Source organism: Toxoplasma gondii, chromosome X, assembly GCF_000006565.2.
Source record: "Toxoplasma gondii ME49 chromosome X, whole genome shotgun sequence".
Classification (NCBI taxonomy): domain Eukaryota; phylum Apicomplexa; class Conoidasida; order Eucoccidiorida; family Sarcocystidae; genus Toxoplasma; species Toxoplasma gondii.
Window position 1 is genome coordinate 379,999 of NC_031478.1, and position 121,896 is coordinate 501,894.

Sequence of the window (121,896 nt, forward strand, 5' to 3'; positions counted from 1 at the left end):
TACATCTCTTCTCGATAGTTCACCGAATAGCCCTGCCGGTGAAAGCTGCACATGGAAAGCACAGAGTAACAAGCTTCCCCAAAGAGTATCTCACCGGCGAACCTCCATATCCTGCTGGTAAAGCCTGGGGTCGTTCCGTCGGTCCTGAAGATCGTCGGGCACAGAGCTCTGCCGAGTAAAAAGCGATTTCGCGGTGCAGCCACGCTTCTGGTTCAAGTAATCTATAATACCTTCTACGTAAAATCGTCAGGGGAGAATCCACGTCCTCGGTACCGACTACCATTCGTCTTCTGTACAGACTAACATTAGAGAAGGCTACCAAAGTGAATATGACTTTGTACATCACAGCCCAGGAGAGGTTGGTGCAAAACATCACCCTTTTCCTCCGGACAATGCCGACATAATGTGGTGAAATTTAACAACACAGAAGGAAAAACTCGGCCTTTGTGCCAGGGAATGAGAGGAGTGGCAGACAATCAGGGCGACGCAGACAGTCTTAGGCACCGGGAGTCGCAGAGGCGGAGGTTGAGGAACTACACTATAGACGCTTTCGTTCCTGCAACTCCGGCAAACCAATAGCGTCGACAGGGAGATGTGTGTCAGGCGTCAGGCTTGTGAATGTGCATACAAGAGGTGGGAACGCATATATTCATGGAATACCCGAAGGGGACCTTTGTTTTCCTGTGTGTTTTGCTAGGACCTTCCAGTGACAGAAGACTTGCCAAGATTGGGGAAAAGAAGGAAGTTCGGCAAGTGAAAAAGGCAAATACTCTCTATAGGAAAAGCAGAAGAGGGGAAAAGCTGACCAAAAGGTGGAGAGCAGGAACAGCCGCGGGACGATAGAGGCGAATGCCACGACGAGACACACAAAGCCAAACTCTCGTCTCACGGCGAGACGGCGCTGAATGAAGGCAAGTGTGTGTCGGGATTGGCGTCAGTTGTCACTTTTTCTCACATTCCGGACTCTAAACTTCAAGTGTCTTCCCGACTAAAATTTGTGGCGAGACGGTAAAGTGAATCGTTGAGCCGGACAGCTACCGGATAGCAGCCGTCTGCAAGCCACGATCACGCGCAGAAGAGGCGATTCCCTTTGGAAAGGAAGACGAATGAACTGTCATTCTTTTCTTTCGTCGCATCCTTTCCCTTCGAACAGGATTCACGCAAAAGTGTAGGATGCCTGTAGTTTACGTACTTCGCGTTCCTCTGGTGATGGGTTTCTGTACCGTGTGTGTCTCCCGTCTCCTGCATGCACATCTCCGAGACACTGTCGATTCTCATCGACAGTGACCTTTCTCCTCTCCGAGGCACAGAACGCTCCCATTGCCTTTTCCCTTTCGCAGACGGGTTTTTCCAAGGATAAAAGGGTGGCAGAAAATACGGTTTCCTGCCTCAAGCGTCGGTGCGTTCCTTATTACAGATGCAGACCGAAGGTCTGTTAGAAGCTCCTTGTTAGTCTCTCTTTTCGTCTCTCTTCTTTGGCAGAAGTCTCTTTCCCGCGGACGCTTCCTCATCACTCACACACATCTCGACGCAGACTCCTTTCTCCTTCTTCTCAGTTGCTTCTGCCAGCTTTTTCCCTCGGTCGTTACGTCCTCTGCAGGACTTCTTTTTTCCTACCCCCCGTTTTTCGTCGCTTCTTTCTTCCAGATGCTCGCATCCGTGCATCTTCTCCGGACTTTTTCCCCCGTCCTCACCGGCTGCCCACAGTCTTGTGAAAAGGTTTTCTCTTGCGCGTGGTCTCCATGGGGAGACCTTGGTTTCTGTCGCCGCTCTGCTTCTCTTCTCTCCCCTGCAGAAACGGTTTCATTCTTGTTTCGCTTCTGTTTGTGTTTCTGCCGCCTCCTGCTCTCTTCCTCTCTCTTCTCCTCTGCATTCTCCGCCTGTCTCGCTCGAGCAAAACGCGGTCTCTGTTCTTCTCGACAGCCTCTCTTCACCGTCTCGCCTTCGTCTTGCGCGTTCCACTTCGCCTGTGCTTCCTGCCCTGTTCTCCAGAAAACCTTTCCTCCTTCTTCTCCCCCTGCTGTTCCAGCCTCCCCTTTCCACGACCTCTGCACTGTGCAGCTCAAAAATCCTCTCCCCCTTCTTCTCTTCAGCGTGCATCTGCCCACCACACATCACATGGCCGAGAAGATGCGAGGCAACTGCGCCCTCTCTGTCCGTCGGGGATGTCTCCCCCTGTTCTCTCCTTTCGCTCGATTCTCCTGTTTCTCTCTCGTTTCCTCGTCTCCACTTTCCTGCGCATGCACCTCCCCCAGTTAGTGATCAAATGCGTCCTTTCGGCTGTGAGAAGGCGACGGAGGGAACCAAGACAGCGGATCCATTCGCTCCTTCCTCTCCTTTCCTCCCTTCTTTTGCTGTCCAAAACTGGAGAGCCTCCCGCCACCGCTTGGAGCCTTGAGATCGCCGCCGTCCGTCCCTCCGCTTGTTCGTCGACGCTTCGCTTCTCTTCTCCCTCTCGTTTCTATCCCCATTCTGTCTCGTTTTCCTCGTTTCTGCCTTCCTGCGAGTTCCAGTCTCCCTCTGTCTCTTCGTTTGCGCCTCGCGCCAACTGTCACGGTTCTTTTGGACCGCCGTCTTCTTCTCGCTTACTTCCAGGAGCTCGACAAGAAAGGTCTCTTTTCGCGTCTGCCTTCTCGCCTTCCTATTCCTCGACTCCAGAAAAAGCTACACGTCTTTTCTCCGGACTTCCTCTCTTCCATGCTGCTTTCTCTTCCTTCTTTCGGGAGCCTCTTCTGTCTTCACTTCACCGCGCCCATGCCGCGTCTTGTCCTCTCACCTTCTCGCTGCTGCCTCTCAGTCGCCTCTCTTATGTTGGGTCGTCCTTCTCGCCTTCGTTCGTGTCTCCTCCTCGCTTGTCGCTTTCCCCCCTGCCTCGTCCATCTCTGCCTCCTTCTTTGCTTCCTTCTTCCTTGTCGCGTTCGTTTCTGCCCCTCTCCTTCTCTGCTTCTCCACATTCGTTATCGTTGTCTCCACTTTCCAGCGGCTGTTTGTCCGCTCTGGCGCCTCCTTCTGGCGTTGGTCCTTCCTCTCTCCTCTCTGCTGCTTCGCCCACACCTTCAGCTCTTTTCTCGGAACTCCTCGGCTCGGCTTCGTCGCTTGGCTCTCAGCCACCCGAGGACGCAGAGAGGCGCGACCAGTTGGAGACGAGGAGGCTGCCTCTGCATCAGATGAAGGGGACTGGACGCGAACACAGTCCACAACCAAGGAGGCCAAGATACACCGGCGGTCCACACCACGCCGAACGCGTCCCCGAAACATTTCCTTCACACAGATTTCCTCCACAGTTGTATCCTCCGCCGTCTCCTCCACCGTCTCCTCCACCGTCTCCATCACCATTGCCTCCACGGTCTCCTCCACTGTCTCCATCACCATTGCCTCCACGGTCTCCTCCACTGTCTCCATCACCATTGCCTCCACGGTCTCCTCCACTGTCTCCAGGCTCGACGACGCCCCGTGCACACAGTCGTTTTTGCGGGCGCGCTCCAGCGTTTCGAAATGGACAAACTCGTCGAGAGATTCCCTCAGGCGCGTCTGCGCTCGAGCCAAATGCTGTCGCCCCTTTCTGCCACCACCGGGCGGAGACAGAGGCGAGAGACCCTCTCAGCGCGCGGAGTCTCGAGGACTCGCCTCGGCACCCGCGTCTCTGTCGCCTTCAGCATCTTTCACGCGCTCTCCGTTGCCCGGAAAGGCCTGGGGAGTCCCCGGCAGAGACCTCTGCTCCCCGGCAGGGATCCCCGCTGTCTGCGTTTCACTTGCGCCCAACGCATGGACAGCAGGCCGCCTCGAGGCGGCAGCTGCCTGCTGGGCCTTCGTCTGGCTCACTGCTGGCCGGCCGTGAACAGCGCGGCGCAGCGAGAAGACGGCCGGAGCCTGGCGACGGAGGCGCGAGCTTCAGACCGGAGACCGAGGGTGTCCCGTGGTCCCCGAGGAAACCCAGAGGGGCTCTGAGAGATCGACCTGCAGACGCGGCGCTGGGGATTCTTGAAAAAGAAAAAAGAGCCAATGAAAAACGAACAAACCAAGCAGTGTCGCCTGACACGAGGTTGGAGATTGGTGCCGTAAGTCGGGAACCCCCGCTCCTCTCGTCCTTTTCTCCCTTTCGGTTAACGACGCTTTGATCGCCTGAGAGTTGTTCACAGTCTCAGTTCTCTTTGCGGCCTTTACTCCTTCTCTTGCCTATCGTTTTCTTTCTCTTTACCCGTCGACGTGTACCTCTCCTCGCTCCTTTCTCCGTGCATCTCTCACCACATCACTAGCTCACTGGTGCTTCGCTTGCCTTTCCTTTCTTCTCTCGGCGACCCGGGAGAGTTTTCGGAGCTTACGACATATGCGGCGTGTGTCTCGGGAGGTGCACAGAAGGCCGCCATGAATCGCTGGACGGTACGCTGTACTATGTAGCCGTCGTTGACTCGATCTTCGAAAACGCCGCCCACACCTACTCACCGGTCCTTCCACCTCGACGGCGTCCGCTCCTGAGAGAGCAAGTCCAGAGGCGTTCGTGCTTATCTTTCTATCTCCTCTTTCGTTTCAGGTGTATGAGGCGGTCGTTACCAACGTCGCTTCTGGTCAGAGGGCGTTTCTCCGGCTCGTGAGGCGCGTCTCGCCGGTCTCCGAGGAGACTGGGGCAACGGCGAAGGACGACGGGGGGGCAGAAGGCGTTGGGACTGCACCCGCTCGCAGTCTCAACGTCGCAGTGACTGTACACATTTCCAGGGTACGCGCAGGCCTTTGCATTTGTCTGTGTGCAGTTTTGTGGCTGCTCGGGCGCGGTGCGAGCGCGCGCGTCAGTGATCTCGCGTTTGTCTTTCTTGGTTCCGTGTGCCCTGTCTTGGGATTCATCAATAAATCGCCTTTGCTTGTTCAGCATTCCGCGGTGGTCCTCACGTCGTTCCGGCGGTCGTCGCCTTGGTCTCTCGTTCGTGCTGCGCGTACCCACTGAGACCCCGGGCTTTCTCATTTTCTTCATCTACTCTTGTTGCTGTCGCCGTGACCTCGTGGACGCCCAGGCCAGCAAAGTCTCTCCCGTGGTTTCCCTCCACCCAGCCGTCGTCTCGTGTCTCTGCCGACCTCGTCGTTCTGTCATCCCCTCTGTGGAGTCTGCCCTTCTTCGTTCCGCTCGCATCTTCTCTTCTTCTTCTTCATCTACTCTTCAGACCCTCCTCTTGATCTCCTCGTTTATGTCTCCCCTTTATCACTCTTCATCTTGACGTCACCTTCGTGTGTGCGCCTTTTCTTATCCTCTCGTTTGTCGCAGATTTCGCGGAGCATGCGCGTCGGCGGGGAGACTCGGACGCGTTCGCCGGCAATTGGGGAGATCCTGTCGCTCGGTGCTTCCGTCCTCGTCACGCCCCTCCCCGTTGGTTCCGAGTCGCCGTTTGCAGCCACCCATGTGAGCAAAGGAGGCCTGACGCTTCCGGCAAGTTTTCGAGGGCAGAGGAACCTGAAAGAACCAGGAACAGATCTGCTTGACACAACTCTGTGGCGTGCATGCAGAACGCGAAAACGGATTTCGTAGCTCACGCCTGTGGCTCTCTCGTCGCGCCTGCCTGTCGTCCCCGTAAATGCTTCGCTGTATCGCTCCTCGTGTTGATCTTTCGTCTTTTTCTCTCACCTCGACTCTCTTTTTTCTCTCGTGCCGCTTGCACTGTCTCTCTCTCTCTTGAGCCCTCTTATAAATCACGGGGACGCCTCTCTTGCTCCCCACATTCTACGAATCGGTGCGGGAAGAACGGGAGGCGAAAATCCCAGAAATCGGTCTCTGTCTGGTTGTCGAAGTCGAGCTGGCGGGAGGGCACCTGGCATGCCTCTTGTGCTGTGCTGTCTCACTCTTTTAGACGCGGACAGGTGGAGGAAAGGCACTCCCTGACACTCTGCGTTTACACATAACAGAAAGAAAGAAAAATCGGAGGTCCTTCCTACGGTGGCGTCGTGTATTTCTCTGTCCGGTCACCTGTGACAAACTGAGGCTCTCGCCCGACAGCGTGAGGCAAAGGACTTTGCTGGGAACCAAGACGAAAGGCCTACGGCCTTGAGCTCTCGCCTGTATAACTCTCGTCTCTCGTCCGTGTGTCGCGTTTGCCTTCTCCATGACTCCACGACGCGCATCGAGTTCCGTTGCTCGCCTCGTGCGTGCATGCATTTCAGGTGACTGGAAATCTTCTGCGCGAGGTCGCCGTCCTTGCCGACCCTGGGGAGGCTGCGGCTGCTGTCGCCGACGCTGAACGCTTAGATCGCAGATTCAAGAGTCCCCTATCTTCCTCTCCTCACCATCCTTCGCTTTGCTCATCTGCTTCCCCTCAGTCGTCTGCTTCTCCGCAGTCTTCGTCTTCGCGTAGAGAAGACGATGTGGGCGATTTGGAAGCGAGCCGTGCATTTGGGTTCGAGGAGAAGTACTGGCCTCGCGAGCCTTCCTTCGGATCTGAGAGCGGGGCCGCAGACGGCGGTCGAGGCGGAGAGGCGAGGAAGGAGAGACGAGCCTCACGGCGAGAGGGAGAGAAGAGAGAGGAGAGCAAGCTCGCAGCAGAGACCGCTCTGCCGCCAGCCGCTGTCGGACTGGAGGTCGACGCGAGAGTCATTCGCGTCGAAGAGGGGTACGCCATTCTGAAACTCGCCTGTGCGGCGCCGCAGGCGCTCTTGTCGCCCTCGTCTTTGGCCGCTTCGGGAGACAGGGAAGGCCAAGGCGCGCCACACGGTGCTTCCGATTCTCTGTGGGGATTTCTGCACTGGTCCTCTGTTCGCTTTCGCGTTCCTGGAGCTGCGGGCAGACGCGAAGCGGCGCGCGAGTTCGGTGAAGAAGCCGCCTCAAGAGGGACTTCAAACCTATCCCCAAAACGCATTGATCTGCGTCAGGTACACCCCACCACGGCCCCATACAGAGACGCACCTCCGACTCGTCCACACCCGCAGAGAACGAAACAAACGCGTGTGTATATGGAGATGTCTGCATACGCAGAGATGACCGTTCATATACGTAGACGTAGAGGGACATGCGTAGAGATAGATATACTTCCAGGTAGATGGAGAGAGATATACAGCAGAGACATTGGTGTAGAGTGTTGGTACGATCGTCTGTGTCTGCTTTTTTCTCCCTTTCTCTTTATCACGCCTGGTTTCGCCCTTGCTCTCTATATACATATATGTATACATATACAAATATATATATATATATACATATATATATATATATATATATCTTTTTTTCGTCCTCTGGCTCTCCCTTTACGCATTCGCCCCTCGACCTTGTTCCGTCCCGAGCACTTCTTACCTCACCTCCTGTTCCTGACGTCGACGTACTCTCCGTCTCTCTGCGTTCGTCCGCTGCATCGCTTGGGGGTCTTCTCTTCTCCTTTCTCTCATTCCCTTTTTCGTTTTTTCCTCTTCTCTGCCGTCGCTGCCCACAGCTGATGACGCTTGGCGAGGTTGTGCGGGTGCGGCTGAAGGCGCCACCGAGTGATACATCTCCTCGGTGGCAAGTTCTCTTTTCCTGTTCCACGTCTCCTTCGTCTTCTTCTTCCCCTTCGTCTTCTTTTTCTTCTTCTTCTTCGTCTTCTTCTTCCCCTTCGTCTTCTTCTTCGTCTCCTTCTTCATCTTCTTCTTCTTCGTCTTCTTCGTCTTCTTCATCTTCTTCGTTTCCTTCCACTTCTCCTTGTTCTGCTTCCGTCCGTGGTTCTAGCTCGAAAGAGGCAGGCACTGTGGGGGTAAGCCGCCAAGACGAAGGCGACGAGCATGCATTCGTAGACGAGATGGGAGAGACTGAAGAACATCAAACCACGAGCGCCGAGTTCTTTCTCGACGACGAAGGAGGGCCAGTGGAAGGTAGGCTCCGCGTCGACCTTTGTGCCAGTTTTTCGTCGAAAACAATTCTTTCTTGTTGACGGCTCTGTCGCTTCTTCCTGTTCCGGTTGTTTTTCTCGTATTCGAGGTCTCTCTGATTCGTCAGATTCGAATTCAGTCTCTCCTGTCGCGTTCATGCCCGCACTCGCTGACATCGACGTTCTCGGCATTTCCTACCTCATCTGGAGTCGTCTTTTCTTTGTTTCGTTCATCTTCGCATCCTCCCATGTCCTCTGCTGTGTAGCGCAACCGCCGTCGTGGTCCGATTTGCCCGTGCTTGTCTACTCCAGGCTTCGTTCCGTTGTCAACCGACTTGTCTTCTGTCCTCTCGTTTTTTTCTCCTCTTTCCGCTCCTCCTTTTTTCTCGGCTCATTCGCGCTCGTCTCGCCTTTCCCCTTTCCCGGCGCCCCGTCTCTTCGTCTCCGTCGTCCTTTTTCGTTTTGTTTTCTCCTCTGCTCCTTCGCCTCTTTCAATTCTTCCTGGCGCTCCGTTTACGCGTGGAACTCTCGTTCGCATTGGCCTGCCGCTGAAACCAGCGCGGTGGTTAGGCAGGGATTGGCTCTCGGCTCCCGTGTCTCTGTCGCCTTCAGCATCTCTCGCGCACTCCGCGCGGGGCCGGAGACGCGGGGGGCACTCGCGCCAACCTGCGAAGCCGCGCGAAGACGAAGAAGACTCTTTTTCGCGCAAAGAGAAACATCGGCCGCGGCGAGCGGCTGCAAACCGAGAGGGCGAGCTCCGTCCCCCCGGTCTCTCAGACTTGCGCTCGAAGATGCAGATGCAGCTGCACCCTGCGACGTTGTCGTCTTCGTCGCCGGTGGAGGCTGCGAGCGCAGCTGCGGAGGACGTCGAGGAGGGAGAGGTTGACGATGAAGAACTGTGGCTGTTGCGAGAGGAGGCGAAGCTTCTCGCGCGTCTCAGAGAAGCAGGCGTCGAGACTGGCCCGCTGCGCGCCGGGGCGACAGAGATGAAGAAAGAAGAAGAGTCTTCGAGACCTGCCGTCGTCTGCATCTTAGGACATATCGACCACGGAAAGACGACGCTGCTTCGCGCGCTCAAACTCAAAGGTCTTTTGCGACTGCAAGCACCTGTCGAGAGAAGACGCGCGGCGCAGATCGAGCGCGACCAGAAGAAGGAAAAGAGTGGAAAGGCGAGGAGAGGACCAGGGGACGAGCGAATGTCGGTGGTGGAGGACGAACGCCTGCAGGCGAGGAAGAGGGAGATCCTCGCCGCGGCTGTCGAGGCTGGAGGCATCACGCAGCGTCTCTCAGCCTTCCAGGTGAGTGCGATAGAAGGTCGCAGGACGCAGATGACAGCTGCTTCCAAACACACTCACTCCCTTGAGGGAGAGTGAGACGTGGACCGGCAAAAACGCTTTTTTGCCTGGCGTCAGTCACCTGCTCTGCTCGCTCAAGCGAACTTGGAGTTGCGAATCAGCGATCTCCGAAAGCTGAACTGTCAGTCCTGCGGTTTCAAAGCATTTACACCAATCTTGTTCAACAGCACTCACGCGCTGTGCGCTCACACTCAGGAGTGAAGGGAGGATTCGCCGCTCCGCGCAAACAGTTTTCCGCGCCTGCAGATCCGAGCCGTTTCGCCTCTATCCGTCGAAACACGAGGCGACTGACGTTCTTATAAACGTCCGAGTTCGTCTCCTGGGCAGCGGTCGCAGACGGGGATCCCATGGCGGGGGGTCGACTGGTGAAATCAGCTTGAGAGGGAAGCGTTGAAGGAGGGAAGGAGACAAAGAAGCGTTGGAGAAAAAACGGCACCTCCGAGAGAACGAGAAACAACTCTCAGTGTAGAGAGGGAGAAACGCGTTTTTCGCCTCCACGAAAAGTCGGAAATGTCCGAGACAAGACGATTGATCCTGAGAAAAAAACAAGGCTGAGGCCTCTCCAACATGAGCTCCCAGCTCCGGGTCGCAACGCACTGCTGGCCTAGTGGAAATGACGATTTCACAGCATCCGTCAGAAAACCGTTTCCTTCCTTTTGTCTTGTGGTCTCTCGCCTATCTCTGCTTCGCGCCTTATGCCCACTGGCCCGGCTTTCCTCCCGATGCCTCTTGGATCTTTTCTTCTCATCTCTCTGTGTTTCCCTGTGGGGTCCCTGCCCTTCTTTCCAGCTGTCGTGCGCAGATTCTCCTTCTTCTCCTCCTCCTCCTTCTCCTCCTCCTCCTTCTCCGTCTTCGTCTTCTCCGTCTTCTTCTTCTTCGTCTTCTTCGTCTTCGTCTTTTTCTTCTTCTGCTTCGCCTTTGGCTTCCTCGGTGACATTTCTGGACACACCGGGACATGCCGCATTTGAGCAGATGCGCGAGCGGGCGACTTCAGGCGCCGACTTGGCTGTGCTGGTCGTAGCTGTCGACGAAGGCGTTCAACCGCAAACTGCGAGAAGCATCCAAGTAGGCAAATGTCGATGAGCTCCTCAACCTCGCTGGTTTTTCATGGTGATTTGCTAAGTTTACGTTCACTCTGAGCTCGCGCAGACTGGAGGGTCGCCTGCCTCGCCTTGAGAGAAATGTGGAGCAGGTGCAACAGAGTGCGCCGAGGGTCCTGAAAAAGGAGAGGACCTCGGAAGAAAGCTTCAGAAATCAAATTCACCCGTCTTTTGAAATAGGAAATCAAATCACCGAATCCGAATATGCGGTAAAATATGGAAAATCCCTGAAAAACCATTTGCGAGTCGAAGTCAGATGTGTGTGCCCAACGTCGCCTGCCCTAGAACCGTGTGTACGTTCAGACGGATCTTCCTGTGAACACTGATACGTCGGCGAGAAGGGAAAAAAACAAGGAATCCACGAAACAGCCTCTTGCGGGTGCCACACAAAATCGCGTAAAGGCACACAATTTTATTTAAATATATATGTAAGGTGGCGAGGAACACATGCAAATATACATACATACATACATACATACACACATATATATATATATATATGTATATCTACATGTATACATTTACATATATATATATATATATATATATATATATATATAGGTGTTCGTGTTTAAAGCTATCCACGTGAATGTGTGTACGTGGAGCGCCGGGTATGTTTAGAAAAGGCGATTTGTCAATTCCTTTGTGTTTTTTGTGAGACTTTGGCCGCCACTCGGTGCGCGTCGGTGTGCGATTTCTGCGTTTGCCGCAGATGTGCCGTGCCGCGAATGTTCCCGTTGTGGTCGCTCTGACGAAAAGGACTCGCCTGTCTCTCTCGTCCTCCCGCGCCTTGCCGTCGCCCCTCGCTGCTTCTTCGGAGTCTCTTCTTTCTTCGCCTCCAGTGGTGAGAGTTCTCTCGCAGTTGGCTGAGCATGGCGTGGTGACAGAGCCTCTCGGCGGCGATGTGCAGGTCTCCCTTGTCGACGCCAAATCTTTTCTGGACAGCTTCTCCGAGAAGAGAGCACGGAAGAGACAGCATCTCGCGCCAGTCCCTAGGCAAACGCGGCTAGACGCAAAGGCGCAGCCAGCGACAACGCAGGAAGGGAGCTCCGAGCCCAAGAGCAACCGCCCACAGAGCCGAAACGACGAGGGCGAAGACGAAAGAGACGAGAACGAGGAAGACAGAGAAGAAGCGGAAGGAGAGGTAGAAGAGACAGAAGGAGAGGAAGAAAGGCCCGACGATTTGGATGACCTGATCGAAAAGATTTTCTTTCAAGCAGAACTTCTGGAACTGAAAACGAGTTTGACATGTCCAGGCGAAGGACTGGTGATGGAGGCCTTTGTAGCAAAAGGCGTCGGAGGCTGCGCATCGATTCTGCTGAAGCGCGGCTCTGTCAGGTGCGTCTTGTCCTGGCTTGGTGCCAACTCTGCGTTCCTCCCGACTGTTGTTGATTCTCCCGTGAGTTTTTGAGAGGAGAAGCGCCCTGATCAGCGTTCCTCGTGCCGATCGTTTGCGCTGTCTCTCGTTCGAGCCGCTGCCAGCCAGCACTCAGAAGAACGCATTTCTTCGTGAGTGAGAGAATAGCGGTCCTCAGTCAAGCCGTGTCTCCTTCGTCTCTGTCCGGCGGTGGTCTAGTCGTCTTTGAAACGCGAACTCTGTCACTGCCTGAACTCTTGGCTGTACGCCACCAACGCCTGTCGCCCTCTGTCTCCCTACTTATTCCGCTTCACTCCCTCTATGTTTGTCTGCCTTCCGGCCTCTCCATCGAGTCATCGCTCTCTTTGTCGATCCACATATTTGTTCGCTCTGCTTTTACACACGTATCTGTATAGACATATATCTATATCTATATTTTATTATATATATATATGTTTATACATTTATATATATATATATACGTTTATATATATACTTATATATATATATATATATATATATATATTTGTCGATATGTGCATGCGGGCTGATTCTCTTTCCTTACGTCCCGCTCCAACCACCATGTCTCGAGACGACCTGGCGCGCATGTGGGCGTCTCTCTCCCTTTGCTCTATCATCTGAGTTTTTCTGACTTTTTGCAGGAAGGGAGCGACGGTCTTGGCTGGACCTTCTGTGTGTCGAGTGCGACGTTTGCGTCTCCGCGGCTGTGGGGATGGAGACACCGAGACAGGCAGGGCGGCGCTTCTTCGCGCAGCTGCGCCTGCGAGTGGGCCAAGGCGGAAGAAGGGTGAAAGATCCCTTGACTTGAAGAACGGAGAGACAGAGAAAGAGTCGCAGGAGAGATCTCTTCCTGAATGCAGTGAGGGCAAATCGGGAACGGAAGAGATCGAGGTCGATGCCGCCTTCGCGGGGGAGATTGTCGACGTCTGCGGCTTTCCCTCCAACAATCTGCCTCTTCCTGGAGAAACATTTGTTGTCATCAACAGCGATGCCGATGGCCGCCAACTGGCCGAGGTAAACAGCTTTCCAAACGAGGATTCAGTTCCGAGGATACACGCAAGTCCCCCCTGGGTCGGCCAGTCAGATCTGTCGGGATGTTGCGCGTCGACGGATATGGGGAAATGTCCCCTAGAGACGTAGACGCGAATCGACCGTTGCTACACACACAAAAGTATGCATATGGAGATACAGCGATACGCGCATGCGTCTTGACTGCATGCATCTACACATATACATATATATACATAAATATATATATATATATATATATATATATATTTATGGTCTTGCGTGTGTGTGCGGAACTAAGTTTGATATCGGAGCGAGACAGGAATGAAAGACTGTTTTTCTCGAGCAGCGAGCATTTGAGAGAACGATATTGTTGAGGTCACATAGCAAGCGCCTGAGAGCGTTCGAGGCATCTGGGCAGCCTGCCTAGGCGGGTGAAGCAGCGGCGTCTCTCAGATTAGATCTTTCGCCGCACCGGTTTACAGTGAAGCTCTTCCAGAGCAACGATGGGGACGGGCAACGCGAGGAGTGTGACGTGAAGTGGAATGCGCAGACGAAGAAGAGTCCGACTCGACAGAGACAGGACTGAAGCGTACAGACCTCTCCGGTAGCGAGGGCGGGACCCGCAGAGACAAAGGCATTAGACGGAGACGCAGAGGTCTTCAGCGAGAAAGAACCGAATCGAGGCGACGCGGAAAACGAAGAGGAGACAGCACCTCAGGAGGCTGATGAGGCGACCCATCAGAATAGAACTTCTTTCGTTCATGTCTTTCTTCTTCGGACTTCGCTGATGCGCCTCTGTGCAGCTGAACAAACGGAAGCGACAACGCGCTGAAGAACTGCGACGCACAAGGGAGGCAAAGATGCGCGTCCTCGACCGCCTCCTTCACGGAGAGGACGAGGTGAGACGAAGAAACGGAACGATTTGAAGATCGTGAGGAAGAAAGAGAAGAAGGGGGGGTCTGGCTATTGGTGCTCGTGTACTTCGACGAGCTTTGTCAGCAGGTTCCAAGCTATCCGCGAATGCAGAGACATGCTTCTAGCTTTCGCGAACGAAGCGCCGATAAGTTGGTATTCTTTTCTGAATATCTTGAACACCCTCCTGACTTTACGCGGTGTCTTTCTCTCGCTTGACGAGATTTGTCGCTTCAGCTTTTGTGCAAAGAAACAATGAAGTTTCGACCGTCACCGTTCTCTTCTCAGGCTCTGACTCTCCCCGTTGTGATCAAGGCGGACCAGCAGGGAACCGCCGAGGCCGTCGCGTCGGCGCTCGCTGGACTTTGGGCTCCAACGCCCACAGCTCCCGCTCCGGCTGCGGTCGCGCCTTCTGTCTCCGCTGCTTCACTCGTTGGGCACAGTCCAGACGTTGGCGACTCGGCGGCAACACCGGCGGCCGCGCCCGCAGGCGAAGGCAAGCAGGTTCCGGGGGACGAAACCTGTGTTTCCGAGACCCCACAAAAGGAGACTGTCTCCTCAGAAGCAGAGCCTGACGCGGTTGCACAGGCGATCCGAGATACGTGGACGCGGCGGATCGAGTACGATGAAGGTCTGCGCCACAGAAGAATGGGGATCGGCGAGGCGAAAGAAGACACAGCGCATACGGAAACCGGGAGCTCTTTGCAAGAGGCGAGCGCGCGCGAAGAGCAACCGTTGCGTATGGTGTCTCCGTCGGCCTTCGCGCTCCGCAGTGGACCAAACTTACGGTCTGGCGTGAGTGGTTCAGAAGGAGACACGACAAGCGGTGGAGACCGAGCGGCTTCTTCAAGTTCGCCTGCTGATACCGTACCACCTGCGTCGAGCGAGGGCGTTCTGGCGAAAAAAGAAGAGACGGGAGGGATGCCTTTGGAGACAAGAGAGTCGGGGCGGCGGTCGGTTCAGGTGCTTCGTGCAAAGGCAGGACTTTTGTCGATCGAAGACGTTCAGGCTGTGGCAGTCTCCAGGGAGCGAAGCAGAAGCGGAGCGGAGACACCAGAGCCGAAGAGGTCCCAGCCGGAAGCAGGAGTCGTTATCGCGTTTGCGACGCCGGTCTCCCGACAAGTCAAGGTAGGAGAAGCGTGGAGGCGAGTGAAGGAGTGCGAAGGCAAACGCGACAAGGTGAAGAGCTGAGACTCGAGAAGCCAGGCAAATGCGAGGGCGCTCGCAGCTGTGCAAATACCTCAGAGAACTCCACAGACCGCGGGCAACAAGATAATCCGAGAGGAGCACAAAGGATGTCTCTTCCGTTTCCTCAGCAGCTCCTCCCGACTGGTCTGCCGGGGGCAGCGGCAAGAGACGGAACTCGACGTCCTACGAGATTAAGACTTTATGCCGCTTCGAGGGTGTTCGAGACGCCATGTATGGACGAGGACTATCGCTCGGATTGACAGGGAGAGAAAACAACTGTCTGCGCCGTTTCCTGCGTTGCGTTGCTTCTTTCTCCAGGATGAAGTTGCTCGCCAGGGCGCGACGCTGGTCACTGCCGATGTGATCTACGACGTCGTCTCACAGGTCGAGCGGATTTTGATGCGAAAGAACTTGTTCTCCCCCGATGACGAGGAGACAGGCGAGCAGGCTGGGAACACCCGAGTCCTGTCTGCCGGAGCGGGCAGGCGTAAGAAGGCCCGCGAACAGCGCGAAGACGCCGCTGGAAAAACAGACGAGCTGAATCCCTACACTGGAAAGGCGAGAGTCAAGGCACTCTTCCACCTCAAGGTAGATCTTCATGGTTCTCTCAACGCGCCTGGCGCGCATGCGTCTTCACGAGTCCTTTTCCAAGAAGGTGAAGAGTCGTGTGCATGACGCGTCAAACGCGCGACTCGTCTCTTGCAAAAACGTCTGTTTGCCGAGTGTCGGTCGCCGTCTGGGATCCCCAAAACAACTGGAGTCTACCATGTCCATGCGCTGGTGTGACGCATTTTTCTGTCTTCTTTTTCAGACTGGCCTCGTTGCAGGATGCAGCGTTGACGAGGGCGAAGTTACGCTCGGGGCGCTTGTGCAGGTCACCCGCGACGGACGTCTGCTCTTCGAGGTGAGAAACGTTTCCCTCTGAGACTCAGGTCCAGGTCTGTGCTTCCTCGACCTTCTGGGTTTCTCTCTGCCATGCCTGAGTTCTGTCCCCGTAGCCGGCAAGTCTCGTTCAGTTTCTTTCGACGAGAGACTCTCCTTTTTGAGCGACTCTCGCATCCCCCTGCGACTCCCTCGGTGGATTCCAGGAGAGCTCGCGCTGTGCGCAGCAGCCACCAGAGTCTTGAACGCGTTGCCTGTAGACAAGACCGTTTCTCTTTGTCTGTTTGAACTTCAGATGGTGTCGACAGTGTCCCAGTGCCTCTGAGATTGCCTCTGCACCTCAGAAATATGCGGCGCTCTCCGAGTCGAGTCCTCCGGCGCTGGCGGCTTGCTGGGCGTTCGGGGGAACTAAGAATCACTCGGCGTCAGACACACAGCCTGCGCCGTTTTCTACGTTTATGTCTACACATGTATGCGCCTCCGGAATTGCAAGTGTGTATGCGTTTCTCTTGCAAAGATTTTCGTTCATGGAGAAGGGGGTCGAGCGGAGAGAGAGGGGAGCTTCGAGCTCTTTCATCGTGTCGCTCCTATGCAACTGTTTCTGCTTGGTTGCATGCACTGTGCAGAGGTCGGTCATCTCCGTGCGAGTCGGTCCCGACGCCCAGACGACTGTTCGCGGCCCGGGGACTGAATGCGGAGTGATGCTCGACGGCGATGTCTCCGACTTGGCAGTTGGAGACGTTCTGCTCTGTAGCCGGCCATGCAGGGATGGAAAGAAGAAGTGAGCCGAGAGTGACTTCACGGTCGGCCTGCGAACTCTCACGTTTGTAGCTGAATGCGCGCAACCGGTGCGTTTCAGGTTTTTTGGGAGTTCTGGGCGGACAGAAAACATCCGGCCCACCACCTCCGAGGCTGCCGTTCAACAGCGAATTTCCTTTTTCGATGGCAATTCGGCAATCGTCGCAGAAGCGTGTGGGGAAGATGCCGCTGAGGGCGAACATTTTAAACGCGGAGGCTGGAACTTCGTTGAGTTCTTACCAGGGAACTTTTTTTTTTTTTAAAGACAAAGCCTTGCTCAGTTGTAAAGCCTGCGCACAGACCAGGGGATTAACGTATCCGGCTGGATCGCGCACGCCGAACCATTGCGGAGAGAAAAGAAAGGCAGAAGACGACGGCGAAAAAATATGACCAAAGACAGCCGAGACGGATGATGTCTTCCGCGACGACACACACTGGGAGAGATAGACAAACGCATGTACATTCATATACTTGTTTACAGGCATATAAAGTATGTAGAGATGCATGTTGCGGTATGTCAGAATGTATGTCCCGCCACACGCTAAACGCTAACGGATACACAGAAATGAATGTGGACGTCTAATATATATATATATATATATAGATAGATAGATAGATACATATTTATATATGTATATTGGCGTAATGCCTTTGTGCATGTATATAGGGTCGTAGTGAAGTGTATGTCAGGTCAGCTGCGTATATAGAGATATACAACTGTGCATATAGGGAGGCTGCTGCATGTGAGTTGATTCGACTGGAGAAGCGGCTTTCGTGTCTCTACACGACTGGATTGGGTTCTTTAACAAAAGTGAGAAACGTTGTTGACTGCGACCGAGCGGTTGATTCCGGTGCCTGGTCCGGACGAACCGCTGCTCCTCGCCTGTTTGTAGTTTGTGAAAAACGTCACTCAGCTTCATCTACTTCGGCTACAATCTCGGAGTAAATAAGAGGGAGTCTGCTGTCGTCACTCGCCTTTCCCCAGCGACGAGAGCCACTACGCAGATGTTCGTTGGATCAGTTTCCCCGTCCTGAGAGGACCGGGTGACAGGTTTTCTTTCCTCAGTAGTCTCCAGTCACTTTGGTTTCCTTTGGTTTTCGCTTCGTACTAGATCCCCCGCTCTTTTTTGGGAGCATCACTGCAAAGATGGCAGCGCCGTTTCGTTCCGTGCAGCCCCGTCGCCGCTTCGCATCCCACGAGCTCGAGTTCTGCTTTAAGTTCAGGAGATCTTTAACCGACTTTGCTTTGCCGCCGGGGGGACCATTGGACTGAGAACTAAGACTACCGTGTTGAAGCGCAGTGCCTACAGCGTTAGGCGCTCCGTCGAGAGATAGGAAAAACGCAACGATAGTAGCTGTTTTGCCTGAGCGGATGAGCCTTCATCTCTGTGTATTTAGACGGGAGGCACCGAAGAAGAGTACCAAAGCTGGTGTTCCGTTTTCCGCTTGGAAAGCAACGTGAAAGGTGCTCCAGAGAGGAATAAAAAATGAGTGTACCTCGGGGAGATGTGACCGTTGTCACGCTGAAGAAATTACACTTTTAGATCGGTCGGTACAGAATGTCAAACCTAGTACTCATTAACTGAGTTAAACGATACAGTGGTGAAAACTCGCCGCAGATCAACGAGCCCCGGCGGTCCTCTCTGGCACCCTCGAGCTTGCATGCATGCAGAGGTGGACACAGCTGTCTCCAGGTTTTCGCTTTTTTGCCGCCTTTTTGTGTCCATGTCGGCTTCCTTTGCACACTCTCCGCAAGCCCCAACGGAAGAAAAAGCCTCTTCTTACTCACGCTTTCTGCCTTCCTGGCCACAGTTTTCTCGTCTGTGGGCGGGTGTCGTCTCTCGAGCTCATCGGCGAGACATGGCCTCCCCCGAGGTCCAGCGTCTTTTTGCCAAGGATTGCCTGTTGCCTATTTCTCCCTGCAGCCCGCTGACCTGTTTTTCTGGACCCTGTTCTACTTTACTCCGTGCCGGAGCACCTCCTCTTTCGCATTTGCATCTCTTTTTCGTCGACGCGTTTGCCTCGTTTCTCCGTCTTTTTCCTCAAAAACGCTCTTTCACGAGTCTCCGAAAAAGTTGCAAGCGCCGCGTGTGCGTCCAAACCGAATGCGCGAGGAACGACATGTCAGCCACAGATGTGCATGGCTTTTTTCTCTCGCGCCGGGGCCTCCCTCTGCGAAAACTGCTGGCTTCTTACTTTCGACTTCCTCACAAATCAACGAAATGCCGATGACGACGAATCTTGTGCTTCACACAGCAGGTGCATGACGTGTAAACTCTCCAGCGCAGTTCAGCTCCTCCCTCGTCTTTCCTTTCTTCTCCGGCAGAAATCGACGGATCTCCACTTGGCGATTATTCGCAACTGGGTCAGAACGGTTGTGCGAAGCTACGGACTTCTCGAGAAACGCATAGCGACTTTTCTCTTAATCTGACGCTCGACGATCTGCTCGACGTCGACGTTCGCAGAGACAAAAAATGGAGAGGAGATGCGTGGAGGATACGCTGCATTTCCTTTTCGCTGCTTCCTGGAGCTTGACAGCAACAACAAGGCGCATGCGTCTTTCTCTCGACTCTTCCTCTCAGTAGCGCCGATGCGCTCATAGCGCCAGGTGTACAGTCGCCTGCGCTTCCAAGTCTTTGCTGCACTGTCCTCTGGGTCTCTCCCTCGAAACAGTTATGCCATCTTTCTTTCTGCGGCTTTTCGTCCTCTCGTCGCACATCTCAGCCAGCGTCTTTTTTCCTCTCCCGTCTCCCCCCACTCAGACCTTTCCCCCCAGCGAAGATGGAGGTTGACAGGTTCCACTGTTCGTCCAGTCCTCTCCAAGATGGAGCGCCTCTGTCCTCTCCTCCAGACGCTTCTTCCTCTTCTGCTTCGCCTACCTCCTCTTCCTGCGCGGACGACGCAGTGTCTCTTCGTCAGCTTCACAAACAGCTGGAAATTGTGCGAGCGTCGAAGCTGGCGGCGCAGCTGCGTGCAGGCCAGACTCTGCGTCGGGGAGCCGAGTGCATGCAGCAACTGCAGATTCTTTTCGATGGGGACAGAGAAGAACTCTCGCGTCTCCGGACTCTCTGCGCGTCTCTCGCTCGAGAGATCCTAGGCGAGGAGTCCGTTCCAGATGCAGACGCCCTCGAGGACGACCAGCGAGAAGAAACAGGCGAAGAAAAGACGCACGCGGCGAGACTTCGCGGAGACAGAGCCTCGAGACGGAGAGCGACCGCGGCTGGAGGTGGAGGCCGCTTGCCGTCGGGAGGAGAGGCGAAGGACGGCGGAACGCGGCCGCGGAGTTACAAGGAGCGAGTCGAGAGGCGGAGGGAGGCAGAGGCGACGTTGCAGGAGAGCGTTCGATCGCTGCAGGAGACGCGAAGGTGCATGCAGAGTCTCCTCAGACGCCAGCGACTTCTGGACGAATGCCAAGCGCTTCTTTGCGAAGCAAAAGATCAAGACAAGTTGCGTCTTTCGAGTTCCACAGATGAACAGCACCCCCTGGCCGTCCAGGCGCCTCTCCAGTGTCGAGACGCGGCAAGCGCAGGTGACGCCTGGAGACGGCGAAGCGCCGCTTCTTTGTTTCTCGCTGCTGCCGAGAAACTGCGCGACTTCGGGGATGTCTGGAGAGAGGAACAAGCGCGAGAAGGCGCGCGTCTCGCTGAGCTTCCTTCCCTGTTGCAGCCTACCAAGACGCATCCGCCGCAGGAGGCCGGAGAGCCTCACGAAGGTCCTCCAGTCGAGGAGCCAGCGTCTCTGTCTGCGGACGAAGCGCATGCAGTGCTACAGGAGGGGCAGCTGAAGGTTCTGGCGCGTCTCCGGGAGACTCTGATCTGTTCGCTCGACGCGCGCCTCGCCTTCCTAGTGCACATCGAGAGGCGGAATCTCCGTTTGCTTCAGGAAATCTCGACCGGCGCGACGCACGCAAAGTCGCCCCGCTTGCCCGCGAGCGCCAGCGCCCCACAGAGGACCGAAGGAAATTCAGAGGGGCAGAAGGAGGCTGCGGCCGTACAAGGGAGCGAGCAGCCTTCGAAAGCCGGAGAGGCGTTTGCGTCGAAGGCCGCCGGCGCCAGGACGGAGACTAAGAGAGAAGGAGACGAAGAAGTCACTGTTTGGCGGCGGAGACGTGGAGCAGAGCTCGCCGGGGGCGATGTGCACAAGGAGGTCGAAGACATCTGGAAAGCGTTTGAGGCCTTGGGGATTCTCGAACAGCGGCTAGGCTCGTTCAGTCGAAAAGTTCAACGGGAGCTGCTGGTGCCTCTCCTACAAGCGACAGCGAGACATGCGAGAGAAAACGAGGGTGACGCCGCGTACGGTGCCCCTGTCTTCACACTGTTGCTTGACGAAGAGCCAGATCAAACAAACCTAACTGTTCCTTCTCTCTCTTCTGCGTTTTCTTACGCTCCCGTCGGCGCATGCGACACGGACGCTGTGGACTGCAATCGCATGCAGACAAGCAAAACAGTCTCAGGCGAGACACAACCAGAGGCTTCCACAGACAGATCCACGAGCCGCGCGCTTTTTCTCACATGGTCCTGGAGCACCTCGTCCCCTTCTCCTTCTTCTTCTTCGTCTTCTTCTTCTTCGTCTTCTTCCTCTCCTCTATCTTCTTCTTTGTCTTCCTCTCCTCTATCTTCTTCTTTGTCTTCTTCCTCTCCTCTGTGTTCTTCTTGCGTATCGGGTCGCTGTTTGGGCGAGGGCATCTTAGGCAGGCTTCGATGTTTCTGCGAGGCTGTCGAGAGCCTCTTGGACCTGCTGGCTTCGCTGGTGTTGGTGCGGCGCGAATGGCGTTCACTTTTTCTTCGCGTCGCGTTCTCTCGCTCTTTCCTCGATGTCCTTCTTTCACAGAGCCTCCCCTCTTTCGGTGTCTCCTCCAAAGGATGCAGCTTCCTTCACTCGACTCGGCAGTCTCCGACGCATCCAGGGAGCCAAGTCGACCTCACACATCACCTTCCCTGGACGGCTCCTTCTTCGCTTGCTTCTTCCTCCCGTCATTTGTCTTCTTCTCCGTCTGCATCTGCCTCTGCTGCGTCTTCTTCTTTCGCGGCTTCTGTGACTCGTTCGTCGTCTGCGTCGCCTGCGGGTGGAGTCGACGGAACGGCAGCTGCGGCTGCAGGGAGAAGCGACCTTGGTCGAGAGAGTTCCAGCGACGCGCTCGTAGCTGCATGCGTGACGAAGGTGCTCGGCTGCCTCGAGGAGATGGACTCTCCAGCTGGACTTACCGCAGCAAAAGGAGACAATACGAACAGAAACAGAGCGACCAGACACAACGCGGAGTCGTCTCTCGACTCCATTTCGGTCGAAGAGGCTTGTCTGGCTGCATCCTTCCTCTTTCGTCTCGAATATCTCATCTCGCTTTTCCACAGGGACAGCCCTGCGTCGTTCGCCTCTGCCTCGTCTTCGCCACACTCGCGCTCGGATCCCGATTCTCTTTCTGCTTCACCATCTTCGTTGAGCAGGCCGGAGGCACAGAAGGAGAGAGGAGAAGGCCGAGCCGAATACGCCTCCGCAGATCCTCTGTCACCTCCGAAGCCTTCGTCTTCTTCTCCATCTGCTGCTGCATCTTCGGGGACTCTCTCTCTCGCCGCCTCTCTCCGGGAACCTTGGGCGGTAACACAATTTCGCTCGGCCATCGCGAGTCGCCTAGAGTGTCTCCTTCTGTCGTTGCGGAGCCGCGAACTGCTGCGTGCGAGAACTGCGTTGCTCCTCTTCTCTTCCGCAGATGCAAAGGCGGCGCAGCAACTTCTTCGAGATCTCCTCCCCGAAAACGAAGGAGGAGAGGAGGCCTCTCTCCCGACCTTTGTGCCTGTGTCGGATGCCTCCGAAGTCTGGGGCCTTCACTCCCTCATGCCTTGTCTTCAAAACCATTTCGCTCAAGCCGGTTCTCCGTCTGCTTCGCCGTCTCCTTCTTCGTCTACCTCTTCTCCTTTTTCGTCTTCGTCTTCAGCCGGTGGAGGGGAGTGTGATGTTGCGGCGCGCGAGCGCTTGTTACGCAAGTATGAGGACCAGATTTTCAGTCGCGCTCTGGCTGAGAACTTGTCGGCGGGTCTTCTGCGTCTCGCGCCGTTCCAAGTGACAGCTGGAACTCACTTCGTCATCTCTCGCGTCCTTCGGACGCTTGGCGCGGCGGCACAATCTCTCCAAACCGCAGGCGTTCTGAGTGCAGCTCTGCATGCAGCGAGCATGCGCGAGCGGCGCGCCTCGGAGAACTCGCAGGGCGCCTTGGGTGGCCTGCCGGGCGCCGGAAGGCCCACCCCACACGGAGACATCTCTGGCGGCTCTCTCTGGAATCCTGGATCAATACACGAAGGAGCGAAGGGAGAAGGAAGCGGCCGTTCCAGCGGGAACAGTGAAAAAAAAGAACTTGAGAAGGAAAGACCAGAGTGTTTAGAAGCTCGAGCATGGGAAGACATAGGACTGAGGGAAGCGACTCGACAGCGACTCGTGGAAATTCGCGATTTGTGTTCGCTGTTTCTTGCCGTTCGCTGTGGCGGCGCTGAGAGGGCGAAGGCCGTTTCGGATCCAGCTGAATGCGCCGCGCTGTATGTCGACTGCGAATATTTTCACCAACTCCTTCTGCGCCTTCCATTTGCATTTGCTGTCTTCGCGTCTTCGCCTTGGGCGCGTTGCTCGTTTTGCGAGGGTGTGAACCGGGATGAAGAGAAAAAGGAGAAGCCGCAGACTGGCCTCGAGAAGCAGACAGGACATACACGGGAGGAGGACGTCCTTTCTGACGCGCCTCTCACTTCGCTCAACGAGGTTTTCGCTCTCGACCTTTCTTCTTCCGTTTCGTCCTTCTCGCCCAACAGAGCCGCTCCAGGATGCACACTCGCCGTCCCTCCAACGAGCTCTGCCTCTTCTCTCTCTTCTTGTGTGGGGACAGAGGTTCCTCCGACTGGTCGACCTAGTAAAGAAGAAGACTCAGCACAGAACGCGAGACTGGCAGGCGACTTGCGCCGCAACGTATTCGCTGAACCTCGAAGTCTGTCCTGCGTTTTGATCGAAGCCATGGGAAGCATCAAACAGACTCAGGAGACAACATTCGTCGAAATGCTCAAGGCCGAACAGGCGGTGTACAGGCAGTGCGCCGCGCGGCTGCTTGCCCCGGCTGAAGGTCTGCTCGTCGAACAGGGAGAAGAAGAAAAGCGGGGAAGCAAGTGGGTGAGAGAGGAGGCGAAGAGAGGAGACCTCGACGCGATTGTCGCAGGCGGTGAGACAGAGGGGGGTGAGTCCGAAGAAGAGAACGACAACGACGTCAATTCGTGTGTGGGGTCGCGAAAAACATCCTTCGAAGAAGCCGAACAAAGGCGGTGGAGACGAGCGGGGGACAACGGCCGGAGGCAGATTGGAACTGCGACAAACGAGCATTTCCTCGAAACAAACGAACTGAATCTCACTCAAGCTGAAGCATTTGTCAGTGAGGCTACACAGCGCCTGAAGCAAACCGCGAAGCAATGGCTGCCGTTTCTGCCTCGACAAGTGAGTTGGAAAACGGTGATTTTTCTTGACTTCATCCCGGCTTCCCCTTGAGTTTACCCCGGTATTCTCTTGATCGTATTTCGATTTTTGCATGAATTTTTGTCTTTTTTCCCCTCGATTTTACTTCGATTTTTCCTTGAGTTTATCCCGATTTCCCCTCGAGTTTTTTTATTTCTCCTTCATTTAAGTTCGAGCACCCGCTGCGCTCACAGCGTTTCGCCTGTAGGGCGGACGTCAAAGAAACAGGGATGTGACAATGTCACTAGAACACTGAGACCTTGACTAGGCCTCCGTGTGATGGAGGCAATCTACCGAGAGAGTTGGTTGGCCGCGCACAACATAAATCGTTCTTCAAGAACTGACGAACTCTGCGATTTGCTTGAGGCAGTTGCATTCGACGCCACAGTTTATGCTGCAAAAACCGTACCGTTGCAGGACGCGTTGGTTGGGATATGCACATGCATGGGTGTACGTCTGCGTCCCTGTCACCAGTGTGAATAAGGCACTACTCGCAGTTAGTTTGCTCGTTTGTGTTCTTGTTCGTGACTGTGGCTGTGGCGCGAGGAAATAAAACACAGAAATGCGTTTATTTGCTTCTGGCGTTTGCTCCTGCATCTGCACCATTCCTTTTTCAGGTGTACGTCGAGTCGGTCGCGTTGCTTTCTGACGCCTGCTTGAAGGAATTTTCTCTCGCGCTTTGTGCACTGCTGCTCCCGGCCTCTTCTTCACTCGGGCAGGCTTCGACTACCCGCGTCGCGCCGCCGTCGGCGCCCCAGGAACGGACGCGCTTCGTTGTGGCTCTTATATCGTTCATCCTCGCCGAGGTGAAAACCGTCTTCCTTCTTCATCTCGACACTCCGCAAAGTACTGCACCGCTCGCGTCTTCTTCTTCTCTTCCTTGTCTCTCCTTTTCCTCTCCGTCCTCTCCCAGTTCGACGTCGTGTGCGTCCTTCGGTTCTGCGGCGGCTGCGCTGCAAGGCCTGGACGCCGCCACGGAGACTCCGCAGACGACGCGCATCGAGTCGCTGGTGGAGTTCGTGGAGACTTTGGAGGCGATGAAGGCGATCTTGACGCCTGAGGACGACGCCTTGCTCCAACATGTCTGGGCGCTGTACGGGGCCTCCTTGAGAAGGACGCTGCCTCTGGAGAAAGTGGAACGGATTCTCTTCTCCAGCCTCTGCCTGCTCGCGCTCAGCGACCCAGTCACCGCCAGCGAGGCCATGCGGCAACATGCGAGCGACTTCGGCCGAATGCTTCTGCAGAGCGTTTGAAGGAGGCGCGTCAAAGAAGAAACCGGTTCGCGACAGGAGATTCAAGCGAAACCTCGCGGCGAGCGGACGCAACAGAGACAAGGAGTACGCAGCAGCGCCTCTCGGCCGGAAGCGAGGAGAGCCAGGGAACGGAAAGGAGGAGGCAAAGCGAAAGACACAAAGAGTGAACGAGGTCAGTTAGGCAAATGGAGAAGCTGGCGAAAAACGGAGCGGCGAAAAGTAGCTGGACAAGATCGAGGTGAAACAGGAGTGGAAGAGGAACGGAGACAGGGCGAAGAGGAGAAACGCGGAGGAAGACGAAGAGCAAAAGGACGAGGTTGAAGACGAGAAAACCAGTGACAAGGCAAAGGAACAAGATAAAATTGGTGATGAAAGGAGAAAAAAGGGAGAAAAAGAGGAACACGAACAGGAAGGCGAAGAACCTGCCAGTGACGGAGACAACCAGCATGCGGAAGTTCACTGCGCGGCGACAGAGTGAACGCTGCTGTCACTGAAAGAGACGAAATCAACGCGTTTTTTCTTCCATGTTCCTCTGCCATTGAGTATTTATAGATTCACGTGCATCTTGATATTTGAGCTCATATATATATATATATATATATATATATATGCATGCATATGCAAGTGAGTGGCGAGACAACTGTGCGGCGAACAAAGTAGGGATTTTGCGATTAAGTGCTTTTGAACGCAGCATCTGTCGAACGTTCTCTGAGGAAATCCTTAAACCAACGCAGGCTGGACTGCGTCTTCACACAGGAAGACGCCTTTTCGACAGGCGCCACGAGTGACTTCTCTAGAAAACGGAAGCATATTTCTACGTTTACCGAGCGAGCAAAGACTTTCGTTTGCGCACAAGGAACTTCACGTTACAACATATATATATATATATATATATATATATATATATATATATGTAGGTATATGCATATGTGAATGTACTTTCGCGCGCACTCCGCCATACATAGGAATAGCCAGAGTGCTAGGCAGACAGTTGCATGCATAGCGAAACGACATGTATTCGCAAGTGACGCCAGCGCGTCTGCCTTCGAAAGCGAAGAAGCGAAGAGTCCCCGCCGCCAGCGACGGCTGTTCTTACACTGTTCCACGCAGGTCCAGGCATGCCGCGTTGGCCTCGAGCTCTCTGTCTTTACACACACATACACATAAATATATTCATATAAACATATCCCTATAAATATATACATATAAATACATCCACACAAATAAATGCATACAAACATATCCATATAAATATATGCATATAAGTATACACATATAAATATATGCATGCCTGTAGATAAAGGTGTATATTTATGTATTTATTTATGTATATTATATGTATATGTATGTCTGTGTGTCTGTCGCTTTGATGAGTTTTGTCTCGAGCGCTCAAGACATGTCTGCAGCTTCAGACGGCAAGCGAGAGGCTGTGCTTCCTAGAGAGTTGGAATCGCGTGAAGCCGCGTTTCGGTCGCAGTTGCACCTCTGGAGAAGCAACCGACGTCGACGCGTTTCTTTCGGCGAGAGAGCAAACGGCGCATGCGTCGTCGAGTCCCTAGGAGAGAAGCCAGAAAGTGACATAACTTCAGTGTTTCTGTCGTTTGACATTTCCACTGGTTCATCCCACGACGCGCGTCCCTCTCGGCGCGGACTGCCTGCCTGTGCAGCCGACGACATGACAACTTGAATGCAAGGAAAAACGAGCATATGTATTCATCGACGCAACCAGCGCGATGAGACTCAAAGGAACTCTATCCATCTTCAACATGCAGACAAGCCTCGGGCACCCTTTGTTTCTTCCGCGTTCCTTCGCTCGCTCTTGAGCTGGCTCATTCTCTCCTCCACTCTCGTCTCAGCTGGCTCCTTCGTTCTCTCACGCCTCTTTCCACTCCGCTGTCCCTATTGATTTCTCGTTGGGCTGTTCGCCGGCTGCATCTGCACCATTCTTCTTGTTTCTGTCTCTGCGTCTTTGTCTCTCTCTCTCTCCCCGTCTCTACAGATGCGCGGCTTCCGGTTCGTCGCTTCTTTCGACGAGGGTGGCTTGGGCGCTCCTACGCCTTTCGCTCTGCGACTTTCTTGGCAGCGTTCGCGCCGCCTCCTTCGTCTTGTCCGTGTCTGTCTCCCTCGGATTCTCTGAATTCCAACTGCGCATCTCCGTTCGACTCCGCTTTCTCGGCCTTCTCGCTTGCGCTCTCGTTCGCCTCCTCGAAGGCCTCCTCCCAAAAGGCATCCCAGCTTCGAGCTGTCTCCTCGCTCTCTTCCTCGTTCGCTTCTTCCGCCTTCTCCTCCTGCGCCTCCTGCAGGCTGTCGACCGCTTGTTCTTTGCCCTCGCGCAGCGTAGCGAGCTCGTGCAGTCTTGCGGCTGGCGCGGGCAAAGATTCAGCGGTTCGATGGTTGGCGGCTTCCCCAGGTCGCGCGTCCAGACGCGCCTCCTCTGTGGAGTCCGTCAGCTCCCGCAGCCGCGGTGCCTGACATTCCACCAGCCGCGTCTCGACCAGAGCCTCCACGGCCTCGTACGTCGCCTCTGCCAAGAGATTGAGGAAGCAAAAAGCCACTAGGGAAGAGGTCGCGAAAGCCGAGAAGAAGGGGAACAGAGACTCAGCACAGAGGGAAGGCCCGGAGAGGCAAGGCTTGGTGAAGGCGCAAAACAGTGAAAAGCGAGAGACACAAAGGCGACAAGAGACGGAGAAAAGGCACCGCAGAACCGGCCGAGCAGGCGCTGCGCAGGCGAGAGTGCGTAGGGAGAGAGGAGAGCGTGGAAAGGTCATGCGAACGAAGATAGAGCGAGGAACATGGAGAAACAATCGAAGAAAAAGTGAAGGACAGACAGCTGAGGCTATCCGAAACGCAAACTTACCCGTAGGCGGCTGACAGTCTGGCACCTCCCAAAAACTTCGGTAGCGGCCCTCGCAGCGTCGAAACTCGAAAGGCGCCTCGTCCGGTCGGCTGGAAAAGAAAACGGAATGGAAGAAGAGAACCACTCAGACTGGCGGAAAACCAGGAAGAGTCGAAAAGAGGACATGAACGAGAACAGGAAAAAATCTGGCAAACACAATAAGGAAAACAGCATGAAAAAACAAACTCCGAAAAAGGGAACAAAAAAGAATAAGAATAAGACAAACATGAAGAGCAAGAAGAATAAAACGGGAACGCGAAAAACGAAAAAACAGAGAGCAGAAAGGCGAACGTGTCGAGAGAATAAACGGTTCCTGCAAGGGAAATGCATTCCCCTGTCGGATTTGACAAAAAACCAGCTCTCCAAAAAGCATTTCTCGACACAAATACATACATACATATATATGTACGTATATATATGTACATATGTACACATATATAGAGATGTAAATACGTATGTATAAACATATATATGTAGGGATGCACACATATACATGTACAGATCCAGACAGTGAAATGTGAATCTGTCATTCTACATGCGCCTCATAGTTTCCCAGATGCCGAGATGTTTGTCTGTCTTTCTATCCGTCCTACCTGTACCAATGCAATATATATATATATATATATATATATATGTATACGTCTGTCTCTCTGTATATAAATGGAAGTCCTTCAATCTGTCTACGTCGGAGTGAGTTCCCGGCGCTCCATTCCGCCGCGTTGGTTGCAGCACCCGGGGGCGCTGTGAGGAAGCGGCTTCGAGCGGCTCAGGTCCATTTGCTTTTCTGCGTACGGTTTCAACGCGCATTGCTTTTCGCGTCAGAACGCTTACCTCCACGTGTATAAGGCCTTCTCCAACCACATGATGTGAGGCTGCGATCCGAGAGAGAAGAAAAAGAACGGACAGAGCGAAGATACACGAGGCGCGTGAAGCTGCACGGTTTCTGCGACAGGGCGAACGGACGACTGCAGACAGAGGAGGCGCTGCTTCGACACAAAGGCGCCCAAGAATCGAGCAGCGCGCAGAGGGCATGCGGCTCACGCGAGGGAGCAATGGCGCACACCGCAGACCGAGCTGGCAGAGCGGCGAAGAGTGAGACGCGACGGCAAGCGAGAAGCGAGCCAGGACCGGAAGCAGCAACGCAGAAAAGACGCAACGAACAGAGCAAGGAGAGAAGAAAGCGCAGAGCAACGAGCAGAAGAGGAGAGAACGAAGACAACAGAAAGTCTCACTCGGTGGATCTTTAGGCCTCCGGCTTGATTGTACTTGTCCGTCACTGCACGGAGGCAGAACAAAAAAAGGAGGAAACAAAACAGTAAGAAGTCACTCGCTCAAAACGAAAACCACCGTCAAACCCCAAACACATAAGAAAAATCGAGTGGATATCCACTGTTGTTTCCACACAAACCTTTCCCTGCTTTAACGGCGGCATTCGCTTTCTATACTAACTCTAAATGCGCATCGACCTTCATATATATATATATATATATATATCTGCAAGGGTAGAGTTATCTCCACCGAGGTGCATGTAAGAGCGCAGACGTCGACAACGGACGTCTTTTCGAAGCTGGGTCCCCGTGCAAGTACGTGGAGGCGAGACCAGACGAGCCTTTGTGTCGATCTGCGATTGAGGTTGTCTTTCCTCCCCGCGAAGGTGAAGGTCGCGTTGCCCTGTGTTTTCTTTGCTCGGCGTTGGCGACCAGCCTTTTCTGCCCTGCGACTTGCAGATCGCGGTTTGCCCTTGAGATGGCTTCTGCGTCGTACCCTTTGTGCAGAGAAGGTGAGTGACTGAAGAGTGGAAGAAGTCGACGACGTTCGCGCCCAACATGGCGGCGAGGCGCGCGAGGTCGGTCTGCGTGAAGCGCGCCAGCTGCTGACCCTGTACTCCGGAGGAACTGAGCGTTACGCCTTGAAGAGAGAAACGTACAAAAGGAGAAGGAAAAGCGCGAGACCTCGAGGAGCGAAGGCGGAAGCACAGCCCACAGGGCGGCGCGAGCGGCGCATCCAAAGACGAACGCTGGATGGCGAGAAGAAGAGACAATTCGAGACGGGGATAGACAATATTTGAGACGAGAAAACGGCCGCAGCAGAGAGCTGAACAGGGAAGAGCGCATCGGCGCGAACGCCGGAGAACGGAGAGAGACGAAAAGGCAGAAGCGAGAAGAAGAAGAACAAGACATACGAGAGTGGAAAGAAGAGAACCCCGCACGAGAGAGAGAACGAGAACAAGCGGAAGAGACGCCGAGATGTGAGGAGAGAGAACAGAGAGGAGAGTCACCTTTGAGTGTCTCGCCTCGAACGGCGTCAAGGATCCATGCGACGTTAGGCAGCAGGTGGAGAAACGACTTGGTCGCCTCGGGAGTCCAGAAAGTCTTCTCTGCGTAGGCTTCTTTCCTCTGCTCTCCGCGACCGTTCTTCACGTCGCCATCCGAGGCCTTCGCAGCACTCGCCCAACCAGACAAGCAAGTCGGAGCAGGGACAGCAGAGAAGGAAGAAGAAGCGACAGACGAAGCGCAAGAAGAGGGAGAGAGCGGAGAGAAGAGAGACGCAGCTTGCGCAACGCGGTCTGCTGCGCGGAAGAAGATGCGATGCACCACTCCCAACATGTGAGAGAGGTAGAGCAGCTGTCGATCTGAGTCTTCAACAACCGTCGGCTTGAAGAACGGCGCTGAATGCGGAGAACAGGAGACATGCGACGAAGCCGAAGAAGGAGCCGAGGACGAACTGGAAGAAGCGGAAGCGCGAGAAAGAGAGTCGGCAAGCGCTCTAGAGGAGGTGACTGAAGAGTGCGGCTTCTGCTTGCGGGTGCGAGACCGTCGCGACGCAGGAATTGGAAAGCCTCTGAAAGCGCGGAAACGCGAAGAGACGGTCGAGCGTTTTCACGAAGAGACCCAGCAAGAAACGGGCAGAAGGAAAGACGCAACGCAGCCGGTGAAACACCGCAAACGGTGGGAAGAAGCTGTCCAGCAAAACATGATTTCCTACCGCGCCCTGAACGGCTTTACGCGAGGTCACAACGGTGCATGCAGAGTGTGTGGCGCGTCGACGAGGACCCACAAAATTCAGAAAATGTCGGCAACAAGCGGAGCGATTTGACGACCCGTCAGGCGAAGAAGCAACAGGCAATGAGGCTCCAAACACAACGAGCGTTCACGGAGTCTCTTCTCTGCTGGTGCCTCAAACCGAAGCGCATCCAGACTCCGTTTTCCTTACGCTGGACAGCTACCTCTAGTGGCATAAGCGATGGAGACACACGCACAGCGCACTGGCATCTACAGATTTATAAATAAATACCTACATACACATATACACAAATATACAGATACACATACACATATATAAATATATGATTGTCGAGACTCTTTGAAGGAATCTTTGCATATACATGTCCATAAATTTGCGGATGTTTAGGTATTTCTTCCGGCGCTCACTCCTGGTCAACATGTCGGACATGCCCACTCGGCTCTGGCGCAGATTCTGCCTCAGATCCAGCCTCGACTTTCAGGCGCTTTGCCTCACTCGTCATGCACGGTGTTGAGAACTCTTTGTACGAAGCAGAAGACGCAGAAGCAGAAGAAGACAAAGGAAAGGAAGAAGAAGATGATGAAGAGGGCGAAGAGGTGGACGTCGACGTCGAGGAAAGAGAGAAAGGGCAGGAAGCGGACGCTGATATGCTCGATGACCCGCGAGAAGCCTCTGCTCCGCCTTCATCGGGAGTTGACGCCTCCAAGCATTCCATGCTCGCTGTGTTTTCCTCGCCATTTCTCTGCTCCTGAAGCTCGATCTTTTCCTCGCATTCGTTCTCTCTCCTCGCCTCCACTTCCTGCGCCGGCTCCTTACTCGACGTCCTGCCTGTCAGAGAGGCAGACGAAGAAGAGGAGGAAGAAGAGGAGGAAGAAGAGGAGGAAGAAGAGGAAGAAGCGGAAGAAGGGGAAGAAGAGGAGGAAGACGAAAGAGATGCTCGCGAAGGCTTCGGCGTGAGGAGCTTTTCAGACGCCCGCGACGCTTGCCCACTGCGCGCGCGTTCGCCACGGCGACTGTGTTGTTGTTGAACTTTGAAGGAACCACAAGGAAAAGTGGACAGCATGCGCGAGATCCAAAGAAAATCGACAAATGAGAAGAGCGAGACTGCAGGAACGCCCTGCGCGTCGCCGGCCTACAGCCAGGCTCACCTAATCTCTAACTGTGCAAGCAGTATCACGCATCTTTTGAAGGCAGGCATCGACGCACATGTCGACAGAGTTTTATACGTTCTTCAACATAAACGTACAAACACACCACCATATATATGTATATATATATATATATATACATGTATATCTATATATGTATATATATATATATATATGTATATCTATATATCTACATATATAGAGTAAGAGATGCCGCTAACGTAAGAGAGACCTCGAGCAGATCTGTGGTGTCTTTAGTTTTCCTTTTCGATTTGCATTTGACTCTTCCTACAATGTATCTCCAGGTCTGAATTATTGATATGCCTTTGAAGGCGTTGCCCGAGGCGCAGGGCCGATGTCGCCCAGGCGTCTGCGTCTCCGTCCAGCGGAGGCTCGGAACGCCTCACCCAAGCAGTCTAGAATCCTTTGAGAGAACATGGACGAGGCCTACCGGAAGGAAGGAAGTTGCAGAACGGCCGCGCCATGCTAAGCCACTGGGTGTAGCTGTGTGGAGAAATTCTTCGAGCATCTGCAGCCGAGACATCCGCAAAATAGTGGTATCCCTGGACCTGAAAAACCATGCCCCCACACACATGCAACAAAGACAGAAGCCAAAAAGCGCGTCTGAGCGCATGCATATCGGCACAGACAGAGTTACATAGTTATGCAGATCTACGCGTATACGCCACCATAAGCAAAGCATGCACAATCATACCGATGTACGTATATACATACATAAATATATAACCATATACATATATATATATATATGGGAATCTACATCTACAATTACGAACATGCACATATATAGATCTCTCTACCTAGGCATGCACATATACATATATATATGTATATATATATATATATATATATATATATATATGACACATAGATGTACGACCATCAAGGCTGATCTGCATATATACCTTTCTATCTCTCTCTCTATTTTTACATGACGATAAAGGTGGACGACAGTCTAGAGCAATTTCTATGCATGCATCTCGATATATATATCTGCAGAGAGAGATAGCTGGGAGAATTTGTAAGTGTGCATGTATGCGTTCGTTGTCACCTTTATGCAGCAGGGACTGTAGCGCCACATGCACTCGAGGTCATCGACGACGAGAACCATTTTTTGATCATGAGGGAAGATTCTCTCGATTGCCTTGAGGCCGTTCACAGCGTCTTGTCTGGAGAAGACGCGTCGGCCGAAGAAGCGGCGCTTGGGGTCGAGAATGCGCAAAGCCTGCGCGCCGCAGCGCATGCATACCAAGAAAGTGAAACCAGTGAAGGACCCGCACACCAGCATCGACAGAGAGAGACGGAGAGACAACGCGAGAGAGATAAAGGCATTCAGAGAAGCAGCGACGAAGACACACACGGAGTTACAGATTCTCCTCTCTTTGCCTCGCTCCGCTCTTTCTCTCCGTCTCCTGTTTCTGTCGCGTCTCCTTCGTCGCGTCTCCTTCGTCGTGTCTCCTCTCTCTTCCGTCGTTCTCTGTTTCCTTTCTCTCTCACTCACTGTCGCTGCATGCAGAGCCGTTCCCATGGTGTACATGTACAGCTCGAAGGTTTGAGAGACGCGTCTGTGCGCAGGAAAGACGAAAAAGAATTTCAACTGTCGCGGCGCAGAGTCGGATACGCGCCTCGGACAGGCCGTTCAAGTCCACGAATCCGTGAGTTGAACACCGAGACGAACGCGACCAGCAACGGACTCGCGCGCTGTGATGTGCAGACTGTTTGCCTCAGCTCCCTCTTTGTCGATTCCGCACCGCAGATATGGAGCGCTGGGGATCCAGGCGCTCAGGACGCACTGGTGGTGATCAGACGGCGGCTGAAGTTCGACCCTCTGTTTGGCATAAGAAAATGTCTCGTCTTTTGCCCATGGGCGTCCTCACCTGAGGAAGTCCAGACAGCCTGGACGAAGCTTGAAAAAGGTGATATGTTGCTCGCTAGGGAGAGGCAGAGCGCCTGAAGGAAAAACAGCAGTCCTCGCGTGAGAGAACAGATGAAGCAGGCAGACGCGCGGTGGAGACTGCACTCTGGTTCACCCTTCTCCAGCTCGCTACGCTTCTGAGTCGCTGACGGTCGTTCTTTCTCTCTGGCTCGCTTTGCCTGTCCTTGTGCCCCTCAGTGTTGCCAGCTCTGCTGTTTTCTCCTCTTCGCGAGAGAACCATCTCTCATCTCCGTCCCTCTTCGATCTCTTCCTCCCTCCGCCTTCTCTCCACTCGGCTCCCGCTGCCTCTCTTCCTCCGTTTCTCCTCGCGTTTCCCCCAGCGCTTCTCGGCTGCGCTTCTTTTCCAGTCGACCTCCTCTCCTGCTTGCCTCGCTGACCTGCCTCATGGCGAGAGGCTGGGCGCCGCCATCCCTCTCGCGCGCGTCTGCTGGCGCCGACAGGCGAAGCCTCAACCGCCACTCTCACACCGATAACGCTCTTTTCCAGAGTTTGCCGGATCGCCTCGCCCTCTGCGTCTTCGCGGTAGTGCGGATACTCTGTTTCTTCTTCCTTTCCTCTCCTGTCCTGCCTCGTCCTGTCCGCCTCCTTGCCATCGACGTCTCTCTCTGCGTCCATATCGCCAACCGTCTGCAGCGCTTCTCTCGCTCCTCTCTCAACTGGCTTGGCTTCCTCATCGCGGCTTGCTCCGAGTCCTGCGTCGCCTCTCTCCTCGCTGCTTTTCGCTTCCTCACTTCTCTCGCGGTCCTCTCCAACAGATGCTTCCTTTGTCTTTCCTTCCCCTGCAGAAGACACACATTGTTCGTTTCCTTCCGCGCGAGTTGGGAAACACACATCAACCCAGCGCGAGAATTCCTCGGCTGTCGGAGTCCAGAAGCCTCTCCTCAATGCCCAGGGCGTCCCCCTTGACGCCTGTGTCTCTCCATGGACGGAAGACTCTTTTCCTTCGCGTTCAGGTCTCCTCCCTTCGCGTCCGCCTCTTCTCCTCTCTCGTCTTCCTTCTCCCCTCTCTCCTCTCTGCTCTCCTCTCCCTTCGCCTCTGTTTCCGCGGCTCTCGCCTTCCTGCTGGACTCTGAGCTCGCCGCGCTCCTTCATTGACGCGTCGCGTCCGTCCGCCGTTCTTGCGTCCTTCGCTTCTCTCTCTGGGTCTCTCGTCTCTCCCTCTCCTTCCCTCTTCTCTCGCTCACCCGCTGCTTCGGCAGGTTCACCTGCAGCGAGAACCGAAGAAAAGAGAGAAGAAGAGAGAGAAAAAGAGACAGAAGAAGAGAGAGAAGAAGAGACAGAAGGAACGTCTGACAATGCGAGAGACGTAACGCCTTCTTCTCCTTCCGGTTCTTCCGTTGCGCTTTTGTGTTCTCTCTGGGCCTCGCCATATACCCTTTCTCCAGAGTCTCGGTCTCCGACATCTTCTGTCTCTCCATTCGTTGTTGCGTCTCGCATGTCCTCTTCTCCGTCGCGCTGTCTCTCGCGCGTCTTGTCCGCGATGTCTCTGACGGTCGGCATCTTGGACTGGGCGGCGACGCCTGCGGACGAGATGCTGCGTTCGGGCTTCGCGGAGGAGGCAGACTTCGCCGAGGGAGGCCGACAAGCACAAAAGTCGTCCAGAAGAATCAGAGGCGGACCGTCCAGCGGAGGCAAGTCCGGAGACGCCTGCAGCAGTGTGTTGTCGAGGTCAAGGATCTGAAGTTCCAAGAGACAAGGAGACTCACGCATGCAAACAAATGGCAAGCAAAAGCTGAGGGACGAGGGGGGAGTCGACGAGTTCCAAGCACTTGAACAGAAGATCGACGAGTGACGCGGGGAAGAAACAGAGAAAGGCCGAGGAAGAAAGAGAGCCGAACGAACGAGGCAAACGCACGGTGAGACTTGAAATTCTCTGACGCACACCCGTCGGAGCGAAGCGCGAGCCGACTCCGCAGATTCTGCACTTCACCTCCAGTCCTTCCGCTCTGCGCGAGGAACGACTGCAGGTGCAGGGAGACAGTGGAACGGAGAAATGCAGACCGAACGACAGATCCAGAGAAGAGGCGAAACAGCTGCCGTGCGAAGCACGGGTCGGCGCTGGATAGACGAAGACGGAGACATACGCAGAACAACGGAACGCGTCTCGAAGAAAAGAAAGAACATGCACAGGAAAAGAGACAGAAAAAGGAAGAAAAAAGACACGACGCACCAGACAAAGCTTCCGTTTCGCGAGCAACGTCGACATTCTCTCGTACTCCATCCGCCGAGCAAACTGCAGAAAAACATGCAGAGAAAAGGAACCGAAATCACTGCTCCCGCGCTCGTGAGGTCTGCGCAAACGTTCTAGGCTTCAAGTGCAAACGCATGCCCGCCAAGGTCCTTTTGACGCTCTCCGCATCTCTGGGCCATGGACTGCATATATTCCATACTGAGATATGTAGATATATCTACTTGCTCATATATATATATATATATACGTATTTGTATGATTAAATATGTGCATCCATGCATACATCGGCATCTATCACTGCAGACGTACAAGTGAAGAGATGTACATACACACAGGTTGACATATACCCATATATATATATATATATATATGGATTGCCTGTGCATCCACGCTCATGTCATTCCATTCATAGATCTGTATATATCTACGAACGATGGTGAAAGACGCGGTTTTTCAGACGCGAAGAAGTCACCTGCAATACGTGAGCGCAGTTGAGTGTATCGTTTGCCCTTACTTCCCGATCTAAGCGAAGGTCTTTGTGTGTCGAAACAAATCCTGCATGCACGGTCTTCTCCTGCAGATGCGTCTCTCGGACTTCCACTCCACAGATGGCGCAGAGTCCACCGACGACGAGAGCGTGGGCGCATGCAGCAGGCGCAATTTCGCAGACGCATAGCCTAGGAACCAAAAACGGCAAAGCCTTCCTACACGAACCGCCTGGAGAGAAGAGGAGAAGCGCGGCTCTTCTCAAAGGCGCACAACTCTAAAGCGTGAGAAGAGACATCGCTTCCGCAAGCACAGAGTCTGCAAGCAGAGACGCGATCTTGCAGAACAACGAACACTCTGGGCGGACGCATGCAGACGAAACAGTGAGCGACCGTCAAAAAGCTCAGCGTCTACTTCCTCGCAGCCTCCAGAGAATCGCGTTTTCGAGCAGGAGCTTGAGGGCGAACGGGGAAAGCGAAAACAAAGGAAAAGAAGCTAAAAAAACAAGCGAAAGGAAAGAGAAAAGACTAAAGTAAACACAAGCACATAAGCAACGTATGCTTAACGTACAGAAACAACAAGCATCCATATATCCGAATATTCCTATGCATTTACATGCATGCATATGCATACATCCATACGCATATACATACGTCTACATAGGCACACATCCATATGCAAGCATATACATATACATACACGCATACACAAGTACATGAACCGAGCATCCAAATGCCCGCATTCATATGCATACATGCATGCATATATGTATACATGTATATGTATTTATGTATATATATGTATACATATGTATTTATGTATATATATGCATATATATAAATATGTATTTATGCATATATATGTATATACGTATATTTGTATATATATGTATATATACGTATCTATATACATACATGTATATAGACGTATATATGTGTATTTATGTAGATATATAAATATATATATATGTATGTTTGTATAGATATGTATATATTCATTGAGGGAGGAGGATGGGAACACTGGCAGGCATGCAAATGTGTACAGAAGTAAGAGGTCAAAGTGGAATTGTGAAGGAAGCTTTTCGCTTTGCTGTGGAGCACGGTACGCCAGGAAACGAGCGACAGGGAAAAAGAGAAAACTTACTCAGCGTCGCGGATTTCAGATCCGCCAGGAATGGCGAGGCTGGCGACGCGGCCTGCCACGGGCGCGGGCAAGTCGAAGCACCGCAGGGCATCGTCTTTTTCTTTTCCCTGCGAGTCGCGCAAGCCTTTCGACGATTTCTCGCCGTCTTTGTCTGAGACGACAAGACCATCCTCCGCCACCCTCTCCGCACCTGCCTCAGCAGACTCGCGAAGCGAATCTGAAGCGGAGGGAGAAGAAGAGCGAGGAAAAGAAGGAGAGGGAGAAGAAGGAGAGGGAGAAGAAGGAGAGGGAGAAGAAGGAGAGGGAGAAGAAGGAGAGGGAGAAGGATGTTGGGGGTAGAGGAGAGCAAGAGTTTGCCCGGCGACGACAAAGGCACCAGGCTGCACCATCCATTTGAGAGTGAGGGGAAGCGACAGAGCGGTCCTGCGAGGGAGGAAGACGCGTTCGAGTTTTTCTTGCTCTCTACAGGCTTCCAGCGCATTCGAAGAAGGTTTTTTATCGGGGACGAGGGCATGCACCCGCGGGGAGAAGGCAGAGGAAGAAGATGCGGCGACGGCAGAAGCAGAGGAGGCGAAAAAGTTTTGACACGGGGGTCTCGACGACTGCACCATGTAGGTTGCCGAGGACGTCTCCGTTCGAATGGAAGGGAGGAGCGCAGGTTTCTTCTCCGCTTTCATCTCCTCAACAGACCGGAATCGTTTCTTATCGCTTCGCTCCACCTCCCCAAGCAGGCGGCTCGCGCCCCCCGAGACGCCGTCCGTCTCCATGGCTGCTCTGCCCTCGCCTGGAGGTCGTGGAGACGAACGGAAGAGCGTCTTGCCTCCCTGGATGTCTGTGCAGATGCAAGCACACAGAACCTCTGCATGCGCTCCGCGAAACAGTCATAATTACACATCCGCAGGTTTGTGTCCTTCCATCGAGGAAGGGCAGACGAAATGACGGTGTCTGGCGCTGTCGCCTTCGGGAACGAACGGCGAGAAGAAGCGAGGAAGCCACCGACGCACCAGTATCCTTGCTTCGGAGGCGCGCTTCCGTCGAGGCAAGCAGGAGGCCTCGCGCGAGAAGAAAAGGAATGGAGCGAAAACGGGGACAAGAGAAAAGACAAGAAGCGGCACAGCGCAGCGGCGACAAGAGAAGCGAAGACGGATGTCAGCCAGAGAGAGCTGCGTGAGAGAAACGAACAGAAGACGAGAGAGAAGGAGAACAATGCCAGCTTTCTCTCCGGCAGAAAGAGCGGGGAAAAGGAAAACAGTACCGTGGACAAAAAAAAAGAAGCGCCTGTCGTCACCGAGGCGCTGGCGTCGCCAGAGTGTATGTACACATGCAAACGAAACTGCATGCGCGCGGGTGTTTCAACTGGAGCGTTTTTAGCGTTTCAGCGAGAAAGTCCCGCCTTTAAGATCCAGGAGAAAAGAGAAGAGAGACATTCCCCATCTTTTCTGTGCACACTGTATTCCACTACAAACAGCCTTCTTCGCGCTCTTTTTTTGTGCAGCAGAATCTGCTGAGTTCTTCTCTCCTTCTCTCGCTTTCTGTCTCTTTCTCTCTGTTTCTCTCGCTTTTTCTCGCTTTCTCTCTCTTACTCTTTTTTCTCACCGTTTTTCCTTCTCTCTTTCCCTCTCTCTCTGTTTCCCTAGCCGCCTCGCTGCGACTGTCTTCGTCTCTCCGGCTCTGCATGCGACTGTTTCTTGGCTTCTGTCTCGGGTGTCGTGGCTTTTCCCTCGCTGCGTTTTTGCGACTCATGCAGCCTTCCGTCTCCGTTGCTCTTTCGCTTTTCCATCGAGTTCCTCGTTTTCCTCAGTTTCTGTTGCCCTCCTCCTGGCGTCTGTCTTCTCCGTTGTTTCTCTCGCATCTGTTTCCTCTCTCTGCGCCTCGACGGCTCGGCCTCTGGCCGGAAGAGACTCCAGTGCTGAAACAGAAGCGAAGTCAAGAGGCAAGATCTCCCCAATATACAGAACGAAAAGATCGCAATGGCGCTGAGATACGCAGGATCGCTCCCGAGCAGCGCACAGAAAACTTCAGGCTCTGCCTCTGGGGGTCTCGCGTCTCTGTCTTCATTCCAGAGACGAACGAAGTTCCTTTATGTCTCCTCTTCACTGGACGTTTCCTCGTTTTCTTCTCTGTTGTGGTTTCTGCCTTCTGTGCCTCACAGTTCCTCATCTGACCTCGACAGGTCTATGAGCAGGAACCGTTCCTCTTTCGAAAGGACCGCTTCGTCGTCTCGCTCGTCCTTGCCTCACGCTCTTCCTCCATCCTCTTGGCGCGTTCTCCTCTCCCCTTCTGTCTCCTCTCCTCGCTCCTTGTCTGTGTTTCCGTCGTCCACTGTCTCTTCGCCTCCGTCTGTCTCGGCTTCCTCTGTCCGCTGTCCTTCTCTGTCGGAGTCTCTGTCGCCTTCCGTCGCGTCGTCGCGTTCCTCGCCAGCTGCCTCCCCTGCTTCTCCCGCCTCGCGAGTCTTCGCTGCTTCACCCGTTTTCTTCTTCTGTCGCCGGTTCGCCTCTCGGTCCACACGCAGACAGCGGGAGCGTCTGGAGGAGAATCTGCTCTCGGAGTCTTTCAACGACCTCGTCGCGGAAGTCGAGAAAACAGAGGCTGCTGCTCCACTGACCAGAGCCACCCGAACACAAAACCTGTCTCCTTCATCTCCTTCTTCCTCTTCTTCTCGTTCTTCGTCGTCTCGGGGAGAATCGTCTTCCTTTTGGGATGACCGCGCAGAGGGGTTTTCACAGGAGCTCAGTTTGCTGCATCGCGGGAGAAGACGAGACCGCGTCGGCGAGAAGATCTTGGACGGGTGTGAAGGCGACGAAGAGAGCGAAGGAAAAGCCGAGGGAGCAGGAGAAGACGAGGGAGTCGGGAACGTCGAAAAGGAGGTGCGACGCCGCCGCCGGCTGCTCCGCGCAGCGCAGGCAGAGCGAGGAGACGCAACTCGCGGGCAAAAAACGCGACACGGTAGGTCGCGCAAGGACGGAGCTCGAGAGGGAAGAGGCCCCCAGACGCCTCACCCTTGCAGTGTCGAGACGCTTGAACTCAGTTTCGAGAGGCGCCGTTGAGAGACAGAGAGAGACAGACAGGCAGACACAGACAGACAGAGAGAGCTGGACGCTCGGCGTGGAACAGTCCTGCTCAGAAAGATGGGTGGAGACTCGGGATCTCCTCGAGGTGAGAAGCAGTTGAAGAAGCAGACACAACATCTCGATCCTCGGTTGCGTACACTTGCTTGTTTTGTTCATTCAGCTGCGTCCTCGCTCGCGGCTCCTTCCGGTCTTGCGCCGGTTGAATACGACGAGCATGAGTCCGCGTCTCTCAGTGACCGAGACCTAGCCGCTGCATGCGACTTTGTGGCGCCCCCTTCTGCCTCCTCGTCAGCTCCTCTCTCGTCTCTTTCTGCTGCGCCGTATCGTCTGCTGACGCACGAAGAAGCGAAGGAAATGCAGGAGGCCTACAGCGAGAGGTTGTTTGAGGATCGACGCAGACGGTGGCTGAGGATGTACGGACTGCCGAATCCCGAGCGCGAAGCGCGGCTTCTTCTCCGCGAAAACGAAGAAGTAGGCAAGACGAGGGCGCCGAGAGAGACCAGACAAAAAAGAGCAGTCTTGCTGTCGAAGAAAAGTCGAGAACTGGCACGGAGTCCCCCTCATTTAGAAGAAACGGCCTAGGACTTTGCGAGACGCTTCACTGTGAAGCCACGCGTTGCATGCATATATATATATATAGATATATATATATATATATATACGTAGATGTATGTAATACTCGAGTGATCCGGTAGAGACAACAAGATTCCTGGGAGAGGTGCCGGTTGATGTGTAAAAAAGAGGAGTGAAGAGAGAAGCCGCAAATATCGCTTCAGCCACGTGATGCGAACAACCAATACAGTTTTTAAGCATATTGGTGCTTAAGCGTCGTGCATATTTGTGTACATGTATACATATATGTATACAAATTTATATATATGTATATATAAGTAGATATATGTATATATAAGTAAATGTATAAATAAATATATGTATATATACGCGCTGCCCTTCCGCCGCTCGTGTCGGGCAGCCGAACCGCACTGGCGGCTGGCGTCACAGTCAGGGCGTTCTTCTTGGTTTTGACTTTCGCTTTTTCAGAGAGAACGACTCCTCCAGGAGCAAGAGGAAGTCCCGGCCTTGGTCGGCGAGAGTGCCGGGTACAACGCGCGAATCGAGAAGATGGTTCGAGACACGAAGCGCGATGAACTGGTGTCGCGAATCCGCGCGAAAATTCGCGAGGAAAAACTTGCAAACGCTAAACTCATGAAAGCTCCCGCGCCCAATGTGGCAGGTACGTAATGGCTTCGCGCCTAGGAAGAATCGCGGAGTCGTTTCGCTCTTTACCTCTCGGCGAGAGGACGAAGAGGGCCTTTCCCCCGCTACGTTGTCTCCATCTTCGAGTCTGAACGAAAATGTTCAGGCTTTCACAGTCCCTCTGACGCTCTAACGAAGCCGGCGCGCTCTCTGCTTTTTGTGGGGGCTTCTCGGTCCCTCTGCCTTCCTTGAGAGCGCCTCGTCTCTTATTCGCTCCACATGTTTCGCATTTGCCGTCAGGACATATTGTTGACGCCATCAAGTACCACGTTGCGAGGCGGACTGTGCGTCTCGGGAGATTGATTCAAGCGCAGCTGGAGGAATTTCTCACCTGGAATTCTCCCCACATGCTCTACAGCGTCCTGGACGGTGCCGCAGTGTCTATACACCACGTGGAGCAGCGCACAACGAAGTGAGACTCTCTTCGCTTTCTCGCGTTTTCCTCGTTGCTGAGCGAGACCACGGCGGTCTGGCTACGCGCGACATGCGGCGCACAACGCCGTGCATGCACCCTGAGCGACAGCCAGTTCTCTTTTACTCTTTTACTTGCAGTGTCTTTGTTTGCCGGATCCAAGTTCTGTTGGTCTTTCTTCCCCGTCCTCTTGTCGAAAGGAGTCTGCTTGTCCTGTCTCAGAAGCGACAGCCACGAGACGCCGGGGATGAGAAACCTGTTTTTCGCTTGCTGTCACTGACGCTTCTTCACAGGCAGTTCGTCTGCTTTTGTTCTCTTCTTCCCTGTGCTTCTCTCTGCTTCTGCGACCTTCTGCTTCTGTCGCTTCCCCCTGTCTTTTGCTCCCTCTGTCTTTTGCTCCTTCTGTCTTTGCCTCCCTCTGCCTGCTTCTTCTGGATACTTCGGTCTGCGTCTGCGTGGTCCCTGTTTCAGTTGCTCCCTTTCGTTTCTGTCTTTCTGAGCGGTTCTGAAACATTTTCTTCTGCACGTTGATCAACTTCTTCGCGGTTGACGAGACGCGCCTTCACTTGCTCAGGAGGCGCGCTCGCGTGACGGAAACCTGGAGTCCATTCCTCCCATCCGTTGCCCTCTCAGGAGCTGAGGGTCAGTAAGTCTTTCGTCGTTTTCAGGCCGGTCTGCGACGCGTACGAGTATGCGAGACGTCAAGAGTCAAGTTGTGTGTTTCGTCTGCAGGTCTGTTTGCTACGTATACTACACCCTGACTTCTTCGCATGATCCAGAGGACGTCCAGCGCCGACTCGAGAGAGCGGCGCCTCAGTTTCGCATGCAGATTGCGCGTCGGCTGCAGCTTGGCTATACACCCGAGATTCGGTTCCTGCCTCAGCCCGACGGCGAGCTCTTCAACAAACATCGGCTTTTCAAGTTGACAAGTACACGCAGGAAAGCCGACATGCATGGGGGCCAGAGTTACGCGCATGCACCTCTCAGGGATGACGCCGGAGACCGCGAAAGCAACTTCCAGGTTCTGAAAGGCGGATGGACGAAAGCCATGCATGGCTTTTAGATACCTCACGCGAAAAAATCGAAACGAAGACAGCCACGTGCAAATAAAAGAGAACATGGGCGGCTCTCCGATACAGTCTTCTGTACAACATATATATATATATATATATATATATATATATATATATGTGTGTGTGTATGCATGCATATACGTACTTTATAAATGTCGCTGTGGGGAAGGCTGTGCTTGTGTATGCGTGCGTTGCGCGTTTTTTGAGGTTTGTCAGCGCATATGATGGGGGTGAATGCATGTTGGCCTACACGAGAAGACAGAGTTACTCAGGTTAAATGGATACATCGGCGGGCAGACGCTGGGTTAATTTGTTGCTTTTTAAGAGCCAACAGGCAAGGATTGAAACTGTGCCTTGATGGACCCTTTCGCGGTCGAGCGTTTTGCACGCCACCGTGGCGGCGAGTGCATGCGCTGTCGAACAAATGCCGAACAAGCAAAGGTCACTCATTTCCGTCTCCTGTCCCCTCGCGCACCATCTGCTGAAGTCGGAGAAATAAACGAATGCAGTTCCAGTCAAGAAAGATAGAGACTATCGCAGCACATGGGCTTCCCCGCTATGCTCCCGCCACTCACGCAAGGGATCGCCTGCTTGGCGCTCCAACAAGTCCTTTGTCGTTTGAAACAATTCTAGTTTCGTTCACGAGGCATTGCTACGTGCATTTGCCGGCGGTCCATTCGCACCAATTCAACAAACAGAATTCTGGGATTCTTCTTGACATAACGTTGAAACCTGATACATGCATAGGTAAGAAGGTTAACATGGCCCTAACCACGAATGCAACAAACCAAACACTTGAACACGATGAAGCACCTGCGTGCATGCGCGATGCGCTGCAAAAAGAGCGCTTCCATTTGTCCTCTGTGTTCCGGCACGGAAGGGCCGAAACGGACTCGCGGAACCGTAAATGGGTTTCGCACTCCTGCTTTTTCACTTTTGGTCTTGGGTGAGGGGAGAGAAGACACTCTGTCACAGTCGACTCACTGCACCACGCAACTGAAGAGCTAACGGGATACCAGTTGGTCTTCAGGTGGACAAACTGGAATCAGCTGGAGCTTCTAGAAAGGGTTGATTGCCCATGTAAAGACGTGCAACTCTCTTTAGGTCCTCCCGTTTAAGTTCTTCACACGCGTACGGCAAACTGCCCACTACACGAATTTCGTGTGCTGTCTTTTCTGGAATGGCACTGGTGAGTCCGTGCCGAGAGTGACGGCAAGGACTTACCCCGCTAGTGTTGAGATAGTTGAAATCGCAACTGTTATTCCTCTTCGCCCCAAGGCCGGCTATTAGAGCATTGACAAAGTGAGCTATGAGGTTAAACAGGAACAGCACAGAAGGAAGGGGAAGATCTAGTCTGGCGTCCTTGCTTTTCAACAAAGAGTTTCAGTTGAGGTACGGCATGCGAGAGCGAGACAGCCACTTAGCCTAGTTGAGCCTGCGGTTCATTCTTTCATGCTTGTCTTCTCGAGTGACACTCGAGTTCCACTTCACACAAATGGGGAAATTCGTAACAGGAAAGAAACAGCACTCATTGCTTAGACACTTGCGAAATTTAGAAACAGATGTGACTCGAACCCCCCTCCCCCCAACGCCCAGTCGTTCCAGGTTCTAAGCACCAACGTATTCCTCTGCGGGGGAGCAGCCGCCGTCTTCTGAGTCATCGTTTCTTTGGCTCTGCATGCGAATTGACGGGGAGTCCATTGCCCCGCCTGTGTTACTGACGTGCGAGAATCCGCATTCTTCTTCCGAAAATCCTGGGAGAGCAGCGGATGCATTTTGTCCTCTTGGGAGCAGCCGCGAACGCCGGCGTGACTGCCCGGCTAAACTGCTGGATCGCCGGCGACGTCCAGCTGAAAGCAATAAAGACTTTTCTGGAAAAAAAACACCCAACATGCGGAAGAGGGGGACGCGAGAAGTGTTGGCAAACAAAAGAACATGCAGACCAACTTTTCTTCTCGGCACAAAGGTGAAATGCGCCTCCTAGGTGGTTGGGAGGTTGGCGTAGGTCAAGTTGCTCTTGGTTAGACGCTTCCGAAGTTTTCCTAGGTCCCAGATGCACCATTTAACGATGGGAAACGCCGCGGCTTCAGCCGCGCGCTATTGATGGATTGCCCCAGAGATTCGTTTTCTTGAAAAACCGGGTTTTCTTAAAGCTGCGGACCACCATTCGAACGTTAACACGATCTGGTTATCCTATTCCAGTCCTTCGTTCTATTTGTTTCGTCGTTTCGTCCACATTTCGGCGTCGTTTTTCAGTCAGCGTCCCCTAAGGTTTCTGCATTCAGAGATGCGCTAGACTGATGAGAATAGCCTACTGTAGGAAATCATGAAATTCAGAACTGGGCATCATAAACCCCAACAAGACCGCAGAACCACCACGAGGTGCAACACGAAGCTTAGAAAGAGACCAACAAGAGTATTCTGTTGGGGGCGCGAATTACCCCATCGCTTTCTCCGTCGCTTATCCTTCGGCGTGTTTGCACTGGCGGAGAGGCTGTATGCGCGTCGGCTTCGGAGGCTCACCTCCTGCCAAGCGTTTTGCCGCTCCAACGCTTTTCCACGAGCGGGTGCCTTGACCTTTCTGGGAATTAGAGGTAACTTTGGCCTGCAACCGAAGGGCTACGGCCGCCAGCAAAATACTGAGAAACCCGCAGATTGCTCCCCAGCTCCACACCGGCAGCGTCAGTGTGTACAGCACCTGCCAAGCTTGTGGATCATCGAAAAGCATCTCCCAGTGCCTGGCTAACAAGAAAATGGTCATCGCCAGCGCTGAGAGCGCCCCGAGCCACAAGAGCAAGACTAGGAAGCGATATTTGTTCATTTGGCGCGAAAGCCACCTGTACACAGAAATAACGCCGCAGCCCTCTATACCGCTCGTGACTGACGAAGCGGCTTCGTCTCAAGTGGTGCGACTGCGTAGGCGTGCCAATGTTGAAAATGTGGAAACCGAACGCGAGCGCCTTCAGGCAACCAACAGGCTTCTCAGCCGGTGCTACACAGTGGTTTGTAAAAACCGGGACCTGATGCGGGCGTGGTCGGCAAAGCGAACGAGATTGGACAACCTCATAAGGCATACACTACCCACGAAAGGTTCCCTTCGTGGAAGATTGCCAGACGAAGGCAGCGGACGACGCAAGCAGCTCCTCGGTATATGCAGTGGGAAGGATACTTTCAGAAAGCTACACGTACCCCAAAGAATCCGAAGATACCCCGAAAATAACATGACTGAAGTGTTCCTGTTCATCAGCGTACGTGCTACAAGCTGATCAGCAACTCGGCGGGTCGCGGTACGCCTGTCCATCTAGGCTTCTAGAGGCCCCGGGCAGGCTGACCCAGCTAAGACTCAGTGGTCCGTACCTTTTCTTCATGTCGGACATTTTGGCCTTTATGGCGGGCGGTATGTCGCCGAGGTACGCCTGCAGGTTCGTTAGTGACAGCACAAGCCGTCAGAAAATACTTCCCTTGATAAACCAAAGTCAAAAGGGTGAGTGGTCTATTAAAAGCATCCGCCGCTGGAGTGGCCAGCCTCCGGCTATTACTCTCCCGACTGCGAACTCCTTTTCGCGCACAGCCGACAGTTCTGTTTTCTACCTTACAGCGGTAACGAAGTCGTGATCTATATCATGGGCGACTTACTGTTGGCTGCCACGAGCAGCTGCGCGAAGGATCATCGTAAATGGCGTACCACCAGTCCTGACCACGGACAAATTACAGGTAAAGACCAATCCACTTTGCTACGCTGAAGACCTGAATGCCGGGTCTAGCGACAATCTACGTGCACGGACGGGACATGGGCAATGGGTATGTCAAATGCTGATGACGCAGATACGTCTCCGTACTTAGCCCAGACCCCACGGTAAGACCCTGGTTAGCTCTCGTTCATCACCAGAATCGTAGAGTGATATGGTCATAAATCCCGGCATCAATGTGTGTCTGTGTAACCTGGAATCTAGTCACAAACAAGCGAATGCCGCTGGCGAAACGAGGAATTCCATCTGTCTGAAGGGAAAATGATTTTGAAAACTGCCCCCGTCAGAAAGTACTACTGGGGTCATAGACCAAACACAACGGAATTTCTAATTACCCCCTTCTTCTGCTAATCTCCGATACACCTGTCGCCGTCGCCAACTAAGGAAGCGGAAACAGAATCCTTTCCGCCAGTTCTTTGATCGTATACGTGCTTAAACATTGGCTGCATGTGCTCTCTGGGAGGTGCCGCGAGGCGCCTTCGCCAGAAAAGACGAACGATGTCAGTCTAACGGCCTTTTTTAGTTGACTTTGTGGCAGTTGGCTCTGTCATTGTGTACTGACAAAATGCCACAAATGAAGTCGCCGTCTTTAAAAGTGGTATTTCTTTGTCCGAGGCAAGCGTGCCTGCATTCGATACTTTACACCCGGCCCCCAAAACTCACCCTGCCGCCAATCTGGCGGTACGCCTTCACATCTTTGACGCGAAAGACGACTGAAGTTGTTTCCATTTTCCCTTGGCAGAGAACACGCACAGGTTCTTTTGCGGTTGCTTAGGTGAGCCCCGAGTCATTCGCAAAGTCAGAAAGACGTGGACATTTTTCGCGCGCACCTCGTCCCTCAGCACATTCCGCGAAAAAAGGGCTCTAGGTGCTCCCAGCCACTTCTTGTGTCTCTGTCGCGGGGCGGTTTGAGTAGTTAGATTTAAGGTTACCCTCAGAATCGCGGGAATTGCAGTGGACTCGACGCGCGCTTAAAGAGTAAACGTGGGGGCTTTCTGTAGCCCTACTTTGATATGCACGCAGATGCAGACCCTGCAGCCTATGGTACCAGTCCCAGACAGCCCCGACTTTCTGCTGAGAATCAGACGGCTTCGAGAGAATTCAACAAAACAAAGCCTCAATCTCCGACAACTCTTAACTTCCTCTGCTGCCAACGGTTTGGGTAGTCCTGAATCTGAATGGAGGTATCGCTTCCAGAGTGTGTTACTCGCTTCTTCAAGCAGGGAGAGGACTGGCCTCAGTCACACAGAATGAACTCTGGGAGCAGTCAAAGTAGTCCGTGAAAGAAAAACGTACATATATCTCGCTAAGCCATTTCTCACACTGAAATCGTGCACAAAAATACGGTTTCCTATTCTAAAAGAGTCCCGCACTTTGGTGAGAAGTTCTAGGCGTCTGCGCACACAACGCAGAAAAAGTGTTGTAGACAGGTACGGTGGATGCTGTTCTTTAGCCGTCTGACCTCAGATTAAAAAGCGCCAATAGAAACAAGAAATCGAGAGACGTTAGGGCCATTCGAGAGGGCTGAGGAGCACGCGAGGAGTTGTGAACAGCCGTCCGGCTTGCACTTTACTCACCATTCAGCATTCGTACACAACGCGAACCCGGATGTGCTCTGATGGCTTTCGCGTCCAAGTTTCCCCGATCTTCGTCATTCACGATTTTTGGCACCACAGATTTGAAACAGCAACACACTGGATTGTACATTTTCGAATACAGATCACATTGTATGATGGAGACCCTTCTCAGATGCTGCACGGATCTTACACCGAACCCTCAGTCGACCCTCGTCAAGTGCTTCTTTTACTTGATTGCCGTTTCTTGGGAAAAACACTTTCTGCGGTGAACTACCAATTTGACGGCTAACTGTTGACTCCAACCGATATCAAACGCCTTTTATGCCGGGTCAGAAATTCTAGACACGACTCTCGAACAACCTGCGCCGTGAATAAGCAAAGCCCGCTGCGCTTCCACACAGGCGCTATTGCTCTTCCAGTTTCGCTTCTAGTCCTTCGTGGTGATTGACGGAGCTAGGTCGCGCCACCAGTGGTCTGCTTTTAGACGCCCCTGTTTTTCTGACTCCAGGCTGCCCACAAAAAGAAGCTTTCTGACATCCTTCGTGGCATTTCTGTTCTTCGCGTGCCAACGGCGGGTAACGCTAAAAAACGGTGGACAAAGGACCACGAAAGAGTCTTATTTCGTTCATGTGGGTTCAGGCGATTTGATGTCATCGCAGGTTGCCACGTTTCTTGGAAGGCAGCTGCCTCTCCCATGGATGCCACAATGATTTGGTGACAACTTTATTCGGAAACATTGTTCGGGAAGGCAGCCAAAACTAACTTTTTGACTAACAAGGATACCTTCCGACAGAAAACAATAAATATTTGAAGTAGTATCGTTACGATCGCTGGACATCGCTTTGCAAGTTGTATGAGGACGTGTCCACCGAGTTCTGTGCTGTACAGGCTATATAAGTGTAAATACTTTTTTGGATATAGTCAACGCAATGAAGCATCGTTTTCCGGTCTTTTCTGAGGAGCTTTCTAACTCTTGTTCACCACTCAATACCACGAGGTAGCAATACAACTCACCCTCCAACTTAAGTTTCCTTGAGCAAAAGCAGGGTGTTGTTGGTGTTTCTCCGCAGCAAGGACACTGCACCTGGAATACTTAAGCTTCCCAGCCTCTTCCATATCAACACAGCTATCTGTCAATCTGTATCTACTCATCTACCTACCTCCATCTATCTATGTATCAGTCTCTCTATCTATGCAGTATACCAGTACATGCGCGTACATGTCGGAACCTGCGCATGCAGCTATCCAATTTTCTCTAAGGGTCGATATCTCTGTGCAGATTTTCCGGTGGAGATGTTGATCTCCATATGCACATATAGTGTGCAGGCGGTCCTCTGTGCTGCTCGAGAGAGTGCTGAGTCCGCGAACCCGGTCGTCCGTCAACGCGCCGTCTTGGGAGAGACACGCGAACCACAAGTGGAACTCAGAGTGCCTCCAAGAGCGAAACAACGATTTGAGAATCGAGCGAGAAACGCAAGTTTTTCAGACGCGCGCAATCGCTTTGCATCGACGAAGAAACGCCGAGCCTGCCATTTTGTGCGACAGAACACAGGTGTAGGGTAAGGAGTAAGACGGACAGGAAACTCAGAGAAAGTCTTCTTCAATCGCTCGGCAACTCTCAATCGTTCCGTCGCCTTTATCTGTGAATTCCGGTTCCACAGCCTGCAGCGACGCGTAACATCGCAGCTGCCTCTCCTCCTAAGCACAAGTGCACAGAACCTGAAGAAGGAATGTCAGTCTACGCAGAACTCACAGCTTGCCAAACTTACTCGGAACGCACAGGAAAAAATATGCATGTGTGTGATGGCCAACAAAAATCGATGATAGGACAAATTATGTGAGTAGGTGAATATGAATGCGTTCAACTACGGAAGTCACCGTGAGCCTGTCCATCCGATGCATGCAGAAACTGCACTTCCTTTTGCTGTGCCGACTACCACCCGTGAAGCTACAGTGGGAACCGCGAAGAAGTTCGCTTCTGGTGAAAGTTCCCTGGATATTCGGAGACGTCTTCCACAGAAGGGCGCCATGACACTTGCGAAGTTCTCTCTGCTCAAAAATCTCTTCTCTCTCGCCTTGGCCCCTCTCCTGTCCTCGGCATTCCGTCGGAAAAACTAAAGATCGTGCTAAAAGCCTTGGTTCTCCTGCTTCCTCGGTGAGTTCTCTTGTGCTTTGCGTAGCATTTCGCGTGCACTACGCATAGTGATACACATGGTATATTTGAAAAAACGACGTTTGCATGCAAGCGATTCACCCCTGCGACCCTCGGAGATGCGTGGAGCTCTGCATGCTTGCCTCCATCCACCCACTCCTACTTCCCTTCGCGAACTCACCTCCTTTCGCTTCGCCTCCTCCTCTTCCGCCTGTCGCTACGAAAACGAACAAGAACGAGCGGCAGAGAAAGGATGACAGGACAGTCAGAGGAGGCAGCGAAACATGACAGAGAGAAAGTGCAGAAACGAGAACGAAAAGAAGTCGAAGCGCGGGAAATGGCTATGGAGCTAGCGAAGGGGGAACAAAGAGGGAGCAAGGACGAGAGACAGAAACGCTGTAACAGAGATGGAAACGAGGTAATAGGAGAAAGGGAAAACCACAAAACACACCTGAGGCAAAACATTTCTCCAAAGCGGTTTCATGCCTTGCCCCCCCTTCATCGAGTTCCAGTTTCTTTTCTTTCTTCCTACCCTCTTGCGCATTTCCTCCTTTCGTTTGCGCAGTTGTTCTCGATCGCGCTGCTCCCTTGCAGCTGAGACAGAAAAATAAAAGGACCAGCAAAAACAACTCTCTTCCTCAAGACACAAGTCTTCCTCATGCACGCGCACGCAGCTACCCCTGCAGACACTCGGTCTACCTACGCCTACGGATTTATATATTCATCTGTCCGCATAAATAACTCCATACACGAATATATATATATATGCATATGAATGTGTAACTACGTATAAAAATATACGTGCATATAAGTCCCTGCGTCTGTAACCAAAAACGCGTATGCATGCTCGTACAAATCTACTGGGGTGCATTCCATTTACCTGCATCGGTTTGCATGTGTACATCGACAAACATATACACGCCTGTGCGCATACAGGAATCTGTTGTCGGCGTCTGTATCCACGCGTGTGAGGACGAATCGACTGTAGCGGCATTGACTTCCATTCATCTGACTGCACTCGTATGCTTGCTATCGACAACACCACTCCAGTCAGCACCCGCCTGATGCGACTTTCTCATTTAACTGATCGGCGAAGAAGGCACAGTGCGTCGCAGCGAAAACGCAGAGAGCACGGAAGCAGGAGAGGCGGCTTACCTTTGAGGTCGACCTTAGGTTCCTGTTGAGTCTGAGAAAAACAGAATTCCGAACGCATGCACACCTGAGTGCTAGGCCGCGAGATACCTGGGCCGCAGGCGAAGAGGAGACGACATGCGGTTCTTTAACAGCTCCGAAAGCCACACACATTTCAATTTTTCGTTCTTTCCTCCGCCCTCTCTCGTGGGCTCGCAAGCGCCACAGTGTTTCTTAACAAAGGATGGACGAGAAAAGATACGAGATTCATGATTCCTGCCAAGAGACGAGATTCACGAGATGCGAATCGTTCTGGTTCTCTTCTGTATCTCTTCCTCTGTGGTCTCTCAGTCTTTGATCGCCAACGGCTTGTCTTCCCTTGCAAGCGCTCCACGGATTTCGTCTCAACCGTTTATTTCTACGCACGTTGTTTTCACTCGGATTGTTCGCTGTCCTCGGACTCGCTTCTTCTGTCCACTCGACTTTGTCTGTTTTCAGCGGTTTTTCGCGCGTTCTGTTCTGCGTCTGCTCACTTTTTCGAGGGCCTTGAGGAGCTCGCGGTCTCTGGCGACGTTTTTGATGTAGCGCACACGCTTCTCGTCTTTGAAGCCGACTTGCCCGATGTCCTGTAAACGGAAATCGAGGAAAAAGCATACGAAGTTGCTGCATGCATACATGCAGAGACGGGAACGCAGTCTCGCATCTATGCATCTACTGCGTCCCCTTCTCCTTTGTTTAATTGATCGTATCCTCTCTCGCCGCCCTTCTCTTCCCGATCACACATACACTTCCTTCCCGATTCTTCGCTCGTTCCTTCATTTTCGTCCACTCTTGCTTCTCCCTTCGTCTTTTCCTTCTCTCAGGTTTCCTTTCGCTTTTTCGCGCCTCGAGCTTAGACTTCTATCTCGCTTGTTCTGGCGTCTCTCCCGTCCTTCTGCGCTTCTTCGCTTCCACAATCTGAATGATTTCTCTTACGCCCCACCCCCCTACGTCGCCTTCACTCTCTCCTCTCTCGTCGCCAGTGTTCGGAGTTCGTCTGCCTCGCGTTCTCCTCCTGCGCGTCTGATTCTTTTCCCCCCCTCTCTTTCGCGCGTTGCCGCTCGCTCTTCCGATCGTCCTTTTCGGTCCTCTCTCCTCTCTCTGTTCCTTGTCGCTCGGCATTCACCATGTGCGCAGACTTGCGAAGATTCGACCACGGCGTATACACAATGTCTGTACGCATGCAGAGGCCGCGGCAGAACCAAGACATGCAGCGGCGGACGTCGGCGGCGAGTCACCACAGGCCGGAACCCCCCCCACGGAGCGCAGAGACACAAGAGCGAAGACGCGACAGAGACGGAGAGAAGAAACAGAGCGAACGAAGAAGAGAGGACGCAGACAGCGAGGACGAGAAGAAAGGCATGAGGAGAGGCAATCGATGGAAAGAAGAGAACGACAGAAGGAAAAGAAGAAAAGAAAGCACCTACCAACATGAGGCTGCTTGCATCCTTCAATGGAATTCGCTTTCGTCAATTGAGCAACTTCATCGAGGACCTTTTGAGGAATGGATTTCAAATCTGCAAGACAAAGAAGCGCATGCATCAAAAGGCCAGAATCAAAAACGAAAAAGCTCTTCACCAGAGAAAAAAAGATGGCTCTCATGTTCTCTCTCGCCGGACCTATTACCACCATCCACGAGGTCTTCTCCGTTACTCCCCTCTGTGTCTCCTCGTCGTCTCTTCCTTATATGCCAACGCACCTGCATCTTCATGTACACCCATACTTACGTACATGCATATATATGTATATATAAATATATATATATATATATATATATATATATATAATCAGGCAAATAGGCATTCATGTGAATATATACATAAGTTCTTGCATATTTGAAGTGGATCGGCCTTCAGACCTGTCGATGAACATGTACAGAAACATTGATCAGGAGCCTGACACGCACATGGCGTGTATCCGTCCATCACTCTGTACATAAATGCATGTATTTCTGTGACTGCAGCTCTACATGAGCATATGTCTTTTCTCTGCGGAAAAGGACATCTTTTCAAAGGTGGACAATTGAGTAACTCGACACAGGCAGGGTGTTCTGTTTGTTTTTTCGATGGACGTTTTGCGTGCTTTTTCTGAATTTGTCAAGACGGAAGGGAAAAAACATCTTCAACGCTTGATTTTTGGAGCAAATGTTTTGTGTTTTTTGTGATGTTTTACCTGTTTTGAATAAAGTTGTAATGCGTAACCGGCGATTTGTGATAGTTTTTTGAATGCCCTTTTAGTGTTGCTTAGTGGCTTTTTATGTTTTTTTGATGATGCGTTTTGGTTTAAACGGAGAGCGGTGCGGCAGTACCGGGGTCCTGTTTGTCGTCTGGGAGAGGCCGTTCCGGGAGCGGCATGCGGAGGTAGACGTGAGCAGAGGAAAGCTTGTCGACATGAAACCATACATCTTCTGGCCAGCCGTGGGCGATCAACTCCTCGTTTTCGAATTTGTCTCTGCCCATGTAGATCTCATAGCGAGGATCTGAAGAAGAAGGCAAAGAAAGGGAGAACACATGGACAGCGAATGAAGGAAGGAGAGGAAGAATAGAGCAAAGAAGAACGCGAGAGAAGAGAGGGGGACAGAGAGAGAAAGAGAGAGAGAAAGCGCGATAAAGGAGAGGGAAGGTGGAGGGAGAAAGGACGAAGCGAAGGGAGAAGAGGGGGAGAGAGAACGAAGAGAGTGAAAGACGCACGACAGCGAAGGAAGAGAGGGCAGAAACGCGCTGGGTGGAGGGGAGAGAGAAAAGGAGAGAACAAAGGGCAGAAAGAGATCCGGAAGAAGGTATGAATAATAAGGACGGGCAATTCACGACACCGTGGCGATGAGGAGAAACCCAGAGGAAGACAAGAAAGAGACAAAGAGGCGATTCGCGAAGAAGGAGAAAGGAAGAGAAAGGAAGAGAAAGGAGAAGCGCAGACGGAAAAAAAGACGCGGGAGAAGCAGAAGAGAATAAGGAAAAAGCGGAAGTCACGAAAGCCTCACCGCTACAAGTGAACGTGTACACCATCTTGTCGAGGGGAGAGGAGAAGGGGAAGAAGAAACAGCGGGAGGCGACAGAGGGTCCGAGAGGAAACGAACAAACAACCACGGAGGGGAGGAGACGAGGAGAGGACGGGGGCGAGAGAGAAACAGAAACAGGAAACGAGAGAGAGAAGGATGAGCGCAGAGCAAAAAACAGAAGGATCGACGTCGAAGGTGAAAAAAATGACGAAGCGGACGAGGAAGAACAACCGCCGAGAACGCAAAGGAGAAAGGGTGTTTGTTCTTTACTCGTCTTCTGATTACAGTTGCCTGTCTCTAGTGAAGGGAAGAAAGAAAAGAAGGAGAGGAAAAAAAATAGACGCGCAGAAGGCTTCTAAATGAAGTGTGCCAGATTCTGGAAGAAGAAAATCGCATCTTCTGGTCTCCGGGCGGGGAGGAAGAAGTAAACGAAGGAAACAGCTCCTGCCTCGTGGTGAGAGAAGAGAGCAGAATTTGCGTCCATTCAAAAGAGCGACATGAAAGACTTTTTCGTTTCTCTTCTCTACAAACCCAGCGAAAATGCGGCCTGCGTTCTGAGCTGTCGATTTTCTTGCGTGTGCTCGACTCAAGACCTTGCATGCGCATGTACTCGCGGTGTGTGTCTGTATATATATATGCATCTCTATATATATACATCTATATATATATAAATATATACATATATATATATATACATGTGGACCCTAAACTGGTGGAATCGCAGCGAAAACGAGATTCTGGATGCGGCTTCGTTTCCTCAGGCTCTTTCTCTGATTGCTCTAGAGTCAAAAAACGCGCGAGCAAACGGCGAGAAGTCAAAGGCCGTCGTGTCTCAGTTTCAAGAATCTGCATGCCCGCGCCGCGGCCCCTCCCCGCCGTCTGCGAGTTTTCCGAGTGTACATACACCCGAGGTCAGTCTTGAAGCTCGGAGCTGGGTGCAGAGGGAACTAAAGGGATTTCAAACTGGAGAGGGAAGCGCGTCTCGTCTTTCAGAATCCTGCAAATTAACTCTCTCATAGAGGGGACGCGTACGCGGTCGCCGTCTTCGAAGGGATGTAGATTACCTCGGAATCGACTCTTCGTTGGCAGCAGTTTTCAACACTTGGATTCATCGTCTTTTCCGCGTTCCCTCCGTTGCGGGGGTCGTTCCCAAGAAAAGACAACGAAGTCGTGTGTTTGCTGTCGTGAAGTTTTCTCCGTTTACAGCATGGGAGAAAGCGAGTCAGTTCAACGCCGTGTACTGATACACCAAGACAGTCAGGGGAATCTGAGATCTTTCTCAGTGCAACGGTGAATCCTTTCTGGTGTAAAGGCACAGATGTTCCGAGCACCAGCCTCCACAGAAAGAAAGGGAAAAGTGACGACTCCTCAACTGCCTCCAGCTTCGCAGACTGTCTCTACCAGTTCGTCGACTCTCTTCCCCTCTCGTTCCGTAGGCTCTATTCCTCAGGTCTTCCCTTCTCATTCTCGCAAGGCGCTCTATTCAAACTTCGACCCACTTTATATATCCACACGCACAGATATATACATATATGCATATATATATATATATATATATATGAGGATCTGTTTATATATATATATATATATATACGTACTATTCACATGTCCGTCTACAACTAGGTCTGTATGCACATATTCGTACATATAGATAAGCGCATGCACATGTGGATGCTTTCCGTGCGATTTAGATCTGCATGTGAGCGTCGACGTCAAGAAACGCCGCATGCAGATGGGTACGGAAGAAGGCAAGGCGGAGCGGAAATCAGGCAAAAGAGGGGAAGAAGAAAGGTAAAAAGAGAGCGAGAAGAAGGGAGAGGAGGACAAGAAAGGGAATCAGAGAAGAGGGCAGAAAGTAGAGAAAAGGAGAAGAAATGCGACGAGATGAAGGTGAGGGCGAGCACGACGCACGCGAGGTGGAGAACAGAGCGTGGAGACAAGAAAAAAGAGACGGAGGAAGGCAAACAGAGAGAAGCATCTGGAAAAAAGTAGAAGAGCGGAGCCATGAACGAAGAAAATCGTTGGGTGAAGCTGCTCATGGCTGCCCTTTTTGCACGTCGCTCAGAGCGAACATCTTCGTTTTTCTCGACAAGCGCTTGGTTAACGTTTGCCACCAGCCACGATGGAGAAACTCAAATAAACGCCTAGTGGAGAAGATCAGCAGAGAGCAGACGAAAACAACCGAGACCAAGACACGGTCCTTACGTCAATCTCTGCGCCTCCACGCACAGCTCAACGCGAGTGAATATATATATATATATATATATATATATACATTTATATACGCGTATGCATGCAGGTGTACACATATGCATGCGTGTTCATATGATTCACGAGAGAGGGCATGAGAACGAACTACAACTCTTTGGGAGCTTCTGCGAAGACAGAGGCTCATGCTTGTGTCTGTGTCGCACCCCGGCAAATATGTTTCGAGGAGACATCGTGGTTCAGAGGAGACAAAAGAGCGAGATGAAGAGTTGAGGAAGCAACAGAGAAGACAAAGCGTGAGATCAGGAGACATGCACAAGAACAGCGAATCCGGTCGAGAGTTACTCGCCCCTGCTTGGTCCTTTTTGTTGAAGTGCCCCACACACTTTATTCTTCGTTGTTCTTTCGTCCGCTCGCTGATCCCTCTCGCTTTCTCGGTCTCTCCCTTGTTTGTGTCTCTCTCCACTACCGCCTTTTTCTCGTCTCTCTTTCTCCCCTTGCCTCGCGTCTCCTTCCTCGCTCGCTCGGTTGATGTCTCTTTTCTTCTTCATCTTCAGTTTGTTGTGAGGACGTTTTCGATGAATCGTCGAACCTGATCGAGTTCCTGCGCGTTCGCAGAGTGGCCGAGACCCTGGAAGGACAGGAATTTGACAGCTTTCTTCGCGACGTCTTCCCCCCAAGCCTCTGCGTATTGTCGTCTCACGATCGCTGCGCTCTCTTGACCAAATTCAATCAAAACTAACTCGTCCTGCTCTCCATGGCAATGCAACACAGGTGTCGGCCCCTCCACTCTCTTCTCCTTTTCTTCTTTCTTCTCCTCTTTCTTCTCTTCTTCCTTCTCCTCCTCGGTCTTCTCTTCCTCTCTCGTCTGCAGCGCCTCTTTGCGGCTCTGCGTGTCTCGCTTCCCGAGGCAGCCTGCGCTGACTCTGAGTTCCTGCGCGAGAGGCGTCCAGGTGGAGAGTGCGACGATGCCGCCTAGGCGGACCGAGGCTTGCAAGCCGGTGAAGTAGGCGAGGGCGCCGCCTTGACTGAATCCTGCGAGGATAATTCGCTCGGGAGCGACGCCGGCTGCGAGCTCGCCGGCGAGAATGGCGTCGATGCGCTGCTTGGAGGCGAGGAAGCCTGGCTTGTCTTCGGGAGCGTCTTTCGACAGCGAGAAGATGTCTGTCCACGCGGGCGCCGGAAAGCCGCCGTTCAGTGTGACAGGGCGCACAGGCGCCGTCGGGAGGATCACCCGAAGCGCAGGAAAACATGAGAGCGAAGAAAGCAGCGAAACGAGGTCGGCCCACCCCGCGGCCGTATCGCCCAGACCGTGCATGAAGACGAGAGACGCCGTCTGCGGTGTACAGACACCCGGGAAGCGGTGGAAGCCTTCGCCGCCGTAGCCGTCGCCTGGCTGGAGAGACGCCATTTTGCGCAGCGCCGGAGGGAGAGAAGCACAGGACGTCGAGCTGGAGTGTCGACTGGAGCCAGCTTCCGAGGGAAGCAGGGGACGAGAGACGAAGGAAACCGCAGAAGGCGGAAGAGAAGAAGAGAGGGAAGAACGAGCGAGAGGAGAAGAGAGAGAAGAAGAGATAGGAGAAGAGAGAGAAGAAGGGAGAGAGAGACGAGTAGATGAGGGGGGGTAGGCGTTGGAGAGAGGAGGGAAGGTAGGAAGAGAACGGGGAGAGGTAGGAGTTTGCGAGAGAAAGGCGCGAAGTTGAGAACGAGAAACTTTCAAGGACAAGGGCGGCATGTGTGAATTTCCCTCCAGGACGGGGCGGCAGCGAGAAGACACACCCGAGACGGGCAAGGGCAGGAGAAGACAGAGAAGCAGCAGCAAGCGCGAGAGGCTGAGCCGCGTCTTGTGCGGTGCACAGCAGCCAGCGCAAATCTCTCTGCGTTTTTCAGAGGAAAGCCTTTCTAGGGAAAGAGTGGAGCCATTCTCTCGACGCCTTGCACAGGAAGAAGAGATGAAATTCGTCGAACGCCCGAGAGAAGACGCGAGACACCGCGGAGGTCGAGGCAGCATGGGTGCACACACCTCACTCGGAAGAGGACTCCTGCGCCAACGAGGTAAAAGTGCAGCGAGAAAAGAAAAGCGGGAGACGAAAAGAAGGAAAAGAAAAGGTGCCGGAAAGCGGCAGCGCAGAGCAGCAGGAGACGCAAAGGGGAATAGCGGCGCCCCACTGCTCTCGGAGACTCAAACCGTGACGCGTTCACTCTCGGGGGGGAGGAGGATTTCCACAGCAACTGCATGCGAGCGCAAAAAAGACTTGTAAAAAGAGGAAAAACAAATAAAAAGGCACAGACGATAGAGAAAGCCGGGAGAAATAAAAGAGAAAGCTGACGAAGGCGAAAAAGGGATAAAAGAAGGACAAAAAGAAGGACTCAAGCAGCTGTGTTTTCGAGTCGCGCCAGCAGGAGAGACCAAGAAGGACAAGAAAGGTGTGTGGCTGTAAACGCTTCTCGATGTCGCTGCAGACTGCCTCTGTGGACTCTTAGGGAAGAAAGGAATTTCTTTAATCCGGCAAAACGAGAAAACTGCGGTCACGGCTTCGACAGCAGTCACACTTCCCCGTCCACCCAGTGGAGGGAGGTGAAGAGATGTTCTCCCGAAAACTCCACAGTTTGAAAACGCTCTGAAGCGTCTCTCCAGTATACAGTCTTCAGCACTTCGACACTCATCACTTATGTATATGTATACATGTGATATATATATATATATATTTATATATATTTATATATATATATATATTTATATGCATATATGCATATTTATGCATTTATATGAATGAATATAATGCATCTCAGTCGTTTTACATGCGCAGATGCAGAGAGCCTCTCTGTAAGCGAGATCATGTATTAAATCTGCTTCTATCTGCGATAAAAATCTACTGTGTTTGCATCTTCACACATACACGTTGGTATTCTATCCAAATATTCATGTATCCATACTCCTATAAATATTTAGGTCTACTATATGTCTGTGTGTGTGTGTCGTTTCCAACGGGTGTTTCGTCGTTCCACCGGATAAACGGGGGCCAACATCCGTTCTTGATAAATACGTTTTCTCTGGGTGTGCAAACGTGACAGACACACACACACAGAGTTCAATCTATCTCCCTAGCCAGAACGTTTTCGTAAAATTCTTTTTCGCTGAGTCCTATCAGCCTATCTGCTCTACCAGTCCACTTCTTCTTCTGTGGAAACTCGTCTCTTGCGGGATCCACGATTTTCTATTCGGGCTTCTCTCTCAGTCCCTCACTGCACACACATTTATGCTTGTATTTACCCAACGAGTAAGGAAGATGGCTATTCATACTGACGCCGTGTTTACCAGATTCCCATCTAGACATAATATGGACCTCTATATGGAGAGAGAGCGAGAAGGACTGATAGATACACAGTATATCTATACATATACACATACAAATATATATATATATATATATATTTACACGCATATATATATATATATGCATATATATATGTAAATGGATAGAGGAAAAAAGAGAGACGTCGGATATGCATCGAGAGATCTTTGTAAATTCATATTTCGCGACGACGGAGTACGTATGTAGGTAACCAGCAGTAAAGGAAGACTTGTTCTTTCCTAAAAGCTGTATCAGAAATGTGTAAAAGTGGAGTTTGGAGGTATCTTTCAAGACTTTGAAGATGTGTGGGTCTCGTAACAAAAGCACTGCGGCTGGGCCCTGAGCAAACAGAACGTCTGAAAGCGCACACTGTTTTCACAGAAGAATGGCATTGGTGTCTGGACTCTCAAACGGAGAAAATTCTCTGATGTAGATACTTGCATGCGTCTGTTTTTTCCGGGATCGTCTTTTTCTGCGCAACTGTCAAAGTTAAGGAAAACATCGACAAACAAAAGCAGGTAGACCCATGTTGAGTTCGAAGGATCTCTCTTCTCTGCTCTGTGTCTCCGCCTCCCGTCTGCCTCTCTCTTATTCGCCTTCTTTGTCGCTCTTCCACCCGCTTTCTGTCTCTCTCTTTCTCTCTCGAGTCCCCGTTGCCCTCTCGCTTCTCTTTTTCCGAATGTCCACTCTCTGTGTTTATGTGTGTGTGAAAACTCGCGAGTCTCCTCGAAATGCCGACTCACCTGGGAAGGCGAGAAAAATGTGTACGCATAAAGCGCAGCATGCACCAAAAAAAGACGGCGCCGCCGTTGAGTCCTGCAGACAAATCTTTGCGTTTTCTGCCAAGGCGTGGAAACGCCTTTCGTCTTCCTTTCTTTTTGCTCTTCTTTTTCCTGGAAGCCTTCCCCTGCTTTCTCTTCCCTCTCGACCGCCTTCGGGCGGCTGACCAGACGGACCTCGGGCCGCTTCGATATTGGTCCTCGTTTGTCTTCTTTTTCCCTCGCTTCTTTGCTCAGTTTTTGGTCCACGTTTTCGCTTGCTTTGCGGTCTCTTTTCTTGCATTCTCCGCTCCTTCTCTCTCGTCTTTCAAGGGGAAACAAGGTCGGCAGGAAGACGCGTCTTGGGCGTAGGTGCCTGCCTGTCTATACAGCGCAGCCGAGCACCCTTTTCTTTCCGCTCTTTTCTTCCAACCTTTTTGTGTCAGCTGGTCTCCCTCGTCCCCTGAATTTCGAGACATGGCTGCGGAGGAAGAGACGAAAGAGGGCCGACGCGCAGACTCCGCAGTCAACGAGCTGGAGAGACACCCGTGCGAAGAAGCGCCTTCCTTTTTTTGCGAAATTGTCGCGTCTCCCGACCTTGAGACTCCGCGGGGTCTCTCGGCGCTCGACGACCTCCTCAGTTCGGCGCCTGAAAGGTAGGTTGTTTCTCTTTTCTGTTTTTTTCTTCTCATCCCTTTTTCCTCATTCTTTGTTTTATCTTCTGCGCTTTCTGCCGACTTTTCCGCTCTCATCTTCCCTTGTTCTTCATCTTTTCTGCCCCCCCTCATGTCCCCCTCCTCTCTTCTCTGTTCTCATCTTGTTTCCTTCCTGTTCCCTCCATCTGTCGCCTTTCTGCCTTTTTTCGCCTTGTCTTTCCTGTCCTCTTCGTCCGTTCTTTTCTCCTCTCCTCACTTTTCTCTTCTCCTCTCACCTTCAAATCTCTGTTCTTCGCTGTGACCTTGTTGCGCCTCTCTTCTCCCTCGCCCGCGTTCGTCTTTCTCCTTCGCCTCGCCTCCACCCCTCTCTCTCTGTGCATCCCAGCTCCCCTAAGTTCCAGCGTGTGGTTTCTTGCCTCCAGATTGTCGCTGCTTGCCCATGTCGCTCGGCACTCGCAACAGAAGGCTCTGCGCTCTCACCAGGCTCCGCATGCAGTTTACGGCCCGGGTCTTCTCTCGAATTGTCTGCCGCACCAGCGCCGGGTCTTCGCCCTCCACCAGCCGCTGCCTCCCCTGACGCTCCTCCCAGAGCCTTACCGGTATCAGACGTTTTCTCTGAACCAGCTTTTGGATGCGGACCTCACGCAGGCAGTCTCCTCCAGGCCCGAGGCGCGAGCCGACCAGGCACCCGTCTTCGCGGAGCTCGCGGGCGCCCAGAAAGACGCCTCGAGCGAGACGAAGAAGGTCGCGGGGAGCCTCGCCGCCTTCCTGCTTGCCGGACCTCCCGCGTCGGCCGTCGCGCCTCACCGTCTCCGCCAGCTGGACCGCAAGGCCTCCAGAGCAGCCTCGCAAGTCTCTGTCTCCCGCGTGAGTGAATCGAGCCGCGGCCTCGCCGGCACGAATGCAGATGCCAGCGGTCAAAGCGCCGTCTCCTTCGCCCGCAGCCTCTCCGGCGTCTCCCGCCTCTCGGGCCCAGGTGTACATACACCAGCCCCCGCCTACCCCGCAGTGTACGTACACCCGGGGCGCCTGGGTGTATGTCCACCTCGCGGCGCGGGGGGGCCGCGCGGGCGTCTTCCGCGTGGTTTGGCGCCCACCGCGTTTCCCCAGGGTCAGGCCGCGGCCCAGGCGGGCAGCTTCCCGCGGCCTGCAGGTGCAGAGGACGGACGCAGCAGCAGCGTCTTGGCGCAGAAGTTCGCGACTGCGGAGAGTCGCCGCGCCGCCTCCGCCGTCGGCAGCGCATGCAGCGCCCTGAGTGCCCCCCCCGGCGGACCTGCGCCTGCGGGGCTCGGGCCTGGAGGCAGTGGCGCGGAGCGACACCGCGAGGTGAAGGAGAAGAAGAAGCGAAAAGAAGAGAAGAAAGGAAAGAAGGAGAAGAAGAAACGCCGCACTGAGGGCGAGTGACGGGCAAGAGCGAAAAAAAGAAGAAGGAGAGAAGAAAATGTAGGAGAGACGAAAATGTAGGAGAGAACAGGATGAAGGAGGGAGGGAAGAAGGAGCGAGAAGAAGAAGAGGTTCAAGTTTTTTCTAGAGATTCTCGGATTCTCTCGGTTGAGCTCTTTGGTAATTCTGCGAGGCGAGACAGGCTGGGAGAAATGTGCGAGATGCGTTGTCCGGGGTCTCCTCTTTCGGAGCGTCAACGCATTTGTTTGCGTTTCTCGTGCCTATGATTTCTTGCCTTCAAGTCTCGTTGTTTTTTCGTTCTCTCTTATCGCCCTTCTGTCGATTTATTTCTGCTTCTGCGGCACGTATGTCGACCCCCTTCCTTGTCGCCTTTCCATCTGTCTCGTTTCTTCTCTTCTTCTTTTTACCTTTCCTCACTGTTCCTCTCTGTCTCCGTTCGCCCGACTTCTTCGTTTTCTGCCTGTCTGCCCTCTCCGTTTCTGTCCTTTCGTCTCTGTCCCCTTCATTCCTTTCGTCTTTCTCCCTTTCTCTCCACTCTTCTCTCTCCGTGTCTTGCTTCTCTCCCAATTTCCTTTTTCGTCTCCTGTTCTCGTCTTCCGGTGTTTCTCGGAGCCCCAGTGTGTACAGATGTCTCCGTGTGGGGCTCCCCTAGAACGCGACCTTTGTTTCGCCACGGATGAAAGTTTCACTTTTCAGTCTTCTTCACTTCTTCCAGTGTGTTTGTCGGAGATCGTTCGCCGTCTCCTCTGGCAGAACGGAGACTCTGGAGGCTTCAGATTCGGAGCATCCAATACTGCCAGTGTCCAGTCTCGTGGAGATGCTGCACCGAGGCGGGCAGATACAGCTAGAGAGACCGAGGGAGAGCAATAGAAAGAGGCAGAGAGAGCAAGGAAGAGAAAGATGCAGAACGAACGCGAGAGATAAAAGAACGCGAGCGAGAGAGGCGAAATCGACCGACTGGAGAGAGACTGGAAGGAACAAAATGTACAGAGGTGCCGAGAGAGAGACAAGAAGAGACCCAGAAAGCGCAACAAGAGGCAGAGAGCGCAGAAGGCGCGTTCTGTTGAGTGCTGTTCGCAAGGGAGCGAGCGCCGGTTGATGGATCCAGTTTCCCTGAAGGGCAACCGTGGGCCTCTACCGAAATAGTCGAAAGAACGAGTTTTCTGTCACATGCACTTCAGCTCTCTTTTCTGCCGCAAAAAGAGTCGTTTTCCTGAACACAGGGCATCCGCTCTCTGGTGGCACTGCTGCCTGCTTCACACTCTGTTTCACTGCGCGACTCGCGCCATTCACCGGACTCGCAGAGTAGCCCCTCCACACTCCAGATTTCAGTGAGAGCGCGCAGAAGGCAAGTGGAGAGCAAGGGAGAAGCAAGTGAGAGTGAGAAGCGCGGAAGAGAGAAGCACAAGAGCAAGAGGAGAGAGGCTGAGCACATACGACGTCGCACACAGTTTTCTTTCTCTTTTGAAAACGTCTCCTCCTGGCGGTTCTTGTGCGGCCTGCTTGCCCCTCCTGCAAATCTTAGTGCCTTTGAAGCTCTTCAGTCTCGACTTTTCCTTTTTCTCTTCTCGCGTTCGGCTCTCTCCAAAAGCGCGTGTTTCGTTCTCTCCTCCACAAACGGCAGCTTGCTTCACTTTTTAACTTTTGTCAAAGTCGTCACACTCGTCTTCGTCGCTCCGCTCCGGCGCGTCTCTGGGGCCTTCCCTGCATGCACTCTTCTCTTCTCTTCTTTCTTTTGTGCGACAGGCGAGACTGTCGACCGCGTTTCCCCACTCTTCTTCTTCTCTATCTTGGCGGACCGCGTTTCCCCACTCTTCTTCTTCTCTATCTTGGCGGCCTTCGTCGTCTCTGTAGAGCTGTCTGCGAGTCTCTCCCTGGTCGTCTCTCTCTGTTGAGGCTTCTCTGTGTCTCTCCGATCGTCCTTCTCCTTAACTTTCCTCACATCGCCTAGGCGTCGCCTGTCTCTCTCGCCTGTGTCTCGCTCTCTCTGGAGAGCAGCGAGCTTTTCGTCGCTCTCTTCGGCGAGTTCCTGGAGCCTATTGAAAACTGCTGAGGTGTCTGTGCAGCGGTTTTTCAGAGGCGCCTCGCGCGCCCGGCGCACCGCATCTGCAGCCTCGCTCGCGAGAGTAGGGTCCTCATAGTGGCCGCACAGTGAAACTTCTTCCATCTGTTGCTGCAGAAAAGCAAGGGATGAGGAGACGTCGAGCAGCAGAGAGTTGCGACCGACGACCCACAACTTTTCTTCGGAACAATCCCTCGACAGAAACGAGAGCAGAAATATGTGAGCGACCTTGCCGATACAGGCCTTGCTTCGCTCGAGGGAGACACACCCAGGAGCGCGATGAAGCTAGGGCGTGATGTGGACATCAAGTCTACGTATGCATGAATACATATATACGCATACATACAGATACATTAGGAAGCAAATGAATACAGTCGAATACTCGGTTGTATCCTGACCTGTTGTTTAGTGAGAGAGATATTCAACTACACAAATAGAGACTGCGATGGACCTCCACTTTGAACGAATTACCATAACACTAGCCAAGAATACAACAAACCACATATTTAAATAAAGTGAAGAACCTGGACGTGATAGGTTCATCAAACCAAAAGCCGCTTGCATGGAGATTAATCCAATTAAATATGATAGACATTCCTCGTGTAACTCCCCTAATCAATTCAACGAGTCGCATAGAGAAGAATACGAGCTACGGGAGAAGACAGAGAAACGTCTTCCTTTCACCACACATAAGCATGCCTATATTGAAAAATATACAATCCTATAAATATATATATATATATATACAAGCATGCATTAGCATATGCAAGTACATATATACAACTATATACACAAAGCATATATACATAGATATATTTGTATATATATACATATATATATATATATGTGCTTGTGAGAGAAAGAAAGGTGAACCTACGCGTTTTTGCTGCTTAGCGAAGAAGGCTGAGAGTGCATGCAGAGCGCGCCAGATGAGGAGAGCTCCGAGGGAAGCTCCCAGAAGAGTCGAGGCGGCTGCGAATGCGTTGCTTCCTCTGAGGCCGAGAATGGAGCCTTGGTCTCGGAGGTACAGCAGCAGCTGCGCGCGGCGGTGAAGTGCATGCGCCAGAGAAGGCGGCTGGCAGAGCGAGGGTGAGAAGAGAAACTCGCGGGTGAGGAACAGAGAAGAGAACGGCAGAGACTTCAACGAAGACGCGGCAGGTCGCGCAGAGGCGAAAGAGCCGCTCGGCCGCGTCCACATACGAGACTGTCCGCAGGAGGCTCGGTGAGAGACCGACGCAGACCGGAAGTGACGCGGACCCTGTGCAGACGGAGAGGAGACGACCGACAGCGACGAAGGGCAGGCGAAAGCGAGGGCAGAGGGAAGCGGAGACGAACCGAGGGGAGACGAAGAAGAGGAGGAGAAAGGACGGCGGATCGGAGAGGGAAACGCGCATCGCGAGACACAAGAGAATTGCATTTTGCTCTCTGAGCCGTCGCAGGCGTCTCGGTGTCCTCCCACAGTCGGCTTGGAGGCAGACATCAAGCAGCGTTGAGACGCGGCAGTCGACGGAGCAGACGGACAAGACCGAGCAGAAAGCGAGGGAGAGGAAGAGAGGCCCCCAGCAGCGTGTGAAAGGAATGACGAGGACGCACTGTGGAGAGGAAGCGAGGATCCAGGCGAGAGAAAAGCCGAGAAGATACAACTCATCAGGAGAAGCGAAGGCAGCGAGGAAGGTCGCCGCGAGAGAGAACGGTTCCTCCTCAGCAGAAAGGCGAACGGAGCCGCGCGAGCAAGGAGACGTCCTGTCACTGCAGGAAAGGCAGAAAAAGAAGACGATGGTGAGGATGGGAGAGAAGGTGGTGGACGAGAAGAAGAAGAAGAGACAAGAGAGAGCGATGGAGGACAGCAGCGCGAGAACGAATGTCTCTCAGAAGAGTCAGGAACCGGCCTTTCAGCGCCCTGCGGCAGGGAGAAAGCTTTTGCACTGGCAAGGAGCGCCTCCCTGCCGGAGGCGGCCGCGAAGAGAACAGCGCAGGCAGACGTTGCTTCCTGTTCTGCGGACCTCGGAGACGAAGAGAAGGCGAGGCGCCTGCGCGCGCGGCTCTGGCGCTGATGTGTGCAAGCCTTCCGAGCAAGAAGGCGTCGAAGCGAATGTCGACGGTGGGAAGCCGAGCGATTGGAGGAGGAGGAGGAGGCTGAAGTCCCTGGCGAGGCGCGCCTGCCCGCAGTTGCTACCGAGACGGCCCTCATCTTGCTCGACTGGAGCACTCGTGAGTTGCGCGCATGCAGCAGGCGAAGAGTGTCTTCACTGGAGGATGGAAGCGCCGTAGTCTGGGGACGGATACACTCAGGCCGCAGTCTCCATCATCCTGCGAGACAGCTGCGGCGGTCCTCCCTCGCACGAGCATGCGGCGAGTCTCCTGCGCTTCTGGAGAAGCCGCAAGTCACCTGGTGATCGGGAACGACGGAAGCAAAGTCGAGGCGGAAAAGGCGTCAGGGCAGCAGAGGAGAAGACGACCGGCGCTGTTCCTCCGGGCCCGCGAAAAGGCTGCCGCCGGGAAGGAGGGGGAAGAAGGCGGAGAGGAAGAGACGAAAGAGACGAAAAAGACGAGAAAAAGAGGAAAGAAGAAAAAAGAAAGCGGCGGAAAGGGAGAGAAGACTCTCGGCAAAAGAGGGCAGACAGGAGTGTGACCAGCAGCAAGACACCGAAATGTGATCTCCGCGAAAACAGGTCCAGTGGAGAGAATCGACTCCACCGGAGGCAGAGAGACGGCGAGGAAGGCAGCGGGAAATGTGGATTCTTCTGAGGCGAGTTTCGCCGTTCGGCAAAAAACGAGAAAGACAAGAGTCCGGGGGTGTGCTGTTTCCGGAAGGGGAGAGACAGCTGTCTCTCGCATGTCTCTCCTAGCCAACCGTGTAGGGTCTCGCGGCGCGCAACACAGGAGAGACACTCTCCCTCGCCAGTGCGTCTTGTGATGCTTTTGAATGACAGTTTTTCAGCCTGAAGGGAGTCGGGCCAAGACGCTCTGTCCTCGCCGGGCAGAGCGCGGACGCCTGATTTTTTCGTTGTTTCTGCCGCGTGCATGCAACCGTTTTCACAACGTCCTTTTCTTCCTAGGGAAAACTTCTGCGCCGGTGAAAAAACAAGCAGAAGCAGCCCCCGAGAGAAGAGCGCACAGAGTACAAGAAGGGGCCCGACCAGAGAGGGCAAGCAAAGAAGAGGAGCAGAGAGAAGAAGAAAGGACGAAGAACAGAGAGAGAAGTAGAAAGGACGAAGAGCAGAGAGAGAAGAAGAAAGGACGAAGAACAGAGAGAGAAGAAGAAGTCTGGGGAGCACGAGAGGGGAAGGATGAGGGCGTCTACGCTGCTTTCGTCTCCCTTCTCGAGTTCTTTCTCGGGTGGCGTTTGTTCTTTCTTGTCTCCGTTTTTCCTTCTCTCTTCTCCTCGCTGGAGTGTTCGGCGCCACAGACCCGTCGGCAGGGCGCGCATGAAAGAGACTCTTCTAGTGGGGAGGAGACAGCGAACAAAGACGGTTCTTCTTCCGCCCTACGTGGCACCGAAGGTAAGTTAAAGGACGAAGAAACCGGAGAAATCAATTGCGAGTTTGACGCGAAGGAACTCGTGACTCTCTTTGCCCTTCTCTTCACGCTCTCCGCTCCCAGACACACCTCTCTCGTCTCGGTCGGTGTCTCAGCGCCTCACAGCTTCGCTCGCCGTAGCTCTCTTCCCTCTCTGTTTACCTCCCTGCTGTCTCTTCCTCGCCATTCCGTTGCCTTCTTTCTCTCCTCGTTCTTCTCTCCTTGCTTCGCTTTCGCTCCTCGGTCTTGTCCTTCGCCATTCTCTTCTGCAGAGGCGGGGAAGGCCTGCTTCTGTTCTTCAGGCGGTCTTTCGTCTTCTCCGCTTCGCCGCGTCTTTTTCCTCACTCTCTGCTTCGCATCTCGCTGCCTTCCTCACAGGAACTCCGTGTCTTCTTCCGCGTCGACTATGCGACCTGCCTCCGAACGTGCGGTGTACGTACACCCGAGCCCCACCGGTACCTGTGGCGAGACGAGACGGGCGAACGACAATTTGAGTGCGTGAACAAAAGCAAAGTTCTCGTCCCCTTCGCTTCGGCTGCCCATGCATGCAAGCTCTTTGGCCTGCACCCCGTTCTTGTCGACCCTGAACCAGACTGGTCTCCTTCTACTTTTTCTTCTTCCTCTTCTGTCTCCTCTTCTTCTCCCTCCTCTTCTTCTGTCTCGTCTTCTTCTGCCTCCTCTTCTTCTGTCTCGTCTTCTTCTGTCTCGTCTTCCTCTTCTGCTCCTTCGGTTCCCAGCCCGCTGCCTTCTACGAAAGTTGTCGTTCTTCTGGGTCACATCAACCACGGAAAGACAACGCTGCTCGATCGACTCGCAGGCACTCTCGTTGCGCCCTTCGAGGCCGGTGGAATTACTCAAAACCTTTCTGCAGTAACTGTCCGAATCCCACCGGCGATATCTCGTACCCCTCGCGCATCCCCTTCTTCCTCCTCTCCACCTGCGTCTTCCTCTTCGGAAGCGGGAGAGCCATGGGCGCAGCTGACGTTCATTGACACTCCTGGTCACGCGACGTTCGCGGCGATGCGCGGACGCGCGAGTGCATGCGCCGACCTTGCATGCATCGTCGTGGACGTCACGGAAGGCCAGCGCCTGCAGACAGACGAAGTGTTGCGCCTCGCAGACGAGTTCGATCTGCCGCTCCTGATCGTCATCAACAAAGTCGACAGAATCCTGCCCGCCTGCGCCTCCCGGGAAATCGCCCTTGACGCCGGGCAGGCGGAGGACGGAGAGACAGAACGCGAGAACAGCGCATTCGCAGACGCAAAAGAAGTCCAACTTGTCAAGATGGAACTGCGCAGACAGTGCCAACACCTCAGAGAACAGGGACTCTTGAAGCGCGACCTCGACCAAGAAATCATGGATGCCGTCTGCACCTCTGCTCTCTACGGCTACGGCGTCGAGGTAAAACCTTCACAGGAGAAGAAACCGGAAAGGAGACACACGCGGCAGAAGCGAAGAAAAGAGGCAGAAGACGAAATCGGAGCGAGAGAGAGAGAGAGAAAGGGGAGTTGGAGAGAAAGAGACGAAGAAGCATATAGACGATCAGAGAACGAAGAGAGAAAAGAAGGGGAGAAACCTAGACAACATGTGTGTTTCTCTTAACTGCCATCGTCCTCTCTCTTTTCCAGTTTCCTTCCGTCATCTCTCGATTTCTCTTCTCCCGTAAGTTCTCTTGTTTCTTGTGTCTCTGTTTCTCTGTCGTGAAACCTTCAACGCACCTTCTTCTCTCTCCTACCCTCTCTCTTTTTCTCTCGTTCCCTCTTTCTTTTCTTGTGCGCATTGGCGCCTCCGTCTCTTCTTCACTGTCTCTCTTCGCCTTTATTGTCTTTTAGACCCTGCTAAGTCGGCTCGTTCTTCTCGCTTCCTCGTCGCCACCGCCGCGTCCGCTCTCGCCCCTCTCGCTCTCGCCTGGAGCTGCGGCGCTGCATGCCAAGCAAAAGCGAAGATCGGATGCTCTTGTCGACGCCCAGGTCTCTCCCGCGGCTGTCGGCGTCGTCCTCGAAGTTGGAAAAAGCAGCGACCGCGGCGTCTTATACACGGTGCTCATCAAGCAGGGACACTTCTCCGTCGGTGCGTCTCTCCTGGCCCATACATATATATATATATATATATATATATTTGTATATATATATATATATCTTTGCGTATGTATATATAAATATATTTATATGTACAGATATATATATATATATATATGTCTGTGTAGATACGGTACGTGTACACACGTTGATCTGTAGTCCATGTGTCTGTCAACGATATGGTGTACCTTTGTTTGTTTTTTCGGGACGAGTTCTCAGAGCTCGAATCGTCTTGGGCTTTGAGGGAAGTGTCTGAATGCGTTTTGGATTGGCGGTTTGTGGGTTAACTTCTTTCGCCAGTGGAGATATCGACAGTCGCTTTCTCTTCATCTCGACAGTCGCGTCACCGTAGGTTCAGTTGAGTGGCTGCTGCATCTTGCAAATGTTCTTGTCGCTTTGCCTATGTGTGTGTGCCACAGTTCCATGTTTGAGGCAGCTGCCGTCTCTGTCACTTCCAGATCGCCTAGTGTCACTTTGTCCCCCGGTGTTTTCCTTTTGTGTTTAGGGAGCTACTTTGTCGCTGGAAGTGCGTATGGTCGAATTCGGTCGATCGAGATGGTTTCCTCGACTTACACCTCTCCCCGCAGTTCTTCTTCGTCCCTCGGCCGGTCTCTCGCTGCTCCCGATGTGTCTCCGTTTTCCGCTCCGCGGGGGCCGCACGCGTCGGCTGCTGCGTCCTTCCCGCCAGGCGCCGTGGTGACGTGTGGGGTTTCCCGGGCCCTCAACGGAGACTGTGGGGTGGACGACCGGATCTATCTCCTGCCGCAGTGTCGCGCCTTCCGCTTGGCCGAGTATCGCCGGTCCGTCGAGCGGCTCGCGCGCATGCAGATTGCGGGAGCGCCCCTCGAGATCTCCCAGTGGGAGGCCGACCACCCCACAGTGCAGAGACGCCTGGGGACGGGACGGAGACAGGAGACAGGAGACCCTGGCCAGGAGCGCCTCGCCGACGCCGCGCTCGACCGACGAGAAGTCACGCGAGGCAGACGAGCAATCGAGGAGTTCGGAGTCGCAGCGGCGCTGAGCCACAAACTCGACGAAGACGCAGACTTGGCCCACGAAGATGAACCAAGACGCAGAGAGGCGAAGACAGAAGAAGGCGAGAGAGCAGAAGAAGGCGAGAGAGCAGAAGAAGGAGAGGGAGGAAGGTCTTCTGTTCGACTGTTTCGAGAGGTCACGTTGGCGGAGTTCAGCCAGCCTCTGGGGAGACGCCGGAGAAGACGGTTGGGAGAGAGTGAAGAAGAAAGAAGTTCGAGAGACTCCGGCGAAGAAGCAGAGGGAGGAGAGACATGGGGGCAGCGAGCGCGTGGCGGCCGCGAGAGGAAAAGTGAAGAAGCGACGGTCGCGTCTGACGGGGAGTCCACCGTTTCGAGGGGTGCTGGCGTCCTCGATGAGTGGGCGCTGTTGAGGAGTGCCGGGGCCGGCAAGACAAATGAAAGAGAATGCGAGTACGACTCCATCGCCATGTCCAGCGACGCCGCGCAGCCGCTGTACATGCACACGAGAGGCTCCGAGAGTCTGGAGGCGCCTTCGGGGATCCCAGGAGACGCCCCGGCAGGCGGCGAAGCGAGTGCGGGGAGATCAAGAGGGCGCAGAAGTTCGCGAGGTCGACGGCGAGACGGAGAAGCAGAAGATGAGGACGAGGAGGTGAAGGGAAGTTTGCATGAGTTCTGGGGGCAGTTCGACAGTCGCGACGAGTGGCACCAAGCAGTGAAGGAGAAGAACGACGCGCTCATGGACCGCTGGCGGTCGAAAGCGAAACACCGGGTAATCCAGAAGACAAGTGTCTGTTGTCTGCAGACGTCCAAGGCGCGTGTGAACTTCGAGAGCTGCGAAGTTCCCTGTGAGAAAGAGAGGGTGCTTCACTGCGCAGTGACACTGTGATAGACTTTTTCGAGCAATCCAAGGGTCGACCGTTGAGGTTCAACTTGCGTCGACCTGCGTCTTCAACCTCACAAACAATAGAGCAACAACGCCTCCCCTTCTCTTGGCCACTGTCGCTTGGGAAGCTTTCTGTGTCACAGCCTGCCTCTCCTGGGAGCTTGTCTGAGGACCTCCACGTTCTCTCATTCAGATTCAGAGTCGAGCCGCGCCCCGAAGAAGAGCAACGCGGTCGACGGACTCGCGGGGACTCGCGGCAGCGGGTGTGATCACTCTCGAGTCTCCTCGTTCTTTTTTAGAGATCTGTCGCGTCGACTGTTGAAAGAACAGCGAAAAACTTGACACGCTTGTTTCGTCTCCGGGGGTTTGCGTTGAGAGCTCGTGGAAGCGTCGTCTCTCGCGTTGTCTTCTTGCTGAGGCCACAGACATCCGTCGACTGTGCCACAGAAAGAAAATGCAGCAAACGCATTCAACGTCTGCGGGTGCAAAGCGTTGCTTCCGGTCTTTTCTTTTGATGCGTGCGTCTTCTTCGGTCGTGTGCAGAAAGCACAAATTCATTTCATCTGTTGGTTTTCAGTGTTACACATAAACAGTATATGTCCCCCTATTTGTATATATATATATATATATGTATATGTATATGTATATGAGTTTGCATAAATTATCCGTATGCATGTCGTTAGACGAAGACATAAGAACCGACAAGCTGGGGTGCGGAGTCTCGCGACCGCGTTTGCGTAGTGGATGTTCGAGGCGATCGAACTGCGTCTCGCTGACTTGTCCATTTTATGCAGGCTCTGGAGAGGCGAGAGCAGAGACGAAAGGAGAGGGCGATGCTGGTCGAGGCGGAGCGCATGCGGCGCCACGCGCTGAAGGAGCCACCGTTGACGGAGGAGGAGATTCGAGGAATCATGGGAGAAGACGAGCTCTTCCGTGAGGAGGAGCGTTTTCCGGAGACACTCGAAGAACCGAGTCTCCCCCAGAGGAAGCCCGTGAGCGTCGCAGTGTCTCAGAAAACAACTGGGCAAAGCGCGAATAGAAGAATCATTTTGCACTGTCTGCCCACATGACGAGACGGCGCAGGCAACACCAAGCAGATGAACGAAATAACGTTGAACACCCTGTACAGGAGGGAGCATGACAAGCCTCATGCGGAGATCGCAGAACGAGAGAAAACGATGTCTGTCTCTCGAAAGAAGGTGGCGACTAGGGCGGGCAGTTAGTGAGGCGATATGATCTACACGTGGAAATAGGAGAGAGTTAGGAGGGTCCCTCTCCTGTGCTTTCTGGTTGACGAACGCAGGACAGACAGAGCTTCATGTGCCACGACTGCGCTGGACAGTTGCATGTTGTTTTTGCGTTAACATCTGTTGGCTGAGACAGTGGAGACTTCCACACTGGATGTTTGATTCGTTTGATACAATCTGGGGACGTCGGCCTGTTCTCTCGTTGGAAGTCGGACCTGATGAATTTCTCTTTGACGCACACAGAGTCGACAACACTGTGACCCTCCGGGGATCGGCTCCGCACCGCGAGTGAATGCCTAGGACGGACAGGTGTATGTTGTGCTGTTGAGCCGAACTCTGGGGTCTCCAGTGAACTGTTTTGGTGTGTTGTCTGCATGCAATGCATGCGTCGATGTACACGTCCTTTCTCGTTTGTAGAACTGTTCGACCTCTATTCACTGAAGCTTTTTTCTACTTAAAGGATCTGTTCGTCCATAGGTGTTACCTTGCTGCTTCATATGATTGTCACTGTCGTAGAAACAACGATCCAAGGCGCTCCTGACTCCTGCCAAGAATGCCCCGGTCATTCCTGTCATTCTACGCACCGACGTCGTCGGCACCTTCGATGTTCTCCTCGATGAAATGGAAAAACTGCAGGTGAGCGATCTCAGCATATATATATAGATATATATATACATTCCTGTGTAGGGTATTGTTAGAACAGTCTGTTAAGCAATCTGTCGCATGCTTATCTGCGTACGTCATATATATGTATATATATATATGTATTATAACTGTTTGTTTGGATGCGGATATCATTGCGTTCTCGATCTACGTACGGTATTCGACTATGTACGTAAACGTGCTAGATAGAGGGGGTTCCTGTAACCTCAGCTTCTTGGCGTTTCCGCTGTTTTCTGTGTCTTTCGTCGTTTCTGTGTCTGCATGTTCCTGCCCTTGTGTCTTCCGTTTTCTCTGTGCATTTCCAGGCAGAGTTTGGCATGCGAATCCCCGTCGTCCACGGGGGCATTGGCCCTGTGGTGCCTCGCGACGTAGTGCATGCAGAGGTGGAGAAGACGTATGGCTACTGTCCGATCTACGCTTTCAAAGTTCCTGTGTTGCCAGATGCAATTAAGCATGCGCTCGTCACATCGATTGTCATCAAGCGGTTCGACGTCTTCACAGATCTCCTCGCTGATTTGCGGGAACGCTGTGTCAACACGCAGAAGCTGATTGACCACAACATCTACGTCCGAAGTCTCAAAACAGAGCCCACGAAGTCTGGTCTGTAGCCAGTAAGATAGAAGCCTGAAGGGGAAGAGGCGCACGGGAACCACGGACCGGGAAGGTTTTCGAGGCTGTCGGTTCCTCGACGACTTCTCACTGCCCAGAAACGGCGTTCACGATGCAGAGACAGACTTGGACCGAGAAGAACCGGGTGCGGAAAGACGAGAAATCCGTCAGCAAGGAAGGTGTGACAGTCGCGAGGGATGCGTGTGGGAGCAGGAAAGGTTGACGGCTCGTACCCTGCAGTCGAGGCACCGAAAGAACAGACAGAAGAGAAACCGTGACGAAGACAACCCGAGGAGAAAGAGGTCCAGGACGGAAGGCGCGCCTTGAGTGAAAAACAGCTTCTCCTTTGGAGATTCTGGAGGGATGTTGTATGCATATTAGATGGTAGAGGATAGGATAAGAAGTGCTCGTCAAGTTCATGGTTGTTTTCTCTGTTTTGTCAAAACGCGTTGGCGTTGTCACTGGGGGTGCCTTTCGCGCTCCGAACGAGGACGCGTTCGCCATTTGCCTCTTGATAGGTCCGATGCGGTGGCGTCGGCCTCCTTCTGAGCCTCTAACTCTCAAAAAGAATAGTAAAATGCAGACTCTCGACATTCCATCAAAAATGTTCTGCTGCTCGCTTCGAAAGGGAGAACTTTGGGGCAGCAATTGGGTCGTGGAGAAATAGCAGCCACGCAGACGCAGGCTCGGTGTCGAGTTGTGACGAAACCGGAACGAAGTTCAACGACGTGTGCGTGGGAAGAACTTGAGGCGAAGAAACAGGTGCAGAGCTGAACGCCCTAGACGCGTCTACTGTTTTGATCGATTCTCGTTTGCCACCAACTTGTGAGTAACCATATTGTCTGCTCTGATCTGTCCCACACACTCAAGAGGAGCCTGCCTTCGACTCAGGCTCTTTGTTCTATTTTAGATATACGCATGCCCCCGCTTGTCTCTTAGTCGCCGACACAGTGTCTGCAAGACCTAACGAGCGCATGTCGGCGCCACACGTTTCTAGAGGTTGCGAAGAGACAACTAACGGCTGCACAAAGCGAGAGATCACTCTTTTCGTGACTCACGCATCGAGCGCTGTGGTCTACCGAACTCACATGTTCACGACTGTCGCCGTCAATTCGCAGAAATGTCTCTGGCATCCAGACTGCCAAGCCGGCTGATATGGAGGTGTCTCTAGTCACTCAAATGTGCTAATCCTTCCGACGTGCTACTTTGGTCAGGAAGTCGACGGTCAGAGGAGTGGTACGTACTATGAAGCCAGGAGCGATGGTCTGGAGAGAGCCACGACTGGGCGTTAAACGCTTCCACTCAGAATGCACGTGCAGATCGGAGTGAAATCGAAAAGACATAAGCCAGGCAGCAGTGTCGTGGATCGAACAAAATTTAATACGTGATCCCGCTTACGGACATCGAAAAAGCGTTCACTGATTTTAGTTATGGAACGCGCGTACTCTTCATTCTCAGAACAAGGAAATGCATGCTCTCAGTGACTATTATTCCCTCTACGATGGTACGGATCATACTAACAACCGAGTGGTAGCTGTCTCTCGTTTGCGGCTTTTGCTTTGTTGGGAGTATGACACCCATACAACACAATACCGGTCGAGTGGCTCGTCGATGCGAGTGACAAATGGTCGTTCCTTGTCACAGCGGCGATAAATCTGTGTCCCTGCTTTACATCTCTGAAGATAGCTGTTAAATCGGAATAGGCGGACGACTTCGTGGTACCAGTGTGAAAGGTTTCCAAAGCGAACTCTCACGCCTGGTCTTGCAGGCCTTTATTAAAAAGCGGGGAAATTCGTCCTGTCGCGGCAGAGCTCCCAAAAAGAATAGAGAGCCTCCGGCATGTTACAGTCCGTTCTGTTTTTCGAGTCGTTGTTTCTCAGCCGCCTTCCACTGCTACAGGCTGGCCGACGCTAGTAGCGTTGGCCTGGGGGTCCGCGCCACACCCCTTGCGGGATGGATGCTCTGGGGACCCAAAAAGATGGAGAAAGTGTAGAACAGGAGAGAAATCAACCTCTTCTCGGCGAACAGCTACAGTTCCGTGTGTTAACACTGCTTTCTTTCCGTATCACTGTTTGAAGCTTGTTTCGGCCCGCGTTCGTCACCGTCGTGCCGCGTTGTTCTAGGCGCGACAGCCTCAAAGGTCGTCAACGCGATTCGGCGAAAAAGGTTGTGTATAGTGGTTTCCTTACGTTGCACGCACTCGAGTTTTTTGTCAGTTGGGTTCTGCGCCCAAAAATAGCCACATATTTGCCTGAGAATGTTTGTGGAACATCAGGACACCGTGCGCGGTACACCGGAACATGTCTGTGTTCTGACGTCACTCTCGACTTAAAAGGTAATGGATTAGCCCTACTGAGCAGCAATAGGGTTTTCGCCACGTTTTGGGTTTACAGAGATTCTGATTTCTATTTTGGTCACGAATAACTCAGACTCCCAGTTTCTTTCAAGGCTTTTCTTCTTTGTGTAAACACAGGTCGAGAGGTACGAAGGGCAGACATCCTGTTTATCGCCTTCTCGTTCCGAACTTGGGTCGAGGGAAGAAGCCTCTGGTCAACGCTGGAAAACAGTTTGTGACTCCAGCGCTACGGTGTGTTTCCCGTGGTCTCATCTGTTGCCGTGGCAAACGGATCCCAACTTTTTTGTCACGCTTAGCCCGTCTTTTGCGAGTACGGGCAAACGCCCGTTGTTTTCATGTTAACTCTTCCTCTACAAGGTGTGTCAGTCTCGTGCTTTTATTCGTTCTCTCATACACAGACGCTCCCGCTGAATCTACATGTTTGCCTCCTCTTTCTCTCGATAGCAGCAGGGACCTGGGCACATGAAGGTCGCGAAGAGTCATTGTGTTGAGTGCAGAAAACGTTCACGGGACAGAAACGTTCACGATCTAGCAGACACAAGGTAGTGTCGGTGGTGCGCCGCTTACTTCGACTTTCCACATATATGATTCAACTGCCCGTCACCGTCGCCTTTCAGGCATTTTGCCCCCACTGACATAATGCTTTCTCTGCTGCTGAAAGCCCCCAGAACAGGGTCTGGCTGGGGGCATCTTTTATATCAGAGATCCCACGATGCACTTTCGCGGCCTTTGCGTTCCACATTGTGTGTTTTTCTGCTCGGATTGTTGGTCTGGAGTGTCGTAGTGAGTTCTAGTTCTTCTGATGCTGTATCGATCTCCGACCCGACGCCTTATACAGCCGAAGAGCCGAACACGCCACCTCACACAGCCCAGAATATTGGAGATTCACAGGAAAGCGACCCAGAATCACCTGGAAAACCAGGGGACAGGGACAGCGGAGTTACGCCGGGCACTGCACAATCAGCTGAAGCGATGCCTAGATCTGACGGAACAGCCAAACACACATCTGAGAATGTTCCTGATGATGACGATGAAGAGGCAGGCGAGCCGGCAAAGAGACGCGACCTTGATCCGGGGACCGAAATGTCAGCGCGTGAAACGCCCTCCACGAGCTCGGTTTTCTCTTCGGCAAACACGCAGGCGGACACCCAATCCCGAGAAGAAGCAATGCAAGGAGAGACATCACACCATGATGTAATGTCCTCGGATCGTTTTAGCGAAGCCAACGGAACAAATGATACACACCAAGCACATGAAAATCATACAGAGCTTGCCACCGAGGCGGAGAGGACGCAAACAATCCCTCAATCTTCTCTTTCGCAGACACCTGTGTCCGCGGGGATGCCAACAGAACACGACCGAACCGAAGTAGAGGAGAAACACGAGAGTAAAACTCCTCTGTCAGAGGCGCTGCCCGAACCTCTGGATGCACTAGGCTCTCATTTGTCCGCAGGTAACAATACCAACATGATGACGCGCCTTCAAAGCGAAGGAACTCCAGATAGTCTCCCGATCGCATCCTCTCTCGAAACACCTGCCTACCCTGGCACTTCGATCGATGGTGATGCCTCACAGAAATCATCAGAGATGTCGATCACCCATCAGTCTGACATGTCTGATTCCCCCGAGATCAAAGTTGAGACGGGCAGTGCTGCTGCTGCCGAGCAAACCCCAGGAACGATTACTCGTTACGGGAGTATAGATGCAGTGACAGGGAGTGAAGAAGGACTCTCTGCCGGTGAATCAGAGGCGGCGGAGACAGACTCCTTACCTGGAAGCTTGCCAGAGCCTGAAACCACACACGCTGCTCACACTACGGTGCCGGTGGTAGCTGATGCGTCTGCGTCTGCCGCAGACAACGAGGGAGGAGACGATGCACGAGATCATCAGGACCGTGTGTTTTCGGCTCAACAGGTCCGCAACTCTACAGAGCCGGCGATGGAGACAATCGTCATCCCGGAACAAGAGGCTTTCGTTTCACCACCCCCGAACAGAGGGACTTCCACCGAAGTAAAGAACGCCGGCACTGAACAGCAGGCTGGCGACGACAGGCAGCATGCGCAAGCAGATCCTGATGCCGCCCCCCGGATCCCTGGCTCTGACCACGTAAGGTTGGAAATGGACGCTAAGGGAAACGATGGGCAACATGGTGACAAGGTGACGGCAGGAGAGGAAGCGCTGGCATCTGAAGACGAAACGGGCACGATGACACCGTCTCAGCCACATCAATCAGTCTCTGGCCAAGATGCGGGAAAAGACACGGAGGAAAACGAAACCTCGGCGTCGCCAGCGCATGTGGCTGTGGAGGTTGGAAGCGCGGAAGGAAGTGAAAATCCGCTCTTCGCGACAGAGCACGACCACCTTCAGCATCCCGCACCAGAAGAGAAGTCAGCCACGGAGAAGCCGACGTTAAGCCCGGCAAATAGTACAGACATTCAGGAGCAAAACGAGGAGTCGAAAACAGATGCAACGGAACAAGTGTACGCACACAGCTCGATGCAAGTGCAACCTGAGACGGAGGGAGTACGGCCTTTCTCTCCCTCCACTGCACCTCAACGTGCCGCCGAAGATCCAGAACGCTCAGACGGTCCGTTGTTTGGCGTACACGAAACTGAGACGGACGCACATTCACACCATGAGTCTACGACAGCTGCAGACTCACCACTTTCGGGTCCCCTAACGGATTTGTTTGTTCCGACGGAAAACTCGGAGACCGAAGAGCACGAGCACCCAGAGGAGCATATCGGGTACACCGGAACAGCGGGCGTAGACGAAGCAGAGAAAGCGGAGCCAAGTTTCCATCACGGGGTGGACGTTGTGTCAGACGACCATTTGCCGTCGTGGGTCGAGGGTGACGAGGAAACGCACCGTTTCAACCCGGACGACGAGTACTCGAGTGGGTACGGCGTTGGCGAGTACGAGCAGGACGAAGACACGTTCTTCTCGTTCCGTCCTGCACACGAGCAGTTTGATTTGCCGCAGTCTGGAGACGACAGCTCCTTCGTTGAAACTCACGAATACGACGGACGATTCCAGGAGATGCCGATCGCATCTCGGCACCGAGCGAGCGAGGCGTCGCCGCCGCTCCAGACCCCCCGTCCTGCATCGTTCAGTTTCTTCGGCCGTGTCAGTCCGTCTTCGCAGACGAAGAAAAACGAGGTAATGCCCTCTTACTACGACAGTCACCAGTCCCACGAAAAGGCATTTGAAACTGCGCACAAACCGTCGCCGATCATCAATGCGTACCGCAGGTTCGGGGGCCGCCACGTCGACGAAATGAACGCACCCGGCGAGGCCGTCGCTGACGAAGAAGACACCGTGTTGGTCGGTCTCCAGTCTTCACAGCGACACGAGCAAGAGAAAACGCAAGTCGAAGACGACAATCAGCGAGAAAATTCCGAGGTTTCATCCCCTCGGCGACGGGCAGAGCCAGAGGAGCACGAACATGAAGAGGCGGCAGGGTCCGGTGACCACCCTGAACAGTCTCAGCAGGAGCCTGGGTCCCCCTCGCCTTCCTTGAAGGATGCTACTACCCATGCTGTCACACCTTCCAGTCCTTCCAGCTCCCCGACTTTCACCGAAGATGTGGCTTCTGACAGAGGTGAGTCCTTGTCTCCCGATGCAGGGGCAAACAACGTGGAGGCACCAGCCTCCGCGGATTCATTGTCACAAGAGAAAACACAGGAGGCAGAAGAGGATGGAGACCATCCGTCTGCAGCTGGACAGCAAGTTGCTCCGACTCCCTCTGCAGCTGGACAGCAAGTTGCTCCGACTCCGTCTGCCGCCGACTCTTCTGCAGCCAACGAAGCAATCAACGGCGGATCCGTCTCCGATCCGCGTGAGGGGAGGTGTTCTCGGGAGGAACTCGAAGCGCTTACCGAGTATTTTTCTGGGCAGTCAGACACCTGCAGTGCGTATCGGTGCATTGAGGTGGAAGGTATGGAGTTCCACGAGCGACTTAAGGAGCACTACGGCTCCGTGTACGATGAAGCGCAACTCGAGGAACTGGCGGGGCTCTTTGCAGCTTGCTACTGCCGATGTCCGATGATGAAATGTGAAGTCGACTACGTCATGGAGAGAGGCTCAGATGCATGCAAAGAAGCCACAGTCGAATACTGCGAACAATCCAACGAAAAATTTGTCGACCGGTGCACCTCTGCCGCCGAGCAGTTGCCCCTCGTTTACGACCTCAGCGCTGACACTGGTGGCTTCAAGCTCCCCTGCAGAGTCTGCAGGTAGGAACGTGTTGGAGAGGAAGTGGCCGGGAGAAACATGCTCCTTTTCACTAAAACGCTCGCCTCCGCACCGTTCAGCAGTTACAAACACAATAACATATATAAGTGTCTTGTTTCCTCGTCGTCAAAGGCGATGCCGTTCACACGGTGCGCATCGTTGTCCATTTGCTTATCGCGAGGATTTCTTGGTGCTGAGAATTCGAAGTGAACAAGAAGCATTACCAACAAAAACGGAAAGGAAGCGCCGGTAGAAACAGGGAAAAGGGTGCTCTGAGCAGCCCCACATGAAGCGCTTCACGATGAAACACCTTCAGTTTTAGGCCACTCCTGTATGCTGAGTTGGAAGTAGACCTTTCTTTCCTGAGCAGTTCCTTCAGAAAGGAGAGGCATCACATCTCCTTCTCACCAACGCTGTTTCTCCTTCGTGTCTCCCCGTTGTGATTTTTCTGTCGTTCTGTGTCATACTTGTTCCAGCTGTTGCCACGACGCTCCGTTACTCTTTGTCTGCGCACTCCCTCCTTTTCCCTTTTGCCACATTTCTGACTGTCTTTTACTCCCCTCCCACCTTTTCCCCAATCACATGCCGTGTGTTCTTCTATCGTTCTCTGCAGGCGTGAGGATCTTGACCAGCCAGGAGTTTCTACGGGGTCTGTCCATCATTCTGTGTCGTCAGCCCCTTCTGACGTGCGTCCGTCCACTTCGTCAGAAAATACCCTTCCCCCCAGTGGAGGTTCTGTGGACCTGGATCGGCGCCACGGCCGGGCACCGTCGCCAACGTACGGCCGCGAGACCGGCAATGAAACTGGAATTTCTAGCGGCGCCTCTGCTGGGCAGCCTTCCACGCATCCTACCGGGTCAGGGAATCCGTCTGAGGCAGACGAAAGTGGGCGAAATGATGAGCACGAAGAACACGAGGCGGGTTCGAATGGGACCGGCTGGGGTAGACCGTTTTCGCCAGACACCCCAACGTCTCAGTCTGAGAGTTCCCGTCCACCGAGTTTCAGCAGAGAAGAGGACAAGGAAGCTGGCTACCCAGGGGGTTCGTCGCAAGTCTCAACGATGCCATCGTCCCAAGGAGGCGCGGAAGGCGCGTCTGAAGATTTGTCTCCTCTCTTAGGTGGAGAAACCGCTGCCGGAGCCACCATGCACGGACCGGGCGAAGTTCTCTCGCCTTCTGAGTCTAGCCAGGCTTCTGAGTCGACTGCTGTGACCACAGTGCGTCCAACAACGACGGGAAGTGTTTCTGCAACTGGCAGCGCGCATGCGGAAGGAGAGGCTGGAGGTGAAGCGGTGGAGGCGCTGAACGAGGCTGGGGCGGATGCCATGGCCGCTAGCATTCTGCTGGCATTGGGAGGCAGCCTATTGGGGATACTGGTCACCCGGGTGGCGTGACAGAGGTGACGCCATGTCGGAAATAGGGAGCAGCACGCGATGGGATAAAGAAACGAAAAAAGAAAGGATGGAAGTAGCTCGAAATTCGGGAACGAGGAAGTGTACACCAGCTCTCAGTCTACTCTTGCACACTTACCCGAATTCTTGATCCTTGCCTTCCACGAAAGCGAGAACTTGCATCACGCCTGCTAGGAGGAAAAAAACCTGTAGATACAATGTAAAGCGTGTTACATACAGAGGGTTAGCCAACCTCTGCGGTGTACGAGAAAGCTCTCAAAGAGCGTCGCACTCACTCAAAGTCCTCATGTTTTTGAGAGAATGCCAGTGGAACGCACCGGATCAAAAAAGGCAAACATCCACCACCAGACTTCGATAAAGTTATTCGTAGGTTTTCGCGGAAGAAATATATGGCGAAAAGCAGGAGAACTGGCTCCTAAAAGAACAGTTGTTACGCGTTGTGAAGATCTGCGATCATCGCCTCTTCAGCCTCTCTGCTCCGTCAGTGCTCTGTCAGTATCGGCAAGCTTCTGCAACGTAGGTTTGCTACCTGTCTTTTGGAGGGAAACAGAAACAAACGATTGTTCCGAAGAACCTGGGGACACAACGTGAAGACACGCCCCTCAAAAGTTATATTTCAGGTCGAAGACGCACAACAGGGATTTCCATTTCTTGCGTCCGTCACCAGAGGAACTCTCGTCGTGCCATTGGTATTTCTTGGTTCTACTCCATCGGTGTGCTTCCCAGCATTTCCAGTTCCAAATGTGTGCTTCTACACTATCCTGTCCATGTGCATACACTATCTGCAATGCAACATTGTTTCTATCTTCCCCTCGAAGTGCCGCGACGAAATCATAAAGAGGTCGCATTCTTCTTCTATGCACATTGTGTGGGGTCCACACCACTTTTCACTCGTGCAGCAGATCAGCAGCTGTCTTTTTAGCTCAAAAAGTGCAAATGCTCAACTGAAAGAAATGCTTCCTTTCGCCTCTGAGAGACAATTCCTTGCTTGTACTCGAATGGGCGTGAAACGCCGTTCAGTCTACCGGGGTAGGGGCTAACAAGGTTCGCTCCCCTGCACCCCACGAGACAGGGACGCTGCAGCACTTGCTGCAGGCACCTGCTCGCAAGAACATGAAACATGAGGCAGTGCGAACTGCGGCAAGGCTGTGTGGAAAGTGTACACTTTCGCTCAGTGTCGCTCCTCAACAGCTTTTCACAGGGCACAGCTTGTCAGGTTAAGCAGTGGTTCCCTTCGAACATGTCTTCGTTTCCAAACTGTTAGGAGTCAATTCCAGCTCCTCTGATCTCATATACGAGAGTTCCCTAGGTAATTCGCTGAACCCACGCGCACTCTCTCCAACGTACAACCTTCCTTCTTCTAAAACACAGAAGCCTTTTCACCCGCAAACCTATGATGCACGACAGCAGTCCCGAGTATGTACGAAAGGCGTCTACATGCCCAGCCCAAGAACGGCGTCGGGTGAGCAGACAGCCGTGGTACTACTTACCAGAAAGAATTCTTCCTCCAAACCAGCCTGACCACTGACAACTATATTGGTTTAAGAAACTGGCCGTTTGGGAAGCTCGAAATGAGACGCGAGAAGACGGCACGGGAGTCCCCGTTTAACAATGGGGGAGACGCCTGTACAGCTGCGCAGCGCTTTCATCTGTGATTCGGAATGTGCTCGACGACAAACTTCACTGAATGCCTTTCCCTCTTCGGCGCAATAATTGCCTGGGTCCTGCCCAGCTGCAGGTAAGGCTCTGAAACCTATGTGACAAACGCAGTGCCGCCAGTGGCTAGTCACGAATGCCACAAGACGGGGCGCGTCTCACCATTGCCACCCTTTGAGCGTCGCGTCTCTCTGCGGCCTCAACGTCCTTCTGTCGCGGTTTTGTTAAGGAAGCTAGTAGGCATGTACAGTGTTGGTGGATGCTAGAACCGGCCGTCCGGACAAGAGCGCCTCAATACTACAGTTTTCTTCTAGAGCTTTGCTCCATCCAGCAGCTTTGCCAGACTTGACTAGAGCGAGCATCACTTTCTACATTCGAATGGTTATTTCGTGCTCCTCCCCTATCTGCCAGAAAAATACGTGGAACGTCTCCTGTGATTTGAACCTTTCGCGTCTCCCCCTAGAACCGTCTCCTGGAGAGACACCCGCTCTGTTTTGCCTCGTATCTCTAACTGCTGTGACGCATCCAGTTCCTTTTTAGAGTGGCACTCGCGTCGCGGAGAATTCCGTCAGACCTGTGTTTTCCTGCTGCCCACTTTCTGCGTGTCTCCGGATGGTACTGCGGGCGATGCAGCTTGTTGGCGCGTGTTAGCCGGTCTGTCTTCGCTCTTGCGGGGATAGCCGCGTGTGTGGTGCTGCCCTAGAGAAGTTTAGATTTTTTAGAAGCGTTCTTTGCGGGCGAGACAAACTTTCCAGTTGCCTGTTTGCTACTCTGTCGTACACGAATGCACCGGCCTCGTAGCTGTGTGGCTGTGCCGAGGAGACACAGCCGCGGCGATAGCCAGACAGCCAGTGGACGCGAGTTGGACTCTGGACTTCCTTCGGGTTCCTGCAGAGGAATCTCTTGCGTTTTATCCCGGCGCGCTACAGAGCTGGCGAGCGGGAGGACGCTGGCAAAGACCGGTGCGCGTGACTCAGAAGACGCCGGTCTCCGTTGAAGTGTTTCTCTCCCCTCGAAGAACTATCTTTCTCTTCGAGGAGACATCTGCGTCTCAAGCTGTGGGCTGTTTCTAGAGTTCTTGGTCACGCGTTGGAGGTTTTTCGGCGTTTTTTGAGCCAGAGACACAAAAATCTTCTCGGCTGGCGACGAGACCGAGGTTCATCGCTACATACCCCGTCTTCCCCGGCAACACGTTTCCTGTTGGGCGCCGCGTCTCAGTTTGTGGTGCGCGCCACCGGTGTGATTTCTGTGTACGGCACAGGGACGTGGGTTCGGCGCGTCTTGGTCTCTCTGCCCTTGCGAGAGTCTGAACCGTTCTTCTTTTCTTTACCTGCTTCTGATTTCTTTTCTGGGATATCTTTCCGGTCTCGCCTCCACGACATGCGAGAGCCCGAGCGCGCTGAATTCGCATTCCGAGAGTTGCGGCACAGGACCGTCGTCTCCTCACCTTCATCCTATGGCTTCTACCCCAGCCTTCGCGCTAGTGTCTCGGTTTTTTTCGTGAGGCAGGTGCCGGTATTTGCGACAGATTCGTGTCTTTCTTTGCCCTTTTTGCGAGAGACGGCATACAGGCTGTCGGGCGCTCTGTGAGTCTGCAAGCTTTAAAGCAGAACGTACGTTCTTGTGACGCTAGGAAAGAAACGGCAAGTCTTTGGCCTTGCTCTGGACACGCCGTCTCACCAGGACCGCAGAGAAGAGGGTGGTGGCTTTCTACACTAACAAAGCTAGCCGAGTGAGCGCCGATTTCACATATCTTTTTATCTCGTTGCGTGCGTGGACGAGGGGTCTCTATCGAGGCGAACCTTCCAGTCTCTCGTAAAAAAAAGAAGAAACACAAGGGGCGAGGGTGAACGGAGCTTTCTGTCAGAGTGCGTGAACGCACGCTTCGTGCCTGGATTGTGGTTTTGTCTTCTTTGGTTCGCGGTGAGGAATTGTTGAATTTCAACGGAGCCGCTTCTCTTTTGAAGCAACCGGTGCCGTTCACCGGTGTTCAGTCTCTTTTTTTCTCGGCTTTCCGGTAGCTGGCCGAAGAGGGAGAAGAGGGTCGTTGTCGGGATAGGTCCCGTGCGCGCGCACCTGCGGGAGTGTGAGAGGGTGTTCTTGCTTCGCTGTCTCCGTCTGCGAGCCTTTTTCTCTTCGATGCGCAGAAAGGCATCGTTTCTTCTCTTCCTTTCTGAGAGTATTCTTCTAGGAGGAAGATTGTCTTTACCCTCGGTGCGAAGAGGATCGTGCTTTTGCTGTGTGTCGCGCGGCCACGCCAGAAGACACCTGGAGGGCGGAGGGATAGCCTGGACGCCCTTCCCGCGTGTTTTTTCCAGTTTTTCTCGACGTTTTGTCGAAATTCTGCAGAGGAGGGTCTTGCATCACACCTTCTCGTCGGATCGACGCTTCCAGGCTTGGCGAGGGCGGAAAGACACGGAGGGTGCAGCGGATTTTCCTGCACTCCAGTGAATCTGTGCCCTTAAAACAGCTATGCAGGCTACCCACCTGCTGCCGGACTCGCCGTCGGGCACCTAGGGGGGACTCCGGTCTTTTTGTGTCTCTCCCCGCGTGTGTTTCTTTTTGGGTACGACTGTTCTCGCAAATTCGTTTTTGCTAGGTAAAGTCTCCATACCATCGGGAAGGAAAGAAGACTGGGAGAATCCATTCGATTGGGTGTCTTGTGTACCGTGTTTCTTTTGAGTACACGGGCACGGGGATTTTCAGCTCGCAGCGAGAGGAGGTGGGTGACGTTTTGCGGGAAAAGTTCCCGTCCGGTCTTCTTTCGCGGCACTTTTGTTGCAAATTTCCGAGGAAACCACAGGGATTTTTCTCTTTCTGTTGGCGCACTTTTGGCTTGCGAGACAGCGAGCTCTCCCGCGACTCTCGGAGACAAAGCTAGGAGGGCACTGCCGTCTTCGAATGTTCGCTCCAGCTTTTCCACTGAACCTTAGTGGTAGTTCCAAGCCGCGGAATCAGCACCACGCGGCCAAACTTTTTCTCCCATTATTTTTCCCTTGATTCGTCTCCAATGCACCGAGACAGCGACACGATCGCGCCTGTGTGAAACTATGGTGATCCGCGGGTCCTCTCTGTCTCGGTCCTCACCCGTCCGTGTCCTTTCCCGATCCCGAGCAAACGGTGATTGGGTTTCCAAAACGGCGCCTCGTGTGTGCTGTCTACTTCACGTGCGTCTTGGGGATTCTTCTTGAGTTGTTTCTTGCCCCACGCTCTAGGCGCGTGCCTGTCTTTGCAGGACTGCTCGTGTGTCTTCACACGCGAGTTCCGGTTCCACGCGGTCTCTCCTCGTGCCTGTCGTCGCCCAGATTCTCTCTCCCCCTTTTCACACGTGACCCACTAATTAGGCTTTCCGCAGTGGATTCGGATTTCGTGCATGCGGGTCCTCTTTGCTTCTTCGTCGAAACTTTCGGTTTTCTTGGGGTTCCGCTGCGCGGTCGCAGCGCGATCCTTCAGGTTTTTCCTTGGCATGCCCCACTCAGGGGGCGAGGTATATCTGAGATTATCTGATTCTTTTTGTCACCGCGTCGACGTGACAGGTCGCGGATGGTAGTCCAGAGTGCTTCCGTCTGAATCCGGTCGTACGAGGACCTTGCTCCTCTCACTTCCCAAGTTTCTAGATCGCCGTCGTACGTGTCTTCGACTTTTTTAACATCGGTAGCGACCTCCAGAACGAAGAGGTTGGACAAGGCAGGCTGTTTTCTCGACCCCTCAGATATGAAACGCGAGGGAGACAGACAACGCAATTGAAAAACCTGGGTCGCGACCCTCGTGGAAGCGGTGTGCAGTTGAGCAGCCTCCCCACTGTGTGTGTCCCGCGACCTCCCGCGGTCTCCGAGGCGTCGATTTCTTCTCGAGTTCCTCTCCCGTTCTCTCGGGAGAATGGATAAGTTAAATTTGCTGTCCCTACACGTGCCGCCCATATACGGCGAGCGCCAGTTTCCCGACGGCGAGGCTCTTGCCAAGCCTTTTGAGTTCCCCTCCACCACCTGGTCTCTCAAGGGAGAGGCGTCGCAGATTAGCGTCGCTGAGGGCGCTGCCCCGGCTGATGATCCCTCCTCAGACGCTTCCAGTTCCACTCTAGACGCAAAGGTCTTGTCTGTTCAACTTTCTCCCGCGTGCACCGCCGATACGCAGATGGCTTCTCCGGAGTCGATCGCGGCGCCAGCCCTCGGAGCTGAGTGTGGCGACGGCGCGAGTCTTCTCGCTTCTCCCCTTCTCCCGCCTCTCTGTTCGGCGTCGGCTGCGCCGCTCGCGTTACCCTCGCCGCTTCCAGCACCCGTAGTAGATCCTGGAGAGCCGCAGGGCGTCGAGCCACCCGTGGAGGCAGACTGTCGCGTCGGCTCGGCGGCCGCAGTTGCCGCGCCCAGCGCACCCGTCAAGAGCGAGGAGCTCGCGTCTGAGGACGTTCTCTTGACGGAGAACAAGGGTGAGGCATCAGGAGACGCAGCGTCTGTGCTCGTATGTTGCGCGGTGTCGGACGCTAATTCACAAGAAGAGACGTTCGCGAGTTCTGAGGCCCAGCCACCTGTGCCCGTCGATGGCGCCGTCACACCCACCACGCGGTTTTCAACGGAGCAAGACGAGGAAGGCGGCGCGGCCGCCGGGGTCGCCTCTGCGTGCGCCCCCTCTGTCTCCTCGCTCCTCGCGGCCTGTCTCCCGCGTTCCTCAGGCGCGACTTCACTGGACCTGGCGCTGCCACCGGGGGTCGCCTCGAGTCGGGACCCGCTGCTTTCCTCGTTTCTCGCAGCTGGATCCGAGGAAGCTTTCCTTTCTCGAGAGGCCGTTGCCGCACTCACTGCAAGAGACGCCTCATCTCTGGTCTCTGACCCTGTCGCTGGCCACGCACTGACTTCGCTCGCACTGCTGCGGGGCGTTAAGGACTCCCTCAGTCCCGCGGCGGCTGAGGCTGCAGCTTCAGCCCAGAAAGAGCTCCAGCGGCTCTTGGAGCTGCAGCACGAGCAGCAGAGACAGCGCGGTGTCCTCGTGAAGGAGGAGGAGAACGGCGCGGTGGGGAACTCGTTTCTAGGTGCCCTGGAGGAGGCGATCTGGCGTCAAGAAACTGACGACGCTGCGGCGGCGCCCTTCACAGAGAAAGCCGCAGTGGACAGCAGACCCGCGGGGAGGGAAGACTCCGCCGGAGGAGGGCCGCGGAATGCAAGAATGAGAGAAAGAAACTCGGGCGCTGGAGGCGGCGAAGATGAGCTCGAGGAAGACCCCGCCTTAGTTGCCTCTCTGCGAGAACTGTTGGAGACTCTTCCGAGAAAGAAGGAAGGAGACGCGCGCATGCTTCTCCTCGGCGAGAAGCCCTTCGTGAGACCTTGTAAGTCTTGATGAGCGCGAGCGTCTTCTAACGAAGAGGTGCCTGCACAGGCCGGTCGATACGCAGATTTTATGAAAGTCGAACCACACATATGTAGAGATTGTGTCCACGAGCAAGTGTATCTACGTGGAGATGCCTTTGAACGGGGTAGAAAGCGCGTTCCGTGTGAGAGGAGAGGTCCAGGTATTTCGATAGTAGTGTCTGCGCCTTCTGTGCACGGCTGCTACAGATGCCCGGCAAATCGTGGAGATGTGGAAGATTCACTTGGGCGAGACCGGCCGAACGACACTGAAGAAGGAGATCAGCGAGCGGACGCAGGCGGACGCGACGCTGAAGCGCCGGGTGTTATGCATTGCGAAGCTTAAGATGGCGACGCTTGAAGAGCTGGTTCAGATTGCAGAAATCACTGGCCTTCTGGAGCGTACACTGCAGATTGCCAACAAGTACGAAGCCGAGAGACAGGCGGCGCCCGTGAGTCGGCAGAATGTTTCGCGTCGGGCCCTGTCCCTCGTGTGCTCACGCGGGGCGAGTGCGCCGGGGCCGCAGGCCGCGCCTGCCTCAGCGGCCTCGCAAAATTTTCTGAGTCTCGCGAGTCGTCGGGACTCCCCTGTGCGGAGTCTGGGGTCCCTCTCCCCTTCGCTTATCTTTGATCCGTCGCTGCTCTCCGCTTGCCCTTCCTTCCCGAACCCCGGAGTCTCTTCCTGTTTCTCCACCAGTGCGAGTTCGCGCCGCTCGCCCTCGCCGGGTCCCGCGACCGCGGGCAGCGCGGCGCCTCCAAGTGGCCGCGAGGAGACAAAGGAGAGCGCGGAGCTGGCGCGACTGCTTTCCTCGGCGTCTGTGAATCTCTGCGACCCCACGGCCGGGCCTCTGCAGTGGCCCAAGGGCGAGGGCCTGCTCCTTGGCGATGCCCTGACGAATCCGCTCAAGGCCGGGAGTGGAGACAGCAGCGGCGGCTTGTCGGCGTCTTCGGCGCTCTTCGATTTGGGCGACTCCGAGTTGTCAGCAGCGGACGCGACCGCCGCAGCTGCAAACCTCTTGTCGATCATTACGCAGCAGCAGGCGCGGTCGCGCCCAGCTAGCGATGGCAGTCGTGTGGACCCGGCGCTGGCCGGCGTCGGGACCTCGGCGACCGAGGAGCTGCTCCTTGCGGCGTTCGGCGGCGACGAGGCTGCGGCGGCGGTCGTCGCGGCTCTTGCGTCGGGCGGGGCGGCAGAGCCTCAGCTCCCGGAGACACCCGCCTTGGAGCCTGCCGCGGGATTCGCGAGGAAGAGCAGAAAGCGTTCGCGGAAACGCAAGGGCAGTGGAGGGGCGCAGGCGACTGCGGGTGGAGAGAGCGGCGGCAGCGGGTCCTCGAAGCGCGTGCTGGTGGGGCCCGACATGGGAGCGGCGCTTGGCGAAGAAGACGCGAAGGCGCATGTGGAGGAGGCTGTCGAATACGCGGCTTTAGGAACCGAGCAAGGGACGGGTGCGCAAGCTGCCCTCTGTCAGGTGGAGCAGGAAGAGACAGGCGAGAGAGGAGCGGGCGCTCCGAGTTCGCCGCTTCTCACGTTGCTGGAGAAGTCTCTGGGGGGCTGTAGAGAGCAGAGCAATCGGGGGAACAACCTGGCGCTCTCACCCCTCCCGGAGGCGAAGAAAGATGAGGTGGACTTGGAGAGACAGGAGAAAGGGGAGATTATGCTGACGGTCGAGGCGAGTGTGTCGTCGCCAGATCTCTTCTCTGCATGTGCGAAAACCACATCGGAAGCCGCGGAGTTTCTTTTCGACGAGGAGGACGGCGCGGGGTGCGAGCGGCGAAAGACCGGCCTGATTGACTCCGAGCGGAGCGGTGCGCAGGCGAGCGACTCTGTGGCCACTCGTGCGCCCGCGGAACCCAAAGAAGACGGAAGAGACACTCTCACTCACGCGGTCACGACTTCGGCGGGATCCGCTCATGACAGCTTAAGAAGTTTCCTCGTCGCCACGACGCGAGACAGCGACGCGGACAGTCGAAGCACGACGAGCAGCCGATGTTTTGGGCTTGGAGCCTCAGGAGCCGGTGCGGCGTCGGAGGTGCGTTGCCGGGGCGAGGAAGCTGGATCTGAGGGCCGGTGTCCTCACGGTGAGCCGCTTGCCACGCTTCGGGCGTCCGAAGGTCCAGCCGGCGAGGCAACAGGCGCTGGAGGTGCCAGTTCTCGTGCATCGAGCGAAAGTTTCTCCCGCGAGGAGACAGGCGAAGGCTGCGGCCTCCGGGCGGTTGTGGGGTGTGCTCTGAGGCGCGTCGCCGGTGCAACGGACCTCAGCAGCCAAGACATTATCACAGATCCCTTCGCAGAAGCGTGCGCGCGGGAGGCCCATGACCTCCTCGACCGCGCGACGCGAGCTAATCTCGTGCTTGGCATCACGTAAGTCAAGAAAAAGAATGGTCGTTTTGTATTATGTACTGAAAAATGGCCTGCCATGGAATCCACTCGAATCATGAACGGTTGAACGAACCTACGAGTTCTGAGCGCTAGAGGCTCAAATTCTAGTCTTAGGTCTCGCAAGTCTTGGAGAAAGTGCAGAGAGGAGTGGAAACCACGGGCGGAGTGCAAGGTGCTTCAGGCGCGTTTCGCTTTTTAGAGAATGCGTGCGCGTGGCAAGAACTCGCGGTTGTCTTTTCCAGTTGATAGGCACAAGGTTTTGAATGATTTGTGCTTCAGACCGAGCTCCGGCGGTGAAGACTTGGTCACGGGAGGCACCCGAGTCTGTAGAAAAAGAAGTCGGGAGGACGGCGACTTGGATCTGCGCCCGACGCTCCAGATTCTGAGCACGGTCTGCGTCATGTACCTCAAAGAGGTAGGTCGAGGACTGACAGTTCTCGCACTAGAAAACGCAGTCGATGGTGCACCAAGGGAATCGCTATGCAAAAAACCATCTCCCGTCGAGGTTTGTTGAGCGTCGTTGTATGGATGTAGACATACATGCGTCTATATTTATGTTCACAAGACTGTTGGAGATGAGGAAGTCTCAGATGTTTGTGAGACAGTCTTTTTCGTTTCCGTTCTCAGTCGGTTCGTTCTGTTTGTTCCGTGTTTTTGCAGAACCTGCGTTTCCTGACGACCGAGGCGGAGGAGCTGCGGTGAAGCGGGTGTTCTCGCATCTTTTTTCTCTCTTCTTGGCATTTACCGTTTTCCAAAGAGGAGACGGCCAAGAGTCTGCGCGTGCTCTGTTTTCTGAAAGTATTGGCGGCTGCGTGTCTCGCACTCTGTGCCGGATGCGGTTCTGAGGTTCGACTGTCTCGACAGAGGCGTTCCCCCCGAGGGGAATGCGTGCGCTTTGCATTTGTGTGGACAAGCGTCACATGTATCTCTTTTCCTCTCAACAAATGTTGGTGTCGCTTGTCGGCCGGTGACGTGCATCGTGTGCAGCAGGGGACAAGCGCTCGGTGAAGTTTTTACCAGCAGCGGAACCCGCTGAAAAGACGGTGCATGCACGCAAAGGGATGTAGCCTGGCATGAATAAATGTGTGTATATGTGCGTGACATATATCTATCAGTTCATGGATTGCATCCCGCTCGCATCGGGGCGGGCGTTCTGGGGATCGAGCGTGCCATTTTTTTGAGTAGAGACGCCGTGTGCGTTCTTTGCGGCGCGTCCCAGACACTCCATCGGGATGCGGGGCAACGACGTCGACCCCGGGTATTCTCTGCATTCCCACGAGTGGGGTGGCGTTTCCGTGTTTTTCGTGGACGCGCGTGAGACTGTGGGAAAAACCAGAGAGTACATTTCTCTCCCTTCGTGTAATTTTTTGATTCGTCTTCATACCCCAGGAGAAAGCGCCCTCGATTCCGATTCTCAGACACAGCTGTTGCACGTGCGCACCCAGTGAGCTGCATGTGATGGTCAGCGCCGTCCTCGTTTCTTGTTCTCGCCGTGCATGTCAAAACGAGGGCGAACTTTTCACCACATCGCGAAAAGTGAAGCAACTGATTGGTGTAGATCCCTGTGTAGATGCATACACCTTTTTGAATAGAAGATGCATGTCAACTGTCGAAAAGCGTTATTTTAAAGAGCCAGTGGGCTCGTGTACACCCTGGCGCTCGCCTGCGGCGCCTTCGCTGTGCTCTCGACTTCTCGCTTCAGGAAGCTCAGCCGCACAGCACATGCGATTACGTGTCGGTTTTTTATGTGCGAATGTCTGCATGTGTAAGGGAGGCAAACTCACTCCCGTTGTCCCTTGGTGTGCTTTTTAATAGTGATTCTTGTCGCTTTCTTTTTAGCTGTCCCACTTGTCACGAAAGTTGTTCAAGAAATGTAACGCTCATGGTGAGGCTTCGCAAATTCGTCTTCTAACCGGGCGACACAGTCGTCCATAACGCATTTCTTTTACCCCGTTCGCCAGACACAGGGATCGCTTGGCATGGAATGCTAGTCCCTCCAGTCACACGATCTCCATTCTTCTCAGGAGAATGGTCTCTACGCCTTTCACCTACCTTTACGTACAGCCACAAACAGAGACATCATAATGCGTAGGATTCTGAGTATGAGTCCAGTTACGAGATGCAGACAACGAAGTTGTTTACGTTCTGCTGTACACCGCCATCCCGCGAGACTGTTTAGGGCGGCGAAAAGTGTTGGATCTCAAGTTTCTACGACGTGAACAAAGAAGACACAGCGGCGGATGAACAAGTCTTTTAATTAACCATGCTGACTGTAGTCTTGACAACGCTGCTGGTGCTTGAGACTTTTGAGACACCCTTCGTTGGACTGCCGTCATGTACGTTGTTCCTGGGGAGTACAGTATAGCAGAGTAAAGGCACAGCAGCACCATTTCGCGTGGTAATCGAAATCGTTTATTTGTATGTATAACGTGTATGCTTTCGGCATTTTGAATTTGCAAGATGGAGTGGTCATAGAATGGTTAAAACCAATCTCGGGCGATCGTCGGCGTGCAGGACCCGTTCCATTCTACTTTTTAAGAGTTGCGTTGCAACTTCAATCGGTGATGATCACATCAACAGCTCCAAAGAGCACTTGACGGTCGTCCTGAGACTCTGAACGCAGTCTGCAATGTCGAGCTGGTCTAAGAGCGAATCCTCGTTACTCAAGCTGCGGCTGTTTATTTAAAGATTAAACGCAACTACACGTAGTAATGCCCCGAGCTAGAGAGTCGTCGTCCGAGATCAACAGGAGCCTTGCCGAGAGTGACAACCGTAGAACAGGGACAAGAGTGGACACGATTCCGCGCGGGTCCCTGTAGGAAACACTGCAGCAGCAATAGCTTTAGGTTTGACAGAAGGAAATGCATAAACAAAGAGAGAGGAAGTATGGCAGTCGTTTCGTCACAGCCGCGTTGGCTCTCCTGCAAATCTCCTTCCAAATTCGAAACACTTTACAGCCTGGCAGGACAGTGACCTTTGGGCATTCCGATGTTTCCCCAGAAAGGTTGACTCGGCGGCGAAGGTCCCCCCTTCTCCCTTTTCTGTCACCTATTTGAAACGGCTCTCTGATTCCTAAGATACTCTTTCTACGCTTTTGGAGTTTAACTCCTCTTTCAACGGAACAAAAAAAGACAACGAGGAAATTTGCAGGGACAGGCGCGAGGCGAAAAATGGTTCTCCCTAAGGCCATTAATTCAGTCTTCTCACTGCCGTAGTGATTTTGGCTTCTTTGGGCACAAACTGAAAGACCCTCGAAGAAGTCCCAAAAAAGACCCGTTTGCCAAGTGGAGGAATAACACCTTGTGGCGAGATCCTGCTCAAAGGACGGTCCATAGAGGTTAGCCGACTTAAGTCGCTCTGCCATCATACCAGTTTCAAATTGTATTTCATATTAGAGGGAAATAAAATCTTCTTCCCGTATGTAGAGAAAAAAGTCGGGGACACTCCATTCTTGTGAGACCTCGCGGAACGAACGCACCTCGCGTTGCTTTTGGTGCATGCACGTTTCAATCATCATCCTCAACACTGTCGAAATTATCGATATACACTTTGTTTACGGATTCCCTTTAGCGGCCTTGGAACTTCCTTTTTCAAACGGACGTTGCCTCCTTCTTTTGCATTCCCGGTAGTCCCCGTTCCTTGTACCTCGGTTTCGGTTCATTAGTTCATGAACGGGATGGAATCGTCCTTGAGAAAGGACCAAGTTCTTCGGAACCTCTGGGGGAATCAGGATGTTGACCAGATGACTCTACAGATCACTCCGTACATAGCGGAGGAGTTGGTTGAGCGCCTCAAAGCGGTCCATCTAGAAGACATCGGCTCCTCAGAGTAAGAAAGAAGACATCCGATAGAATTCGCTGCAAAAACCCCAAGTTCGAACTCGACACGCGCTTTGATTGTGCAGCACGTTTATGCTAAAGCGCATCACTTTTGCATGTTCAAAGTGCGTTGTTGTCGTCTGCTTCCCGGCTAAGCGGCAATGTCAGAGTACGCTTCGACATAAAAGAATATCTGTATTTAATCGCCAGAGTTCACGCGTAGCGTTCACCCGGCGTTCCTTGTTCAAACGTTGCACATCAGATACACACACAAGCAATTTTGATTTCCGAGATCTTCAACGAAGCAGGCCAGGTACAGTTTTGTTACCCGGAGGTTAGAACATCCAAAAGTGGTGTTCGTCTTCGACCGCGGCGGAGACTGTCTGTCGAGGCGCGGTCAAAGCTAGACGACTGCCTCCAGCGCGTGTCTAACTCAGGGTGCAGTTACAGAGAAATCACTGAAAAAACACTTTTTCTACAAATTCCTCAGGGTGGTACAGCAGCGGCTGTACTCGCCGCCTCGAGAAACTCTCCATGCTGAGAAAATCTGCAGTTTTCAAAGCGGCAACATCACACAAAAGAATATCACGTTACAGAATGCCGAAAAATTTAGCTGTCGAGAAGGCGGAGACATGGTTGGTACCTTTGCCTCTATTTATGTCGCTACTAAAGAGCAACCAAGTGTGGTTCCACGATCCTATAGGCTTCTTCCATTGGAGGATTACAAGTTCCTGTGGACTTGCTTCTGCTACAACGGCCCAGCCCGTTTCCCGCATCACCTCCATCATGTCTTTTCTGGACTGAAACACCTCTCGCTGCCATTACACCATCATTTTTTGTCGCTACACAGTTGAAGACATATCTCTGTGGATGTTAGCTTTGCCGAAGTGAAGTGGACTGTCTTGCTGTTTTCTCGCTAGCTGGGCTCTTGGCATTGTTTTGCCTGCGACACGTCCTGCCGACAAGTGGGAAGCATGGGCAATGCAAAAGTCCTGCAAAAATGAGGATTTGAACACGCAGAAGTCCAGAAATTGAAGGGATGAACACTTGTCTTCTGCGTGCGTCTATTATTGAGGTTAAGAAGTTAATTCTCGATTCCTGGACGTTTACGCAATCCGTCTGTAATTCTCTCAGATGGTACACTCACCACCAAGTTGTGCAGCAGCTGAATCTGCACGCCCATCAACAAGCTAGTGCTGCAACCGACGAGTTTATCATGGATACGATAGTTACAAAGGACAAAGTAAGTTAACAGCGATAAACACTTCCATTCAAATACATGAAACCACTTGTACTCATATATATATATATATATATATATATATATATTCATACAACAGCGTTATTTAAGAAGGTACACCACCGGGTGCGAGCAACCAAAAATGCCGCAAAGCATGAGAGAAGAGAAGGAAAAGCGTTTGGTAACTTCTTCTTAGGTTTTCACCGGTATCGAATGTATCAGAGCTAAATGTGAACCTTCCTCAACGCTTGCTTCACTCGTGAGAAACAACCGACCACAAGCGAATGGTCGCTCTCGTATTCGGCGCCGGTCGTCGTCGGAACAAGTCACACATCAGTTGAGATCGGTGGATAGGCAACGTACTTGATCTTTTTTATAAATAATGTGTTCTGTCTCAGATTAACTGAAGCCTTACGGAATTAGCCTTCATTACATAAACTAACTGAATAATGAAAGCGACGAATATTCTGTTTTCATTCCCCGTGGTACTCACAGACAACGAAAGGCAAAAGGAGCACACAAACCGTAACATATCAAAACCGAGACGTGGAAGCTAGCAAGATGGTTCTGAAGTATATCCAAAAGCCACACCGCCTGGATGTTTGGTGTAGTTGTATTTCCACTTGCTATAGCCACTGCCTTCCTCGGACATGTACTATTATGGGGAGAGTGATACCTGTAATTATTTTCAGTACACAGGCCCCCGCAAGAGAGAATCCAAAACTTGCATGTGCATATTTGATGTGGTGTCTAGGGAACTTCAGCATTGTCTGCGTTTTGTCTCTGCCACTTAATATGCCTGCAGGTCTCGGTCCTTATCGAAGAACTCATTCACATCGAGCTATGGAAAGAAAAACTCTTTCCCTTGCTGAAAGGGCACCTGGCAACACTGCCGTCAATCCTGAGTTACATTCCGGTATCCTGCTTTCGTGAAAGCATCATTTGCGGCGCCTGCACTACCACACAGACCGGAGAGCGAAGCGTCACTGTTCCTTGACGGTGGTGCCTTTAATAATCCTAGAACAACCTCTCTTGCAGCTTCACCTTCGCTTGAATCCTTGTAATGTGCGAGCCAAGTTGCAGAGCGTTGAAAACGTGTGCAGGTCACTTGCTTCGTCAACATGAGGTTGATAATCCTTCTTTTCTGAGGTCGCAGAAAACCGGGCAGACGGCGAAAAAGTAGGGCGCTGTTCTGTCTCTTCTCAGATCTACCATGAAGCTCTCCTAGTCAACTTGTTGGAAGTTCTGCTCTATCACAAGACTGCTGCACAGGCGGCCGATGCTCACCTCGTCGACCTTGTCGATTATATCAACCGACAAGTTGTGTACCTGTTGAGCAGGCAAGAGAACCCCGTTCATACAAAAAGATATGTAGATCTGTATAAAGAGACAAAGACTGTATACTCGAAGACGTTGTGGTATATTGGGATATACCGCGACTCTTTCAGTTTATAGAAGCATCCCGCGTTGCTACATATGCCAACAGCTGAACAAATCAGATCTCGAGGGATTAACCAGTTTTCGAAGAAATCTCAGGATAACTTGCAATGCACTGCGGAAACGCAGACTTTCACGAATTCCTACAACTGTGGAAGTACACGCCTCTGAGTGTGCACACGTTTAGGCACTCGTTGGGATCCTGCTCGGGGTATGTACAGAAAACGCGGAGTCATCCTGTCACAGAGAAGATTTTCCCCAGTCTCTCCATAAAGAGGCGAAAGGAAGGCGCCTGTTAAAAGGATCTGTTGTTGTGCTTGTCTCTCTACACTCGTCTTCTCTTCACAGAGACATCACGCAACTTTCCAGTCCGTTGCCGAGTGTCGACAAAGGCGCCCAGGCGCTGCCGTCTGATGAAGAAGAGCTCGACCGCCAGGCAAAGGACCATCAGTTCAAAATCTGCATGACTTGCCTGTCCATTCTTCGATTCCTGACGGATCACCGCGACGGCCTCCCGGTCACAGTCACGACCCGCCTTTTAGACCAACATGGTAAGGAGGGAGGCGCAAAGAGACAAGAATCTGTTCTTGCCGTCGTTTCTCGCCGCATTGAGGCAGACTGTTTGCGCCTGCGTAGAAGCTGGAGCCTCTAAAACGGTTGCTGCGCTGTGTGCGTAAAGCGCACCCGGTCACGCGGAAACTGGGAAGAAAGAAGATACCGCAGCAAGAGGAAACTGGAAAGCTCTGCTCGCGTGTCTCACTTTCTCTTTGAAAGTCAACTCTCTACTTCGCACTGTGTACCCCGTGATCCTCGCCTTCTTTTCGACGAAACAAAGAGAGGCTTTTCCATGCGCAAGAGGCCTGTGCTCTTTCAAGCGGATCCCGCGTTCTGCGTGGACAGGGCGCAGGGTGCCTCTGCTCGCAAGGTGCTTCCACGAGAAGGCGCAGGACCCTCCAACTCTGCAAGCAGCCTGCGTTTTTCCGTGGTTCTTTTGGACAACAAGGTTATGGTTCTTTTTCTCTCTCGCCTTCTCGTTGCTCGCAGACATCCTCCTATCTCTCGTGTCTCTAATGGAACGAAAGCCGTGGTACAGGACGCGTCCAAACGGAGAGAGAGAGTTCTTCGAGGACCAGCAGTAAGTCTCGAATCCACTTCTACACCCAAGTCCCGGTGAGGTCACTTTCAGACAACGCTGCCTGTTGGGCTGCGTGACATGAGTCGAAGAGAAAGAGACACAGTTGATACTTTCGTACACACAAATGCGTGTGCATGTCCATGTACATACGAATACCTTTATATATATATATATATATATATATATATATATAATTGTGGAAAGAGGCGCAAGTATATGGACACGTGTGGGTGGTTTTAGACGTTGGACGCAAGTGTAAATAATAAGAAACTAAGGTGAAATCGTACTAAAGGAGTACTGGAAGGTGATCCTGGAGACTTTACTCAATAAAAATTGTTTTTCAAAGACACATTTTCGGATGCGACTCTTCGCTCAAACTCCGCGCAGATGGACGCTTCAAAGGAGTGACGAAGCGAGCATGTCAAAAGTGGAAGCCCAAGTAAGAAGGGAAAATCTTCGATGCATTCGACTGCTGAACAGCACAGTGATACACAAATATACAAATAAAAATCAGTAGACATAAATATATACATGCAAACCTTTATAGATACATGCATATATTTAAATATATATATATATATATTTATATATGCATATGAATGTGGTAGGTGCATGTGTATCAGGGCCACTGTTGCTGTTTGCTGTGAAGGAAAGGTCGAGTTTACGTCCTCTGTTTCTTGTTCGCTCCTGCATATTCCATGACAACACACACACCGTTAAGGTGCTGACGGCACTCGTTTGGAGAAGACTACGCGATTCAGAACATCCATAGACCCATTCGGCGTTTCGTTTCAAGCGGGAGAATGCTGCCTGTTCTGTTCTCATCTCTGCCAGGTGTGGCTGTCGATCTACAACCTCGTGATGGATCAGGAGTGTCGAAACAGGCAAGCGAGAGGTTTTTGGCATGCGTTTGGCATGCAGAATTCCACAGCAATGCGCGTCCGTTGAGCGCATGACGGAACAGCCCTCTGTCCCGGGCATGGATCCGGCGGGAAGCAGGCAGCTACGTTTCCATTCTCGTAGTTTGAAAGTTGTCGGTCTTGCAGGAATACAGTTTCTTTTGCGGCTGTTGCCGAGGGTGGAAAGGCTCGAGAAACATGTAACCTAAGTCTTTCTGAGCACGCCCATGCGGGGCACTGGTACACTTATTGTCTCTTTTTTTGGTCGGGCACCAATGGAGAAACAAATCCCCTTTCTTGTGGGGTCCTGAAACACTCGTGAAAACGTAGGAGTCGAGAACTCCTCAAAAAACGGCCTTTTGCGTTTTTCCGCTGCTTCTTTGCTCATCAGATATGAAATGACTACCTACAGACGCGACACACTGTTGCGGGTACGGACCTGAGGAAGTCGACGTCGACAAACGTCAGTGCTGCATGCAATTGGCTCTCTTTCGCACACGCATGCAGATACGTTCATCCTTGTACTTTATGAGATATGGGCAGATTTGTATGTCAATCTTTCAGTGCATAAATATTTAAAGACCCATAGTCGCTTAGCTCTGGTCCATTTACCTCCCTATACACACTCGAGTATTTATAGCGAGAATACTCGATTTTTGGTCTCCGGTTGCCGACGTGAATTTGGAGTTGCTGAGACAATTGAAGGATTCAACTGTCTCGCCCTTCACCTCTCAAAAAACAGACCGCGACGCTGTCACGTTTTCGCACATGTCCTTGAATTTTCTGTCTCTCTCTGTCGATCGAGTGCCGGGTATCTGCATGCATCGGTAGCTGGTAAAAACATGCGTACGGAGCGCTCCTCAAGAGAAGACACTGAAACCTGTTTGATGCTTCGAAAATGTTTTTCCTTTGACACCCGAGAACAGAGTCGATTCACGTCCAGGCGTAAATGTGTATGTGTATACATACATTCATATACATAGGTTCATGGAGAGGTCTATATCTTTATACATATGTATCTTCACATGCATTTGGAGATACGTGCATGTATGCATATATTTATACCTGGAGACGAACCGACTGTGCTTCTTGTTTCAGCTGCGCAGACATCTGAACGAAACGGTCCATGACCAGATTCCTCCACTGATGGATTTGCATCGCGCGCTTGAAGTGAGGGAAAACTAAAAGTGAGAAAAGTGCAGGCGTTTCTGTTTCACGCGCGCCTCTAGGAAATTGACAGTTTTCCCTATTTCCAACTAGGGAGCGAGAAAAATGGTGTTCTTCAACGAAGCCTGAAAAGCTGTCGCGTGAACAAAGACCTCAAACGCTTTGGTTTTCTAGACAACCAAGGACCAAGAAAAAAAGGTGACTTGCCCAAAACCTACCTAATCGCTTCAGAAATACAGAGCAGTCCTAATTTCTTTGGCGTGAAATCTTTCTCTTAAGTTGATCTGATCCGAAAAAATGTTTCAGCAAGGTGTCTGGATGGATGTATGAAGAGGCCTCTTAGAAAGTACCACATTGTCGCTGCCGTGGGTCCAAACATAGTGACCTAAGACCTAAGTGCATGTAATCAACTATGCATTATGCACAGAAGCATGCCGCCTCAGATGTATCTATCACAGATATACGTGTGCATGCATGTGAATACCTGAAAATACATGCACATGTACAACCGGATGCGATTATATATAAAATACACAGGTAAGAACATGCATACAAAATTCTATATGGCTGAAATTGAAATCGCATGAAACAGCATTTATATATATATATATATATATATATATATTATGTAGGCGCCAAACATAGAGGTATTACAGTATATTTTTAAAAGGACTGGATTTCTAGCATTCCCCGGATTAAGCGATCTGCGAATGTCTTCGTCCTTCAGCAACTGGCAATCACAGGCCAACACCCTGAAGAGAAACACAGAATTCCTCCCATCTTGGTGGAACTGGTGAGTTTAAATGTGACATTTCTTCTCACAATGATATCTAGAAACACATATATATATATAGATAGATAGATATTCATCTATGTATACATAGACAGATGTATACGCAAGCATGCAGATATGGGTATACAGTGATCTGCAGGCATATCGTCGTATCAGTATCTATGTAGATAAAAGGAGTCTCTCTACATAATGGAAAAGTGTCTACGTATTCGTGCTAATGTGTGACTGTAGATTTATGTGAATATCTATGCATATAAAGATACGCACACGCACATGAAAATGCAAGGACCTGAGAGTCGTTGACGCTTAACTGTGAGTTTGGTCAGGTTTCCGTGACAGCAACAGAGCGTTCACGACTTGCTATGCATTGTTGAAGGATCAGCATGCATCAAAGCTGCCTAGGTGAAGTTGCATGTAGCCTCATTATGTGTGCGTGTGTTGGGGCGGTGGCAGAGCGCAGAGGTGAGGGAAAAGCTTCTGGATGCCTACGCAGGAAAGTGGAAAGAAGTCGCAGAAAGACAGAAAACCGTGTACAGTGAAGCGAAGGAAGAGGACCTCTCCCGCCTCTCCAACTTCATGGTTGCGCTCCCGTTCGAATCCGCAGCCAGCAAACGCTGCAGAACTTGTGGCCGACATGTAAGCGCTTTTGTTGTGGACATGGTCAAAAAGCGGTACCGCAACGGGCGGGGAAGTACAAACTTTCTTGTAGATGAGTGCGTCTCCCGCTTTCTCTCTCTCCAGATACAGAGGCATACGTACACACGCAAAGCTAGTCGCCATCGACCGATCTGTCCATCTATACACATACATATATATATATATATATATATATATATAGAGAGAGAGAGAGAGAGAGAGAGACAGCGAGAGAGGTGGATACATATGGAGAAGCAGTGTGTCGGTAAAGAGGTGTAGAGGTATATATATGTATAATATTTGTCTGGTTGTAAACGTGAGTATAAGTGCATTTCGATCACTAGTTTCGTTCCGTCCGTGTGCGTACATTCTTGAATAAATATGTGTTCATTTAGACATTAAATATATATATATATATATGTATATATATGTATATATATATACACATCTGTCGGTTGGGTTTTCTCTGTTCGTGTTGCTTTGTCTGCGTAAAAGTTTAACAGAGCTGCTTGCGTTTTTTTCGTTGCTCTTTTTTTTCAGGCAGACCAGAGATGCGCAAAATGCAAAGTGACGTGGTACTGCACTCGCGAGTGTCAAATCCACGACTGGCGAAACCATAAAGAAATCTGTAGAGCTGTCTCCCCAGCGACCTGAGCGGTAAAACAAGAAGACGCGGACTCCCCGCTTATGCCGAAACATACGCGTTCCTGGAAGAGGCTTTTTCTCTTCAAAATGTAGCAACTTATCACAGGTTCTCTCTTCTTCTCTGTCGAACTGACTCTTTTTCCCTAGTTATGCATCGTATATATATATATATATATCCGCATGCAGTTTCTCGCACGCAAAGAGTAGCCGACGCGACGCACGACGGCATTCTATACTGTTTATTCCCTATGCAGCACACCATATTCGCCGAACTCGATGTCGTATGTATATATGCATATATATAAACACACGTATGTGCATATGTTTTCACGTACATAGTAGTATATATATATATATATACTGACATTCATAACTGAAGGGGAGAATCTCATACTTCTTATACCAAGAAGGATGACTGCTGCCGTTGCCGGCGCCTGCACAGATCTTCCGCATTCGAGCGTACAATGAAGAACTTCGCTTTCTCTTTCCTTCTGAATATTTTATCACCTTCTCTTCAAAAGCTTGTGTTTCTTTTCATTCCCCTCAGGATTCATGTCTATCTTCGTCTCTCTGTATCTGTATCTCTACTTCTATACTGTCTATCAATATATTTCTCGATGCACTTATGTATACATCTCTACTTCAAGGCATATATATATATATATATAGTAACTACACATAGAATCATGTAAGAGTTATCGGTGTTTCTTTGTCTCCGAGTCTCAGTTTTTTTCATGTTCCATCGTGCATCTCTTTCCGTGTTTGTATCCCTTTCTTCCTGGAGGCCTCAAACTGCTTATATCATCGAGTGTCAGTGAAATTATGAATTTTCTCCTGCATAAGGAAAGCCTGTTCATGCATGCCTGATGAATGAAACATCAACACATTGTCTAAACGAATTCTTCAAAGAGGTCTTTTCCTTTCTTTGCACAGAGTTTTCAGCTCATCGACCCTTACGTCTGATGCCACCACTCCAATATACGGGCACGCACAGATACCTAAGCGCACACATAAACACCTGTATATAAGAATAAAAGCTATATATATATATATATATATATATATATATGTAAATATATATGCATATATTTTGGTATAAGCGGAGTTCCCTAGTTTATCCGCAAAGACAGTGTCGGTTGTTTCTGACAATATCACTCGCTCTTCTTCTACACAAGTGTACGCGCAGATCGTGACGCCAGAGGTCCGGTTAAGTCCCGTAGCTGAAAGCGACGGTTCACCTAAGTCTTCCTTTGGTCACGAAGCAGACGAAAGGCTATAAAGCTGCCGCAGTGTTTTTTCACAATCATCTTTATGCAGTGGCAGCTGAAAAACGGCAGTGCAGGCAGTGAGCTCATAACGCGTAGATACGCCGAAAGTATCCATCTGCCTCTGTCCCTCCATGGAGACGACGAGATTTCGCATGGTCAGCGCGCCTTTGTCTGTCGCGGTATCTCTGCGTGTGTTTATCTCTGTGTTTCTGTCTCGGCTAGCAAGTGTCTCCTCGGAGTGTGTGGGGTTCTTGGCATTGATAGAGACACCGGCTTCCGCCCCGGCCGCACTCTTCTCTGCACACACTGTCGCGAAAGTCGAGTTAGGAGAAAGCGACAATCCCTCCCTGTTCAAAAACAAAACGAGTTGAAACACAAGAGATACACTGGAAAAGAACACTGGAAACAAGCGAGAAGCAGAAAAGCACGGGGAGACACAGAAGACCTGCAATCTCAAAAGTCGTAGTCGATAGTGCTCTCCAGTTTCTTGTTGTCCGCCAACTTCCTAGCGGCCTTGAAAAAATCTTCTTCCACCACATAGTCTCTCTCTGCCCGAATCGCAAACATGCCTGCATGCATGCAAACGCAAAAACCAAGACAGCTCTGAGATTCGCGTTTGTTGTCTGCCCAGTGCTCCCAGTCGACCACCCTGTAATGGTTTCTCATGGAAAAACTGTTCTGCACATATAGTTGTAAACTCTACACTTCCTGGATCTTCGGTCAACGCAACTTCGAACCAGCGCGTTCCGGCGCATCTTGCCATCTCTCTGCCTCTCGAGTCCCTTGTCTTTCCCTCACGAGCTCCCGATAAAATCACAGATAAACATCTGCAGACATACCCACATCTTGAAGATCCACGCACACACAAGAAAGATACGTATAAAGATGCGTAGTTGAGGAGACCTTTCGCTAGGTAACTACTTCCCTATACATATATAAATATATATAGCTATTTTCTTATACTTGACAAAACCTCTCCACTCAACTATTTTCCGTTATACCCATATATATATATATATATATAAATAGATGTAAGTATTGAGTCCATCTTCTTCCATCTGTCGGTTTCCCAGTGTCCATTTACGTAGACATCTACGTCTTTGCGTGTGTGACGCTCTTGGCATTTTTTGCGTACCAGCCTCTGTACAGACGTTTCGCAGATCTGCGCCATTGAAGCCGTCGCACAGCTTGCAGATTGCCTCGTAGTCTGAAAAGAGAGGGAAATTCGCCGCGGAAAAAGATTTCCTCAGTGATAAAGCAAGGAACTGCGCTTCCATCGATCCTCACGAGAATGCATTCGCACGTCGACAGACCATCCCAATCCAGAGGAGTCTTCGAGTAGCATCTGGAATCTTTTATTTTCACTGTGCAGTTGTTTCTCGCTCGTTTGCGCTCTCTATATCTCAGCTCCTACATTTCTCTTTATCAACGGACGCATCCGAATTGATATCCAGTTCTACCAATCCTGCACACATATTTGCGCATTTCACTGCATTCGCGAGAACATCTGCACCTCCGTCTGTAGACGAACGGACCAGTCCTGACACCTAGGTATATGAATACACTCCACCGCAGACATTTACAGATACGTATATATATATATATATGGATAGAGGTATAAATGTGTAGTGTAAAGTATATATATATATATATATATATATATGTATACATATACATACTGTAAATGAAGAGTGCATGCATTTGTTCACTTGAATCTCGTTTCGTTTCTCACCGATGTCGCCCTGTTTCGCGATTTTGCTGGAGTGGATTTTCAAGATGTCAACACGGGCCGTCTCGTTGGGCAGCGGAATTTCGATTTTCCGATCTGCAGGCGGAAAGTCACCACGCTCTACGGAGAACTCGGAGTGTGAAGACTCGAGTCAAATGCACTCACTCGTCGCCTCGAAATACCATTCTCTTTTTCTCAGGTGCAAACAGCATGGCCCCCATACATGTACATGCATGGATGTGAACATGAAGAAAAGGAGCATCGCTCTGCTCGTGAAAGCACAGGCTTGTGCACCTAAGCTTCTACGAAGTGTAGCACTACACAACTACCTCAACAGAAAAAAACAGAAAAAGCTCTAGAAATACACTTGTTGTCCAGGACGCCTATACCCATTTGGCTACGCACATACGAACCCGTGCACGTATCAGTCAATATTTTCCATACATACAAACATACATGCATATATACATACATACACATTTATATATATATATATATATATATATATCTATACATATATATATATATATATATGTAGATAAACGGTGAATGTCTCCGTGTAGACTGGCACCACTACAGAGAAACGGTACGCCACACGTTCGTCTATCTGACCATGTACACAGATGATACACATCTACACCTATATTTCCTACATGTATACATATATATATATTTATATATATATATATATATATATGCATATATAAATGGAGAGAAGAGTATCTGTCGTTGATTACACTCTTCGCGGCATTTGTACGTGCTTCCAAGTTTACAGTGCAGCTACTTGTGTCACTGCCCAAACATTTACGGCTGGTGTTCTGGAACTGGGAGAAGCTGGTCAAAGAGACTCACCGAGACGACCGGGGCGCATAAGAGCCGGGTCGAGGACGTCTGGTCTGTTGGTGGCCATGATGATCTTCACTGCGCCAAGTTCATCGAATCCGTCCAGTTGATTCAGCAACTGGAAGAAGACACAAAGAAGTTGTGTTTCCGAAAATCAATCACATACACAAAAAAGAGGGCCGGACCAAAACAGATACACGCATACGTCTGTTGACGCATACGGGTCGATACAGGTGTCTTCGGTATACAGACTGGAGAGAGAACTGCGGCTAGTCGTAAAGACGTTATTTGATGTGAAAACTATAGAAATACATAGAAAGAAATGCTTGCTAGTGCTTTCCACCGCGACGATCACGAAAATTCTTGTCATGCACAAACGAATCTTCTGCCTGCATTTTCTTTGCCTCTCACTGGGTAGCACGGACATATATAATATGCAGCTACGAATATATATATATATATATATATGCATATACAAATACACAAGAAATGCGAAAATATACGCGGCTTTACAGAAACGTATACATCGACTCCAACACAGATCGACCCGTATATATTTCTTTATGTGAATGGAAATGAAGAATATTGCAGCGTGACGAGCGCGACCAGTAAGGCACCGTGTCGAGAGGAGGCTTGCCCTGTGTCTCGAAAGAACCGAACAAAGAGGAAGCAGAAACAAAGAGAAGACGGAACCGATGAGCCTCTGGACATCTGAGAGAATATGCGCTTTGCGCCCTGGTGTTTTTCATCGAGAAATTACCTCCATGAGAGTGCGCTGAATTTCGCGGTCAGCTGAGGTGCCTTGAGAGAACCGGCGGCCTCCGATGGCGTCGATCTCATCCATGAAGATGATGCACGGCTCGTGGTCGCGGGCGTAGGCTGCGCGAGACGAAAGAGCAGAGGAACCGAGATGGTCAGGGACAAAGGAAGAAACGAGAGAAGCAGCGACAGAGAGGAGAGGCGAGAAAAGGCGAGAACACAAGAGGGAGAAATTCACTCAGTCCGTTGTGTTTGTTTTCTTCCCTCGCTTTCTCTTTTCAGGCATTGGGTGCGTCTCGCCGGCTTCGCTGCTGAAAGACTGGCCGTACCAAACATCTCACGGATAACTCGGGCACTCTCTCCGATGTACTTGTCGACGATCGCGGACGCCACGACCTTCATGAAGTTGCAGTTCATGTTGGACGCCATCGCGCTGCACGCAGCAGACAAGGTTTTCTCGCATGCAGCGCCAGGTTTTTTCGCATGCAGCGCCAGGTTTTTTCGCATGCAGCGCGAGGTTTTCTCGCATGCAGAGAGGAACACACCGTCGGTCGCAAGAGGAGTTTTCTTCCGGGTCCACGGATGCTTCCTGAACCTGGTACGCACTCTAAGATTGGCTTCCGCGAGGTTCACACGAAATACCTTCTTCTCCGCCTCTCTCTCTGCATTTACTGAGAGACATGCCTCCACACAGACAGAGCCATGAAGAGCGACGCCCTCGCCAGAGACGTAAAGGTAGAGAGACAGAGTAGACAGACGTTGACAGAGAGAGGCATGGACAATCAAACAGGACAGAAGCAGTGCAGAACTCCTTACGCAGCCAGGTCGAGAGGAGAGGCTTCAGCAGGCATGGAGGAACAGAGAAAACTCGAGGGAGAAGAGAGAACGGTGGACAGGTAGCCCAGGTTTCGCATTCAACAGGCGAGCGCCACGCTCAGGCCGGACGCCGTTTTTACTTTCTGAGGAAGCTTCCTCTTCTCGTTTTGACCTTTTTCGTCCCCTCTCAGTTTCGGTACACGAGACAGCGGAAAAACCGCTGTGAACACACAGAGCGTGGATGTGCAGGAATTGCCAGGCATGCGTTCACACACGGGGATCGACGACCTGACACAAGCTTGAAAAGCTGAATGAGTGCCTTGCGCGTGGAGACTCCTCGACTCTGATACTCATGTCTGCATGCGTCGATGAAGAGGCCGCTGCAGAAGAACGCGCGGCTGGTCCGGTGCTGGACTTTTTGCGGGCCAGCGGCACAGGTTCTCACATCGACCATGTTCTACGCGCACCAAGTACGGAGTACGGCTTCGCGCCGCGACTGGTAAGACTCGCAGGGCAAGCTGTTGTGCAAGCAAGAGAAGAAGTCAGATAACGACTCAAGCAAGACCTCGAAATGTCGGCGTACCGAGCAAGAAGAGTTTTCCCTGTTCCTGGCGGACCGTAGAGGAGAACGCCTTTGGGGGTCTTGATGCCGACTCTCTTGAACAGTTCAGGATTTGTAAGAGGTAACTCAATCACCTCGCGCATCTGTCGGATCTGCTCGCTGAGACCTCCTACCTCTCCGTACTGCACACTTCCCGGATCCTCATGGAGCATGTTGAAAACAAGAGGGTCCACTTCTCTCTGCAGCTTCCGCATCACTGTCAGTGTCGTCATGTCCTGAGGAAAGAAATGCACATCATCTGGTGACATATTTTCATATGTATATCTGCATGCATGTATACGTTTGTAAATGTATATATATATATATATATATATATTTGTATATATGCATATGGATATGTCTTGTAGCAGGAGAATGGCGTCACTGTCAAGTCGTGGCCTCAACAGAAAGACGAATATAACGAATGCGGACGGATTCATCAAACACACAGTTTCTCGCACTCACATATGCACGTATAGTTCATGCACAGAAATATATATGTATATATATATATATATACATGTATACATATGTAATGTATATATGCCAAACGTATTGCAGCACTGGTGTAACCTGAGTTCGTAATCAACGTGTAGACTGGTGTACACAGCGGTATGCATATGCGTGTGAAGATACGAGTTGTGTATCTGAATGCACATGCTGCAGTGCGTTTTATTCCTCTTGGAGTTCTACATATTGTGGAGAGACGTACGAGAGCGACGCGGGTGCCGGCTGTGAGAGAGGCTTTGTCGATTTTCGGTTTGCTGCCGACCATGTAGCGTGGTCCACTGGACATTTTGACGATGACTGGAAACCAAGAAAAAAGGAGGAAGAAGCACAGGTAGCGACGCCGAAAAAAACACAAAGTGCATGCGCGCACCGCCCCAAGGCCTCTGCGTGCACGCGTACATCGACGGGGACTTCCGACAGAAAAAAAACCAACAATTCCACGCGTCTACAAACTTTTTCATCTTGTCTCTTCACGAATCAAGCAAACCTCTCACCATCTGCCAATCAGCATCGACGAAACACACATATACACACTATATATATATATATATATATACATATATATATATATATATATATAAACGTCTTCATCCTCATATACATAGGCAGAGGTGTATACACATACATGTATGCAAATATATATATATATATATATATATATGAATAATATATATATGTATATATATATATGAATATAGATTTGCATTTTGTACAGTGAAACTCCATTTTCGATAGCAAGGATTTGAGTGCGGAAGACAGCAGCGGGGCGACGAGTGCACACTTTTCTCGGTCTTTGTTTTATGAGAGAAAAGAGGACTTACATTTCTCAGAGTCCAGTTGCTTGAGAACTTCCCCAATTAGCTGGCCGACGCCCTGCAGCGCTTTTAAGTCGTCTTCGGTCTTCTCATATCGACCAGACTGTTTCTTCACTTCTTCTCGAACTGAAAAAGATGCAAACGCAGTTCAGTCAACACATGCACTCATCTGTATACACAGAAGCACAGATCCTGTAGCCTAACATGCATGCAAATACATATCCATATCCATATATACATGCATATATATATATATACATATGTAAAAACAAGTATGCATATGAATGCACTCCACTGTATACGTATATATATATATATATATATATATATATATATGTATATACAAACACACTTGATTGGAATGGTTTACACATAGTGAATATGAAGAACGAGGAGGAAAGGGAAATTGGAAGGAAGGCTTCTCTACATTCCTTCTAGGCACTGGATGAGTTTGGATCTCGCCGTTTTTTGCGAGTAAGAGCTCCAGGAATCGCGACAGCAGTTAGTCTCTTCTCCCATTTGAACATCCAGAAGCGTTTTTCCAACATGCGCACAACTTGGTCAAGTACGACGATCCAGATGCACCTCCACACATGTATGTATACAAATATATATCGCATATATTCGTGTATAAATATATATATATATATATATATATATATATATGCAACTATGTTGGGCTCGAGTTCAAATTTGGATATGTGCGCTGGTGCTACGCATGAAGGAGTGGAATCATGGATAGCGCCTCTACATGAAGGTCCACATGTAAGATGTTTTCACTTCTGTACAGAAAAGGCAATTTGTGCGCTCACGTTTCTTCACTTTCGCTTCACACTCTCTGTGTTCCTTGACTTTGGCGACATACGCCTGGAGAGCTCTTGCTCTCTCGTCGTCTCCTCCCCCAGGCTGAGCTGTAGAGGTGACCATGATCGTGACGGAAGAAGCAGAACCGAAGAGAGAGAGGACAGATGTTCCGCCTGAGAGGTTTGCGGTTTGGTGTTTTCAGTGGAAGAGAGTCCCGGAGTTTCCGAGTTTCAGCGCGCGCGGAAACTGGAGAGAAAACCCAAAGAGAAAGCGACAGTCGCCGCCGACCTGGAGTCTGTGTGTCGCGAAGGCTTTGCTGAGAACCGGGCAGAACGGCTCTCGCCAGATGAAAAACGCGAGAGACGACGCTGAAGAAAGGCTAGAACGGCGGATGCGTTGTCGACTTCCTTGCACGCGCAGACGACGAAAAGTAGCGCGGTCCCGAAGAGGCTGGATTCCGCGAACGGGAAAGACGACAAAATGGAGTTCCGCGTCCAAGGAAAACCACGGGAACGCACGAGGGTACGAAAGACAAACACTGGAAACGTCTTTGATGCGAGCCTCCGGGAGAAAAGAAGCGAAAAACGAGCTCAGAGAGGGAGAGGCGAACGGCTTGTCTTCGTGCCGAGAGAGAGGCGCCTCGCGACACTCGCGCATGCACCGCAGTTTACGCCGAAAAACCTGGGATTTTTGAGAAACACAGAGTCCTTTTTTATCCGTCACTTCTACGCGTCTCGTCCAATTCTGCGGTATCCGGCACACAAGAAAGAGCGACTCTTGTCCCAAAAGCCAGCAGCCTTGGTTGGAATGTAGTTCCGCACCTCGAGACAGGCTTCACACATGCAAGAAAGCAGAGGTTCCAAAACAAAGGCGGCCGCAAGCAGCGATGAAGACAGGTTGCTTTTTTGGATGTTTCCATTTGCGTTGTGAAGAAAGACACAAAGACACAAACAGATCGAGACGGCGATCCACGGCTTCGCGTCATCTACGGCGGCCCTGGGAGTTCCACGGCTCTCAAAAGCGCCTTTTCGCTGTTCCACACGAGCGTGGAGTTTACCGATGGCTGTGTTTAGTAATGCCAGTTTCGTAATGAGCACATATGCAATTCTTTGTACCAGTGTGTGTTGGGGGATGGAAGCCGTCTTTCGAGAACTAACGCCACCAACTGATTCCGAGTACCACTCAGTGTAGAGGTGCGGGTCAAGTTGCCTGTATCAGAAAACCACGCAAAGTTTGAAAGAGAGCGGCTTCACCCTCAACAAGCAACACCTAACGTCCTTAGTCCATACAGCTTTGTCTTTTTCGCGCGAAAGAAGGAGTGAAATTGAGGCTGAACTCTTCCAGCGAATAGAGCATCAGGACGGGCGAGTGGCGGAGCCTGGAGGAAATACAGCGTAGAAAGCCATTATGAAAGGCATGGAGCCGGCTTTTGAAAATTCTTGAAGTTACACAGCAAGACAATTTGCGTTAGGGGGCCGTTGGGAAAAAGGTTAAGAGGGCGCGTAGCTGGTGGCTCGTGAAGATCATAAAACTTAACACTGATTTCTGCAGTAGAGGATCAACTGTAACAGCTAAAAAAGTGCAGTAGGGGTTGAGTGAGAAAGTTTTTCCGACAGCGTTGAAAAATCAGAACAGAATGAACCGAAGTCGTAAACATCAAATGCAGTCTCCTGCCTGCAGCACGTTTAGTGAAACATCTCGATGCTGCACCTTCTAGCGTGATGAAGGTTCAGAGTCTCCTAACATGAAGACGACTTGAAATAACGTGAAACGTGAGAGAGCGACAATATTGGGGCAGCAGACAACCACCGGAAAAGAAACCGATTGCATCCGCAACTTCCTCGTGGTTCTCGATTGTTACCTTGCGAGCTAAAATCTGCGACGGCAACTGCCCACAAGACGCCCCTTTCAGATCTTATCTACACCAGAGAAGTATCCGTAGACACAGACATTTCACGTTGATGCTTCTACATAGTACAGATATATATACTGACATATCGTTATTTGAATATGACAGTGCACCTGTTCATTCTGTTTCAGTGGTACAGTTCTTCTTTTGCTGCCGGGAGAGACTTCCCGTTGCGGCCGACGGATCAATTTCTGTCAAGCTGTCACTTTCGTTCAATCCCCGTGTCTCTGCCCTGAGGCGGAACCCGAGAGCAAAATCAAAAGTCTTCTTGCTCCCTCTGTCACCAAAAGGTCTAGCGTATCCGCTCGTGCTCCGCTGTTTGAGGATGCGATTTTCTGCACTTGTGACGGTTCGCGCTCTCTCGAAACTGGCGAACAACCTCTCAGTTGCCAAGTGCGCCTCAAACAAGTTTTCGCTCTCGCAGAAAGTGGAACAACGCGTGCCACCAAGTCAAAATTCAGCAGAAGAACGCTGACCCGCCACACCAGATATGTATGCGGGGGAAAACAGAAACAAGTACATGAATAGCCAAATAGATGCATGTATCTGCCGCCTCCTGTGTTCTCCTCCCATCTCTCGCTCCTCTCTGGAAGACGGTGCGTTCGTCCTTGGATCCCCAAAATGGAAAGCTACCTCACTGCCAACATTGTTTCCTCCTCCCTACTCGTCGCCTTATCAAATAAGTCCTCGCTGTCACCCCCCCTAAGCCTCTCCACGCGTCCACACGCTACGGCACGCTGACCCAACGCGTTCCTTCGACGGGTGGCCTACCAACCCAAGGCCAAGCTCCAAAGCATGCATGCAAAATCAACTCCACACACATACATGAAAATATATACGTATAAAAAGACATACGTCAATATTCCACTGTCTCGTGTTGGCAGGCAGAACAAAACGTCACCTTTTTTTCGGTAGGCCTTTCGTAGGAAGAGCCTGATCCAGTCTCCCCATCGCCGCATTTCTTCCAGAGGAAGCCTTCGTCCGGCCCTGCGCTGGTTTTCCAAAGAACCGCAAGTGAAGCGGGCGCCTCGGTGGATGCGCAGTCTTTCTGCTCCCACACAAGTGCATACATAAATATATGTGCAGAAGCATGTCTGCGTCCACGTAAGAGATATACCTGTCTCTCTATACATACAGCGAGAACTAAGACAGCAAAAGATCGGGGCTGGTGCACACGAGACTGACTCGGGCCACAATTTTTTCATTGGGTGTCTTTCCACCATGGGGCGTACAGTCTCTGATAACGGGAGCCGGATCCCGGACGCGTTTCCCCGAGTCTTTTTGCCAAAATCGTGTCTCGTCTAAGTCTCCCTCCTCTCTTTTTTTTCTCTTTCCCTCTACATCGTTTTCTCCCTCCTCTCTCTCTTTCGGCCTCTGTTTTAAGAGGAGACAGCCGGCCAACATCCTTGACAGAGGGCCCGATGGCCTCTATGGAAGCAGTTTTCTCCCTCGTTTCCTCTGCGTCTGCCTGCCTGCCACCAGTTTCCTCCGGCGCGCGGCTGTTCGGTGTCTGAGAGGTCGATGTGGAACTCGTCCTCGTCGTTCCACGCGCGGTCTCCCAAAATCGCAGAGTAAACTTCTTTCTTCGCATCTGTTGACCCACTTCGTCCCCCCAGGTTGCTCAGCCCGGGGCCTCGGTAGCCGTCGTTGTCCTGCCCTACAAAAGAGCCGTAGTGCGCTGTGCTCTGGTTGAAACTTTGCCGGTACGAGTGGTCCAGCGCGGCCTTCAGAATCGCAGGCTCGTTCGCCCCGCGAGTCGTCGGAAACTGAGACGCGCAACTCTTCCGGAAAAACGTAGGCGGATGCGCCTTGCTGAAAACGAAAGAGACAGAGACGAGACAAGAAAGACGTGGAAGCAAGGAGCGGCACGCGAATAGAGACAAATACAAAAACGGAGAAACATGTGTGAAAAAACGAGGAAAGCGTGAACACGGGGGGATACACGAAGAGAGAGAGTGAGAGATGTGAAGAAAGACAAATACCTGCAAAAAAGAGGCTACGTGTACGAGAAGCGACTGGTGCAGGAAACGGGCTAGGTTTGAAAGAAGAGGGTAAAGTTGGAAAAGAGAGAGAGGTGCGGAGCACACGCAGAGACACACGAAGTGAATTTCTCAGGGACCATCTACACGGCGAACGAAGATGCTGACGCGGAGTCACGCGTCGAGCCAACATCGCAAAATTAAAAGCGGCGCATGCAGGGTCGACTTCATGCAGTGTCGTGACGGAAACTGTTGAGCTGCGTGCTGCGTAAGATTGGTATGACTTGATGCTTGCTCTTCAGAGAAACTTGTAACAAAGAAAACGCTTACATGATCGGAAGACGCTTCTTCAACTCCTCTGGCAGCTTTACGTCCACGCTCAGCACCTGGTCTGAACACGAACGCAGCATGCGAAGCAAACCCAGATACCCTTGAAAATCGCGACACACACAAAAAAGAGCGCTCCAGGGAAGGAACGGAAAACAGGCGTCGGGGAGGACTTGAAAAGTGGAGTCGAGACGAAAGAACAGCTTAGAAGGGGAAAGACAGACAACGCGGAGACACGAACAAATTTAGCTGAAGCACTTTTCAACCGTCGTCTCCCCCCCGTCAAATCGAGGAAAGAAATATTCTTACCAATGCAGAAATGGACGGCATGATCCATCACCTCCGGAGCGACATCAACCTCTGCTTTCGCGTTGTTCGTCGCCGTCAAGAAGGCCGCGTCTTCTTCGTGTTCAGCCTCCGCCGAAACTTCGAACTCTTTCTCGGCTTCTTCCCTGGCAGAAAAACGCACGTAAAGGATCCGGGAAAAGTGGAGAATCTTTCAGTGCAAAAGAACGAGAATCAAAGCCTTCACCGAGGTGTCTCCATACAATGTACATGCCACACAAGCCGATCAGTCACGACACATAAGCGAACTCATTTTTGGATCAGGTGATCTGTCACAAACATTTTCTGTACGCATTCACTCGAATCTGTGGAAATGAGCTCTGCACAAAACCAAACCTCGTCTGTTCAAGAACGCAAAATATCTCAGTTGAAGAAGTTCGTGCCTCGCAGTCAGATCTGAGGCATAGTCTCAAACGAGTGCGTTCTTCACTTATCCCTGTTCCTCAACCCGAACTTTCCCTCAACCAAGATCGCCGGCGCCACTCAAACCACAAAAAGCAAAACCGGCCCAGGTCCTTCAGCGAGGCGGCACCCGAGACTGTCTTCGTCCTCGCCACCTCAGTGATCCGCATCATTCACTCACATCCCTATCATTCTCTGGCTGTCTCTCCAACTTGTTCGGTGTTGTTCTCCGTCTGCATCTGCACCTTTCTTTCTGAATCACTATTTTTTCCTACGTATCTCTCCAGCTTCCTCTTTATCCTCCTTCCTCTGTATCTCTCCTTTGTTTCTCTACATCTGTATCACTGATGCTTCTCTGGTTGTCTCTCCACCGTTCTCTGTGAAGCATTTTGACCCGCACCTGAGTTTGTTGGCTTCTTGTTCGACTTCGGCTCGTGCGCGTTGCAGGAGGCTTTCTTTCTGTTTGCGGCTCTTTTCGACGATTTGCCTGGCGCGTTCGTGGGCTTGGTGGAGCTGCTGTAGCAGTTCGACGCCTTGTTCAGGCTCGGGTTCGCAATGAGGGATATCTTTACCGCCGTGCGCAGCTTCGCGGACGAGGCCGAGGATCGAGCCTCGCAGGTGCAAATGAGGCAGGTGGGAGGGATGCATCTTGTGGGCAAGACCAGCGGCCGCACCGTCGCCTTCAAGGAGCTCCAAAGCGCCGGTCCCCTGGCTGTTCTGCGGCCTCATCGTCATGCGGCTGTGACCAGGAAGATGCGGGTGGGGCAGATGAAACTTCTTCTTGTGCGGGAGCGACTGCTCGTGGTTGAGTGCGTCGCCGGCCTCCGCCGAAGCGCTCGCGCTGCTCCTCTCCTCGGTCTCGCGCCTCTGCGCGGGGGCGCGCGCCCGGTCGGCCTTGCCGTGGGCGTCGTCGAAACCCTCGCTGGGCCCCGAGTCCCCGTGCAGCAGCGCAGAGACCGAGCGCGAAACCTTGGAAGTGATACGCGAAAACAACTTGCTGCTGGCGCGCGAGTGGCGCTTCTTGGGCTCGTCCTCTGGACCGTGCCGCGGCGTCCCAGGTGGCTCCCCGCTGCCGCCTCGGCTGCCCACTCCCCGGACCCCGCCCGGATCCTCCACGACTGGTGTGTTTGGGTTCGTGCTCCCCGCCTCTTCCCACGCAGCCGCGCGGGCCGTCCCGGACCCGCTCCGGGAAGCCTTCGACAGGCGCTTCAACATCGCCCAGACGAAATCAGGAAAAGACGCCGAGAACGGAACTTGAGGAGCAGGAAAAGGAGAAAACTACGGGTTTGGAGGAAAACCAAAGATACCCTCAGGAATGTCCGCGGAGGAGCAGGGATTCAGGGATTTTACGGGGGAGTTGGCGACAAGGACCCTTCCACTCTGGTAGGCTGCGTTGACTCGCGGACCAGAGGTTCTGAGAAGGGAAACACAGGACCTCGAGATATGGGAACCGGCGGGAGTCCCGCGGCTGGAAGAGTATGAGAGAACGCTTGACGAAAACGCCACAGAACGAGCTCACAGTCTTGCTGTGACTCGAGAAGACTCTCCCTCGTCAGAACGACTACCCACGCCTAGAATGTGCGTCTGTAGTGCAGGGCACACACAGACTCAGACGGCCTCTGGTGCTACGGCTTCCTTTAGAAAATGGGCAGGTTATACGACGATGACAGACCAGGGAAAATTGAGGTCGATGACGCGTGATTGTACAGAGAGACGCAGTGCGGGAATTGACGACAGGGGCTTTGGTCGTGCAGCAGGTCAGACTTGTCGCATCAAAGCCGTGGCCTCTGTAAAAAAAGCACCGCGTTGCTTGGCAAGCAAGCGAAGCTATACGCCCGTCACAACTATTCCGGCTTACGGTTAAGAACGGGAGACGCCAGTCGAAACCCGGACACAAATCAGAGTCCGTCACCTCGCCACACAGGTCTGTGCTGTCATGTGCGGTGTCCACCCGCTGACCACGGAGTTTCGCGGGAATGAAGAAAAATACATGACCGGCAGTGCCACGTCACTTGTGTAGAACCAGTTTTGTCCAGGACATGCCCTTTCGAATGGAGGAAGCTATTCGAGTTCCTCCTCTTCTGGGGGATCACCGGCTTTCGTGCCGCCCGGTTCGTCCTTCTCTGGTTCGCTCGCTAGATCTTCGAAGAAACTAGTCTGGGGTTCGATTTTGCAATCGAGCGTACATACAGTGCAAGGTAAACCAACATGTACACCAAGTTGCCCGCAGCGCTTTGCAAAACGGAGGAACATGTGCGGGTTCAGGGAACGCTGTTTGTCGATGGCGGCCTCTCCGACACTTGCAAAATTTGCCCACGAAAAACCGGCGACCGGCAGTCCGTGCCAAGTGGCGGTGCGAACCCCCCCCTCCGGAAAAATCAGCTTTCCTGTGTGAGAGGAAAGCAAGACCCCGCGTCGACGGGATACCAGCGGCGACCACCCTTGTGTGTTTAGCCTGGGAATGACACTGAAAAAAAGACTGCTCAACGATGCAGGTATCTCCACTCATTCAACTTGCAGTTGCGCTACAGCATTTCGCCGGAAGAGCAGCCCAAAAGAATGTAATATTCCAATGTCGACTCGTGAGGCATGCCCTAGCGTTCCTTGCAGCAGTCACAGCAGCATTTTTGGAAAGGAGAATGGGAAAAGGCAAGCCAGCGCAGAGTCTGCTGCGTCGACGAGCCGAACTCCTCGTGTGGTGCCGGCCTTCAAAAGAAGAAACTGCTTTTTTCGATCTGAAACAGTGAGAACTAGTGGAAGGGAACGTTCAGACGCGGCGTACGGAACCGTACAAAGGGGGGCTCGGTGAAGCCTCAAGCCAGCAACTCGGCCCAATGAGCAAACCTTTAATGCAGATGCAAGAAAAAGGATTCCTCCCAGATTAACACGAATCGATTGGCCGTCACACATAGTCGCTAGACGACTAATTCTCCAATAGTGTTGTGAAATTCACCGTCATTTGCATTGGCTCGTGGGTGTGGGATTTGGAGAAAAAACCGGCCAAACCGCTCCCTCCGTCTCGCGTGCACGCGCTTTCCTATCGTTTAACCCACCCGCCGCTAGTACTGACCAGACGGCTGGAAAAAACGGCGCAGGCTGAGCCCCTTCAAACACACACAAAACGATACCAGGAGATGACCCTCTCTCACTGCTCTCAAACATGGAAGAAGCTGAATTCAGAACTGTTTTTCCACATGCTGTTGAAAATATGATACTCTCTTCTACCACCTAGCAACCGTGTATTGGGGGTCCTCCAACTCTTCCCGCCTATTGCGCCCGTGCCCCTTTGAAAACAGGAAGCAGCCCCACCTTACTTACTGGCTAAGATTGGACAGCTGAATAATGCACAAGGTGGAGAACGAGGGCCGATGCAGAGAGCACAGAACTTATCGTACCCTTCTGTGACCTCTACCCGTAGTTTTTTTTTCGATGTATGCGTTCCCTCCCCCCAAAAATTCGCGACGCTCCGTATCTGCTAAAACATCCGGTAGAACCTGTCTTCGTAAGACACTAGAGCTGCACTTGATGCCGTTTCATTACGGCCTATGGCTTTGCTCAGCCGGCTGTCCAGATCTGCACAGGAGTGGTGTAGACCACGGCTTCCTGCACGAACTGCCCTCCTACAGGAAAAAGAGCAATCAAACCCCTTCGTGCTTCACCTATGGAAGGGCTGGCGTCTCAGAAGCTGTCTTGAACCAGTGTATGTTGATCGTAACGATGCAAGTTGTAACGTA

At 52.3% G+C, this 121,896-nt stretch overlaps 15 protein-coding genes across 15 annotated transcripts; 8 read left to right on the forward strand and 7 right to left on the reverse strand.

The window, feature by feature from the left end:
• Positions 1-1,742: 1,742 nt before the first annotated feature.
• TGME49_228350 (elongation factor Tu GTP binding domain-containing protein) lies at positions 1,743-17,670 on the forward strand (the record flags this gene model as incomplete). The annotated part of the gene is made up of 15 exons (XM_018780205.1): positions 1,743-4,058; positions 4,532-4,714; positions 5,255-5,389; positions 6,145-6,849; positions 7,401-7,815; positions 8,424-9,125; positions 9,969-10,231; positions 10,979-11,604; positions 12,286-12,658; positions 13,459-13,554; positions 13,856-14,695; positions 15,074-15,343; positions 15,567-15,659; positions 16,264-16,418; positions 17,610-17,670. 15 exons carry the CDS (start codon positions 1,743-1,745, stop codon positions 17,668-17,670), a joined length of 7,233 nt encoding a protein of 2,410 aa, XP_018636100.1.
• Positions 17,671-18,258: 588 nt separating this feature from the next.
• TGME49_228340 (hypothetical protein) lies at positions 18,259-26,216 on the forward strand. The gene is made up of 2 exons (XM_002366415.2): positions 18,259-23,896; positions 24,532-26,216. The coding sequence occupies exons 1-2, from the start codon at positions 19,217-19,219 to the stop codon at positions 25,165-25,167; spliced, it is 5,316 nt and encodes a 1,771-aa protein (XP_002366456.1). The 5' UTR covers positions 18,259-19,216; the 3' UTR covers positions 25,168-26,216.
• A 560-nt stretch (positions 26,217-26,776) lies between these two features.
• Positions 26,777-39,260, reverse strand: TGME49_228330 (NLI interacting factor family phosphatase). Its single transcript, XM_018780204.1, has 15 exons — positions 38,013-39,260; positions 36,898-37,060; positions 36,363-36,425; positions 34,570-35,869; positions 34,134-34,206; positions 33,758-33,821; positions 33,308-33,481; positions 32,687-32,804; positions 31,495-32,116; positions 30,342-30,904; positions 29,828-29,971; positions 29,296-29,339; positions 28,895-28,935; positions 28,025-28,113; positions 26,777-27,691 (listed from the first exon to the last, which is right to left on the reverse strand). Exons 1-15 carry the CDS (start codon positions 38,777-38,779, stop codon positions 27,219-27,221), a joined length of 4,698 nt encoding a protein of 1,565 aa, XP_018636099.1. The 5' UTR covers positions 38,780-39,260; the 3' UTR covers positions 26,777-27,218.
• A 198-nt stretch (positions 39,261-39,458) lies between these two features.
• TGME49_228320 (hypothetical protein) lies at positions 39,459-44,282 on the forward strand. Its single transcript, XM_018780203.1, has 5 exons — positions 39,459-40,958; positions 41,244-41,554; positions 42,125-42,317; positions 42,581-42,752; positions 43,485-44,282. Exons 1-5 carry the CDS (start codon positions 39,983-39,985, stop codon positions 43,813-43,815), a joined length of 1,983 nt encoding a protein of 660 aa, XP_018636098.1. The 5' UTR covers positions 39,459-39,982; the 3' UTR covers positions 43,816-44,282.
• A 2,004-nt stretch (positions 44,283-46,286) lies between these two features.
• On the reverse strand, positions 46,287-47,728 carry TGME49_228310 (hypothetical protein; the record flags this gene model as incomplete). Its single annotated transcript, XM_018780202.1, has 2 exons — positions 47,183-47,728; positions 46,287-46,662 (listed from the first exon to the last, which is right to left on the reverse strand). The coding sequence occupies exons 1-2, from the start codon at positions 47,200-47,202 to the stop codon at positions 46,287-46,289; spliced, it is 396 nt and encodes a 131-aa protein (XP_018636097.1). The 5' UTR covers positions 47,203-47,728.
• A 2,861-nt stretch (positions 47,729-50,589) lies between these two features.
• TGME49_228300 (CCDC25 protein) lies at positions 50,590-55,990 on the reverse strand. The gene is made up of 9 exons (XM_002366411.1): positions 55,454-55,990; positions 54,782-54,952; positions 53,901-53,990; positions 53,600-53,646; positions 52,968-53,060; positions 52,459-52,489; positions 51,836-51,897; positions 51,485-51,520; positions 50,590-50,849 (listed from the first exon to the last, which is right to left on the reverse strand). The coding sequence occupies exons 1-9, from the start codon at positions 55,476-55,478 to the stop codon at positions 50,736-50,738; spliced, it is 669 nt and encodes a 222-aa protein (XP_002366452.1). The 5' UTR covers positions 55,479-55,990; the 3' UTR covers positions 50,590-50,735.
• A 536-nt stretch (positions 55,991-56,526) lies between these two features.
• Positions 56,527-60,087, reverse strand: TGME49_228290 (phospholipase/carboxylesterase). The gene has a single exon (XM_002366410.2). The coding sequence runs from the start codon at positions 59,688-59,690 to the stop codon at positions 58,233-58,235; it is 1,458 nt and encodes a 485-aa protein (XP_002366451.2). The 5' UTR covers positions 59,691-60,087; the 3' UTR covers positions 56,527-58,232.
• A 1,831-nt stretch (positions 60,088-61,918) lies between these two features.
• TGME49_228280 (hypothetical protein) lies at positions 61,919-64,573 on the forward strand. Its single transcript, XM_002366409.2, has 2 exons — positions 61,919-62,449; positions 62,872-64,573. The coding sequence occupies exons 1-2, from the start codon at positions 62,271-62,273 to the stop codon at positions 63,851-63,853; spliced, it is 1,161 nt and encodes a 386-aa protein (XP_002366450.1). The 5' UTR covers positions 61,919-62,270; the 3' UTR covers positions 63,854-64,573.
• Positions 64,574-64,645: 72 nt separating this feature from the next.
• Positions 64,646-68,683, reverse strand: TGME49_228270 (hypothetical protein). The gene is made up of 2 exons (XM_018780201.1): positions 66,793-68,683; positions 64,646-66,026 (listed from the first exon to the last, which is right to left on the reverse strand). The coding sequence occupies exons 1-2, from the start codon at positions 68,104-68,106 to the stop codon at positions 65,484-65,486; spliced, it is 1,857 nt and encodes a 618-aa protein (XP_018636096.1). The 5' UTR covers positions 68,107-68,683; the 3' UTR covers positions 64,646-65,483.
• Positions 68,684-68,763: 80 nt separating this feature from the next.
• On the forward strand, positions 68,764-76,937 carry TGME49_228250 (elongation factor Tu GTP binding domain-containing protein). Its single transcript, XM_002366406.2, has 7 exons — positions 68,764-69,418; positions 69,813-70,835; positions 71,267-71,504; positions 72,018-73,276; positions 74,185-74,382; positions 75,154-75,273; positions 75,606-76,937. Exons 1-7 carry the CDS (start codon positions 69,206-69,208, stop codon positions 75,906-75,908), a joined length of 3,354 nt encoding a protein of 1,117 aa, XP_002366447.2. The 5' UTR covers positions 68,764-69,205; the 3' UTR covers positions 75,909-76,937.
• Positions 76,938-78,718: 1,781 nt separating this feature from the next.
• On the forward strand, positions 78,719-83,933 carry TGME49_228240 (hypothetical protein). Its single transcript, XM_002366405.2, has 2 exons — positions 78,719-82,500; positions 83,112-83,933. Exons 1-2 carry the CDS (start codon positions 78,905-78,907, stop codon positions 83,890-83,892), a joined length of 4,377 nt encoding a protein of 1,458 aa, XP_002366446.2. The 5' UTR covers positions 78,719-78,904; the 3' UTR covers positions 83,893-83,933.
• Positions 83,934-85,842: 1,909 nt separating this feature from the next.
• TGME49_228230 (hypothetical protein) lies at positions 85,843-95,855 on the forward strand. The gene is made up of 4 exons (XM_002366404.2): positions 85,843-90,886; positions 91,116-93,267; positions 93,565-93,700; positions 93,946-95,855. Exons 1-4 carry the CDS (start codon positions 89,446-89,448, stop codon positions 93,985-93,987), a joined length of 3,771 nt encoding a protein of 1,256 aa, XP_002366445.1. The 5' UTR covers positions 85,843-89,445; the 3' UTR covers positions 93,988-95,855.
• Positions 95,856-96,961: 1,106 nt separating this feature from the next.
• On the forward strand, positions 96,962-105,064 carry TGME49_228220 (MYND finger domain-containing protein; the record flags this gene model as incomplete). The annotated part of the gene is made up of 12 exons (XM_018780200.1): positions 96,962-97,113; positions 98,238-98,346; positions 99,550-99,674; positions 100,129-100,331; positions 100,825-100,915; positions 101,303-101,354; positions 101,750-101,799; positions 102,206-102,245; positions 102,913-102,984; positions 103,709-103,774; positions 104,228-104,410; positions 104,951-105,064. 12 exons carry the CDS (start codon positions 96,962-96,964, stop codon positions 105,062-105,064), a joined length of 1,257 nt encoding a protein of 418 aa, XP_018636095.1.
• A 1,533-nt stretch (positions 105,065-106,597) lies between these two features.
• On the reverse strand, positions 106,598-114,067 carry TGME49_228210 (26S proteasome regulatory subunit). The gene is made up of 10 exons (XM_002366402.2): positions 113,209-114,067; positions 112,403-112,522; positions 111,784-111,878; positions 111,054-111,307; positions 109,984-110,087; positions 109,656-109,774; positions 108,905-109,013; positions 108,056-108,148; positions 107,459-107,530; positions 106,598-106,892 (listed from the first exon to the last, which is right to left on the reverse strand). Exons 1-10 carry the CDS (start codon positions 113,321-113,323, stop codon positions 106,777-106,779), a joined length of 1,197 nt encoding a protein of 398 aa, XP_002366443.1. The 5' UTR covers positions 113,324-114,067; the 3' UTR covers positions 106,598-106,776.
• A 745-nt stretch (positions 114,068-114,812) lies between these two features.
• On the reverse strand, positions 114,813-121,134 carry TGME49_228200 (vacuolar (h+)-atpase g subunit protein). The gene is made up of 4 exons (XM_002366401.2): positions 118,563-121,134; positions 117,725-117,867; positions 117,419-117,479; positions 114,813-116,921 (listed from the first exon to the last, which is right to left on the reverse strand). Exons 1-4 carry the CDS (start codon positions 119,375-119,377, stop codon positions 116,489-116,491), a joined length of 1,452 nt encoding a protein of 483 aa, XP_002366442.1. The 5' UTR covers positions 119,378-121,134; the 3' UTR covers positions 114,813-116,488.
• Positions 121,135-121,896: the final 762 nt, after the last annotated feature.

What these genes read in the sequence shown, in the direction of transcription:
- TGME49_228210 (XM_002366402.2), bottom strand. Translation starts at nt 113,323, where the DNA reads ATGGTCACCTCTACAGCTCAGCCTGGGGGAGGAGACGACGAGAGAGCA. An exon ending in TATGCGCCCCGGTCGTCTCG is followed by an intron (nt 108,149 to 108,904) that starts GTGAGTCTCTTT and finishes TTCCGCCTGCAG; the next exon opens with ATCGGAAAATCGAAATTCCG. An exon ending in CGCGAAACAGGGCGACATCG is followed by an intron (nt 107,531 to 108,055) that starts GTGAGAAACGAA and finishes CTCTCTTTTCAG; the next exon opens with ACTACGAGGCAATCTGCAAG.
- TGME49_228330 (XM_018780204.1), bottom strand. Translation starts at nt 38,779, where the DNA reads ATGGAGACGGACGGCGTCTCGGGGGGCGCGAGCCGCCTGCTTGGGGAG. An exon ending in GGCTGTCTGGACTTCCTCAG is followed by an intron (nt 33,822 to 34,133) that starts GTGAGGACGCCC and finishes TCCTGCGCACAG; the next exon opens with ACGCGTCTCTCAAACCTTCG. An exon ending in AGACTGTCAGCCGCCTACGG is followed by an intron (nt 27,692 to 28,024) that starts GTAAGTTTGCGT and finishes ATCTCTTGGCAG; the next exon opens with AGGCGACGTACGAGGCCGTG.
- TGME49_228270 (XM_018780201.1), bottom strand. Translation starts at nt 68,106, where the DNA reads ATGAGGGCCGTCTCGGTAGCAACTGCGGGCAGGCGCGCCTCGCCAGGG. An exon ending in TCGCTAAGCAGCAAAAACGC is followed by an intron (nt 66,027 to 66,792) that starts GTAGGTTCACCT and finishes GCTTTTCTGCAG; the next exon opens with CAACAGATGGAAGAAGTTTC.
- TGME49_228340 (XM_002366415.2), top strand. Translation starts at nt 19,217, where the DNA reads ATGGAGGTTGACAGGTTCCACTGTTCGTCCAGTCCTCTCCAAGATGGA. An exon ending in TGCCGTTTCTGCCTCGACAA is followed by an intron (nt 23,897 to 24,531) that starts GTGAGTTGGAAA and finishes TTCCTTTTTCAG; the next exon opens with GTGTACGTCGAGTCGGTCGC.
- TGME49_228320 (XM_018780203.1), top strand. Translation starts at nt 39,983, where the DNA reads ATGGCGCTGAGATACGCAGGATCGCTCCCGAGCAGCGCACAGAAAACT. An exon ending in TCCCGCGCCCAATGTGGCAG is followed by an intron (nt 42,318 to 42,580) that starts GTACGTAATGGC and finishes ATTTGCCGTCAG; the next exon opens with GACATATTGTTGACGCCATC. An exon ending in GTGGAGCAGCGCACAACGAA is followed by an intron (nt 42,753 to 43,484) that starts GTGAGACTCTCT and finishes TTTCGTCTGCAG; the next exon opens with GTCTGTTTGCTACGTATACT.
- TGME49_228230 (XM_002366404.2), top strand. Translation starts at nt 89,446, where the DNA reads ATGGATAAGTTAAATTTGCTGTCCCTACACGTGCCGCCCATATACGGC. An exon ending in GAAGCCCTTCGTGAGACCTT is followed by an intron (nt 90,887 to 91,115) that starts GTAAGTCTTGAT and finishes CGGCTGCTACAG; the next exon opens with ATGCCCGGCAAATCGTGGAG. An exon ending in GCGTCATGTACCTCAAAGAG is followed by an intron (nt 93,701 to 93,945) that starts GTAGGTCGAGGA and finishes GTGTTTTTGCAG; the next exon opens with AACCTGCGTTTCCTGACGAC.
- TGME49_228240 (XM_002366405.2), top strand. Translation starts at nt 78,905, where the DNA reads ATGCTTTCTCTGCTGCTGAAAGCCCCCAGAACAGGGTCTGGCTGGGGG. An exon ending in CTCCCCTGCAGAGTCTGCAG is followed by an intron (nt 82,501 to 83,111) that starts GTAGGAACGTGT and finishes CGTTCTCTGCAG; the next exon opens with GCGTGAGGATCTTGACCAGC.
- TGME49_228280 (XM_002366409.2), top strand. Translation starts at nt 62,271, where the DNA reads ATGGCTGCGGAGGAAGAGACGAAAGAGGGCCGACGCGCAGACTCCGCA. An exon ending in CTCAGTTCGGCGCCTGAAAG is followed by an intron (nt 62,450 to 62,871) that starts GTAGGTTGTTTC and finishes TCTTGCCTCCAG; the next exon opens with ATTGTCGCTGCTTGCCCATG.
- TGME49_228290 (XM_002366410.2), bottom strand. Translation starts at nt 59,690, where the DNA reads ATGCTGCCTCGACCTCCGCGGTGTCTCGCGTCTTCTCTCGGGCGTTCG.
- TGME49_228250 (XM_002366406.2), top strand. Translation starts at nt 69,206, where the DNA reads ATGAGGGCGTCTACGCTGCTTTCGTCTCCCTTCTCGAGTTCTTTCTCG. An exon ending in CGCCCTACGTGGCACCGAAG is followed by an intron (nt 69,419 to 69,812) that starts GTAAGTTAAAGG and finishes CCTTCCTCACAG; the next exon opens with GAACTCCGTGTCTTCTTCCG. An exon ending in GGTCGAAAGCGAAACACCGG is followed by an intron (nt 73,277 to 74,184) that starts GTAATCCAGAAG and finishes CATTTTATGCAG; the next exon opens with GCTCTGGAGAGGCGAGAGCA.
- TGME49_228300 (XM_002366411.1), bottom strand. Translation starts at nt 55,478, where the DNA reads ATGGTGTACACGTTCACTTGTAGCG. An exon ending in GTACACGTTCACTTGTAGCG is followed by an intron (nt 54,953 to 55,453) that starts GTGAGGCTTTCG and finishes CTTCTTCTTCAG; the next exon opens with ATCCTCGCTATGAGATCTAC. An exon ending in TCCTCAAGGCCCTCGAAAAA is followed by an intron (nt 52,490 to 52,967) that starts GTGAGCAGACGC and finishes TGTTTTTCTCAG; the next exon opens with ACTCAACAGGAACCTAAGGT.
- TGME49_228200 (XM_002366401.2), bottom strand. Translation starts at nt 119,377, where the DNA reads ATGTTGAAGCGCCTGTCGAAGGCTTCCCGGAGCGGGTCCGGGACGGCC. An exon ending in TGCCGTCCATTTCTGCATTG is followed by an intron (nt 117,480 to 117,724) that starts GTAAGAATATTT and finishes GTTCGTGTTCAG; the next exon opens with ACCAGGTGCTGAGCGTGGAC. An exon ending in AAGAAGCGTCTTCCGATCAT is followed by an intron (nt 116,922 to 117,418) that starts GTAAGCGTTTTC and finishes TTTCGTTTTCAG; the next exon opens with CAAGGCGCATCCGCCTACGT.